We start from the raw sequence: 144,179 nt of genomic DNA, 5'->3' as shown, positions 1-144,179 counted from the left end.
AGGGGGAAAACCCAAAACTGTTGAGGTGGTCTATCTCCCTACAGGGAATGGACTTTCGGGTGGAACATCGGCCCGGAGCTGGCCACGCCAATGCAGACGGTCTCTCCAGGTATTTCCGCCTTAGTGTTGAGAACTCCCAAGGGGTTGGGTAGCTCTCCCCACTTTCAGCTGGGGGGGACGCGTGTTAGACCTGTCTGCTTCTGAGAGTCCCCTCACACTATGATTTATTTTGTTCCCCCGTGCCTCCTAAAATTTGTCGCTTTTTCTTTGTCTACCAGGACCTTTTTGTGTGTTGTCCCATGGGGATAGATGCTCTTTGATGCCCAGTTGCTCACCAAGTTCCTGGCACCTATGTACAAGGCGCCAGATGGAACCGGTGGCATAACCAACTGGGGTTGTCAACCCTAAAATGGTGGACACCATTGTCCCCTATGAGAGTGACTCCCATTGGAGCCCCTCTGACCTCTGACCCTTTGAAGGTTTTGGCGCACTTTGTGTAACCTGCAAACCTGACATGAATCCCCTCAGGAGTTACAAGTACACAAAATGGCTGCCTTAGGAAGCCCAGTACGGTGGCTCCTAATGACCAAAAAGATACCTTGAAAGGGCCATGTCATTGACATAGCCAGGGAAGGTTCTAGAACCTTCTGGCTCGTGCTGGCATCCTAGGGCACTGGCTATAAAAGGCCCAGTCCCTGGCGGCCATTAAAAATATAGAAGAATGATCAAAGAACACCAGAAGAAGAGGACTTGACCCCAGATTGACACCTGCCCTGTTAACCCCCTGAGGCAGCTGATAGCGCAGGCAGAAGAGCAGCAGAGGTTGCTGGCGTGGACCCTGACTGGCGTTCCAGTCAGAAGCGTGAGCAGTGACCTCTAGCCTTCAGCGCCTGGTCAGCGAGTGCCCAATTGCCCCTCAGAGACTTTGGCCATAGTTAGAGCCTCCCCGCCCCCCAGTGGTGAGATTGCAACTGCAACTCTTAAAAGTGCCACCTTCAACTTAAGTGCCTCCTGGCGGGCGTTCGGACGTCTCCGAACCCACCGCCGTCGACGCGCTGTTTGTGGATAGAAGGTGAGGTGCTGCGCTGGGGTGGGGAAAGGCTGGCCTTCATTTGGGCAAGGTTACTGTCTCTGCCCTGCCCGAGTGACTTGGGAGCTGGTGTGTGGGCGGGAACCCCCCCCGTGAGTGAGCTCGGAGGGAGGATCGCGGAGCCCCTGGAACCCCCCTTCGCCCTTGGGAGAAGTGCCATACTGACTGGAGCGCTTACCGGCGCCGCCGAAGTGACGTGGGCCGTCTCTACCCCTGAAGTTGCCGCGTTGTTGTGGAACTGTGATGCGGTCTCATTTTGAACTGTGCGCGCAGGTGTTTTGGCCCCTCCGGCAGCCCGTTCGACGGTCCCAAGACTCGTGAACTGGAGCCGCCTTCGGAAACCCCGCCTGCGCTGACAGAAGCGCACAGACTCCTCCGGCAGCAGTAGCATTGAACTGGCTGGCCGCGGAGTGTAATTGCCGTAGTCATTTTATGCCTTTATCTTCCAGATATACGCGCAATGAGTTGTGAGTGCAACTAAGGGATTATCACGCGTATCTTGTGCCCAGAGAGCCCGAACCCGTGAACACTTCAAAAACTGTAGGAGCACGCATTCCGCATTGAATGACAAACGTAATGTGTTTACCCTGAAAGTGATTAATTGGTGGCAGCGATACCAGAATGACCCTGTGATATTTATGTGAAACGATCAGTATCTAACCTGCTAGGAAACTGTCCAGTCATTGCTGATATTTATTCCAGTCATTGCTGATATTTATTCCAGTCATTGCTGATATTTATTCCAGTCATTGCTGATATTTATTCCAGTCATTGCTGATATTTATTCTAATGTATTGAATCCTGATATTTATCCAGTATATTTATTTATTAGAGTCCAACTATTTATTCCTGAGAAACCAGTACACAGCTAATCAAACCCATGTAAGAAATGTGAATGTGATTACCTAAGTGAACTTCCTTCAAACCCAGAGAACTTTTACATAAACGAAACGTATTTTTCCATAACAGTGGTGTGGTGTCCTTCTTTTTGTGTGGTGTGCAGGGAGATATTATTTGGTCATAGCCGGCTTAACACAACAGCCTTCTACCGCCTTGTCACTCAAGCCAAGCTACCCCCCTTTGTGCTGGGCTTGCCTATCGCAGGTCCAACAGGGACATTTAGAAAAATTAGTCAATAAGGCATTTGAGAAAGTACTCGATTCCATTGATGAGTATATTAATAAGAGATTTGAAGCCTTGACATCCCCACGCCCATCCACTAGTGGAAATCAATCAGGAGCAGTTAAGGCTCCCCAAAAGAGGGCAATTGGAGGAAAAGAACGTAAAGATTCAAAAGCCAAAACTACCTCCGCCCCTTCTCACCCTCGGGGCGGAGACAAGAATGGTGCCTTGGGCACCCCATTCGGGCAAGATAAAGGCCCAGACCCCCCTATCAACATTGATACTGAAGATAGTTCAGATCAAGAGATAGATCTATCTTATTTGTCCGAATTTAATACTGACGAGGATGAGGCGCAGGAAAGGGGAACAGGGATCTCAGATGGGACATCTAAGGTCCTAGAGAAAAATATGGGCCTATTAGACCCTTTTGAAGATCCTATGTTCGACCCACTCTTAATTAAACACCCTCTGTCCCCTGAGTGGGCTCCCTCCCAACATGTAGGAGATTACCTCTCATTCTGGCTACGAAGGGAGATCCCACAAGAGGTCAGGGCTAGGCTTCGATCAGAATGTCCCAGACCCTCCCTCCCTAATAAAATAACCACAACGCCCGAACTTGACCCTAAAGTGGTAGCATTTATTTCTAAGACCTCTCGAGACCCTAGAAAGGGATTAGATAAAGGCCTTAGGTCCTGCCAAGACCGCCTACTAGACACAATTGACCCAATAACAAACATTTTTGAGATGGCGGAAACAGCATATCTGAAGGACCGACAAGTCGACCCTAAAGAATTAAGAGAGTGGGTCCAAAGGGGTATATGTCTAATTGGTAACGCCAATACCGCCTTATCTATAGAAAGAAGAAAAGGGGTCTTATTTAAGATAGACCCTAAATTAATTGAGCTGGCAAAAAACGACGGGGGCCAAAATACTCAGGGTTTTCTTATTGGAGAAGAATTCATAAAAGATATGGCCAGATATGTCAGAGCATTTAGCGCTATACAAAAGTCACAGAAAGATATAAAGAGAGTTCCAAGATCGTGTTTTTTACATGGGCCGGGAGAATGCGGGGTAGTTTTTCCCAGGCGGGGAAACTCAAACTCAAGACCCTTCATGTCTCCTGGAGGTGGTAGATTCAACACCAACAACTCCGGCAACTTTGGACAATTTTATCCCCAGAGACAAAGGTCCCGTGGAAGAAACTTCAGAGGCGAGAGAAGACAACGCTCCTTCTCTGCAGGTAAGAACCTTGTCAGACCCTTCAGATACCCCTCCAAAGGTGGGAGGGAGACTACTCCAGTTTGCTGGGAACTGGAATTTGGTAACCAAAGACCCGTGGGTACTCAATACGGTAAAGGGTTACAAAATAGATTTTATAGACACTCCCTTTCAGAGGAAAACCCAAGAGAAATCACCTTCTCTGGCAAGGACAAGACGTTAGTTTCTCAAGAAGTTCAAGAACTCTTAAAAAAAGGCGCAATCGCCAAGAGCTCTTCTGTGGGTATCCTCAGCAATATATTCTTGGTGGAAAAGAAAAACAAAGAGCAAAGACCGGTGATAAATTTGAAAGACTAAACCAATGGGTGGTCTACCAGCATTTCAAAATGGAGGGAATTCACCTCCTAAGAGACGTACTAAGAAAAGGGGACTGGTTGACTGGTTTACAAGACTCGATCTAAAGGACGCATACCTGACGATGCCTATCTGGAAACCCCATCAAAAGGTTTCTTCAATTTACATGGGAAGGCCATTTATATCAATTTTGCAGCCTCCCTTTCGCCTTTCATCTGCCCCCTGGTGTTTCACCAAAGTACTTCGACCCGTCGCGACTTGGTTGAGACAAAGGGGAGTGAGGATGATTATTTACCTCGACGATATCCTTATAATGGGCCAGTCAAAAAAGACTGTCTTGTTTCATACGGATATCGCGATACGCCTTTTGCAACACCTGGGTTTTGTTATAAATCTAAAAAAGTCATGTATAATTCCTTCTCAACAGACCCAATTCCTAGGTTTCTTGGTAGACACTGTCAAGACAGAACTCCGTTTTCCGAACGACAAAGTGAGGAAAGTGAGAAAAGAACTGAGGAAAACACTCCTTATGAAAGTTTTTCCCCTGAGATATCTGGAGAAAATCCTGGGCCTTCTTTCCTCCAGGATTCAGGCGATATTTCCAGGACCCCTACATTATCGAGCACTACAGAGACTGAAAGCGAGACACTTGAGATCCAACGGATCGTACTCCCAACTAATCTCATTAGACCAAGAATCGAAAACCGAACTACTTTGGTGGCTCAAGAATTTAGAGGCATGGAATGGGAAAGCCATTTTCGGAGAACTACCGGATTTAATAATAGAATCAGATGCAAGTTTAGAAGGCTGGGGTGCAAGATGTGGGAACTTGTCAACAGGGGGTCGCTGGACCCAACAAGAAAAAGAATTGCATATCAACTGCTTAGAGTTACTAGCAGGTTCATTTGCGGTTCGTTGTTTCACTCAAGATTCAATTAAATGCTGCCTAACTTTACGAACGGACAATGTGTCCGCAGTTCGCTATGTCAGCAAACTGGGCGGCCCTCACTCCAAAGATTTGACAGACTTAGCGAAGGGCCTATGGAACTATTGTTTGAACAAAGGTATCTCAGTTGTAGCGGAACATATTCCCGGACTGAAAAACGAAGTTGTAGATTGGTACTCCAGAAATTTCAGGGACTCCAGCAACTGGAGACTGAGCAGAGATGTGTTTCTAACCATCCATTCGAGATGGGGCCCATTCAAAACAGACCTGTTTGCAGACCGTATAAAAACCCATCTGAAAGAGTTCTTCAGTTGGAGACCAGACCCTCAGGCCATGAAAGTAGATGCCTTTTTACAAGGCTGGACAAACCTAGCACCTTATGCCTTTTCCCCCCTTTTCAATGCTCCCTCGCCTTCTCCTTCATGCTCGACGTTACAAACAGAGCATGGTCGTGATAACTCCCCTTTGGAGATCCCCGGCGTGGTTTCCGATCATTCTGCAAATGAGCATAGATTTTCCAAGTTTAATTCCTTCCTTCAAGGAAATCCTCCTAGATCCAGAGGGTCATACACATCCCCTTGTAGAGCAGGGCCTTCTAACTCTGACGGCATGGAAGATTTCAGGAGACAATGGAGAGTCCCTGGACTTTCATCAAATGCTTTCAGACTCATTTCAGAATCATGGGCATCTGGCACAAGGAAAGCTTATAGATTGGCATGGAACAAATGGGTTCGCTGGTGCATTCAACGATGTTACGATCCCATTTCAACTGATCTAGTCAAAGTTATCAATTATCTTTCGGATCTTTTTACTTCAGGTCTGTCTTACAGAACTGTTAATGTTTATAGATCCGCGATCTCAGCCGGTCATTCCTTAATTAATGGAATATCAGTTGGAAAAAATCTTCTAACTAAAAAGATAATGAGAAGCATGAGGGTTATAAACCCCCCTGGCCCAAAATATATCACACTGTGGGACGTTACTCTTGTACTTAGGACTTTATCGTCATGGGGAAATAATTCTTCTCTCTCGCTTAAACGCATCTCTTTTAAAATTACTGTTTTATTATGTCTTGTATCTTTTCGAAGAACTTCAGACGTTAAGGCTTTAGACATTTCAAGTAGGGCTTTTCAACCCGAAGGAGTTTGCTTTTACCTAAAGAAAAGAACGAAGACCTTGTCCTCTTCTATTTTCTATCCCTTTTTCTCTGCAAATGATAGACTCTGTGTGGTCAAGTGTTTGAAAGAGTATGAGAAAAGGATGAAACATCTAAGGATGAATGAATCACAACTGTTAATTTCTTATAGATCTCCTCATAAAGGAGTCTCTTCCCCAACCCTAGCCAGGTGGGTTAAAAACGTTATGCATGAAAGTGGTGTTGATGTATCCATTTTTGGTGCTCATTCCATAAGAGGTGCTTCAGCCTCAAAAGCCTTTTGTTTAGGAGGAGGGTTACAAGACATCCTTAGGGCTGCAGATTGGTCTAATGATAGTATGTTTAGAGCGTGTTATTTCAGACCAATACCTAATGTGATTGATAATGTTCTTAGTGCACTTTAAACTTGCATAATATGGCCTCCCTGTCGTGCCATAAAATTTAGATTTTTCACAGCCTGCTGGGCAAAAAATCTGGATTTTATTAAGGACACGGAGGCTAATATTATCCCACCTCTTTTTTCTCAAACCCTCCCAATTGATTGATTTTACGATGTTTACTTTTTTCTTTCAGAATGATTTCGTTTGCTTACTTCTGGATTTTGGTTATGGAGTTTGGATCTTCAACTTTTGATCCTCAAGTTTATCTCACGTTGATCTTTCTTCGCAGTTGGACAAAGAAGGATGAGAGATGGTTTCTAAGGAACTTTATTCTTACTCAGAATGTTCATTGAAGTTCTGTATTCTTCAATTGTTGCTACTGAGCTGTGGTAATAAAGGAGATTTGCATAATATTAGCCTCCGTGTCCTTAATAAAATCCAGAATTTTTGCCCAGCAGGCTGTGAAAAATCTAAATTATTTCTTTCAAAATCTGTTTTTGTAACATTGTTAATTCATTGTGTTATTCCTGCTACTATCTCTGATGTCATGTGATAAGGTGGTGTTCATAGAAAAATTGCATTGGGTTTAACTATGATTCGGACTGGTTCTACACCTTTAATTAGTAAGATGCTTTTTCCTATAAGATCCCAAACTCCTGGATCTGCAGTCTTTTAAGTCTGGGTTAAACTTTCCAATGGTTCTCAGTGGGTAAAGCTCTACACCATTTTGCTGTGCCAATTTAAACTCTATGTCCTCATCTGATGTTAGAACTCAACTCCTTTAGGGTTACAGTGAATTGTGCAACTTAACTTGCACAATCAATCACATCCTAATAGGTTTACAGGACTCGAATCACACACAACAAACTGGTCATTTTCTTCAAACGAACCTATCTTTACAGGCAATTCACTCGAAATAAGATTTGTAACTTGCTTGTTTCTGACTCCTATAACTTGAATCTTCTTTTCCTGAGAGTGGAAGGTCTGGGAACTCTGCTGTTATAGCAGTGGAATGAGTAGCACGGGTGTCGAAGAGAAATTACACTTGGTTGCCTTTAACCTCACCTGCTACAAATGGTCCACCCTGGTCTACCTTCAAGACTGTGCGAAGTTTGCATTCTGCCTCCACCCTGAGGTACAGTCATTGTGCCAAATGTGCATCATAATCTTCATTCTCAATCATAGGAAATTGCTGACATGCATTCTGGTTCTGAGTCTGACATGCATTTCTCCTTACGCTGGGCATTTGATCAAAAGGCAATTTTGTGTTACCAATGTTCTGTGGACTATAGGGGCCTTGGAATGGCATCCTTGGAATCTGTGTTCGCATGGGAACTTTCATTTGCAGGACAGGAGAGTTTTGCATTTGAACCTGATTTCCTCCCTATTTTTGATTAACACCATTAATTCTACCTGGACTAAGCTTACACCCGCATTTCCAATGCCTGGTTTTGTTACAAAGTTCACATGGAATAATTTTCTTCAACGTTGCAATATCTACACCTGTACCTGGATCAATCGGAACTCCTCCACATCTTTCATGAACACCTACCATACCTCCTTGTACACCTTGGCGCCTAACACCCTGCATCTCATTCTGGAAAACAACATTCAGTATTGCACTAATGTTTCCTGCAAAAGACTGATTTTGGAAACCTTTCTGTGCAAAGTTCATTTGTGCCAACATTAATTTCTCTTTAATTTTTCTCTGCTTCATTTCTTGTTTATCACTACAGTACTTTGCATACTTTAGGGACTCATCTAACAACTTAGTCTGCCAACAAATTGCATTCTGCTGTATTTGTTGACTAATCTCTAGTCTCAGACCGAGCACAAACTGTGAAATAAAGAATACTATATCAGTAGATTCAAGATGCGTCTGACTTAAATGCTGCTGAAATGCCTTTAATAATCTTTAATTTTAAAAAAAAGTATTTTATTGGTTTATGACAGAGTGAACTAGCAGTACATAGCAAGGAATTACATCAGCATATCCATCTTCTCCAGTTCTTGGAATAGCTAGACATAGTGAAGAATAAACAACTACTATACATTCTGTGGAATCATCACTTCTTTCATGTACAATTCTAATGTCACTGAACGACCAAAACAAGAAAAAATCTAGAGTGTCGATCAGTCCGGAAATCTCTAAACAGTAAAGCAGCTTGATGTTCAGAAATATTAAAAACACTTACATTCTGGTGTTGTGCACTTGTTCTCATGGTGCCCCTACCTTTTAGTTTTCATGTATTATTAAGAGGGAGGCCGGTCGCACCTGGAGTGGAGCGGGCACTGTCTACAGGGCTCACATATTCATGTGTGTGAACACCTATCACTCAACCATCCCCTCCACATTCCTGTTAATCACTGTGAGCATGAGAGGAATCCCAACATAGGGTGACCCGGGGGTACTGACCATAGCACCCGTGGGCAGTCAATGAAGTGTACACTGGGTTTAGGGAGGGCGTTCATAATTCTTTGCTTCTATCTTCTGAATGTAGGCATCCCAACATCCCCTGTCCACTGTGATCATTCCCTCAGAGTAGTACCCCTGCTAGCACCTCTGACTCAAGCCCATGTAAGGAGTGTCCTTAACCACCCCTTAATGTCTGAAGCTGTGGGTGCCTTCCACATCATAGCAATTAATGAAAGCCTTTATACCATTTTCACATATGTCAATGCACAACAAGAATTACTTTGTGATTTTTTTTACACTGATATCAATAAAAAGATGTCTTAAAAAAAATACAATGAAACCTAAGTCTATAAGCGTATGCATATATTTGTCCCCTTTCGCTTTAGGGATACATCCCCAACACACAAGGTTCAGGGGTGGGTAAAAGAGTGTGAACCACAATCCAGGTTGTGATTTAAGTTACCTCCCCCCAAGTGCCTTGAAACACTGCACAATCCCAGATCATGTGGTAGAAGCCGGCGTCCTTTGGTCCTGCACCTGGGGAAGTCCGAGTAGGCCCTTGGATATATGTGCTGAATGCAGTGTGGGATGAGGTATGTTTGGTGTACAAAGTTAAACTCTGTAAACCGAAATCTCTGGTTGCAGGACACCTCCTTGATGTGCTGTAGTGTCAGACCCCATTGTTTGTCTGTCAGTGGCTGGGATGATACTGTGTTCCACCTGTCCCATGCTCCCCTGGACCTCCCCTGTGGTGTGCACTGTAGAGCATTATAAAGGGCTGTAATGTCATGCCGCGTGCCTCCATAGGATAACAGGGCATGTAGCCGCAGGGTTTGGGGTGGCCTTATTCACTCGGCTACCCAGATAATGTGTATTACATGCTGGATCGCATGGTGAGCCACACCTGCCCTGCTGCCATCCCATAGGTATCCATAACATCCTGAACATACTTGAGACTCTCTCCTAATAAAGGTCCCCAAGGGCTAGTATATCAGCAGCCTTCCATGGCAACAAGTCGAAGTGTGGTATTACCTCTTTCATGTAATCCAAATCAGGATGAGAGGGGAATACGGCGATGGTCTCACTGACCCTTTATATAGCGACCCCTTCATAATCAGGCAAGCCTCATCTAATGTGACTGCTCCTGTGGCAGGGCTCCTAGGGTCAATAGCCATGTTTATATTTAGAACTCTCCCAGGGTTCTTGTAACTGACACCCTCTCAAACAGGCCTCCGTGCCCAGCTACCACATCTGCCACTGTTATTGCACTGCAGCATAGTACCACTCATATTCAGGAGCACCTTCAATTTGCAGTCTATGCAGCACATTTCAATCAATCAATCAGAGCATTTGTAGAGCGCACTACTCACCCTTGAGGGTCTCAAGGTGCTAAGGGGAGGGGGGGTGCTACTACTGCTCGAACAGCCAGGTGTTGAGAAGGTCCTGGGTCTGTCGCAGGTGGATGGGGAGGGTTTTCCTTGTCTTGGAGGGGAGGTTGGAGAATGATCTGCAGCCGGTTTTAACACCACAATGTTTAACACCACTTGTCATATCCCTGCCCACCATGTGTGTCCCAACAATACCCCATGGAGTTCCCTAAAAAAGGTTCTGGGAAGGTACAGTGGGAAGGTGTCGAATAAATACCAGAGCAGCATCAACATTTTAGAAATTGTCACACGCCATACCAAGGACAGCAGTAAAGACGTTTGAAAAGGAAGGGACCTACATACCACAGAAAGAGCTTTATTAATATTCCCTCTGTGAGGTCATCGAGATCATGATACATTTGCACACCCATGTATTTAAATGAGGTCGAGCACCAATGCAGCAGGCATCCGATGAGGGCCTCTCAATTGAGTGCAGGGGCTGGAGCCAGCAGATACAAGCATGATTCGGCCCAATTTGCCTTGACGCCAAGCCTCACGAAAGTCTTCCAACAGTGACATCAGGGGGCAAGGAGGCTGTATCTTGCAAATATATTAGCGCATTGTCTGCATGAAGGGATGCAACGTGATGTTCTCCCTGAGCCGGTATCCTCCACTGTTGTGCTTGTAGCCACAAACTACAGGCCAAAGGTTCCATGGCCAGAGCGAATATCAGTGGTGATGGGGGCAGCCCTGCCTGCTGCCCCTTTGGGTATCAAAGCTATTAGAAACCATTAGGCGTGTGCAGTCAGGGTTGCCATACATGACACAGATCCATCCCATATAGTTCAGCCCCAATCCCATTCGCTCAGGAGAAGCCAATAAATAATCCCACACCAATGTGTCAAAGGCCTTTTCTATGTCCAATTACACCGTACCCTTCCCCCCAAGCCTCAGGTGGAGTAAGCTGCACCATGTGGAGCAACCTACGGAAGCAGCCTATAGACTAACACCTTCCCTTTCACCTTACAGTAAAGGTTTCTAAAGGAAAATGGAAGGTAGGACCGGACAGCTAAGAGATCACGTCTGGGCTTAAGGAAGACAACAATCAATGCTCCTGGAGGGATTGTGGTATCTGTCCCAGCTGTCTGACTTTGTTAAAGACCTCTTGAAGTTTTCAGGGCAAGGTGTGTGGTTTATGCAGTGTAGTACTCATTCGGCAGCCCATCTGTGCCTGGAATTTTGTACCTGGAAATCTGAGTAGTATCCAGTATGATCTTCTCCAATTGGAGGGAATCCTCCAGCTCAGCCTGGTGTACTGGCATCAGGTGGGGTAGCGGTAGAAACTAATGTATTCTCTTGGGAGAGGGAGCATTCACGGCCATTTATACAGTAAAGTGAAAATAATCCATTAAGGCAGTATTAATGGCAGCTTAAGTGTTGACATAGGGCAAGTGAATGGCTCCAATTAGTGGGCCTAATTGCACACGCCAGGCTAATAATCTGCCAGATCTATCCCCCTCCACATACAGGACGACAAGACGGTGTCTTTAGTCATGTTTCCACAACCGTGCCTCCAATTCCCTGTGCTTGTTACATAAGCAACTTAAGTGTTCTAACTCACCAGGTTGATGGACCAACTCGGCTTCGTGTCCACATCTTCTGCTCAAGTGTGAGCAATTGCCTAAGCCTATTGCGGATCCCCCATATTGCTCCCATGCAGTACCCTTGTACTACTACTTTGTGGGTGTCCCATTCCTTTGCCCTAGTTAGCGCAGTTTGTCTATTCAGCTCAAAATAAGAGGTTATCTGATTCAACAGTGCCTCTTTAAATGGAGGCTTCACTAGAGTCTCTGTTTGGAGCCTCCAAGTGGGGATCTGGGGTCTAGTGGTTCATAACCAGCAATGGACAATGAACCAAAAATGTGCATGCTAGATATTCTGCTCCTGCAATTCGCCCACTTAGTGAGTCACTGCAAAGGAAAAGGTAAATTTGAGTGTGAATATCATGGACCGGGAAATAAAAGGAGTACTCACCATCCGTGGGGTGGAGCAGATGCCACTCATCATGTAGACAGCTGCAGGCCACCCATTCCATAAAAAGCTGTGCTGTACGAACACAAGTGGCTAACTGAAGGGAAGGAATAAAACGGTCCCTGTCTACATCAGGCACACAATTATAATCACTGCCTTACATCCCAGGTGTCTGTGGATCTCATACCAGGGCTGGGGTAAGGACACGCAAGAAGGTCAACTGATTTCAGCTGGGGCATAGACACCCACCACTGTGAGCAGCAATCCATCTATGTGGCCTTCCAAGATCACAAATCGACCTCCTTCATCAACCATGTGGAAGTCCACCACATGGGGCTAGCCGTTTCAGCACCCCCTCACATAGGCTGATGATACAGTACAGCATACTTGTCCCCTCTACTCCTCCCTCACCTTGCCTTATTTCCTTTGCATGAGGTGTGTTTCTTGTAAGATAGCAATATGGGTGTGATGGTGCTTAATATATGCAGGTATTGTATAGAACTTAGAGGGGCTGGCCATGCCTTGCACGTTCTATTTTATCTGTTTATAGCGGGGGACAGCGTCAGGATTTGGAGTGCCCATGTGATATTATGAAGAGAACCGATAACACTCTGATCCTCACAACATCCCTGTGGGTATGCCACATGGAGAGCCTTCACCAGCTATCCAGTGAGCAGAAGCAGCCCACTGTAAACAGTTCCCGCCGTCATAAAGTCGCACAATCGATTTTACTAGTAATACAACAAGAGGAAAATATAGTAGATAGACAAAAAGGGACAAGAAATATCATAACAATCCCAACCCCTCCCTTGCCAGTATGACTACATGTCCCCGAGCTATGTCATCCAAACAATTATCAACAATAAAGACAAAAGAATAACCCATACATCAAACCCAGCCAGTATCTGAAGCCCTATGGGGCATGGCACACATATGGCTACAGGCCTCCAGCAATGGTGCCCACCGAGTTGCTCATGCTATCTGACCTGAATCCAACAGGACAGGAGCAGTTGGTCAGGCAACAGGTATGAGTCAAAGTATGAAAAGTCACCATGGCCATCAGATTAAGTCATCCGCCACTCTGGGCGTTACACCTGGACCTCTAGTTGTTGTTTCCAAAGAAGTCCCAAACCTTCTCGCTTCTGAACTTGTGTCTGAGGGCAGCACCTCAAAGGGGTGTGTCCCAAGGTGTAAGACCTCCATCACAGCTTGTGCTTGTTCCCAGGCCACCTGTTCCAGAGTGAGACGATGCTTCATCTTCTTCCACCTCCTGCAGCAAGGTTGGCTGGCACCCCTGTACTTCGTCAAACCTTTGGGTTGAAGCCAAGTCCACACATCCTCAGGTTAGCAGAAGAACTGAGTGAGTCATCATTGATGACTTTGAGCTTTGCCGGGTAGAGCACTGCATATTTCAGGGGCAGGTCATACAGCTTTTGCTTAACCACAGCATTAAAGTTGCATTTGTGCTGTACCTCCGCCATGAAATCCTGGTAGGTCGTTATGTTAGCACTCTCGTACCTCCAGGGGCCTTTGGATCAAAACAGGTGCAAGATCAGGTCTCTGTCCCTATAATACAGAAGACGAGGTACTACTGGTCACTGAAGGGGCTCTGGGAGGTGGCGATCTACCTGGTATGCAGTGTGCCTGTTCCACAGAATATGATTTTGGTGCACTGCCTTCCAGTACATTTTTCATCAGCCAGTTCTCCAAGAACAGTTCTACATTGGGCCCTTCGAAATATTTGGGGAAACAAAGGAAGCATACATTGTTCTGATGTGAGCAGCCTTCCACATCTTCCTCTTGTGATGAAGGGAAGTTACCTTTCCATCTACAGGTTCTGTATCTGGCACTGGAGGGTTTGCAGTGTGGGCTGCATGGAGGTCAGAGTTGATTCGGCGTCAGGTACCCACTCTACTGGCTTTTGATGATCCACCCAGAGCAGGTTGAATTCAAGCAAAAATGTCAATCTTGGCCTCTAAGGTGGATTCCGTTTTAAGGATGGCTTGTTGTACCTTTTTGAACTGGGCAAGATGACCGGGGAGGGTGGCATCGAGGTGTGCCAGCGTGCCCAGATTCTGATCGGAGGGTATCATTGAAGTTCAGCATCCATGGGGTCCATGTTCTGGCCCGTGGCAATCTTGAGTCTCACCATGATGTTGTCCGGGCTGGGCAATGGGTAAAAGGGGCTACTCCCGTCCAGCATATGGGCCTGGTAGGCCCCAGGAAGTCCCAGAGGTCACTGTGCGGCCACAGCCGGTCAGCTAAATGGGGAAGGTCCTCTGCCAGGCCACCAGCCTAGCCTAAAGTCAATCACACAATTTCCTGTGCTCACCTTGAGACCCAGGGTGAGTAGACCGCAGCCAGAGGTATTACCGGTCGTACAAGGCAGGGGGATAGGCCTACAAAATAAGATCATATCTATTATAAAACATCGTTTTACTGGACTAAATACTCCCAATAAAAAAGCATTGCAAACGTGCAAAAGTGTTGAGTGACCTTAAACATAAAGCCATAGATTCGAGTCATGAATGTATTCCTTTGTATGTGTGCTTTTCAAAGAGGTTCAGGATCTGAAAAACTGTTTGGAAAGTATTTGGAATACACCATTGAATACATAAATTGCTGAGTGCCTATTGTGAAGTTTTAAGGAAGATGAGTATTGTGTTTTCCTGTTTTCCTTCTGTCCATTGTTGTCCAATGAAACAAACAGTTGGATGGCTTTAATTGTCACCCACATACACACAATAGACATTGTGGGTGAATGGCAATGACTTCATACATTGGAGACAATTAAACCCACAAGAGTAAGATGGAAGGCATGTCACCCATATCCTACCAAAGGAGATGGTAACATCCTGTGCTGCCGATGGCACCTGATTTAATTCAAGTCTCTGTGCTCGACAATATTGATATGTCCTCAGTAGAGCAAGGTAAATTTATTGGCGGGGGCTCCGCATATATTTGTTTAATTCTTCTGAAGTATAAGTTTGTTATTTTTTTTTAAAGCAGACATTTCTAATAGAAAGGTGGCAATGAAGCACAAAGGCCAATATGTTGGTATTAAGAGGGGTATTGAGAATCTGCTTTAGAATAAATACTAAACCATCAGGGAAAATTTGTTGATTTTGGGAACACATGATTCGTAGGGAATTGTGAATCTAGGACCTAATTTACGGGGATTTAGCATAGGGCAGCGCAGCAAGTCACCTTGCTACGCTGAACCATGCCTAAGTAAATTAGCAGGAATGCACCACACTTAGAACGAGAAAAAAACAAGGAGAAATAAAGATATTTCACCTCATTATGCCTCACCTCAGGAGGTGTAAGGATTTGGCGCTTCCCCAAGTTTACATGATCTTTTAAATCTGGTTCAGCCTCAAAATCAGGGGTGGCTCCTCCACTAGTGCGGAGGAGCGTCGCCCCACTGCTTTCTCGCAGTGTGAGAAGCAGAAACATCTGCTTCTCGCACTTCGAGAAAGCAAAAGGGTTTGATGGCAGGTGTTGCTGTTCTGTTAGCAGGGGAGGAGCGGGGTGCCCACCCCTGAGGGCGCAATGACTGTTTGGTCGGCCTCCTTTGGCCTTCCAAACCAGTCATGCGCACTCTGCCATTTCTCCATACAGACAGAAATGCAGCCTACAAGGAGAAAATGGCCTCCCTGTAAGCACCTGGCTGGGTGGCGTCCCGACCAATCACAACGCTGCCATTGCAGTGTTGTGATTGGCTTAGGGGAGGGTATGGAGGCTGCCTATTTCCAGCCACGGCTCGTGCAGGGCGTTACACCGGGCGGTGACGTCAGGCAGAGGAGGGGCAGGGTGGGGGGTTGTAAAATGCGGGATATAGACGATGTCAGGTAAGTACCGAAAAATTAAATAAAACGAATTTCGTTGCGAGCGCTACATCACATTTGGCGATGCAGCGCGGGTAACGAAATTCGTTTTATGTATTTTTTTCGGTACTTACCTGACAATGTCCATATCCCGCATTTTACAACCCCCCACCCTGCCCCTCCTCTGCCTGACGTCACTGCCCGGTGTACCGACCTGCGCAAGCCGTGGCTGCTTATTTCCTGTTACTGAGCAGGAGCTGAGAAAGCGCAATTTCCGGCCTTCGTACATGTACGTTTCTTTTTTTATTAATAAATTAACCACCCCCCCTCCCCCAGCGTGACCCTCTCCTCACTACCCCCCCGCCCACCCACCCATAATTAATGCCGGCTGCGGCTGCTCAAAGTCCATGAGTTTTGCATGGGAAAACCCATTGCAATGCCCATGGAATGTCTGGCGAGAATAGAGTAAGGCAACACAGCGATTTGAACTGCCTTGCCTTACTCCATATCTAAGAGGCCATCCAAAGGCACGCATAGTGGCTTTGCATGGCCTCAAAGATAGGAATTTGTCATTTGCGCCGTCGAAGCATCTCAAAAAGTGATGAACTGAATAAGCCCCCCTAGAGACCCCAGGTACAGCCTCATGAAGAAACTTGACTCAGAATGGCACCGATTGATCCCAGAAATCTTTGCCTTTCTTGAAGGTTTCTTAAACTTACATTACAGACCCATATTTTACAAAAATCATCCTGTGTACTTAAGAAGCGAGGGGAGTCACTGACAAAAATACGATCTAATCTAATGGTATATCTCTCAACTTCTCTTACCTACAATTGCCTCTATGGTTATGACTGATCATAGGTCTGTTGTCACTCAGTCAGCTACAATAGATTCCCATTTGATAGATAAACAAATTAAGACTGTGTCATAAGGTTTGATAATAATAACGCTTTGATATGAATAAATGTGCCACAGCAGCTTCCTAAAAAGGTATCCAGACTAGCCCTTGGTCACAGGGAACTATTTAAGATGGAATCTGTCCTCCTTGAAAGTGACTCATTTTGAATATAAATGCTCTCATAATCTCCCCTCGTGATGAAAAGGCAAAATTTGTTGCAAGGTCTATATATGTTTATTATCGATTTGTTAGTTTTTGCACAATTGTGAACAGCATTAAATAAGTATAGTATTCACATACTGCAAGCAAGAATATTATGCGATTATATATGTGTATTTATAATCAAATGTAGCCCAAAATGTCCAGTCCACCCTTATAACCTTATATGTAGCCTTGAATGCTGGGGTACAGGAGCATGTGCCTTTAAGGCTGTTTACCTTAAGGTGTAACCTCAAACACATAATACTGCTTTCTCATGCACAAGCATAGCCTCTAGTGCCCGGAGTAATCGCTCCACGTGGAGGATTAGCATCACATGCCCAGTGCAGCCTCCCATCCATGGGCGTCCGCAGGGGGGGTAAGAGGGGGCGCTTGCCCCCCCCCCCCCGGATCTCCAGTGCAGGCCCAGTCAGGGGGCCCTCTCCTGGGCCGGGCTGCCATGAGCTGAAACGGCAACATGACACTGCATCCCTTTGAGGTGCTGCAGACTGGGCAGGGCAGGGTTTGTGGCCGTGATTAGCTTTGCCTGCATCTCTTTCTCTTAGCTTAATCGCTGCATCTGCATGATAACAGCGTTAGGCAGACACTAGTGGTGTGAGGTGTGAAGTAAGCCCTACCCCGGATGAATGAAACGCAGAGCATCCTGCAGGGCTCACAAAAAAAAAAAGAAAAAACAGAGTGACCTCACATGACAATGAGCTCTGCTCACTCCCAAAGAAGGGAAAGGGAGAAGAGCAGAAAACGGAGAGAGAGGTGGTTATTATTATTATTTTTTTTTACAATTCTGTTTTGTTTACTCCAGAATCTTTTGTTGTCTGGGGGTGGATTCTGGAACCCTGCCCGGGTTGGGCCCCTTTACCTAAAAGTGAAATATACAAATTCGTTTCTTAACCTCTCAAGGGCCTCATTATAGTAAGGAGGCATCCAATCAAACCAAAGGCAGGCAGGAGGAACTTCAAGCAGAGAGACAAGCTTGCATTTCCTCTTATGTTATTTTAACAGGGGAGAGGTTTTACTTTGGTTTCTTTGTTCAGTGCAGCAGGGCCTGTGTCTGATTTATCCTAGGAGCAGCACTACTATGGTGCATGAATGTGCCAGACAACGTTGGATGGATCTAGTCATTACCCGTCCTTACGCCACAGGTCATGGCAATTCTAAAGGCATCATTCACACACACCAAAGCCGGATGGCACGTCTCTGGCCACACAATGGACGATTACCGATTTAGTTTTTTGGTTGTGTTCGAAGCTCACAGACACAGTAGGTAACCATTTTTGCTGCGGTGGGGAGCAGGCAAAAAAGAAATAAATCTAGGTGTTCCCTTCCGACTCAGAAAACAGATTAACTCCTATGATTGACAACATTAAATATTTGAAGAGAGAAACAACACCATAATCGTCAGCCACAACCAATGTAGAGCTACAGTTAAAATATCTGAAGATGCTTATGAACAAACAGCCCACACAAGTGGTGGTAGTGGCAGACTGGACACTAACAAACGTTTGGGGACAGGGACTTTTTTTCTTTTTTACAAATTAATCTCTGAACTGGATATAATGTTCCCCTTTCATACGCCTCTACGCGGGGAGATTCGGTTCAAATTAGAATATTTCCTAACTTGGCAGTGGCAGAAAGGAAACTAAAAGAGAGGTCATCATGTTAAAATAATTACAGCAGTTTGCCAGAAAAGGGTGCCTGATATTTAACAGTCTGCGTCGGAAAACATACTAAATGATGACAAACGAAAAACATATGAAGGGGTTCTACTGTTAATTTTCCTACTAAAATCTTTCATGTTTTATGGGATTGGTTCATCAATTCCTGCATCCACATTTCCAGTACCACTGACTGTTCCCACGGTTGTTTCTCATTATGTAAGAACCTACACTCCTCTAGGACCGGTGCTTAATTTGTAAGTAGAAGCCCCGGGGCTCACAGTTTTCCTCAGAAGGAGCTGCTGTATTTCAGCAAACCATGGCTGCATAGTCTTGATTCCGCTGCCTGTTTCCTTGTTCCACAACCTCCTGTCCCGTTCTCTCACTCTTGCATGTTCTTGCTTTGAACCTTCGTCACTTTTTTCGGCCTTTTTCTTCCTCCTTTGCTCCTTGTGTGTTTTCCACTCTCTTGCTTTGGATAAAAATCTGACAAAGAAATATAAGTACTGATCCCCAAAAATGAGTGCCGGTGCGCACCCCCTCACCCACTGGCTCAAATGAAGCAATGTCTAGAACCTATCACTTGCACATGTATAAATTAATTCAATTCTTCGACCTTGGTTCTGAGGTTTCTACAAGGTCTCCCTCTTCATCTCACATCTATTCTTTCACACTTGCTCTTAAGACGCATTTTAACTCTCCTTTTCGGTCAAATCTTTGGATAATTTATCTGACAACTTCGTAAAACAAGGGTCCCTTTACTGCCAGCAGGCCTCCAGATAATAGTGCGATCTATAAAGGTTTTCATAACATAATGTAATATAACAAAACATTTTGGCAGGGGAAGCAGGCTCTAACAACTTCCCCACTGCAGAATGAAATGAGTTAAGGATGGAAGCCACCAATTAACCTCAACCTTGTCTACCAGGGGGAAGCAAGTAGGCCGGTGAAGACGGAGGCCACAAGGGCACGCAGTGACACAGCGATACATTGAAGAGTCCTTCAGACTAACAGGCCATGGTGACCCATGAAGACTCATGAAGAAAGAATGAAGCCTTCCAGACTATCTCAACTTATGGGTGGAAAGTTATTTTTAATTGCCCTCCATCGATTTCCCAGGTCCCCTCAGATACATTTCATGGCAGTGAACAGGTTCTTTTCAAAGGACATACAGGCCACTCAATTGATCTGGATATATAAAAATCTTGAACAGGAGAGCATATCCGTTCTGTGTCTAAATGCCTAGTGCAAGATGTTACAAACTGCTGTATGTTGTACAAAAGTGTCCCCTATGGAAACCCTGTAGACCCAGTTATAGTAATTCACTAGAATATCCATTGCATAAAGGTGCAGTAAAGGAAGAGCTATCAACCAATCTCAAGCCTGTATACCTCTCAGGAGGCACCCATAATAGGGAACTCTCATCCCGTGCACCAAAATCGCATTCCCGACCATACCCCTGACTGTGTGAACTGGTCAATCATGTGGGCATGACAAACTGTCTACTTCCAAGAACAATAAGCATTGGCATAGCCAATAGGTCTCGCCTTTGGGACCTTATAAGTGTTTATCCATGCAACAGTTGTTGTTGTTGCACCACGGATATTGTGCTGCATAACTAAATTCTAATAAGGTCCAAAAAGCGAGACCTATTGGCTATGCTAATGCTCGTTATTAAGTGACCTCAAAACACGGTTTCTTCCCTAGAATGGGCAAGGCCCCTGAATAACGTAAAATAGGGCTACGCTTGTCCTCCATTTTCTTGCCCCCCTACTCCTAGCTGAATGTAACTCTCAAGTCTCTCAGAACTCCATCTCACCAAACCCATGAACTCCATTCTGTCCATCCTTATTGTTTGCCTTTTGGTCTCTGCCTCTGTTCTAAAGAGATGTGCATTGGAGCACATGTAGCCCTGCCACTTCCATGTTTAATGACGTGCAGAGTAGACCTAAAACCTACCAATTTATCAGTCCCCTGTTTTCCTTGTTTCAGTTTTCCTGTACCTGACCTTTACTTCTGCACTGAGATTTCCCTCTCTTGCTTTTCCACTGACCATATATAGAATGTATGCATTCTTCTGTCCATGTTGAAACCTGGCTTTCTCAATGACTTGTGCTGTGTGAGAATAATACAAGGAATATCTACTGCCAGTGTTTAGGAAATTGCCAATATTATCAATGCATTATTCACAGCTGGACTTGTCCCCAAAGTTTGGAAATCCAGTGTTGTTAGCTCTCTGCCTTCAAGAGATGGTTTGGGTGTTCCAAATGTTTATAACTCTGATCTAATGGTGCTGTTACCCACTTTTGAAAAAAAGACAAAGCAAATAAGGTCTGAACGAATGTCTGACAAAATATCGACATTCACAATATCGACGTACCAAAATATCGGAGCAAAAATATCGAAATCAAATATATCGGCTTCCTATATTTAACTAGATATATACACAAATATTGATTTTTTAATATCGATATACAAAAACATCGTTTACTTTTATATCGACTACATTAACATCGGAAAACAAAAATATCGCTATCTACAAAAAATAATGACATTAACTATAATATCGACATCAAAAATATCGTGCACTTCAATATCGGATTATCAGCTATATCGACTTTTTATATGCATCTGTTTGCATAATTAATTAACGTTTTATATGTTTTCACATCTAAATAAACACACAATACTTAAATTAATACTATAGACACACTATTAATTTGTCAAAAATATCCTATTGGTATAATTATATCACCTACACATATAAAAATATTCTATACTACTATAATACCCCTTTACCCAAAAACTGAAAACTGACCCTGAACCCTAAAAATACCCCTTTACCCAAAAACCCAAAACTGACCCTGAACCCTAAAAATACCCCTTTACCCAAAAACTGAAAACTGACCCTGAACCCAAAAAATACCCCTTTACCCAAAAACTGAAAACTGACCCTGAACCCTAAAAATACCCCTTTACCCAAAAACCCAAAACTGACCCTGAACCCTAAAAATACCCCTTTACCCAAAAACTGAAAACTGACCCTGAACCCAAAAAATACCCCTTTACCCAAAAACCCAAAACTGACCCTGAACCCTAAAAATACCCCTTTACCCAAAAACGGAAAACTGACCCTGAACCCAAAAAATACCCCTTTACCCAAAAACTGAAAACTGACCCAAAACCCTAAAAATACCCCTTTACCCAAAAACCCAAAACTGACCCTGAACCCTAAAAATACCCCTTTACCCAAAAACTGAAAACTGACCCTGAACCCAAAAAATACCCCTTTACCCAAAAACTGAAAACTGACCCTGAACCCTAAAAATACCCCTTTACCCAAAAACCCAAAACTGACCCTGAACCCTAAAAATACCCCTTTACCCAAAAACTGAAAACTGACCCAGAACCCAAAAAATACCCCTTTACCCAAAAACTGACCCTGAACCCTAAAAATACCCCTTTACCCAAAAACCCAAAACTGACCCTGAACCCTAAAAATACCCCTTTACCCAAAAACTGAAAACTGACCCTGAACCCAAAAAATACCCCTTTACCCAAAAACCCAAAACTGACCCTGAACCCTAAAAATACCCCTTTACCCAAAAACTGAAAACTGACCCTGAACCCAAAAAATACCCCTTTACCCAAAAACTGAAAACTGACCCTGAACCCTAAAAATACCCCTTTACCCAAAAAACCAAAACTGACCCTGAACCCTAAAAATACCCCTTTACCCAAAAACTGAAAACTGACCCTGAACCCAAAAAATACCCCTTTACCCAAAAACTGAAAACTGACCCTGAACTCTAACAATACTCCTTTACCCAAAAATAATTATTATTATGTAATTACAAATTAATTATTAATTAACAATAACAATAAAGTAAATATATTAGCACATTAGCTGTAAATAAATAAATTTAATTATTAATATTATTTTTTCCAAATTAATTTACAATAAGTAAAAAATATATATTTAACTAAATGAAGCTAATTAATATAATTAACTAATTAATATTAATTAATTACCAATTAATTATTATTTAAAATTATGTAAAAATTTATATTAATTAATTAACTAATTATTAATAAATAATTACCAATTAATTATTATTTAAAATTATGTACAAATTTATATTAATTAATTAACTAATTCATATTAATTAATTACCAATTAATTATTATTATTTAATTACCAATTATTTATTATTTAAAATGATGTCCAAATTATAATTAGTAATTAAATAATTAATATTCATTAATTACAAATTAATTATTATATAAAATAATGTACAACATTATATTTATTAATTAATTAACTAATTAATATTAATTATTTACCAATTAATTATTAATAAAAAAAATTACAAACATATATTAATTTATTAATTATTTTTAAATTACTTCCCACCCTTATCCCCTATAAACCCAATAACCCGCTCCTAAAACTTGATATCTATTATTATTTATTAATATTATTAATTTAAATATTATTTTAAAATGTATCTTTTTTTTCATATTTTTTATTATTTTATGTATTTTTACATACATTTTAATACACTCCCCACCCTTATCCCCATAAACCCAATTACCCGCTCCTAAAACTAGATGTTTTTTTAAAATATTTTTTTATTAAATATATTTTAATTTTTTAATATAGACCTTTTTATCAATTTTTTATGTACAATTATTATATTTTTTCCTATACTATTTATTTTTTCCATTACTACACGATATTTTGTATTGTCGATATTTTGTCATACGATATTATTATTATCGATATTTATACTTACTTACCTATTACGATATTTTTGTATCCGATATTTTTGCTTCCCAATATTTTTTACCTTCGATATTTTAACTTCGATATTTTGTCTTTACGATATTTTATTTTCGATATTTTGTCTGAGTACCGGTCTGAACAACTTACCGGCCATCTTGAAGAATTCAATGCTCTGTACACTCCTCTGTGAGTTTCTGTCCAAGTAGATAGATGGAATCAGTCATGGCTTTGGTACTTAATGAGTTTTTCATTAATGTTGTTTGATACAATGTGGCTTAGTGAGGCTGATCCTACTAGCTCTTCAATTTGGCACAATCGTCCACTGTACCATCATTGAAAGGTTTGCTGATGTGGTTCTCTCTAGAACCACATCAACCTGATTTAGAATTCTTTTGTTTTTTTCCGGCCATTTTTAGCTTTTCCCTTTGTTTCATTGTAGTTGCCAGGTCATCTGCTGTGGCGCCTCACAAGATTTTTCTCTTCCCCAAATGGGTTTCTTTGTTTATTTAAGCTCTTTGTCTTATTAGATGTTTTAAAAATGTATTTAATACTTGTGCTCAATCATGTCGGAGGATGGTAATGAAGTTAAAAATGTGCCCCCCCCCTGGAAACATTTTTGCGGACGCCCATGCTCCCATGCATACTTTATGATTCCCAATTTTTCCTCTCTCATACATGCCCAATGCAGGCTTACCATAGACATGATTAACCAAAAATCCTCAATGCCTGCTTACCATGCACAGGATTAGCCTCTAATGCTCAATGACAATTTTTGCAGTTACATGACATTACAATGACAACCCCTTAACACCGGCAAAGTAATTACACCAAACTCCCATTACTTCACCCTGTCAGATTCTATTCTATTCTAACTTGTAACAGTCCTTACAGTAGAATGTTGTTTTCATGGTCATGTCAAAGTTACTTTTTATGTGACTGTCTATCACCATACCAGTTGTCTATATAATAAAGATGCCCCCTCCAATGTCCAGCTTAGCCCCCACGTGGAGCCTTAGCCTCAAGTAACAAATTGCACCTCTTCAGGCTCAAGTGTACCCTCAAATTCGGTGTGCATTTCATACAGGAATATCCTTCAGTCCTCAGTGTAGCCTTCTGATTCGTTGGTATGACTTTGAATGTGCAGGGAAGGCTCCCTGTAAACAGGTTTAGCTTCAGAAACCGAGAATAGCCTGTAACATGTTCTAGTACAGACTCTGATGCCAAATGCAGCCATTTCCTCCACAGGTTAAGTTCCAGATCAGCCTCCTTATTGTACAAGTATGGTCTAAAGTGCCAATTGCAGCCTCCTGGGCGCAGGTTCAGCCTAAATGTCCAGTTCCACATCCAAGTAGAAGAATATGACCTTAATGACCCTGTGCATATAACACATACAAATATTCGACATTGCATCCTCATTCTGAAGGATTGGCAGCTCATATTGAGTGTTGTCATCCCAAACTCTCATTTAGTCTATCACTCCTCAAACACAGACTGCTTCATGTCTATGGTGCTGCAACCTACATCCTAGCAGAACCATGAACAATGATTTAAAAACCTGTGGATGATGAAAAGTACATATCAGCACTACCTTTCCTGCATCCCAGACAGACCCTGCATTAGGACAGCCCCTGGCATTACATGTTTCCTCTAGTGAGGCCCTCCACGTGGGCATTTTATTTACTTCTTCCTGTTTTTGACATATCATTGAGAAAAAGCTCACATCCCATGCTTCCTCTCAGGCCCCTCCACCATATATGAAGCTTTTGATTAGCCTCTCTGCTGTCACCTGTTTACAGCTAAGAAGCCTATGCTGGGAGGAACTAGATGTGGGAAGTACCAAAGGACTTTGAGAACACTGTTTGCCTTCCGATCCTGGATATGCCTTTCAAACCTCTAAGTTCAGAGATCGTAGAGACAGTGCAAAGGGCACTAAAATAAAAACTAGTAGAAGCAGTACCCTCCCACACACCCCTCTACCACAACCTTTAAATAACATATATGGGCTCAGAGCATGGCATTCTGTTCCTTTTTTTAAACAATCCCTAGCCCAATCCAAGTCCCGTGTATTCATACATGGACATTCTTGGGCTTGAGTGGGCAGCAACCAATCACAAAACCGCGATTCCTAGCGTAGTTAACACTCCAGTCCAACTCCTTTTCCCCCTAGCAAAACAGGTACAAGAATAGGGGTGGGCGGAATATTTCACTCCACTGGCGGCATTGGCAGAATTTTGGTCACTCCTTGTTACTCTTTAATAAAGAGTTCTGGCCAAATGCCGTGGTGGTCGCGGTCGGAGGGCTTTGCTGCTGCTTGAGTAGATTTTCTTCTCGAGCGGAAGCAAAATCAACTTGAATGACCACACGCCCCTGTGCAATGCATGGTGGCGATCATACTGATTTGCAGCACTGCTCGCGCTGTCAGTGCTAAATTGCAGCACAAGCTGCATATTTTCCACCCGTTGGCGGAACTCAATGGAATCTCGCAGAGTTTCTATGTAACTCTGCGGAATTCCAGGGAGTGAAACTCTGTGAGTTCCACCCACTCGTAAAAAAGAGTCCTAGGACATTTAGGTGAAATAGAGATGTATCAAATAATGGAATGGAGCCTGCTTTATGCTTCTTGAAAGTACTATACTCGCAATTTTTAGTAAAGCTCTTCATATTAATGAGTATCCCGCTCCTAAGGAATCTTAGTGTGCTTAGCGAGGGACGCTGTACGTGCCCAGGCATTGGCCTCGATTCCAGTCCCTATTAGATAGCTTAAGATTGTTATGGAAGGCTTGCCACCTTAGATGATGGATTGGAAGCAGACCTGTGATTGGTGCAAAAATAATTGACGATGGTCTGAATTTACAGGTGACGCCTTTCTCTAGGCAGAATGGTGAAAAGAACTCTATACAAGGCTGATTGGCAATTTAACATTACTGAAGAAACTACTTCTGCAGAAAGATGAAGAAAACCTCATGGCCATATTTACCACCTTAAATAGGTTGCTTGTCACAGGACAATTAAAGGCACATATGACAGGAAATGTGGCACACAACTAAAGTAAACAACGTAACGTAATACTTTAATATGTACAAAGCTACAAAACAACACAAAATATAACAGAGCAAAACGCAATAAAACAGTCAAACACTCAAACTGAACTCTACACACAGCCACAGTATAAGACAACAGCATACTGAAATATTGTGACACAAAAAATCAGATCAACACAACTAACAACAGAACATATAACCACGGCAACAACATGCCACACAATAAATATGAAGGTATATTTTTGTCCCATATTCCCACTCCCAGAAATGTGTGTTTGCAGTAAGCACTGCCTCAACTTTATAGCGAGGACATGAAATAGCGCGCCAGTCAAATATGTTTCCTGATCTGGCCTAAGGTGCCCTTGCCTTAGAGAAAGACGTTTCCTGTGGGAGTTAAGTACGTCAAATCATTCAACCAAGACTTCACTTTCTGTCTGTGTTAGGGCTTTCAAAATTGCAGTATTGTTTTTTAGAAATAAACAAGGAAGAAAAGACACAATTCGGCTTTTCTGCAGAGAGGAAATACACACCCAAAGTAGCTGAGCTACAGAACAGAACCCTTAAGATCCAAATTAGGTTGAAGACTCAAATTGCCAACTACATCCCTCCAAAAAATCAGAAATACCACATCATATGACCGATTGAAACAGATTTGCACGGACCACTATTTCATAACAATTTAATTCCCAGTGTTGAACAAAAAAGACCAAATACAATATTAAATGTAGGATACATCACATCGTATGGCGTACCATCATTAACCCACAGTCCCACAGAACGCTGTTAAATTACCAACAATTCACAACTACTCGCTTTAATTGTGGTTATATCGTTCGAGAACCAGGATTTTCAACTGATTTAAGGTCATCTTCACGGAAGTCTGTGCAGAGGAGAGGCACAAAAAGCCGGTCTGGGTTCTTTCTAGACTTTTCCAAACATTATGATTTGAATGATTAAAGTCTGTTTATTTTTAGGTCTTGCAGGAATGATTCAAGTCAAATAAATGAAATCTTTAAAAGATAAAAGGTAGGAAAATACGCTTGGCATCAAAATATCTTTCATCCTGAAAACATAAATATTCATTTACTTTCTTCCTGTGTCTGCATTTGAGATAAAACTGAAGGCCTGCCAGGTAATTACAGAGCAGGCCAAAATAATGCAAGCAGCTTTATTGGGCAAGGGATGCTTCATAAGAGCACCAAAAGAGATAATGGGAACTCATTATAAACTCAGACGGTCAATGAGCAACAAGAAATGAAACACCGGTTCATGAAATTTATAGTCTTGGACTCCTTGCCTAAAATCGTTTTCAACCTTCAAAAACATAAATGAACCAGCCTCTGATATCTACACACTTTTTCCTCGCACTCACAATCTGGGGTTCGACAGCGGAAGGCTCTTTGAAGCCCCATATCATGAACAACAGCGCTGCACGGAGCACCACTGTGCGTCAGTTTTTTTTTGCCGTTAGAGTGACTGTCTAAAATTCATACCTATACATCAGAAATTCTTTTTCGACAGCCGGGAATAGAGAGAGGCAATCCCTTCTCACTGTTTCTGACTTCTGCTGTCTGTATTTCATGCATCAATTCAGAGAAATTATCAGCAATGTGTATTAGCATTGAAACTGCATAGCTCTCTGAAATACCACCTAGTGTCTTTGTCACAGCCCCCCTCCCCCCACGAAATGTTGGAGCATATTTACAACGAAGTGTTGGGGTGCTGCATTAAACTTCATGGCTTAACGCCGCACTCCGCCACTTCAGAAAACGCAGGCTGCACCATATTTTCAACAATATGGTCCAGCCCTGCGTTTCCACCTGCACTGGCGCCAAAGTGAGCAGCCTAGTGCCAACGAAGGCACCCTTGTACCATAGTGTAAGGATATCTGCATTGAGAGGAAGATTGCTTATGTGCAGGAAGGTCTCTCTTCCTGCACATAAACAATCAATGGCAATTTGCTGTTTCTGTGTGTGCTGCACAATGCAGCACACATGGAAACAGCAAAAACGAGGAGAATTAAAGGATTCCTTCTTGTTTCGCCTGTTTGAGACTAGGTTTTCCCTGGTCCTAATTTTGGTGCTGCCTCCTATTTATGCCACTCTTGTAAATGGGGGCAGCGTCAAAATCAATGGGTGTTGCGGTGGAACGCCCACCGCAACACCTGTTGTCCTCCCCTTTCACGCTAAGTACAGCGTGAAAGGGTGCCTTTATTTACAAGGCAGCTATAATCCACGTTAAGTGGCTTAAGGCTGCCTTGTAAATAACAATTAACAAATCGAGACGCCAGTACTGCACCTTTCTTTGACCATTTCATAGATGGGAAAAAGAATCAAACAAGTACAATCTTAACCACTTTTTCAGTTTGATTTAATCTACTTTATTTATGCCAATTTCAAGCTATTTATTCAAACGGAACAGTTTATAAAAACTTGATTATCATAGCAAAAAACACAAAAACACTTTTACCCCCCCCCCCCCCCAGATTTCCCTTTGGAAACCCATTTGGCATTTCACTTTGCACACACTCTCATCTACAGTCTCCCTACAAATCATGCACTCTGTGACTGACTCATACTCATATTCAGCTGATTACCACATTCATACTGCCATACTTTCTTTATTCAAACGGAACCTACCCTGGGTGCCTTAACAAAATCTTTTCTTGGAAAGACACAACATTTCTACAATTCAATGAAAAGCAAAGCAATAAATTTGATAGTTTGCGTTTCAACCTACTGCTCAGCGTTCAATTGGCTTAAAAACCAAATTAATCAAAACTGGCATCTGGTAAAAAAACTTAGACCATAAATTGAAGGATTTTATATGCAAACAATGGTTCTGTTGGAATTCAAAGCAATGTCTTAGTTCAGTTAAATTATACTTAGTACTCTTTGTATATTTCACATTGTTAATCATGGAAACATTTTCATATGAAGAACACACACCACAAATTATATTTTTAACAAGGTTGCTATTATTTTGTCACCTTGCAAGTCTTACTTCAAGTATAAAAAATCTGTTGTCCACAAACAACTGAAAATGTAATAGCAGTGAAAAGTGCTGAGGTGAGTGAAGGTGATCAGTGATTAAAGTGACTGTATAGTGACACGGTTTCATGTAAATACAAACGGAAACATGGGACCAAAGTTTTACATCAATACTCTACAACAGTATAATTATTCCTAGTTTTCTGTTGAGACACGGTATGGACCAATTGGTGGAGTAACGTCAACGTTTCGACCCTGTAGTAAGGTGCAGATTTATTAGCAACCGTTTCGGATCTTCATCAGGACATAAGGAAGGGACAACCTTATATTTAGATGGATTTGAGGCGTCTTCTCGTAGCCATTTTCAGTTGTTTGTGGACAACAGATCTTTTATACTTGAAGTAAGACTTGCAAGGTCACAAAATAATAGCAACCTTGTTAAAACTATAATTTGTGGTGTGTGTTCTTCATATGAAAATGTTTCCATGATTAACAGTGTGAAATGTACAAAGAGTACTAAGTATATTTTAACTGAACTAAGAAATTGCTTTGAATTCCGACAGAACCATTGTTTGCATATAAAATCCTTCAATTTATGGTCTAAGTTTTTTTTACCAGATGCCAGTTTTGATTAATTTGGTTTGTAAGCCAATTGAACGCTAAGCAGTAGGTTGAAACGCAAACTATCAAATGTATTGCTTTGCTTTCATTGAATTGTAGAAATTTTGTGTCTTTCCAAGATAAGATTTTGTTAAGGCAACCCAGGGTAAGTTCTGTGTGAATAAAGAAAGTATGGCGGTATGAATGTGGTAATCAGCTGAATATGAGTATGAGTTAGTCACAGAGTGCGTGATTTGTAGGGAGACTGTAGATGAGAGTGTGTGCAAAGTGGAACGCCAAATGGGTTTCTAATACCTCTTGCATACCTCTTGCATTGAGTCCGCTGCAGGATTCTGTGTCCTGAAAGCACAGCCGAGAGCAACGCCTTGCTTCGCAACGAAATCCTGGTCTCACGGACTCCGTCAACAACCGCTGCTTGCACCGTGTCCTGAGAGCACCGCACTCCGCAACACTTTGCTACACGCTGCAAGGATGTCACCGACTCCGTCGCTGCCTGCCTCAAACATCAACTGGCTCCGTCGCCGCACCATGACCCGCTAGCACCGCAGCGAGCACTGTCTCACCCTTCAACGCAAGCCCTGACCTCACCGACTCCAACAAGCCGTTGCCTGCACTGCATCGTGAGGACATCGCCTGCCGCAATGCTCCGCTTCATAATGTGACTACGACATTTGCCCCGACTCTCACCGACGTGTTTGTCGCAGCAAGAAAGGTACTGTGTCCGAGTCTGTTGAGTCTTTAGCTGTCCCGTATCGACAGGGCCGGCTGGAATTGGTAGACTCTGTCGTATTCAGTATCGCGGTAGCCCCAGGAGGAGCTACCGAGTCGGAAGAGCTGTGTTTTATTGATTTGCCTACAATTTAAAGTACTAGTATTGTATGTTGGATTTTTATCGTATTTGGTCTTGTTGGTTTAGATAAAGATTTTCTATTGTTCTAAACTGATGTGGTGTTCTTTTCTAGTGTTTTCACTGTATTACTGTATGTGGTCGCAAATGCATTACACACTGCCTCTGAGATAAGCATGTCTGCTCGTGCCAAGCTACCAAGGAGTGAGCAGGGGTTATTTTAGGATTGTATCTCCTTTACCCTGACTAGAAGCAAGGGTCCCTATTTGGAAAAAGGTGCCTACCTCTGGCAACTAGAGACCCCCATTTCTAACAACATTGTTGTATGAATCTTTGTGCTGTGCGACCAGGCATCATGTGTAAGTTTACACTTGCTAATGTTTACATGTTGCAAGAGGTAGGCAGCCTTTTTCCAGACCTGCACACGAAATAGTTGACATTTTTGGCAATCAGCATGTAATTGATGTTTAGAGATAGTATAACTAGTTTAAAAATAGAGTATGCGCAACATATTCCAATTTTTAAACAAAAGCCATACCCCACGAGTAATAAAGCCCATACAACTTGGCCTTTGTGGCTGGTAGTTTTTTTAATTATCTTCTTAATCTCTTGACTTTGGATTTATAAAAAAAGGTATATATAGGTTTACATATAGTAATGTGTAGTCCAGTTTCAAAACAACAGTCTACTACAATAGTATTTGTTGCTGATGTGGAAAGAGGAAGAGAAGTAGGGTTCATAGTAGGTACAGTATATAGCAGCTATCAACAAGTAGTTGTTTAGGGAAAGAAAAAATATCCTCTTAGATTGGAAGACCAAAGGAAAAAGTTCTACAATAACTTTTACAAGTTGTAATAACAAAATTAATTTAAAAAAATCAGTTTCAGTATTGTTCATACACATTGTCACTCTTTCAGTATGGATCATTGTGGTCCAGATGCATGTCATGATACATAAGTACATTTACCAGGTTGCACAGGAGGTTGATTTAGAGTTGGGTGGTAATGGTAAATCCTCTGATTTCTGGAGTAAAGGCTCAGTCCAGAAGAGGATTCCACGATAGGCATATTAGGATGGAAGAAATGCTGCAGGTAATTTCTCCTTTTTCTTCTGCTAGGTTTAGCTCTTCTTCCAGAAACTGGAGGACTTACTCTTACCACCCAAATTTAAATCCAACCTGAAAAATATTTGGTTTCTCAAATCTAATATATTTTGTTTCTTATGTGCTTGAGTCCATTGCATGTAGGTGGATGGAGAACTCAAATGCAAGCACCCTTTGCACGTTAACACCAAGGAACCGTAGAACAATCAAAAGTCTATTAGGAGCAGCTAATACTCTTGTGTAACATAATTTTGGGATGGATGTTGATGAGAAAGGAATAACAAGCATTTGCAAAGCCAATCGTTCGGGCTTTGGAAGCTAGCCTTTTGACAATTCTTATTTTGCTTTGTCATGGTTTTTTCAGAGCTTTATTGTTTGGGAAGCTGCTGAGCCCTCATCAATCTAATGAAACATTGGCTAGAGTCAGAAATGTGGTTTTGATCTTAAAAAGGCTGACTTTGCTATAGTGAAGGGAGCAAGGGAACTACTGTGAAAGGTCAGCAAGCTGTTAAATCGCAGTGAAATCAGTCAATGGCTGAAGAGGGCTGCGTTGTTACCTCTTGATTCATTCAGGCATGGGTGGAAGAAATGCGCCAATGACATAACCATAGACTAATAAATGAAGTGTGGTGAAAATACCTGTTAGACCTGGCATATTTAGCATGATTTTCCCCAGTCTTTTTTGCTTCTGACTTCCTGTTTTTTGGACTGTATGCTGGACTTCCCTTTTGCTGGTTTGTGTACTCTGGGCATATTGCCACTGCTGATCAGTGCTAATGTCCAAGTGCCCCCTGTTCAAAATGTGATTATGATTGGTTATCCATGATTGGCACATTTGATTAACTGGTAAGTCCCAAGTAAAGTGCCCTATGTGTGACCAGGGCCTGTAAACCAAACTCTACTAGTGGGCCTGCAGCACTTATTGCGTCCCGAAAGCATGTCTCAGGCCTGCCACTGCTGTGTCTGCAGATGCAGTTTTAAACTGCCATGTCGACCTGGCAAGTGCGCCCACGTGCCAGGCTCTAACCTTCCATTTTACTACATGTAAGGAACTCCTGTTGTAGGCCCTAGTCAGCCCAATGGGCAGAGTGCAGTTTATGTGAAAGGTAGGACATGTACTGGTGTGTTTTTCATGTCCGGATAGTGAAATACTGCCAATTTCATTTTTCACTACTGCAAGAACATTCTCTCCCATAGGTTATCATTAGAGCTGCTTTGTAATGTCTAACACATGTAACTTTAAATTGGGAAGGGATAGAGATTTGGAGTTTGGGTTCCTAGAACTCAGAATTTAAAAATATATCTTTTAGTGAAGTTGGTTTTTCAATTGGGTGTTTGAAAATACCACTTTTGTGAAGTGGGCGTTTTCTTGCTTTGCCATCCTGTGCCTCTGCCTGCCTGTGGAATCAACATCTGGTTTAGATTGACACCCTGGTTGTTTGTGCTTTCACTCTTGACAGTCAGACAAAGGAAGCTGAGGTGTACCCTGTATATCCTGATTGCCCATCACCAGGCTGATGGGCCTTCCTGAGCTGAAGTGGTGGGAGGAGTTGTCACTGACACCTGAATTCAATCACCTTCCCTGATGACTGAAAACACATCGAGATCAACCCCTTGCTGAAGAAACCGTCATCTGACCCGACAGATCTCAAGAACTTCAGAGTTCTCTGAGTTCATCGAAGCCAACTGCATCCTGTACTCCTCTCAATCTGGCTTCCATAGCAACCACAGCAGTGAGACCATCCTACTCTATGCCACCGACAACATCTGCTCCCTCCTTGACTGGGAAGAAACATCAGCCCTCATGCTCCTCGACCTCTAGGCCACCTTCAACACTGTCTCTCACCGCACCCTAATCATGAGACTTCACGAAACCGGCATCCACAACCAAGCCCTGGAATGGATCTGTTCCTTCCTCACCGGTAGAGCACATCGAGTCAGACTTCCCTCATTCCTCTCGGAACCCACAGAGATCAGCTGGGGAGTGCCTCAGGGCTCCTCCTTCAGCCCCGTGCTTTTCAACATCTACATGGCCCCACTCACAGCCATCGTCAGGAGCCATGGACTCCACATCATTTCCTACGTCCATAACACCCAGTTGATTGTCTCCCTCACCAACGAACCCACATCACAAGAATCAACTTTCACAATGGGATGAATGCCGTTGCCACCTGGATGAGAGACAGCTGCCTCAAGCTCAACTCGGACAAGATCGAAGTCCTCATCCTTGGATGAACACTTCCGCTTGAGAAGTCTCCTGGTGGCCAGCTGAGCTAGGATCACCCACTGACCACACACAAAACCTCCGAATCATACCGAACTCTTTGCTTACCATGAACCACCAGGTCAACGTCGTCACCTCATCATGCTTCCACACTCTTTGCCTGCTTTAGAAGGCCTTCAGATGGATCCCCGCTTAGGCCAGGAAGACGGTCACCCATGCACTCATCAGAAGCAGACTCAACTTCGACGATGCTCTCTACGCAGGTGCCACCCAGAAACTCCTCAGGAACCTTCAGAATGTGTAGAATGCCACAGCCAGACTGGTCCTCAACATCCCCCACCACAGCCACATCTCAAAACACCTAAAAGAACTCCACTTTCTCCCAGTCAACAAAAGAGTTTCATTCAGGCTCCTCACACACGCCTACAAAGCCCTCCATGATGCCGGACCAGCATACTCGAACCACTGCCTCTCATTCAATGTATCCACCAGAAACCTCCGCTCTGCCCAACTGGCCCTCACCACCCTCCCTCTGATCTAAAACACCAGGGTCTGAGGAAGATCCTTCTCCCTCCTTTCTCCCAAATCCTTTAATGCCATGCCTTTCCACCTCAAGCTCTCCCAGTCACTGATACAATTCTGGAAGGCTCTCTAAACCTGGCTCTTCGAATTAACCACAGCGCTCAGTCGGACCTGCATTACCCCCTCTTCTCCCCTCCCCCAGCACCTTGAGACCCTCACGGCTGAGTATCTGCACTCAACAAGTACTGATTGATTGATTAAATAGGGCTGTGCCTGGCTTCTTGCAATTCTTTCTCCACCCCCTCTAGTGTGTCTGCACCTAAGACAGGGCAAGGCAGAATCTGTGCACTACAAAGATTATCCAAATTGTTTGAATGATGATGGAGTCAAGCTGACTCCATCATCGCTCCCCAACTCCGCGATGTCATCAACTGCTCCTTCAACTCCGCCACCTTTCCAGAAATATGGAAACACGCCGAACTCAGCGCCCTTCTGAAAAAACCAACAGCAGACCCCTCAGAACTGAAAAACTACCGACCCATTTCCCTCCTCCCTTTCCCAGCCAAAGTCATCGAGAAAGCCGTCAATAGCCAACTTGCAGCCTTCCTTGAATCCAACAACTCCCTGGATCCCTCACAGAACGGCTTTCGAGCCAAACACAGCACCGAAACCGCCCTCATTGCGGCGACCGACGACATCCGAGCACTCCTGGACAATGGTGAAACAGTGGCCCTCATTCTACTCGACCTCTCCGCCGCCTTCGACACTGTCTGTCATAACACCCTAATACAACGCCTCTACAACATCGACATTCAAGGAAAAGCCTTGGACTGGATCATCTCGTTCCTAACTGGGAGAACCCAGAGAGTCCGACTCCCCCCATTCTACTCAGAGCCCACCGAAGTCATCTGCGGCGTTCCTCAAGGTTCCTCTCTCAGTCCCACCCTCTTCAACGTCTACATGAGTCCCCTCGCCTCCATCGCACGTCAACACAACCTCAACATCATCTCCTACGCCGACGACACCCAGCTGATCCTTTCCCTCACCAAAGACCCCAACACCGCCAAAAACAACCTTCACGAAGGTATGAAAGAAGTAGCCGAATGGATGAAACAGAGCCGCTTAAAACTCAACTCAGACAAAACGGAAGTGCTCATCCTAGGATCCTCCCCCTCAGCTTGGGACGACTCCTGGTGGCCTTCCGCTTTGGGATCAGCGCCCACACCCACAGACCATGCACGCAACCTTGGCTTCATTCTAGACTCCTCTCTTTCAATGTCCAGACAAGTCAACGCCGTATCGTCCTCCTGCTTCGACGTCCTTCGCATTATCAAAAAGATCTTCCGCTGGATCCCCCTCGAAACAAGAAAAACTGTCACCCATGCACTGGTCACGAGTCGACTGGATTATGGCAACACACTCTACGCCGGAATTACAACAAAATTGCAGAAAAAGCTCCAGCGCATCCAAAACGCATCAGCGAGACTCATATTAGACATCCCGCGCCAAGAGCACATCACCGGTCACTTAAAAAACCTCCACTGGCTTCCCGTCAACAAAAGAATTACTTTCCGCCTTCTTACCCACGCACACAAGGCCCTTTATAATCTAGGACCCGAATGCCTCAACACCCGATTGTCCTTCTACTATCCCACCCGCCAACTAAGATCTTCCAATCAAGCCCTCGCCGCAGTCCCGCGCATCCGAAAAACCACCATGGGTGGCAGATCCTTCTCCTTCCTGGCTGCCAAGACCTGGAACTCACTCCCCACCCACCTCCGCCTTACTCAGAATCACATCTCCTTCAGAAAAGAACTGAAAACATGGCTATTCGACAAACAGTGAACCCCTCCCTCTAGCGCCTTGAGACCCTCTGGGTGAGTAGTGCGCTTTATAAATGCCTGAACTTGAACTTGAACTTTGAACACTTCTAGTTCAAGAGGAAACTTTGCCAAGAGAAGGAGCTGAAAAGCTGTCAGGAGGGGTACTGCCCCATTGCTGTGTTTGGTTTGCTGGGTTGTCCTACAGTTGCTGCTTCTGTCTTGGAGAGACTAAAGACTGGACGTTTGCTTTGCTAACCTGCTTGAGAAGATTCTTCAAGGGCTTCTGTATGCTTGCCCCTGTTAAGAAGTCTCAGGGATATGAAATACTTCATTTGTAGCCCCTGAACTCCTCTGATGGGAGTTCTGACCTGCAAAGTGATGCCAACTCCAGTCCTGAGCCCTTGGAAGCGGCTTCTGCTGCAATAAGGGCTAAAAATTCACGCATCGCCCTTCAGCACCGTTTTTCCAGTCGCAAGCTTGCCATGCGGTTAAAAAACCAACATGTCACCACGGTGTGGCAGAAAGGATTGAAGCAGCGGCTGGTCATGGCCAGAAGAACCATTGCAGCCCGAGTCCTGAGCACAATGTCTCTAACGTCCAAGACCCCCGCTCTGACTCTGGCCTTGCTGTGTGGCAGAAGGAATCAATGCATCACCTGCTTGCGGCTTGAAGAATCGACGCAGCACCTGTTTTGCCGCTGCCGTATTGACTCCAGCGTGTTTCAATTTTCCATGCATTCCACCTGTGCACCAAGTCTACATCAATGCTGGGCTTTAGTAAGGAACAGAGGCAGAGTGTCTAGAGAATCGACCCATCACCTCCAAGGCCGGACCGGCCAGCCGGGCAAGCGGGCAATTCCCCGGGAGGCTGAAGCCCCAGGAGGCCGGTATTGACACTTGGAGGCGGGTTTCAGCCTCCTGGAATGCACGTGCTTATTTCCGATCGCGGCCGCAACTTGAAAGAGTTGCTCTTGTTCTAGTGCGCATTAGTTACAGTTCAGTAAATTCGGTATAATCTGCAGCGCATTGTACGACTTCCCTGTTCAAAATCCAGTGGTTCTGCCCGATTATCTCAGTCTTGGGCGCGCCTCCCGTGTCAGTTATAGTACCCTTTACATACAAAGCTGCTTGACACATTTGCTCCACTTGTGTATACTGGGTACACCTATTTCACTGTTTGCCTTTTTCTGACCCTGAAAAGGAGTAAAAAAAAGAAAGTAAAAGATTTAAAAAAAGCTTTAATATTGTTGAATGCAAAATAGAAAAATAATTTACATAGCACACAGCTATCCGAAGGCTACTTGGTACTAGCCACCACTAATCCCAAAAGGACAAAGAGGGATTTTAGCCACACAAATCTGAATTTTGCTGCTGAAGGATACCTTTGGAAGAAATTTAATTCTAATTTTAATTCTCAGAAAATGTCATGAGTAGTTCTAGAAAATTACAGCAGCTGCGGATTGCCCAGAATAGTTCTGGAATTCTCGCTGAATTCCAAGTTACTCAGCTGCCTGTGTAAATTTGCACATGTGTAAATGTGCCTTGCAAATGCGGCAGTGCTGACAATGGTTTCTATTTGTTTTCTCTGAGATTAATAGTATCCCTCTCTCTCTCGCTCTCTCTCTTTCACACACTCATACACAAACTCTCTCTCTCTCTGATTTCAAGGCATAAACAAATAGGCCTTTGGCCCAGAGCTCCACCCTTCAGAGGGGTCCGTTGCCTTTGCTGCAGAAAGTGCACCTCTGCTGATGCCTGGACCCTGGCTGTCCAGAGTGTAATGATATAAATGATGCTATAAAAGAAGGGTTGTCTTTCATCATTGTTGACCAGATGAACAAAAGCATTTTGCACACCAAAAATAAAGGTATAATGCCTGAGTAGCTAGACAACCACAAACGTACCTGCATTCACAGTGTTTGCTCAGCCCATTACAATCCTGGATAAAGCCATAGGCCTTTTACTCCACTGGGCATTTCTTCAGTGGGCTGGAGCCATTGGAAGCCGGCCTTGAAAGCCAATGGCTAATGTGGGTGCCTCTGTCCCCGAAATAAAAAGCAGCAAACACAGGGCTGCTTCAAGAGGGCGAGAGGGATGGAGAGAGAGCGAGAACTGAGAGAGGAGAGAGTGGGTGAATAGAAAGCGGGAAAAGTGAGGACAGGAATGGAGAACGGATGGTGTGACCAGTTTTGCCAGAAGTGCTCTTGGTTTCCCAGTCTGGCCCTGACAACCTGTGTAACCTGAGAACTAGCCTTCTCTGAAGCTTGTCTCAGAGTGTTTTTCATCCTCTGCAACTTGAGGAATGGGTTTGATTTACAAAGCCTATGGGATGTGTGTAACATTGGGGATAACCCTGCTGGATGAAATCTCAGCCTGTACAACCTCTGTAACCAGACTGACCGCTCCAAACCTACCAGATCTCTGTAACCTGAGTCTAACTACCAGAGGTTATAACATATGGATAATTTAAGGGATAGCTTTGCTACTCAATTCCTTAGCCTCCGGTTTCAGCGGTACACAAACTATACTTCTTCATAAGACCAAATTTAGTATAATTTGATTCACCTGTGGAATAGGTGAGTTGTAGAACCTGAGAAACATGTGTAGTATGTGGAAAGCTCTCCTGTAAGAAATATAAGCCTGTGCAGTCAGGGATAGCTGCCTGAGGTTGTGATCTTGTGTAGACTAAGAAGCAGTGCTTCTGTACTGAATTTGAACACGCGAGGTCAGTGCAGCCTCATGAATAGCTCTTCTGTTCGAGAGCTTCTTATGTAAAACCTCTAACCTGCAAAAAAAGCTCAAAGATCTGTGCAACATTGGAAAGTACAAAAATCTGAGAATATATAATCTCTATACCACGAATAGGAGCTCTCAGGCCTGAATTTACAAGATTTCTATACCCTGACAGATCACTGCCTGAGCTTTTAAGAAAAGTGTACAGGGCCGGACTGGTCGTGGCAGGCATCCGACGTTTCACCGGGAGGCAGGAAGGGTGGGGGCAGTTTTGCAACGGTGGGGGCTAATTTTGTTACAGAGGGCTGGTTATGCAGCAGCGCTGCAATATCAGCTCCCAGTAGCAAAAGCAGCAATGCTTCACACTTCAACACTACCGCCCCCCCCCCCCCCCCGGGGGCTGGTCCGACAAAATTGCCAAGGCTGCTTTGGGTTCCCAGTCAGGCCCTGATCACCTCCCCTCACAGCAAGAAACCAACCCATCACCTCCTCTCTCAGTAAGGAACCAATGCGTCACCTCCCCTGCGTAGCAGAAGAAACCGACACATCACCTCCCCTTGAGCAAGGAAAAGATGCATCACCTTCCCTGAGGTAAGGAACAGATGCATCACTTTACTTTTCAAAAAACACAAAGGGCCTTGACTCAAAACTCAGCAAGGCTGAGCCAACTTTGAATAAACTAAACAACAACAACTGCCAGTGCTGAGAGCCTACCTAAACTGATTTTAATCTGAAACAAAAATGGTTATTATGAATATAACAAACAACCTGCTTTATAAATTGCAACTGAGTATTTTATTTCCTTTTCAATGTTTGAACCATATACTTTTTTTATGCATGGAAATACAAAAATGTTTATATACACAATATACAACACAGTGAATAAACGCCACACTTAGACAAAACAATTTAACCGTTTATGCAAAATTACACACTCTTGGCCAATCAATCATACTCCATTCAACAAAACACACATACTATGATCTCGATGTCAATGTCTCTTTAAACTTAACAAACAACTAAATGTTTCTTGTGGTAATGAATTCTATGTACAATTCTTTCGTGGTTCATCAAGTTAACAGTGAGACTTTTCACTCTATCTTTAACACAAACTTTTTTTATAAGAAGAGAAAAAAATATTTGAAAGACCCGAGATCAGGTTGGTCTACGCGTTTCAAACCCCGTTAGTTCCCGGGGTTCTCCTCAGGACCAAAATTGTCACTTGTGAGCCAGTGCTCCCCTTGCAACTTAGTTTGAAGATCCAACGTTAAAAAGCACTACGGGGCCGCTGTTGGCTGGCGGTGTCTCCGTCTGATAAAGTCTGTATAAACAATCCTCTAGACCGGTGCTAATTTAGGGCCATTTGGTGTGGCGGGACCGCGGTAAAATCCGCTAGTTGGACCTTACTGAAGGGGACTGGATGCTTCTCCTTCGCGCATTCAATGCCAAGCATTGCCAAGCATTGCCAAGCATTGAATGCGCGAAGGAGAAGCATCCAGTCCCCTTCAGTAAGGTCCAACTAGCGGATTTTACCGCGGTCCCGCCACACCAAATGACCCTAAATTAGCACCGGTCTAGAGGATTGTTTATACAGACTTTATCAGACGGAGACACCGCCAGCCAACAGCGGCCCCGTAGTGCTTTTTAACGTTGGATCTTCAAACTAAGTTGCAAGGGGAGCACTGGCTCACAAGTGACAATTTTGGTCCTGAGGAGAACCCCGGGAACTAACGGGGTTTGAAACGCGTAGACCAACCTGATCTCGGGTCTTTCAAATATTTTTTTCTCTTCTTATAAAAAAAGTTTGTGTTAAAGATAGAGTGAAAAGTCTCACTGTTAACTTGATGAACCACGAAAGAATTGTACATAGAATTCATTACCACAAGAAACATTTAGTTGTTTGTTAAGTTTAAAGAGACATTGACATCGAGATCATAGTATGTGTGTTTTGTTGAATGGAGTATGATTGATTGGCCAAGAGTGTGTGATTTTGCATAAACGGTTAAATTGTTTTGTCTAAGTGTGGCGTTTATTCACTGTGTTGTATATTGTGTATATAAACATTTTTGTATTTCCATGCATAAAAAAAGTATATGGTTCAAACATTGAAAAGGAAATAAAATACTCAGTTGCAATTTATAAAGCAGGTTGTTTGTTATATTCATAATAACCATTTTTGTTTCAGATTAAAATCAGTTTAGGTAGGCTCTCAGCACTGGCAGTTGTTGTTGTTTAGTTTATTCACTTTACTTTTCAGCACCTCACCTCCCCAGCACCTGTTTTCGTCTTGTGATTTTGACATCTCCCAGGTACTTTGCACAAAAAGTGACGCATGCATCGTTTTAGGTGGACTGGACTGATTTAAACCATTTCAAAGTGCCGGGTCTGGTGGCTCAGTGGCAGGGCCGGTCTGGCTACCGGGCAGTTAGGAATGCTGCTGAGCTGGGGGCTGATTTCGTTAATGGGGACCTGTGTGAGCTAAGCAAAATTCGTGTTGCTTTCAGTATTTCGAAGCACACGCAGGTTTCCATGGACGAAATCAGCCCCCACTGCAGTAAAATCAGGCAGCAGCTCGGCAGCATTCCAAACTGCCCGGTAGCCAGTCCGGCCCTGCTCAGTGGACTAATGCGTCCACTTCAGAGGCCTGTGTTCAACCTCATGATCACAGGTTCAAATCCCGGGGGGTCCACTCAGCATTTCATCCATCTGAAGTCGATAAAATTAGTACCATTAAGTTGGGTAAAAATAAACATCTGTTATTCCGTGCCAAGATACCTCTGGGTGAACGTGTGCTTTACAAATACACATTATGTTATATCTTGATCTATGTATGTTGGATTTTTGGTGTTTTCGTCATGTTTGGTTTAGATAAAGACAGTTTATTTTTCTAAACTGGTGTGGTGTCCATTTGTACTATTTTCACTGTTACTGGGCATTTATGTACAAAGGTTTTACACATTGCCCCTGAGATAAGCCTAACTGTTTGTGCCAAGCTACTTAGGGGGGAGAGCAGGGGTTGTCTTGGGTGTGTAATTCCCTTATCCTGACAAGAATGAAGGGTCCCTATTTGGACAGGGTGAAAGGTAGGCCAACTATATACCCCCCTTTTCTAACAATACCTTTATTTAACTATGTTATAAACATAATTTTTGTAAAATCAAAAGGTCTTGGCTAAAACAGGCTTAAAAACGCCAAAACGTATGGCATTGTCTGTCAGCCAAGAAAGAAAAAAAGGAAGGAAGGAAGAGGAAGGCAAGAAAGAAAGTAGAAACAAGAATGAATACAAATAGATGAAGGCAAGAAAGAATAAAAAAAATAGATGAAAGCAAGAACGAGAGAGAAAGGCAAGAAAGAAAGATAGAAAGAAAGAGAGAAAGAGGGAGGAAAGGACCAAAGAAAGAAGAATGAATTAAAGGAAGAAAGAAAGACAAACAAACCGAGAAAGAAAGAAACAAAAAAACAAAGAGAAAAGAAAGGAAAACAAATAAAGAAGAGGAATGCAATAAAGAAAGAAGAAAGAAACAAAGAAGCAAAGAAAGAAAGGGAAAGAAATAAAGAAGGAGAAAAGAAATAAGAAGGAAATATGGGAGGAATGAAGGAAAGAAAGAGGGAATGACAGTCCGACATGACTGCAATGATAAAGCACCTTTGTGAGGTTATATTTGGAGTTCAAGTGAGCCACTGGAATGGTGTGAAAAAGACACAGTCAGATAGACAAAGCCCACTGCCAAAGAAATTTACATCAGAGAAAGCTCAAATGTGCTATGTAATTTCATTTGGTAGAAATTGTCCTGCTATAAAATCAGGCACTGCAAACAAAGGCAACAGTAAGTATTAATACTGGAGGTAACTACCTTGAATGCAGATGTGCTCTTGAGGAAGGGCTAAATGCAGTCACTCAAAATTAAGTTAACCAGTAGTGGCTGAAGTAAGCTGACCTATTACTACCATTTTGTATGCTGTGGTGGGTGAAAGCAACATATGCTACAGTCTAATGGATAAAGAGAGGTGGCTGAAAGACCATTTAAGTACATGTATTATACATGTAATTTCAGTAAATTTGAAAGTTCTTGGCTAACACCAGATTTAAAAAAGGCTGGACGATGTGGTCCTAAACAACTGCAGCTGAATAACAGAATAAATCTTGAAGTCTCCGGCCCCTTCTGACTTCAAAAAACATCCTCCCTTTCTTGTATCCCCGTATATGGTCAGCAGATGTGATGGCATCAGGCAGTGATCATATCCATTAAAGATCCAGGTTGAGATAGCATTTCTCAATCTTAGAAAGAAGAGAATATATCAGTCTCTCAGTCTGATTAGTTTCTGTGATGACACCTGGATATCACAGAAAGGGCATGCTCCCCTCGTCTTCTGGAGTTAAGCAATAAGCTTGTTAGCGGCCAACCCCTCAGGCACCTCAACTCACCTCTTCCATTTCCATTATTAACTATCAGCCACATGCATCAAGCTAAAAACTGGTCGCAAACGGGCTGCGACCAGTATTTTTGCATTTGGGATGCATCATCCCAAATGCAAAATCGCAATTTAAGGAATCTCTAAATTGAGATTCTTTAAATTACGATTGCATTTAAGGAATCCCAGATTCCTTAAATGCAATGCATCAAAGTAAAAAAAATGTGCGATTTCGCTAATAGGGGTAGCAGATTACCATGAAGTTGGACTTTATGATAATTTGCAAAAACTTTGAAAAATGCACTTTTGTGCATTTTTCAGAGTTTCATGTTGCCCACACACATACCCTTAGGGCATGTGTGTGGGTAACATATGTGCATGGATCAATTTCAGGGGTGCAACAGGGTGTCCTTTTGACACCCTAGCACCCTTGAAATTGCATTCTCAATTTGCGATTCTCTAATTGAGATTCGCAAATTGAGAATGTCTTCCCATTCATTCCTATGGGCCTCTAGGCCCATATGATTGATTGGGAAGGTATTCCTTAATTGCGACTCGCAAATTGCGAGTCGCAATTAAGGAATGTTTAGAAATCGCAACTTTTTTAGCAATTTCTACATGCATAGGGTTTTCAGATTCTTTAATTGCGATTCCTTAAAAATCGCAATTAAGGAATTGTAAATGTAAATGTACTATACTTGCATAGCGCACAAATCGACCCCAGCTGGGGTATCTCGGCGCTGGTACGAATACCACTGTGGAACCCTTCCTCGCTTTTCCCTGTGAAGTTGCCACTCCTGGGCACCCCAAGGTGAAGCCAGGCATCCTAGCGTTGTGGGGGCCGTTGTAGAGATTAAGCAAACTATTGCCCAGGGTTGCAGAGTGGGACCCATGATTAGAATGGGCACCGAGGCAAAAATGATCAGGTCCAAGGAAATTGAGCCCAAGACCCGCCGAGGCGGGAATTGAACCCTGGTCCCAGGCTAGACCTCTGCATCAGGGTCTGCCGCTCTAACCATTGAGCCACACTTCTCCACTTGGCAAAAGCCAACAATGATGCATGTGCCTGTAAGTCCTTAACCACATCCCTACATAGGCCTGAGAGCAGTGTGTTGACCTGCTTGGAATAGCCTAGGTAGATATAGAGATAGTTTTAGTGAAATTGGATGACCCCATAGATCAGTTCAAAGGTAGACATTTGGCAATTATAGGGAAGATTTTGGATTGCTTTACTAATGCAGTTTGGATCTTTTTTTTGGATGTGTTTTTTTCCTCATCATATTTTTCCACTTTCCTATATGTTTAGTTCTAGAATATCTTTTGTTATTTATAATAACTGAAAATATTTATGGGCTTCATAAATTTTCCCATTTTTCAATGACCAACCTCTACGACGCATATGAGGCATTTAGTTTTCATTACCCTCTATCTTAACTCTCCTTCATCCTGTGTAGTATTTCTATATAGTGCGTTTCCCCAACCTATCCTTCTCTGTGCTTCCCAATGAACCTTCCTTTTGTTTCTTACACATATACAGATGTCCATTTGTTCATGCCATGTTTTTTTTTTATCATGGTACTAATGTTGAATGACCCTGCATGACACTGATGGACAGGATTTCCCACTCTACAGCATATTACAAGTATTTGTCGACCACGCTCTCTGTCATTTAATGGTGGCAGAACCTTCTTTTGCATACTTCTCTAGTATATGAAGGGTAACATTTTGGTTTGTCAGGAATGCAGATGGATTTCTTGCTTTGATATGCAGTGTTTCAGTGAAGGCCTTTTGGGGTTTATGTTTGGCCTGACAATGTACCTATAAATGTCATTTTATGTTCTGTATCCAGATGTCAGCTGACTCACACGTTACTGTCTCTACTGTTGACTTTCCAGCATGTTCGCTCCATAATTCTCTTTAAGTGAATGTTGTCCAGTGTTGGTTCCTTGGTGCATGCTCTTTATCACACATGCCTTTAGAACAAAATTTGTTGTAAAGGCATGCGTGGTAAAGGCATGCATGGGAAAGATGCCGTCATGGTTCAGAGCATGTGTTTAGGCATGCGTGGTTGTATCATACAGCCATATACAAGTAGTGTAACACAAATTACATTGAAATAGTACATAATAAAAATGTCATCAAAATTAGAAAACAAATAAACCAGAATTTCTACAATAATGAAAAGATACTACTTAAGAGTGTGTTTAAAATCATGAAAACCTATTTTTTAATACTTTTTCAGATTTGAAAAGAAGGGGAGGAAACAGGAAAAAGGAGAAGGGGAAGAAACCCCAAGTATTTGGTACTAAAGAAATATGTAAGCCACTGCCTTAAATGTATCCCATAATAGCAGTGGGGAAACTTCAGGAGTCCATTGGACTAAAAACATTCAGAAGTGAAGGAATTAAAGGAAAAAGAATAATGTGACTCTTGAAGCAAAGAGTTATTAAATCCCTACCTGTCTAGTAGTAGATGGAATCAGATCTAAATCAGTTATCAATGGAGCGTGACCTGAAAGCACAATGGGGTCAACACTTGCAGTGGTCAGGTATTGGGATCATTCTCTGCTCAAGAAAATATGATTCAGCCTGGAGAGTGATCCATGAACAAGAGAATAAAATGTGTAATCCCTGGTGGTAGGGTGACATAATCTGCAAGAATCAAGTAGAGCTCCATTTGGTATAGAAGAACAGAATTGTCTATGCATTTTGTTAGGTACAAATCTAACTGAGGACTGTCGATCAAGGAATGGGTCCATTATCTGACTGCAATCACCCCCCAAAATAAAATAGGAATCATCGCTTTGAAGACAAATATTTTTTGCATGGCAAGCCAAAATTTATAATCATCTTGAGTAGGACCTTAAACTTTAAATACATTTTTGGGGAATTTATTGATAAGTAAGCAAACAACAAGGGGACTTGGCTTGGACGCATGGCGAGCTGGACACGGAGTAGAGCAGCTCCTGCCCACACACGTTGAAATCCTTCCAAATCCTGGCAGACTGGTGATTATTCCCCCAGAAGAGGGGGTCAGAACCCCCGCTGGTCCCGTGAGTTAGGACTGTAGGCGGAGCGGCCTGCTCAGCGGACCTGAAAACCGGTCTTTCTCCCTGAAGGTGCTGGCGGCCGCCCCGTGGACAACATGGTGGCGCTGCCGAGATCGGCCTGAATCCCTGCTGCTGGCCGCCTGTGCTGGTCCGGCCCCCTGCTGTGTAATCTGGTGCGGCGGGGCTACCGGCGGCTCGACGATCATGACTTGCTGTAAAAAAAGCCCTTTGGGACCGCATAGGTGGAGGTCGGACCCTGCTTAGGCCTGGAAATAGCGGCCTGGAGAGGTCCCCGGGGCCGGATCCTATGCGACCCTGGGGCTTCAGTGGGCCATGGTAGGCCCAGGTAGTAGATTTCCTTCTGGTGCCATCAGGACCCGCGGCTAGAGAGGCTCCCCAGACCTGACTGCACTCTTGGCAGCCCCCTTGTTGGAGACCTCTGTGAGGAGAAGTGACGACCTTGTGCCTGGAGGCCCTCCGGATCAGGTTCAGACGGAGGTACCGGCGCTGGGGGAGTGTGTGGCAGTCGGTGCCCGGGGATGTGCTAATTGGGGTCAAGGTCGATTATACTCCCGATATGACTGATATGGTGGGCTATATAAGTTGCATCAAGTGGCACTATGAACAATGATTTATGGTCTAGTTTGCCACACGGGCCAATTTGTCATCATGGGGGGCTAATATAGGGCGTATATTTAATGTGCCCTAGCCGCCAGGTGGGGCAACTTATTATATAGGGGATTGACATAGAGCGATTTACGCATGTTTCGTTTTCCTGCTGATGCCTACTGCATGCATTTTTACCGAGGGTACCTCACCTCATCACCACCCATGTCTTCTCGCTTTCTCCTTGGGGAGGACGAATGTAGACGGGTGGGCAATTCAGTTACGGTGTCTTCGGGGGTTATATATGCCCCGTTGTGTATTAAGGTAAGCATATGAATACGATGCCTGTCAGTGATGAGTTTTTGCCTTTTTGAATTCCCAGGCGCTTTTCTTATGCTAGCTCTATGCTTTTGTCTACATCTCAGTAGGACGTACGACCGTTATTCCGGTTGTCATCCTTTCTAGTTGTGGCAGTGGGTTATATATGCCTATTTTGATTAATAAGGGGAGTGTTTTTGTTGCTGGGCAGACAGTGTTGGATACGTTTGCATATTGGGTTTTTAACCTTACGACTGCTGAAAGGTCTTGCCTCGGTCTGTCTCTTCCCCATTTTTGTATTAGAATTATGGGCCCACTACGTTCCTAATATTGGAATTGACTGAGTTCTAATGTGAAACATACGACATTTCCAAATGTTTTAAAGAATATAGAGGTATGATTTTGATGCCAGTATTCCACATAGGCTATTTTTTTACCAATAATCATACTGCCGGGCAAACCTGCTCTCTTTGTTGATTTATTCCCCTTTCATTCCTAGTACCCTTACCTAGGTCAAGTCTACGTGTCACTGTAACCACCTCTGATCTTGGAAGAATAAGGTTGCTAGATTTTGTCCTTACGAAGACTGTACATAAGGTGAGACTGTCCTCTAAGAAAGGCGGCGGGTGTTAAAGGGAAATTTAGTCCTTGATTCTCCTGGTATTAGGGTTATATGGATGATATTGACAACCAATTCTGTTAATTGTCTTTTTGACTATTGAGTCCTGTGATTTGGTTAAGGGAACTTGCCAGATATTGGGCTTACTGGTGCTTACATTGATTTGTTTAATTTTATACTTCCCCAACATAGATATCTTGCTTTAGGTACGCAAGCAAAGACGTTGGACCATAAGATTTTGATCTGATCTTTGAGACATTTTCATGTTGTCGTAAATGTAAAAGGACCTTCCCATGAGGTGAGATTTATCCATAAGACAATATGTCTTGTGGACTAGGGGGCCATTTCCTTGTTTCCCCTGGGCCCGGGCGCAATAAAAACGTATTCAATTACGTCAAGCTAGCCTTCATTCTTGTGGGCAATACCTGATACTGGCATCACTCTGTAGACATATCCTGTGACTACATAAACTTAATATTTAGATAAGTCTGTTTGTATTGGAAGTTTGATATCTCTGTACTTATGGGATATAGGATCTTGTTGCTTTATTTAGAACGGAACTTAAAACACTTGGATTACTTTTTTCCTGACCTTTGTGCTGGAACCACAAGAGATTACCGAGGTGAGATTATTTGTAGTTCTTGGTACTTTGTGTTGGTTTCCAGGCGTAGGGTCTCATGTTTTGTTTGGATTATTGACACAGAGACATTCCATTTTAGCTATTACCCGTGAGTTTTTATAAAACGTAATATTTGCTACACAATGAACATGCAAAAATCTATCTGTAGACGCTTTGTAGCTTTGTCTGCACAATCAGTCTATAGATAACTTAGTCTCTCTTCTTTTTTCATTTCACCTTTTTCAGCCCCCTTTTTTCATCGCGTTCATTGAATGAAAAAGACTGTTTATACTTTTCTCCCCATAAATACGTGTAAATAATTGATAGGGTGTGTAATTGTGATTATGAATATATCTTTTTGACCTCATATTTAGTAAATGGGCATAATGTTGCTCATTAGATTTTTGGGTGTTCTTGTGTATATGTATATATATGTTACCCCCTTCCTGCTATGTGTCATTTCATTAGGTATGTACTATATCCAAGCAATGCGTCCATTATGGCTACTCTGTCCTAATAGACCTGTTAGACCTAACGGGATTATACATATTTACACATGTATAGTCAATGTAAAATCTGTCTAGTGGGATAGGGCTGGGTTTATTCTTTTTGTTTATATATATATATATATTGAAAACAAGTTGCCACAGCATTGAAAAGGTCACACGACAGCGCCCCGACCTTCTGGTCTGTTAAGCCTCGCTGCAACCTGCATTTCACCCACCACAGATTCTTTTCATGTAGCTGACGCGTTTCGAGGCCAAGTCGCCTCTTCTTCATGAGCTTGAAAAGAGCCAGGCATCGAGTGTTCACTTCAACAAGTATGTTTTTATTCAATGACATCCTTAGTAGGTTGGGCTTACAGCCCCTTTGCATTGTAGGATTCGTAGTCCCATGAAGTGAATAATTAATAACTTTTAGTAAGTTCGTGTCCTGGTTTTAAAATAATAAGCATTGTTTCACCTTCGTAGGTAGGCAGGTTCCCAGCAGGTTCTGTGTGCAGAAGGACGCTGTGCCGGATAGAAAGAACACGTTCTTTCTCACAGCCTTTCACCACGGAAATGGTGCTCCTTTTCCACGGCGGGCGGCCGTGTTGATTAGGTTGAAAACAAGTTGCCACAGCATTGAAAAGGTCACACGACAGCGCCCCGACCTTCTGGTCTGTTAAGCCTCGCTGCAACCTGCATTTCACCCACCACAGATTCTTTTCATGTAGCTGACGCGTTTCGAGGCCAAGTCGCCTCTTCTTCATGAGCTTGAAAAGAGCCAGGCATCGAGTGTTCACTTCAACAAGTATGTTTTTATTCAATGACATCCTTAGTAGGTTGGGCTTACAGCCCCTTTGCATTGTAGGATTCGTAGTCCCATGAAGTGAATAATTAATAACTTTTAGTAAGTTCGTGTCCTGGTTTTAAAATAATAAGCATTGTTTCACCTTCGTAGGTAGGCAGGTTCCCAGCAGGTTCTGTGTGCAGAAGGACGCTGTGCCGGATAGAAAGAACACGTTCTTTCTCACAGCCTTTCACCACGGAAATGGTGCTCCTTTTCCACGGCGGGCGGCCGTGTTGATTAGGTTGAAAACAAGTTGCCACAGCATTGAAAAGGTCACACGACAGCGCCCCGACCTTCTGGTCTGTTAAGCCTCGCTGCAACCTGCATTTCACCCACCACAGATTCTTTTCATGTAGCTGACGCGTTTCGAGGCCAAGTCGCCTCTTCTTCATGAGCTTGAAAAGAGCCAGGCATCGAGTGTTCACTTCAACAAGTATGTTTTTATTCAATGACATCCTTAGTAGGTTGGGCTTACAGCCCCTTTGCATTGTAGGATTCGTAGTCCCATGAAGTGAATAATTAATAACTTTTAGTAAGTTCGTGTCCTGGTTTTAAAATAATAAGCATTGTTTCACCTTCGTAGGTAGGCAGGTTCCCAGCAGGTTCTGTGTGCAGAAGGACGCTGTGCCGGATAGAAAGAACACGTTCTTTCTCACAGCCTTTCACCACGGAAATGGTGCTCCTTTTCCACGGCGGGCGGCCGTGTTGATTAGGTTGAAAACAAGTTGCCACAGCATTGAAAAGGTCACACGACAGCGCCCCGACCTTCTGGTCTGTTAAGCCTCGCTGCAACCTGCATTTCACCCACCACAGATTCTTTTCATGTAGCTGACGCGTTTCGAGGCCAAGTCGCCTCTTCTTCATGAGCTTGAAAAGAGCCAGGCATCGAGTGTTCACTTCAACAAGTATGTTTTTATTCAATGACATCCTTAGTAGGTTGGGCTTACAGCCCCTTTGCATTGTAGGATTCGTAGTCCCATGAAGTGAATAATTAATAACTTTTAGTAAGTTCGTGTCCTGGTTTTAAAATAATAAGCATTGATTCACCTTCGTAGGTAGGCAGGTTCCCAGCAGGTTCTGTGTGCAGAAGGACGCTGTGCCGGATAGAAAGAACACGTTCTTTCTCACAGCCTTTCACCACGGAAATGGTGCTCCTTTTCCACGGCGGGCGGCCGTGTTGATTAGGTTGAAAACAAGTTGCCACAGCATTGAAAAGGCCACACGACAGCGCCCCGACCTTCTGGTCTGTTAAGCCTCGCTGCAACCTGCATTTCACCCACCACAGATTCTTTTCATGTAGCTGACGCGTTTCGAGGCCAAGTCGCCTCTTCTTCATGAGCTTGAAAAGAGCCAGGCATCGAGTGTTCACTTCAACAAGTATGTTTTTATTCAATGACATCCTTAGTAGGTTGGGCTTACAGCCCCTTTGCATTGTAGGATTCGTAGTCCCATGAAGTGAATAATTAATAACTTTTAGTAAGTTCGTGTCCTGGTTTTAAAATAATAAGCATTGTTTCACCTTCGTAGGTAGGCAGGTTCCCAGCAGGTTCTGTGTGCAGAAGGACGCTGTGCCGGATAGAAAGAACACGTTCTTTCTCACAGCCTTTCACCACGGAAATGGTGCTCCTTTTCCACGGCGGGCGGCCGTGTTGATTAGGTTGAAAACAAGTTGCCACAGCATTGAAAAGGTCACACGACAGCGCCCCGACCTTCTGGTCTGTTAAGCCTCGCTGCAACCTGCATTTCACCCACCACAGATTCTTTTCATGTAGCTGACGCGTTTCGAGGCCAAGTCGCCTCTTCTTCATGAGCTTGCGAATCCTACAATGGGACTACGAATCCTACAATGCAAAGGGGCTGTAAGCCCAACCTACTAAGGATGTCATTGAATAAAAACATACTTGTTGAAGTGAACACTCGATGCCTGGCTCTTTTCAAGCTCATGAAGAAGAGGCGACTTGGCCTCGAAACGCGTCAGCTACATGAAAAGAATCTGTGGTGGGTGAAATGCAGGTTGCAGCGAGGCTTAACAGACCAGAAGGTCGGGGCGCTGTCGTGTGACCTTTTCAATGCTGTGGCAACTTGTTTTCAACCTAATCAACACGGCCGCCCGCCGTGGAAAAGGAGCACCATTTCCGTGGTGAAAGGCTGTGAGAAAGAACGTGTTCTTTCTATCCGGCACAGCGTCCTTCTGCACACAGAACCTGCTGGGAACCTGCCTACCTACGAAGGTGAAACAATGCTTATTATTTTAAAACCAGGACACGAACTTACTAAAAGTTATTAATTATTCACTTCATGGGACTACGAATCCTACAATGCAAAGGGGCTGTAAGCCCAACCTACTAAGGATGTCATTGAATAAAAACATACTTGTTGAAGTGAACACTCGATGCCTGGCTCTTTTCAAGCTCATGAAGAAGAGGCGACTTGGCCTCGAAACGCGTCAGCTACATGAAAAGAATCTGTGGTGGGTGAAATGCAGGTTGCAGCGAGGCTTAACAGACCAGAAGGTCGGGGCGCTGTCGTGTGACCTTTTCAATGCTGTGGCAACTTGTTTTCAACCTAATCAACACGGCCGCCCGCCGTGGAAAAGGAGCACCATTTCCGTGGTGAAAGGCTGTGAGAAAGAACGTGTTCTTTCTATCCGGCACAGCGTCCTTCTGCACACAGAACCTGCTGGGAACCTGCCTACCTACGAAGGTGAAACAATGCTTATTATTTTAAAACCAGGACACGAACTTACTAAAAGTTATTAATTATTCACTTCATGGGACTACGAATCCTACAATGCAAAGGGGCTGTAAGCCCAACCTACTAAGGATGTCATTGAATAAAAACATACTTGTTGAAGTGAACACTCGATGCCTGGCTCTTTTCAAGCTCATGAAGAAGAGGCGACTTGGCCTCGAAACGCGTCAGCTACATGAAAAGAATCTGTGGTGGGTGAAATGCAGGTTGCAGCGAGGCTTAACAGACCAGAAGGTCGGGGCGCTGTCGTGTGACCTTTTCAATGCTGTGGCAACTTGTTTTCAACCTAATCAACACGGCCGCCCGCCGTGGAAAAGGAGCACCATTTCCGTGGTGAAAGGCTGTGAGAAAGAACGTGTTCTTTCTATCCGGCACAGCGTCCTTCTGCACACAGAACCTGCTGGGAACCTGCCTACCTACGAAGGTGAAACAATGCTTATTATTTTAAAACCAGGACACGAACTTACTAAAAGTTATTAATTATTCACTTCATGGGACTACGAATCCTACAATGCAAAGGGGCTGTAAGCCCAACCTACTAAGGATGTCATTGAATAAAAACATACTTGTTGAAGTGAACACTCGATGCCTGGCTCTTTTCAAGCTCATGAAGAAGAGGCGACTTGGCCTCGAAACGCGTCAGCTACATGAAAAGAATCTGTGGTGGGTGAAATGCAGGTTGCAGCGAGGCTTAACAGACCAGAAGGTCGGGGCGCTGTCGTGTGACCTTTTCAATGCTGTGGCAACTTGTTTTCAATATATATATATATATATATATATAATTACCTACTGGCGGTCGCCAGTAGGTAGTTATAGTTAGGATCGTTTTCCATAGGAAATCCGCAACATTCTATTGGGAATAACTTTGGCGCCAAATGAGGGATCTGCCTGTAATTTTCCTTAACTTTGCCTCGCTGCGCTCCGCTCCTTCCCTGAAAGTTTCGGGGGGATCCGTCAAGCGGGGGCCGAGATAAAAGGGGGGCCCCAAAACGTGTTTTCCCCATGTTAATTTCCATAGGGCGGTTGGACTCACTTTTAGCCCGAACGGCTGAATGGATTTCCACCAAACTTGGCAAAATTGTAGGGACTGGTACCCCGATGTGCCTTTGCTATGTCTCAAGATATATGCTCCAGTGGTTTTTACGAAAATTAACTTTGAAAAAAAATATATTGGGCTACATTGGGCTATATATATGTTAGAGCCCAAATGTAGCCAAATGTAGCCCCATGTAGCCCAAAGATGGCCACCAGAGACAAAAAAACAAATGTAGCCCAAATATCAGCCAGATGTAGCCCAACTATAGCCCAATGACAGAATGTCCCAGAGTGTTCTAAAGAACAACTAGAGCGCTAACAGTCTTACTTATGACAAAGGTATGGCACACCTGAAGTCATCTTGATTGGAATAAAGTGTTAACACTTAAAACATTTAATTTGCAAAGGAACAAAATGAGGGGGTTCATTTTGCCATAGAAATTATGATTAGTGCTGAAGAAAGAAAAATTAGGGCACATTTTGAGTGACTTCTCAAATCCTCTTATATTTCATGAAAAAAATTCTGATATGCAGTCTCCCAAGATGGCCACCAGAGACAAAAGAGCCCAAATAAAGCCCAAATATCAGCCAGATGTAGCCCAACTATAGCCCAATGACAGAATGTCCCAGAGTGTTCTAAAGAACAACTAGAACGCTAACAGTCTTACTTATGACAAAAGTATGGCACACCTGCACACCTGAAGTCATCTTGATTGGAATAAAGTGTTAACACTTAATACATTTAATTTGAAAACGAACAAAATGAGGGGTTTCATTTTGCCATAGAAATTTTATATATATACATATACATATATATATATATATATATATATATATATATATTCACTGAAAAAACCATAGGTTTCACACCAGTTATAGTTAGGTGGAAATTTTACTCGCATAAAACCATTGAAATTCCCACGTTATAGTTAGTTGGACTCACTATAACTTGCGCATGCAATGCACTGCTGATGACGTCACATATTACATCACTCATGACATGGTCAGTGACATCACTCATGACATCACTGATGACATCTCAAATGACATCACTGATGACATCATCCAGTGAATGTGTATCTTTCTGAAAAATAAATATTTTTTATATATGTATATCTAAAGGTTGATGGAAGAATAAATGGGTAAATAAATGTCTAAATGGATGTTTTTTTGTGTAAAATTGATTGGTTAACTGACTTATTAAATGTATCTTAGTGAATACATAGATTAGCGCGTAATATTTAAATATTTAAATATCTGTATCTACATGAGTGTGTATATGGGTTATTAGTTGTTTTTTTGAGTATCAGTATCAGTGTCTGTATGGTTCGGTGGGGGATATTACTTAGAGCACAGATGCATGAATGAGTGACTCACTATTTGTATGTATTTTGAAGACCGCATGTGTGCAAGACTTTATGGGTGGATGATTGTGTGTATGGGTGGGTTAGTGAGTATGTGATTTATAATTGATTGTTTAAGAGAGTAAATATGTTTCCGTTTCTGTAGAAGTATGTGTAGTGGTGTGTATATAGCAGTATAATCAAGTAAATGTTTTTTTGATAATTTATTTGCATGTGTGAATTTGTGTGTGAGTAACTATATGGATGAGTATTAGTGTGTAACAGGATGTATAGGTGTATGAGTACATATGATGAGTAAGTACATGCATGAGTGACTATATAGAACTGTTGGTGAATGAGTGGATGTGTATGTAGATGTTGGAATTACCTAATACGTTGTTGTAATTGGTATTGGTTTCTCCTTTTGTAAGAAAATGTTAATTTCTGTTTTTGAATGTGTGTGTCAAAGGTTATTTTATGCTGATAGGAGGTCTGCCACTTTGTCACAAGGATGTTGTCATCAGTGATGTCATTTAAGATGCCAATAGTGATGTCATGAGTGATGTCACTGACCATGTCATGAGTGATGTAATATGTGACGTCATCAGCAGTGCATTGCACGCGCAAGTTATAGTGAGTCCAACTAACTATAACGTGGGAATTTCAATGGTTTTATGCAAGTAAAATTTCCACCTAACTATAACTGGTGTGAAACCTATGGTTTTTTCAGTGAATATATATATATATATATAATTTTTTTGTGTGCTCCATCTTCTTTGATTGTGCTTTTTAAACAGCCTGTTGATTCGTTTTATTTTGTTATATTTTAAATGTTGTCTAATAATGTTTTTTGTATATATATGTGTAGTATGTATTATATATTTGTGTTGTATGTCTGCATATTTAGGGCTAGATGTGGGTGGGCAAATACCGGTCGGTAACGCCGAAATTCGGTAAATTTCAGTGTTACTGACCGGTATTTAGCCATGTGCGATGTAGGTATTAACGATCTGCATCGGTAATAAAGATTCGGTAAAAATAAGGAAAACCAGTTACCGATTCCTTATTTACCGATTGGCAGATAAAAATACTGAATCGGTAAATAAGGAATCAGTAAAAATTCGGTAATGCGATGTACCAAAAATCGGTAATACCGAATTTGCTTAAAATCGGTATTTAAGAATCTGTAATTAGCACTGACTCAAAGCAGGTGGTAATCAGGTGCACTGCATAAAAACAGCCCCAAAATGCAACTGTGTGAACACAATGGCGGCCCTCTACGTGATAGCAAGGCGTCTACGTTTGCGAGCAGCAGGACTGAGGATCTGGAGACGGGAGGAGTGTGTGTACAGAGTGCGTATCACACACTTTCAACTGACTGAGGCTGAAATCCATGAGAGGTAGAGGCTACACCCAAACACCATCCTGGACCTGATACGGGACCTGGACCCACTCCTGGAGCACCAGACACCAAGGGCTCACGCAATACCCACTCGTGTACAGGTACTCTGTTGCCTGCACCTCCTGGCATCTGGCAGTTATCAAGGGGTAATAACTGTGGCAGGTGGAGTCTCACAGAGTTGCCTGTCGTGTTTCTTCAGGAAATTGGTGGAAGCCATGTTGCAAAGGATGGCACACTTCATCAAATTCCCCAGCACACAGGCAGAACTGCTGGAGACCAAGTTGGACTTTTATCAGAAGGCCCTGTTTCCCCACGTCATTGGTTGCATTGAAGGGACACATATACCAATCTGCCCACCCACATGACTGAGTACATCTACCGCAATCGCAAGTCCACACATTCCATAAATGTACAGGTCGTATGTGATGCGTCTAACATTATCACGGACATAGTCGCAAAATTTCCAGGGAGCACCCATGATTCATACATATTCAGGAACAGTGGGATCTATACCCATCTCGTTGCTGGTGAATTTGGAGAAGGCTACCTGCTAGGTAAAAACATGTGACACCCCCTGAAGTATACACCTGTTGCTGCGATTGTAGACTGTTAATTACTTACTTCTCACACATAGGTGACAGTGCCTATGCGGTTCGCTCTTTCATCCTGACTCCGTACCTGCACCCATCCACCCCAAGTGAAAGGAGGTACAATGTTGCACATAGAACGACACGCAGTGTGGTTGAGCGAACATTTGGACTCCTCAAAATCCGGTTCCACTGCCTGCACAAAAGTGGAGGTGCACAGCAGTACAAGCCCCTGGTGTGTTGCAAAATAATAGCTGGATGTGTCATGCTGCATAACCTTGCCACTAAGAAGGGTACACCTGTGGAAATGTGTGATTCTGAAGAAGAGGATGAGGATGAGGATGGTACACAGCCACAGCACAGCTCAGCAGGCGGTGCTGCAGCAGCAGATGGGAGACAGAGACGATCAGAGATCACACTAAATTATTTCTGAGTAAGTAATGAGACAAAGCCAGGTGATGCATTTGTGTCAGGGGGTTTAATATACCTTACACCAGGCAATTGTTCAGCACACCGTAACACCAGCTATGAGTCCAAAAGGGTTACTTCACCCACAACAGTGCTGCATCCTACATGCAAACTCTCCTCAGCAGCACTGTGTCCTGCAGCAGACCCATGCCTCACACTGCGTCTCCTGCTCTCTGGCAAGAGGGGTGTTCAGGGCTATGACTGATTGCCTCCTCACTCTCCTAAACATCCCCTGAACCAGTGGCAGCAATTTGGTTAGTCTGCATCACCTCTACGGCACTGGTGACTGTAACCAGACCCTGGGTTACCTCACGGCTGCACTTTGCCATCTCAAGTTGCATGGCCACAGATTTCCTACTCCGCACATGGGTCGCATTGCAGAGCCTGTTCACGGACTTGGTGAAGCCTGCAGTCACCTACCTGTCTCTCCGCTTGCAGCGCGCTCCCCATCCATCCTGCCACTTAGCTCTCTCACTGCCTCCGATACCGACTTAAGTCCCTCATCAACAGTTTTGTTGAGGCAATAGATGGACTCCTTTATGTTGTCCACCTTCCTGTTGTTTGCCACTATCTGTCTCTGAATGGCCCTCATTGCCTTCCCCTGCAGGTGCTGGACTTTCAGCATTTGGCCCTCCAGTCCTGAGAAGACACTTCCTTCTGCATCAGGAGTCTGTGACTGCCGACGCCGTCTACTGGCACCTGTGATGCTTTCCACCACGGGGGACTGTGCCCCAGATGGCTGTGTGTCTTTGCCCGGTGTTGCCTGTTGGGCTTCCTGCCTGTCCTCCTCTGTGGCATCAATCTCCTTGAGTGGAGCCACTGTGTATCTCTTTGACCGTGGTGGTGGTGGTGGTGGTGATGGGGTTGTTGGTGCAATGTCTGGAGGTGGCATGACTTCCTCCTCACTTCTGTGTTCCTCCCTGGGGGCATCTGCAGTCTCCCCCTCTGCAGCCTGTGGCGCTGTTCCGCCTGTGGATACAGAATGTAGTATTACTCACTTTTCTTGCAGCAACTGTGTGCTAATAAATTTCACAACACACATTTTCGATGTCTGTCCTCTGCTATCTCATCTATTGATGTGTGCGACTTGCCTATGCTTATTAGGCAGTGGATGATTTGCTACTCCTTCATGGGAACTACATTTCCCATGATGCATTGCTGGTGTTACATAATACATGGATGGAGTGGGATTGTTGCAGGGGGATTAGGGTTAGGGAGGGGAGACAGCATGCTGTGCATATGACTTACCTTTTCTCTTGGATGGTGTGGCAGAGCTGTCCACATCCCCAATGCCACTGACGCTCTCTGGCTGGAGGGTGGATTCTACAAGTTGGTCCAGGGCAGTAGGAGCAGGCGCTGTCGCAGGGATTCTGCTCCTACACAGAACTGTGCAAAGTGACTTAGAACCTTAGTGAATTAGGGTGTACCAAAACTCACCTCAGTATCCAAAATCCCCTACCAGACTAGCAATCAGTGTCTCATTGGTTCTTCCATACCCCCAATGATTAGACAACCCAGAACATGGACTTAGAACACCTCAGGTAACGTGGAATACATGGACACTCTTTCGTTATACTAACATACCAATCTAAAACGAGGAGTAAATGAAGACACGTGCAAGTTTGAAATGTTTATTTCTAATGCTGTGTTCTCAGGCGCAGTATCTTAGTTAATACAAGCAAAAATATTATAAGCAACAAGGTTATCAGCATAGTTACATGGTTACTAGTCCATAAAATACAAAGGGAGAAAGCATGTTAAAATGCTAAAGGGAAGAATGCTAAATGGCACCTCAGTCTTACCCTCCCTTCCTAGTATATTATATTATATCTAAAGAAGGTCTCTTTGGGTTTTAGAAGGTCGGCCCCATACCTCTGGTCTCAGTAGAAAGGGATCACATCATCTTCTACCCCAGCTCTCTGAATGCGAATATTCATCAAGTGTGTGTGCATGCTCTGCGCAGTGCATTATTAAACGCGCAAAAACCAGAGTTGGCCACAGCTGCATATTTGTTATGTCTAGGACGTGCGCTGATCAGACCGAACAACCACTGTGTTGAAATAACCTTGAAGGCCTCTGCACTCACTGTTCAGACATAGTTTACCAAGCAAAGCTGATACAATAGTAAAACATATTATTCTCGTGTAAAGCAAAATATTCTACTAGGCTCAAAGCATTAATAACAATATGTGCCGTGTGCAGAAGCAGCAGAAAGGAAAAATGGCGTTTAAACTTCTAATAAGCTGATGCTAACTTAACACAGTGTGAAGGCAAAGCCCATGACACCCTCCCTTGATCCAAGCACGGATAAGATAAGATAAGGGGCAAATTTTAGGAATGCAGAGTTCAAGACCGACAGTCAGCTCAAATTTGCACAAGGTAAAAAAGAAAAAGAAAAAATGTCGTCTTTAAAAATCCTCATAGTCAAAGAAGAATGTGAATCCAATAAATTTAGTCATTGGCCTTAGCAAAGTCAATAGGCCTGGGGCAGAGAAAAAAAACTTTGTAGAGGCTTGAAAAAATAAAAAATGTTCGATGTCCAATAACTGACCTCAGTTATGGGAGAGAGAAGCGATGACATATCTCATCCTAACAATGAATTTGCAAAATATGCAGCAACAGCCTCCAACAGGAAGTCACTGTTCTCATCCGAAAATAGTTCAGCCATCCAATTTAGCAATGGGAAAGAACATACATGTTCTTCAATTACCGGAACCTCTAGCACCATCAGAGGACAACTCGGTGGGTTTTCAATGAAGCTGTGTGCCAAGAAATCCTGCGCCGCTGCGAACACATTCCAACGACCCAGAACTCCATGCATCGCTGCAAAGGCCATAATCCCTCCGTCAGAAGAAAGCAATTCATGAGCAACTAAGGGGCTCATAAGCTGATTATAATCCACATCGGGAGACACTGTATTGCAGAGACACAAATCCAGGGCCCCGTCGAAATCGCAACTCAGGCAATGAAAGACAGGCTGGATGCATGTAAAATAGGAAAATCGAAACGATAATCCATAAGCCGCACTCAAAGTAGCAAGAGGCAGCGCTCCATAGTCCTCAAGCATTCGGTTGTGAAACAGCGCCAGTCGTGACAGCTCATCTCGAAACACAGGACGTGCATCCACTTTGAATTAAACAAAACAGTAAAAGAACGCCTGCAGCTAGAGCCAGCAGTAAAGGAAATCCACCAAATAGGCTGGAAAAAAATGAATGAAAGAAAGTAGGGAAGACACCGAATATAGTTTGAAAAGAAGTTACAAGGCCACTGCTTATTACTTTAAGAAAGTGGGCCAGCCCCGTTGTGGAGGATGCATTAAAGATAGTGTGAATTAATTCACCGAAATGCAAAGGCAAGTCAGTATTTAATCAAGCATGCACCTCTGTGCGGGTGTTAGCCACATGAAGGACAAATGTCTCACGAGCAGATGTGAGGGCAATTTCTTTCTGGGACAATAGAGCTCTTATGCGACTCATCTTATTGAACTCTGCTTTCAAGGTCGGAATCGTGGGCCAGATGGAAACATCAAGCTTCCCATGCGGGGTGGATACATTACATTCCTACAGCAAACCACACGTTCACTGACGGTAACTACATAAGCAATTCCTTTTATTAGCCCACAGCAATCTTCATTGTTTAAAAGTAAATAACTCCCGTTTGCCAGTAATGTGAATGTGGGCACAATAGCAGGAACAGATGTACCTTTCAAAATACAGGCTAAATTTGGTTAATTCTGGAGAGCCATGTAATTGGATATGTCTACACATCAATGAGTGATCTGGTGTTTCAGTGCAATCTTCACCATTCAAATAAACTTCCTTACCCTCCCTAAGGCATCTATAGGTAAATGGAAGCGACCAAGCTTCATGGACATAAGCACTTCCAAGAGGTTCATATCTACCAATTGCAAAGTACTTCATACACCCCTCGAACTTGAATAGAGGGAACGGGAGAGTTATTAACCCGTGGATAAGCCACGTTGCTGAATTGGTCTCCGCCACAGAAAACGGTAATGGTTCTAACCTTTCAATGTGTAACATAGAAAAGGATGCATCTTTCATTGACAGTAAACGCTGATTATCAGTCAAATTAAACGGGGCAAACAATGATGACGTGTTCATGCACTGCCACTGCACTTTGCCAGCTTTCAAGGTTTGTAAAGTCCATGCAAACTGCATAATGGAACGCAATTGATTTTGACCATGGTACAAAACAGACACTTCATCCTGCACAATAGCAACAACAGACGATACAATATTGTCCAACGTGTAAATGCGAGAAGAAAGCGTATTAATGCTGGTATCTACAACTGCTAGCACTTTCTCTAAATTAGCCTGATCTATAGCTTTAATGCGGGTAGCCGCCTCAATCTGGGACGTTTTCCAGACTTTGTTGTAAATAGCATATATCCATCTTTTAGATCTACTGTTAGCCGGGCCCTTTATAAAATCATTCAGATCAACATCGTCAGTCAGTTTAGATAAATATAGTTTAACCGACGTCAAAATGGAATGTTTGAGCCAATTCTGACATAATTTGCCTACAGAATAGGTAGTAACAGAATGGCCACTTTCAAAACGTGGATCCACCTTGACCTGTGTAAAGCCTTGAGCCAAACCCAGAAAATGATGCCGGCAAGAATCAGTACTTCTGTGCCAGAGCAACCAACCCTTAGGATCCAAACTGGATATGTTAAAGGAAGAATTTAGCAACAGAGTTTGTAACTCTCTGATCGAAAATTTAGTGGCATTATTCCAACCAGAATATTCTTCTAATTCAGGAAAAGAAGGAGCATTTAATTTTTTAGTAGTAGCAAATCTAAAGCACGTTGTCTGTGAAATTGTAGAATTCAAGAACAACATATGGTTCGGGATGAGGCATGCACGGTGCAAAGCCTCAGTGCCTTGCACTTGCCAGCTTTTAGAACCCCAAACTGATTTAAGGTCAATTGTAGCATTCCACAACTCGTAGCCACCTACAGCTAACTGGTCTAGAAAGGACTTTGAATACAATAATTTAGTGTCGGTAAGTCTAACTTTGGATGTGGACTTTTCCGTCATCTTAAAATAAAATGCATTGGGATTTGACTGATTACAATTGGTAAAATAAGTGAACCTTTTCAAAAAGGAAGCAGAAATGCCTTGTTTAGGAGCTGGACAATGCTCCCATTGTGTATAATGTACAGTGTTCCTCCTGGGTTTAGTTTTATGCAGGTAGTGATTGCCAAAATGTTGGTAACAATATAAATCACCGTAATTAGCAGATTCTAAATACAAATCTTCAGCTTCAAAGGCAGCATAATATTTCAAATCAGAAAACAAAGCTTCTACGGCCTGAACATCCCAATCATCAGAACATATATTTTGTATAATTACATCCCCCATAGAAACTCTAAGCACATTAGGGACATTTATAACTTCAGTGGGCCCATGAATTTGAAAACGAACAGCATCCCATACAATCCCATCTAAAACAGGCCAAGCAGTGATGTTAACAAAAGCCAAGTCTCTCTTCAATCTGTGTGATGAGGAATGGGGAGCCAATGTTCCATTGATATGTAAAATGCATGTTCTCTCTTCGACATAGTGTCCATTGACAAGTCGAAAAAAATACACCACTAAGCCAATTGTCATGAAAAGGTAATTTGAAAAAAGCACCAACCAAATGTAGGTCCAAGGGGGAATCAAAAATGTTTTTTAAACAATTTAGCTAAAACAGAGATTTTCGAAGGTTTCCTCGATGTATGTGAATCAGTGTCAAATGAAAATCTGGATTCTGTAGGCAAGCGAGTTTGCAAATCAGGCATCGATAAGTCAGTTGGGTAAGTGTAGTCAGTTTCATCAAGTTGAGTACCAGGCAGTGTACTCAATAAAGGACTAGAAATTACAGGCATCTCGAGGGCAATATCAGGCACTGGATCAGAAGTCGGGGCCAAAACAGAATTTCTCAAAATCGAAGGAAATGAGACTGCCGGTGTCATACTAAGAAGAATCGGCCACTCTGTGTATCTTGACATTGTCAATGGAGATATACCGGTTTTCCTTACGACATGGAAGTGGTGGTAAAATGACTGTTCTTGTGCCCTTCACACCAAGCACCAGAACTGGAACTCGATAAGAGGGACCAAATTCTTTCTTGTTTTCGATCTTCTCCCGAACCAGTTCTCCAACTTGGGGTAGCCAGACAACTACCGGGATCTGCAACGCATCATCCGAGGTGGAGGGCAAGTGTTCCTTTGCAAGACTGTCTCTCGTCTCTTGTAGATTCTGCAAAACATGGCAATGTTCATCTACGTCAAAGGAGGCAGTAACAGCCGCCTGGTCTAGACCGTCAAGGTCTGGCACAAACATCTTGATACCAAATAGCATTTCGTATGGGGTCCACCTACCCAGAGACCTTCTAGGGAGATTATTTAGAGCACGCTGCACGCTATTGAGGTGGGCCAGCCAGTTCCTGCCAGTGCCTATAACTCTAGCTGTCAAAGACTGCTTTAAATCTCGGTTCATTCATTCCACAACACTATTACCCTCAGGTCTGTTTGGAGACGAAAACTTGACTTGGACCCCCAACGAAGTCATGGCATCCTTATACGCCTTAGAGGTAAAAGCCGGATCCTGATCCGAATGGAAGGTACCACAGTCAAAAATCCCTACAAAGACACGCAAGTCTCTTATGACAGTTCGTGAATCAGCGCTGCGGTGTGGCCACACCCACACAAAGTGTGTGCATTAATCAACTTCTACTAAGATATACTTATACGCAGTATAAGAAAAAGGACCGCAGTGATCTAAATAAACACAACCAAGTGGTTTATTAGAAATGTACAACTGTGTCTGGGGCAGACGCGCAGCAGTTGAAGGCTTAATCTGCTGGCAAATGTCACATTGAAGGACATAATCACACGTCTGTTTGTACAGTCCCAGCCACCAGAAACGTTGCGGTAACTGAGCTACATTAGCCGAAACGCCCGCATGCGCAGACGCAACACCTTCATGGGCTGCAGTAATCAGCGCTGGCCTGCGGTCCACGTTGGGAATCAATCTTTCACCAACGTCTGGTATTTTCACATAAGGAACGTTATCAGGACTTAAGTGGTATGAATACCTCAAAGGGAACCCCTTAGGATATTTACTTCCCTTCTCAGTCGCAGCAACAGCTGCCAAGATATCATCATCAATCTTACTTTTGGAACGTGTAACTGCTGCAACCAAATATGTCAATACTGCTGATTTTGCGGCCTCATCGGCCAATGAATTGCCAACAGCGTGAACTCCTACGCGCTGATGACCGAGAGTATGAATTACAAACACGAGTGGCAACTGCTCTTTAAGCTCAGCCACTCGGACCCAGATCATTTTATGTTTTATTGTGCTTCCCTTGGAATCACGAAAATCATTCTGAATCCAAAAGAACAGGTTCTCGTTGTAAGACTGGACACAGTAGTAAGAATCACTCACAATAAGAGTCGTCACGCTAGGATCAGCATACTCCAATGCAAGCATTAGAGCACGAAGCTCTGCCAATTGTGCGGTGCAGTCCCCTAAGGTCTGCGTGTGCACGACCCTGGACTTGAACTCAGCATTCATCATGGCACCTACCACAATGGCGCAAGCTGAAACGTATGCGTGCTTAGACCCATACGCAACTTGCGCTGAACCATCAGTGTATATGATGCAATGAAAATCCTCCAAAGGCCCCATAATCAAAGGCGCAGGATGAACAAATTCAAAAACTCCTGTGACTGTAGGGAGGCATCAAAAATAAATGTGACATCCGGAGACGTCAATGATGCTGCCCATTGTATCCACCGAGGGTGCAAAGCTTTAGAATTCGGTACACTGGCTCTTGTCACTGCCTCTAGTGCAGGATACGGGGTAACAACCAACATGCGTTTTCCCTGCGACAGTGCATGTTCCTTTAGAATCGCCATCTGCACTGCTGTCAAAACTTTTTACACAGTGGAAAACCGCATTTCAGCCGAAGTGTACAAGTGTGTCTTGTAAGCAATAGGTACTGTGTCTCCTTCGTTAAAAGTAAGGTACGTGAAACCCACCGCCCCAGGGATGATTCTTATCACCAGGTTGGTGTGGTTATCACGAGTCAGTAAGAATTTAGATTCTAGAAGATCAGCCTGCAAAGATTGCAAAATAGCTGAATGTTCCGGCAGCCAGCAAGATTTGGTAAAAGTAGGTTGTATCAAAGCATACAAAGGCTTGATACGCTGGGCATATTCCGGAATATAGGTACGCCCGAAATTTTAAAATCCCAGTAAGGACTGTAATTTTTGTAGTTGTAGGAGCGCGCAGTTGTCCGCATTTCTCCAAGAAGTGAGGAGCCAATCCTCAACCTTCATTGTTGAGCTCATAGCCCAGGAACAACACTGTGTACTCTACAATGTGAGACTTTGCAAAGTTGAATTTGTAACCAAAGTCCGCAAAGTTACAAATTATGCGGTCAACGCGACACAGATGCGCCCAAAGCTCGTCGTCTGTGAGATGGATGTCATCCACATACGAACACGCATCCGTGTCCACTCTCTCTAAGAGAGAGAGACAATGCGGGCAGCAAACACGCCTGGACTATTCTTATAGCCCATTGGTAAACGTTTGTATTGGCGCTGTTTGACACCACTTGTAAAACTGGTCCATTGGGAACTAAGACTATCTAAATTGTGGGCAAAAAAACGTTGGAAATGTCAAGTGTGGTTTTAAACCGTTTTCGCACAAGACCATCCACTAAAGCAGAGCCGTGTGTATTCTGTACTGCACAGGTACGACAATGCGAGGTCAAATGCCGGTAATCCAATACCAAACTGAAGGAGCCGTCTGGCTTGGTCACAGTAAAAAGAGGGTTATTCATCGGTGACACACAAGTTTCAATTACACCTTGATATTCCAATTGTTCAAGGATTTCAGCAATGGAAGCCTTAGCTTCGCGTCGGATGAGATATTGAGTTTGAGGCTGTGGCATAGACCGTAAGGGAATCTCGTGGTGTGGGGAAAATGTATCCCAACCACAGTGTGTACGGTAGAGAGCCGGCCCAAGGGCTTTAGCCCACTCTTCTGCAAAATTAAGCGCGTGCTCCTTTGAGACAGTGTGCGCGAAACTAGGGAGGATCACCTCCTCCCCTCTCGGAGCTGCGTGGACAAAAGGTGGGGCCAGTCAGCCTCCGCTAACAAAATGTCATAGGTAGTTGTAAGATTTTCCCAAAATACCCCTTTTATGGTACGTTGTATGTCACCTTCAATTAAAAGGACAATGTTATAAAGTCTATCAGGGGGAGCTACTCTGGTATCAGCTGTCTCCACAACAACATACTGGTCAGTCGCTGTCACCTTCAGTAGTGGACGTAGGGCCTCTCGCACTACGGTAATCTCCGCCGCGCTGTCCAGCAAGGTCAGAGCCCATGTCAGATTCCGAAGCTGCGTTCTCACTATCTGTGGCATATCTCGCTGTTAAAGCGGCAACTTTCTTTTTCTGAAACTGGGGTCTTTTCGGTGTTGAATCGTCCTGCTTGCCTTTACTGTCTTTCGGGCGGGGCTGGTCGCAACCCTGCAAGCCACCCCGACCTCTGCCGCCTCCTCCAACACCGGTCGATGAGTCCTGAAAAAAACGAGGAGAACGTTGTTCAGAAACCTGAAAACGATCAGGAGATTTTATCTTTGCACGATCGCGCAAGTCAGAAACACGGTCTGTAGGTGCAGGCACCGGTGATGCAGGACGTGACCCCTGTTTCTGTTGCTGTTGTTTACCCTGTTTTTGTTTTTTTGGCCAATTTTGCTTCTTAGCCTTGGGCTGGGCATCTGTTTCCGACTTCTGCCCTTGGGTTGCTTTTTCTCTTTAGGAGAGAAACGCTTAACACCCAAACTATTACAGCCCATGGTCTTATAAGCCGCCGTAATATTTCTCGGTAACTGGTGGGGTTTATCAGCATCGGGCACCGCTTGCAAAGCATTAGACATCTGAAAGCTTACCGCTTCACCCTTGATATTCGCAAGTACGAGATCGGAAACTATGTCAAAACTGCCGCAGAGCCGAATACCCAATTCAACCGCTGCCTCAGGTTCGTGCTCATCTTGAACACATTTAATGACCGAGGGAAGGACGGTCATTGACGGAGTGCCGAAGCACCTCGTGTACATGGCCGCAAAAATCTTACCCCAAGACTCACAGTCACCTGCCTCTGGTATCAAATCTTTAGGCAAACTAATTGTCAGAATCCTGTGTTTCTCAACAGGAGTCGTGTTAGGAAATACTGCTTCCAGCTGGTCAAACTTCTCGGCAAGCCATATCATCCTTATCCTGGGGGCGCTTGCCCATCACTGCATTAACCATCACAGGTCTGAGCTTCATACCGCTCGGTCGGGCTGGAAGCGCCGCAGCACCTGGGGCCCCGCCCGGGAGGTTGCGGGTAATGTATTACACTAATGACCGAATTACACTAATTGCGACTGTACGTAGCAGCCGTAAATCTGCAATGGGAACCCCTCCATGTCTAGGATGCGGTGTAAATCCAGCCAAAACAGGCCAGGTAGCGCCTGGAATGGACAAAGGACCTAACCCTGAGCCTAACAAAGTGTGGGGTAGGGCGCCACTAAATCAAACTCGATGCTGCCAAGCATTAATCTGAACTTCCTGTGTCCTATATGGAACATATTCCTAAGGCACAACAGTAGCAGTATAAGTGCCGAACACATTAGTATTTGCGTTCACAGCCGGGAAGGTCACCCACGAATAGAAAATTTCATACGGGTAAGCTACTTCCGCACTCACTACCATTATAACTGCCATGCCCTCTAATCCGGCGTTATAAGCCTGCAAATGATTGTGAACCGCAATTCGACTATGTTGCGGTATGTCAACGTCAGCCATAGTGACACAGTAAGAAAGAGGTACAACAAAAAACTACGTAGCACAACTGGGTAGTAATTCAAAAGGAAACCATTTGAAGATTCAAGCTTGAAAAGACCTATGTAACTATAGGTAGGTTTGTCCGACACCACTGTCTTCCGGAACAATAGTGAAGGAGGTTAAGGACTGATATAAGCACTACTCAAGTGTCACGTAATAAGACCACCAGCGGTTGGGCGCCATGTCGCAGGGATTCTGCTCCTACACAGAACTGTGCATAGAGACTTAGAACCTCAGTGAATTAGGGTGTACCAAAACTCACCTCAGTATCCAAAATCCCCTACCAGTCTAGCATTCCGTGTCTCATTGGTTCTTCCATACCCCCAATGATTAAACAACCCCGAACATGGACTTAGAACACCTCAGGTAACGTGGAACACATGAACACTCTTTCGTTATACTAACATACCAATCCAAAACGAGGAGTAAATGAAGACACGTGCTAATTTGAAATGTTTATTTCTAATGCCGCGTTCTCAGGCGCAGTATCTTAGCTAATACAAGCAAACATATTATAAGCAACAAGGTTATCAGCATAGTTACTAGTCCATAAAATTCAAAGGGAGAAAGCATGTTAAAATGCTAAAGTGAAGAAGGCTAAATGGCACCTCTGTCTCACCCTCCCTTGCTAGTATATTATATTATATCTAAAGAAGGTCTCTTTGGGTTTTAGAAGGGCGGCCCCAAACCTCTGGTCTCAGTAGAAAGGGATCACATCATCTTCTACCCCAGCTCTCTGCATGCGAATATTCATCAAGTGTGTGTGCATGCTCTGCGCAGTGCATTATCAAACGTGTCAAAACCAGAGTTGGCCACAGCTGCATATATGTTATGTCTAGGACGTGGGCTGATGAGATCGAACAACAACCACTGTGTTGAAATAACCTTGAAGGCCTCCGCACTCACTGTTCAGACATAGTTTACCAAGCAAAGCTGATACAATAGTAAAACATATTATTCTCGTGTGAAGCAAAATATTCTACTAGGCTCAAAGCATTAATAACAATAAGTGCCGTGTGCAGAAGCAGCAGAAAGGAAAAATGGCGTTTAAACTTCTAATAAGCTCATGCTAACTTAACACAGTGTAAAGGCAAAGCCCATCTCCATGAGAGCGCTGTGGATCTTCCCCCACCTGTCTTCTCCGCTTGTATTTTTTGCTCAGCCATCCTCTCCTTGGCACGTCCCCTCAGGTCATACCATCGCTTTTTTAAATCTTCCGTTGAGCGTTGTGTGACCCCAATTGCATTTATTTTCTCCTGGATTGCCATCCAAATGCTCCTTTTCTGGGACTCTGGGACGTTTAGTGATCTCTTCCCAAAGAGCTCGTCATGGTCTTTAACTACTTCCTCAATGAGGATGTCCAACTCCTTTTCACTAAACTTGTGCTTCCTTTTTCTCCCAGCAGCATCCTTCCCTTTCTCAGGTGTGGCCATGGTGCAATTACTCTGTGTGAGCTGGGTGTTGGCTGTGCAGCTCCTCTGCTGTTGTTCCTACTCCTTGTCTCTCCAACAGCTACAGATTCAGTGCACCTGCATGGGTGTGGCCACTTCCTGGTTGGGAGGCCATGTGCTTGCTCAGGATTGGCTGATTCGACAAAATCAGGATTTTTGAATTACCGAGTCGGTTTTTACCGATTCGTTATTGGATTTTCTGTAATGTTTTACCGATTTCAATGGAATCGCTATTTTTTATCGATTGTTACTGAATTGGTAATTTTTACCGAATTTTTACCTACATAGCAAATACCGATTCCTTAATACTGAATCGGTAAAATTCAGTATTAAGGAATCGGTATTTGGAAATTACTTACATCTAGCCCTTAGTGTGTTTTTTTAATTTGTACTTTTTCAGCCCTGACAAAGTTCCAATGGAACGAAACGCGTTGGCTGAGGCTTTTTAAAGACTGAAAAAAATAAAGGACTTAATTTTGGCAAAACTGGAAACTCTTTGAACATTGTTCCTTGGTGCACAATCCTTGTTTTCAAAAGTTTGTATCTGTTTCTACAGTGGAGCATATGTGTGGCGAGCTCCGGATGTGTCGTGCACAAACCAAGTACTGATTAGTTTACTTTGAAACTGAGGTGCCTAACCATGGTCAGCCACACTGTTTGTTTTTAAGAAAAGAGCCTTGAGCAGGCTGTCTCTGACCGAAGGTGATAGAAGGCTCGCTGAGGGAGGACGGCAGGCAGCCCGGCTATTGATTGAAAGTCATTGGCCTCGGAGGGTGGAGGAGCTGCTGGAAAGGGCTGATCCTGTGCTCCTGAGATAGGCAAGGCGATCAGATGCTGCCTTTGAGGCAGCTGTGAGGACCGCTATAGGGGCACGCGGAGGAGTCGCGGGGGACATAGCTAGACCTCCTGCGGGATGATAACTCTTGCGGCGGCCCTGGGTGGCCTAGAGGCCTGAGAGGACGGGCCCCGTGGATCTTCCTATTCTTGACACCGGCAGATTGCCTGGGGGCTGAAAGTGGTGAGCGGCCCACATAAAGACTTCCCGGCTCTGTCCTGGCGCACGGTAGAGCTCACTGCCTGGGACAGCGGTGTGGAATAACTCTGATGACGGCTTCTGTCAGGCCTGCGCTGACGATGGGGAGGGACAGACCCCTTCGTGGAGTGCAAACAAATAAAATTATGCAATACACAATACCAGGACCACCATCTATGGAGCGCAGCAGGCCACACCCTGAGCAGGGACCGTCGCAGGGAGCCGCGGCCCAAGATAAGGCTGACATCCTGGAGGCCATCAGGGACTCACGAGTGGCACTACAATCGAAAATGGACGGCATGGCGATGGACATAAACCACCTAGGCCAGGATCTACGTAAGGTGGCAGACCAGGTCACTACCACAGAGGGAGATCTGGCCTCCCTGCGGACGGAGGTACAACACCTGCAAGCGACGGTGTCCGCACTACAAGAGCATACCTCTCGTCTTGAGGATAGGGCAGAAGATGCGGAGGGGCGCTCACGGAGGAACAACCTCCGCTTCTTGGGTTTTCCAGAGAAGACGGAGGGACCGGCGGAAGACTTATTTCTGGAGGAGTGGATCCGCACCGCTCTCCCGGGCCTTCGACTCTCTAAGATGTTTACGATAGAACGGGCCCACCGATCCCTGGGTCCCCCCCCCCCCGACACCTGGGGCGCCGCCTAGGACCCTAATCGCAGGCTTGTTCAGTTTCAGGGATCGAGATGTGATCCTGCAGTTCATCCGCAAGAATGGCCGCCCCGAGGTTCGAAAACCAAGAGATTCACATCTACCCGGATTACACCAAAAAAGTCCAAGACTTACGAAACGACTTTCTGAGCATTAAGCGGAGGCTACGAGAGCTCAATATCAAATATAGCCTAATTTTCCCGGCTCGGCTCCGAGTACAATACACTGACAAGGTCCACTTTTTCAATACCCCGCAGGAGGCCGTGGAATGGATGGACTTGTTAGGTCTGGGGGGGCAGGATATACAACACGGATGGCAGGAGCAGAGGAGACGGAGTGGCAGACAGTGTAATCGGACTCGTCGCACTGGAGAACACCGTCTTGAGTCACGGGGAGTCGGACCAAGGTCGCATCCTGGTAGGGCCGGATGACACCCTGAGGGAGGAGTTGGGGAGCATCCCAACTCAAAATCAGTTCTCCTCACTGTGCCTCGTCCAGGAAACTCAATCGGAACCGGAAGGCACTGCTGACTCTACTTCTGTTGGTGCGGTCGGCCAACTGTGGGATGATGGGTCGACAAGACTATATAAGCCACTGTGAGTATGGACCCCATCGGGGATTGGCCCGAACTTGTTGTGTGATGGCAGGAGGAGATCCTCATCTGTCGGGACCGTAAGAGGGGGTTGGGACCATTGGGGGGTGAGATGCTAATCCGCCATTATGCAGTCTAGACACTTCGACTGCAGTGTGCTGTGGCTAGGCCGCTGGTCGGGCGGGGCTACACGGTACCAGGCAGTTTGGCTGTACGACGTAGACTGGGTAGTACATTCGACTGACTGTTAGTGTTGACTACATGGTTGTGTGGGGGTTCAGGAGAGGGTGGCGGCTATAGGGTGGAGTCCTGCGTCTACAGGCCATGGTTGGACTGTGAGAATGAGGTTCTACTGCCTAGGGGTGGGAGGGAATTGTTTCCACTGTTTTGTATTATTGTTATTATTGGGGATGTTTTTATGCCGGGTCACCAGAGGTCATGAGAGCTTTCGGGGGGATGCGAGGGACCCCCGACTATAGGCCTCCCAGTACATTCCCTGTCTACCCCGGGGGCCACGGGTGCCTAGTAATCACTACTTATGGCAGGCGAACATCAGGCATACAAGCTTATAACATGGAATGTTAGGGGGCTTAACAATAGAATTAAGAGGATTTTGATTGCGACCTATCTCCGGCGATGCAAGATAAGTGTGGCCTTTTTACAGGAGACACATCCCTGGAGGGATTGCCTGAAGTATGTTCAAAGGAGATGGAGAGGCCAGTTTTTTGCATCCTCCTATTCAGGGTTCGTCAGGGGGGCACTTGTTTGGGAGGCACCGGCGGTCCCCTTCAAAATGTTGAAATGCTATCCGGATTCAGAAGGTCAATACGTGGTGGTGGAGGGGACATTGGATGGGAGACACTTGTGCCTAGTAAATGTTTATGCTCCAAACGCCGATGATGGGGAATTTTTGGGAAAGGTCCGGGGCAAACTGGATTTGGCGCCTGATGTAGCACTAATTGTGGCCGGGGACTTTAACTGTGCCATTGATGGGGATTGTGACAGACACCCTCCAAGACCAGACGCTAAACCCAAGACTTGCGCGGCCATGCAGCAAATGCTTAATAATTATCACTTGCTGGACATATGGCGAGACCGCCACCCGGATAGCTGGGTGTGTTCTTGTTATACCCCGGCGGCTAATATGTACAACAGATTAGATTATTGTTTCATACCAGAAGCGGCAGCCGGTCGGATTTTAGAAACGCAGTACCTGGCCAGCTATCTGTCTGATCACTCTCCCCTGCTGGTGGCCTATACTTTGGGCCACCCACGCTCAAAAATACAGTTTTGGAGACTTAATACAGAAGTGTTGACAGACCCGGTATTTAAGGAAACACTCACGACAGGGCTGGACGGCTACTTTGAGGAAAACTGTAACACGGCTAGTTTGAGGGCGTTTGAATGGGACGCAATGAAAGTGGTGTTACAGGGAATATGTGTGGCCACGGAAGTGGGAGTGAGGAGAGTGTTGGAGCGAGACCTAGCACATCAGGAGGACCGCTTAAAGGTTCTGGAGGCGGCCCTCCCCACAGACCCAGAGGGACCGACTAAGTGGACGGAACAACGACAGAAGATAGGCGAACTCTGGGAAGCACTTGGCAAATATAACAGGTCCACTAGCAGACGTCGATGGTATACTGAGAGGGAGAAAGCAGGGCACCTACTGGCATGCCTGATTAGGGAGGAGGCTCAGCCCACCCCAATACTAGCCCTTAGGTCCGCTCAGGGTCGGGTGGTCTACACCCAACAGGAGATAAACACGGTCTTTGCCACACACCTCAAGAAAATATATTCTGAGCCCGCTACCGCCCTGCTATCTACAGAGGCCCATCTTGCCAAAGTAGACTTGCCCTGCCTGGACCCGGAAAGCCAGGAGTCCCTAGAGGTGCCTTTCTGGGGAGAAGAGGTGAAGGCGGCGATCGCACACTTGAAAATGGCTAAGTCCCCTGGTGCGGATGGCCTAGCGGTGGAACTTTATAAGGAGTTTGGGGAGACCCTGGTTCCTCAGCTCCTGAAAGTAGTCCTGGAGGCTGAGGAGACAGGTGTGCTGCCCACCTCCATGTGTGAGGCACTGATTGTGATGATCTCCAAGCCGGGGAAGGATCCCTTGCTCCCGGCCTCTTATAGGCCGATATCTATGCTTAATGTCGACCTGAAGATTATTAGCCAGGTTTTGGCGAACAGACTGCTTCTGTATCTTCGACAACTGGTGCATGACGACCAGTCTGGTTTTATCCCAGGCAGGAACACGCATCGGAATATCCGTCGCCTGGCCCACGTCATGCAGTCTCTGGGAGTGGGGGGGGGGATCGGGGGGGGGCTGGGCAGGGCACCCTGGTATTCCTCAACATCGAACAGGCGTTCGATTAGCTCCGGTGGGAATATCTATGGCAGGTGCTGTTAAAAATGGGGCTGGGTGAGGGGTTTGTGAACTGGGTGAAACGCCTTTTTTCTAGGCCGAAGGCTAGGGTCCTTACAGGGCGTTATGTCTCAGATGCCATTTCTATAGCTCGGGAGACTCAGCAGGGGTGTCCACTTTCCCCCTTGCTGTTCGCCCTCGCGATGGAGCCATTGGCAAGCCATCTTTGTGGGGTTTTACAGGGAGTGGTGTCCCGGTGGGAACTGTGGAACATGTAATATCACTGTACACGGACGACGCGCTGGTATACCTGCAGGAGCCAACGCATTCACTTCCTCTATTGATGACGGCGTTGGGCCACTTCGCCGAGGTCTCTGGACTGTATGTCAACAAAACCAAATCCCAAATATGCCTGGTGGGGTCTGAGACTGAGCAGGGCAAAGTATGGCTCCCCGAGATGGGGATCCCCTGGGTGCCCGATGTGTTGCGCTATCTTGGGATTTGGATAAGCAGGCACAGAGGTATTTTTTATCAACATAATATGGGGAGGATCCTCAGGGGTCTCAGGGGCAGTATTGAGTTCTGGAACACGCTTCCACTCTCGCTGATGGGGACGATTGCCTTATTAAAATGGTGGTATTGCCACGATGTCTTTACACAATGCAAGGCTCCTTCTTCGAAATCCCGCACCAGGTTTTCAAAGATCTTGATTTGCTGCTCCTAGGCCTACTTTGGAATGGCAAACGCTGTCGGGTAAGCCTGGAGGTCATGAAATGCACCTGGGGTAAAGGTGGCCTAGAAATCCCTGATCTGGAACTTTATTATTTTGCGTCCCTTTACAGCATGCAGTGGCTTGGCTTGACACAGACCCCTCGTGGGAACGTTTCCTCCTAGCCGACACTTACGGGGACCGACAGCTGGGCGCACTTTTGTGGTTCTCGGATGGTCACCAGAAGTAGGGCCTCCCATTAGGTGGATTATTGGCGGCCGTCTGGGCCAGGGTGATTAAACGAATTATCAAAGTGAAACCGTTCGCCCCGGAGGCGGATTTTTGGTTGATGCCACCTTTCACAAGTATTGAACGCGTAATGTCCGTAGACAACTGGAAGGCAGGAGGCTGTCTTATGCTGATGGATCTCTACCCAGTACAGCGGTTCATTATGTACCAGGAAGCAGTGGAATCCTTTGAGTTGGGCCCATGGCAATTCCTACAGTACGCCAAGATAGCAGCAACGGCACGGCAGCTATGGCCTACGTTCCCAGACGCCCCAGAGCGCACACACATATCCTGGTCACGTTGACTACCATGGTGGGCGGGTGGAAGCTTGTCACGCACCTGTATAGATCTCTTAGGGAGGACAGGAAAGGTGCACCTCTTAGGGTGGAAGGTAGATGGCAGGAAGTGAGCCACCAGGAGATAACGCCACGGGACTGGGAGAAAGTTCATGAGGGAGTCCGAAAGGTGGCGGTGTCCGATAGATTTAAACAGATTGAATACAATATGATCCACATGACGTATCTATCACCTAAACGCCTACACACCATTGACAGTTCAAGGACCTTGTGTTGCCCCAGATGCCACTATGGCCTGGCAGATTTCGCACATATGGTATGGTCATGTCTGACGATCCAGGGATTTTGGTAACAATCCTAGAGGACCTGCACAGGATCATGGGTTGGAGGGTGGCTCTGGAGGTATGCACCTGTATCCTGGGACTAATCCCCCGAGACCCTAAACGCAAAACCAGTAGAAAGTTCCTAGTATTAGGACTGGTGACGGCCGACGGCGAAGAGCAATACACTGGTTGACACAGCAGGGGCCACTACCAGCACGCTGGAAAGCGAATCTGAAGGAATGGGCACTGGCGGAGGAGGGGCACATGCGTAGTACTAGGAGGGATGCTAAACTCCCGGAGGTGTTACAGGCATGGGGGTTAATGGTCCAGGAGATAGAGGGCGGTGCCCCCAACTCTACACAGGTGATGACCACAGGAGATAGTCTGGATGGAGCAGAGTCCCCCAGACACTGGGAAAGACGGGAGGATACCCCGACCTGAATGTTTGTTCACTGGACCTTGGGATGGGTGAACCCAGTGGGGGGAGGAGGAGGGAAGTTTTAGGTGTGGGGGGGAGTTTGCTTACAAGTTATCAAATTACCAACGTGACTCATGTTGATGATGCTTTCGCTGATTGACGGTTTGATGGACGCTTCAGTGGACACCCGAATTGATTCATTAACCCCGGACCGGGGACTGTCTTGCTCACTGTATGAGGTGGTACATGTGATGAAATTATTTCCATTTGTCAAGTATGCCAAGACAATTGCAATAAAGAAATAAAAAATAACAAAAAAGTAAGCAAACAACAATAATCCTGCCCTCAGTGTCCACCTCCTGAGACAATACAGTCAAATTGAAAAATTTATGACATAAGATAACCACTCCATTTTTCTTATTCACTGAAGGGGAAGCCAAAACAGTACCTGCCTAACATCGTTGAAGCTGTAAGGCCTCACTTTCAATAAATGGAGAAACAATCCATTGAAATTGTTGAACATACAGATGTGGAAGTTGCAGGCTTCATACATAATATCAGTTTTTTCGAGCTCCTCATATAGAGTTACCACCAATAGGAAGAATTATCCAAATAAAATCGGGAAAAAAGCTCATGCAGAGAAGGGAGTGCACTTAAAAAACTGCTTGTTAAAGAAAGAATGGCTTGACTATACCTCTGAAAAATGATTTTGGTAGTGTATCTGCTACCTATTGTGTAGTCTTTAAGAGAGGCACAAACATTCGTATTTGACTAGGATTCACCACCTAGGTTCCTGAGCACACCACAGAAACATAGAGAAAACTGCCGAAAATGGCTACTGCTCCACTCACATAACTTAGGAACAGGCAGCAGCACAGGAAAAACACAGTGGCAGCCAAAGACATTGGAGAAAGTATCCCTCTCACCTCTGATATTGGCCCTAAGTAAGTCTTCCAATATTTATTGAAGAGAAGCCTCGACTGCTATGGGCAAGGAAATGGCCATACGACGTGGCACAGAGCTCCACGTTTAGACGGCCATCCTCTCCGGCACGAAAGTTATGCCCCACGTAGCTAATGATATGAAGGTGCATGCTACTGAGGGGACTATTGTATCTTTATGTGACAAACCTACATAATCGGTCCGCTTAATGCCGACACCATCAGCCTGCCCTACATGTAATGTCCCAAACGACAATAGCATTCTGGAGTTATAGATTTCATATGGCAGTTGTCATATATGAGTACTGCAGCCTGTCATCAAATTATGACTAACATTCCTAAGCATACTGCGAATCACGATATATGGCTTAAAATACCATGCTGCCGTACATTACAGTGCTATTTCAAGTTACAGAAGAGTTCCATGTCCATATAGAGGAATGAGGCCTATGGCAGAGTTTCATTTTATAAGGGAAAGGAACTCCAAGGCGACTTGAAATATCCTTATCAAGTACAGCAGGGGGTTATTTTTCCTTATAATTCAAAGTCACACCCTCACCTTTCCCACAAACCACTTACATGCTTGGTGAATAACTTTTTCATATGAAAGAGAGGGCATGTTTGCAAACATGAAGTATAAAAATAGAATCTCTAGTGCAAAATTAAACACATCAAAAAGCTGTAAGATATTTGTGGCAAAAAGATATAGAGCCGAGGAGGAGCTGACGCCGTCCGTTGCTGGATCCGAGACTTGACTGTGCCGCGGGAGCGGCCCCTGTGCAAGAAAACGGGGTGAGTTCCGGGGACCAGGCCTAGAAACTATCTGAGTTGACCGGTAGGCCCCATTCCCTAATTCCGTGTGCTGGGTGGCAGGAGCCCTGCCTCCTGAAGCGGTTACCGGCGAGGGACCGCGGTGGGACACAGGCTACACGCATACTTGGGGCCAGGTATGTAAAGTGTGGGCCCGGTTGGGCAGCACTGGGGGGCTTGGTGCGGGTGCACTGGAGGTGCCAGTTTGGGGCAGGGTATAACACCCTTGGTGAGGCCTTGCTCACGTCACCTCTGTGGTTGTTGCGCTATGTTCTTCCCCTTGGGGGCATTACTCTGGCAACCCCGCTCTGTTCCCTTGAGTGCTGTCTGTCTAAATATTGTGGCCACGTGGATGCCTATTCCTGCGGACATTTACTCCTGCGTCAGGGATCCAGTGGGGCCCCAGAGTGTTCCACGGCGAAAGGCTGGCAGGCCGCTTACACATCTCGTCATGGGGAAAAAGACCCCAAACAATCTAAACTGCCTTTTGAAAACAAGCGTACAACCCACGCTGGAGACGCAGGCCCTGAGTCTGAAGGATAACCCTCTTAGGCTGGCGACAAACAGGAAGACAATTTACGCACCATCATGTTGGAGGTGCCCTCCAATCTCAGATCTATGGACTCCAAACTTGACACTATAACGGCAGGTCTCAATACAGTAAGGCGCCAAGTTAATGCTCATGAATCTCGGTTAGACGCCTTGGAGAATCGCGTGGAAGAAGCCCATGAATATCAAGTGGAATCAAAGAAGCACCTCCTAAACATGGAACGGGTCCTAACACTAATAAAGGCAAAAAACGAGGACTTGGAAGTGTGTTCCCGGCGGAAAAATCTGTACATCTCCGGAATTCCAGAGACTACAGCAATTCCCAAAATGGAGCCCTATGTCGCAACCTTACTCCGTAAGCTCTTTCCAATGGCTCCCTCTGCAGTCCTTGTAATTGAACGTGCGCACCGCTCGTTAGGCCCTAAACCGCCTGTCGGTGGTACACCCAGACCCATCATCGCGAGAGTACTAAACTACCACAACAGAGGCTCAATTTTGAAAGTGGACAGAGAACACAGCCCCATAATGCACCAGGGAAACCATATACCTGTCTCACCGGACTTTACTCCCACGGTCCAGGCCACACGTAAGGAGTTCTTACCTGCAAAACACCTTCTTCAATGCGCAGAAATACCTTATGCAATGCTCTATCCAGTGAAGCTAAAAATATCCCATGACGGCCAAGCACACTTTTTCGCTGATGCTAATTCAGCGCTTAAATTCGCGAAAGATATTTGCCCGGGTCTGAGCTCCCCCCGGACGCCCCTGGCCGCGGAGGTGAGAGATAGACTAAGTGACAACAATTGAGCTTGGGACCACAGTCTCTGGACACATTGCACTTTTGTACTCTATCCAATTGCACAGCTGTCGCTATTATCTGCGTTTCCGTAGCCTATTCCCCGTCATCAATATAATGATTATTCCTGTTTTGCACTCTTCAACCGTCCTCCTGTACTGATAAGTATGCCCGGCCACCCTGCCTTTAATGCAGGGCAGTTTGCCGGCAACTCATGCCCCGGCAGGGAGATCTCCCGGGGCTTATTTGGTCCTTTCTTGATTTGGGTTTGTGTGGGAGGGGGAGGTAGTGGGTACTCAACCAAGTTGGGGGGGTTGGAGTGGGAGGGGGGAGGTGCTTGAGTTTAAGCATTTTAAGTTGGCAAGTTACAGGCACTATTAGGCCATTCACTTTTTACGCTTCCACGTGTACTATGAGACACAGCTTTTACTACCATCTGCGACGCACAGATTTAAAAGCTGTGCTACATTCACTTTACTTCGCAGACCATGTACCATATAATAGTGGTTACCTCGGAACACTTTACGTCACATTACATGGCTGAAGTATCATTCCTAACCTGGAACATATGAGGTCTAAATAACCACAACAAGGCAAGACTCACTCACGCTTGTTTGATTAGGCACAAAATAGATATCTGACACACATCTCAGGCAGACCGCAGACCCCAAGCTGCGAGACAGGTACTGGGGGGGAGATACATTCCGCCACATATTCCAACTACGCCAGAGGCACTACAATATTGATTTGTCGATAACTTTACTTGGTGATTACACAATTATCTGGGGGTGAGAATTTAATGCAGTCATGACTCAATAGACCGCGTAGGCACATCTAGGCAGCTGCACCCGCAAACCACCGAAGTACTCAACACCATAGCAGTGGAACATAGCCTCATAGATATCTGGCATCATGACACCCAGATACCCACAAGGGTACGTGTATCTCTTCCTGTCACAATTCCTGGTCTCTGCTGGATTTCTGGCTTGTCAACCAGGACGTAGCCTCCTGGACCATTAACATCAAACACACACCATGTACCCTATCTGACCACTCCCCTGTTCAGCTAACCTGTACCATACCGCTATCTAGGCCGCGTGCCTTTAGCTGGAGCCTACCACCACACGCATTACGCCACACAGTATTCCGTGAGGAGGTCCGTGAGGAACTTCAGCAATATTTCACTACCAAAGTCAAATCCGTTGATTCCCCTTCCACACTCTGGGTAGCCTTTAAAGCTGTTATACGGGGGTCTGCATTTCCAAACAATCAGGGGTGTTGAAGTCCATTCGATCCACTCTGGAACGGATGGAGAGGGAAATACAACAGGCGGAAATGTTTTACTTCCAAACAGGCCGAAAGTCACAACTCGCCACTATTCATAGTACAATCTCGAAGTACAATGACGAAGTGGTCCGTGAAACAAATTTCCTTGGTAGAAATGCCAAAGCCTGCGCATACGGGGAGGAGGACCGCCCGGGCAAAGCCATGGCCTGCACACTCAAACAATACCGTGCCTCTGCTTATATTACTGAGCTCTTGGAGGATGACTCCCGCTCTGCACATGGACAGTCGACCACCCAAGACAGAATGAAAAGACTCTACGAATCCATATACACTGCGACGCAAACCGGCCTGCATGCGGAATTGCAGTTCTACCTGGATTCCATCGAGTTGATCTGGCTGAGCAACACCCATCGTGAGTACCTAGACGTGCCATTTACCATAGAGGACATCATTCAGGTCATTAACAGCCTTCCTAGGGACAAATCTCCCGGCCTAGATGGCCTTTCAGACCCTTTTTTATAAATCCTAAGCTACAGAGCTAGCCCCTCATTTATTAGAAGTAGATCAAGAGTCCCTCGAAATTGGCCACCTCCCTCCGATGATGCGTGAGGCTGTGATCGTGATAATCCTAAAGCCAGATAAACCAGCTAACAGGTGCGATTCCTATCGCCCACTTTCCCTTATTAACATTGACGCGAAAATTCTGGCCGAATTGATTGCAAACAGAGTACAGCCACTATTGCCCATCATCGCTAGACAGGATCAATCCGGCTTTATTCTTGGTAGATCCACCTCCCACAACCTGTGTACTTTTTTCTCTATAGTTTATCAGTTAGACCCTAATCTGCCAGTGATCTCTGTGTTTTTAGATGCTACGAAAGCATTTGATTCCCTTGAGTTCCCTTGAGTATTTTAACTATACTCCCCAGGATTGGCATTAGCCCTATTTTTTTTAAACTCATCCACCTATTATATACTAACCTGACTGCAAGACTTAAGGTGCACGATTTGCTGTCGGAGCCCTTTCCCGAGGCACTAGGCAGGGATGCCCTTTGTCCCCCTTATTATTCACAATTGCTATGCAGCCAGGATGCGCCAACACCACACTGCCAGGGGACTTCACCTCACAGATAGGGGCTTGCTCATATCAACATATGCTAATGACATCACATAATACATCAGGGAGCCTGCCACCAATCTTAACCCTGCGCTCCGGGAAATCCTTCTATTCGGTGGCATTTCAGGTGTACAGGTCAACTGGTCCAAATTGACCCTCCTCGCCTTAACACTGGCTCCAATTGAATTAGATCTTGACTTCCCGCTCACTTGGGCGGACCGGGCAGTCAAATACCTTGGGGTATGGCTGTCTAGAGAGATTCAGGATATTTGGCGCCTAAACTACGGCCTCCTTATCACCTGGCTGGAGGGTAGGATTTCCTTTTGGACCAAACTACTGCTGTCGCTTGCTGGCAGAATAGCAATTACTAAAATGATCATATTGCTCAAGTTCCTAAATCTCTTTGCCACCATTCTCATCCTCTTCAAACAGGCCTTTTTCAAACAATTACACTCTCTCTTAATCTCTCTGGTCTGGGCGGGTAAACACCCCCGCATCTCCTGGGAGGTACTGACACTACCATTAAAACAATGAGGTCTGGGGCGCCGGACTTCGAACTCTACTCTATGAGCGCCCAGTCCCAATACCTCCACTACTGGGTCCATCCTGTCCCGTTTCAACCCCATGTGACGGTGGAGATGGATGTTGCTTTCCCAGCTTCTCTACCACCTGCTATCTATTACACCTACAAAAGGCCCAATGCTGAAATCAATACAGTTGAAAATGTACGCTGGGCTTGGGATGGACTTCGACGTCGGGCGAAATTACCACAGCTTTGCGCCTCATCCATGCCCCTAGCCAACCATCCAAGCTTTTCCCCAATGCAGGACACTGGCTCTATACAAAGAGCCCGACATATGGGGTTATCCACTTTTGCGGACTGTACCCGGCAGAGTTTTTGCCTCGGCCACAAAACCTGGAAGGCGTGCGTGCCCCCCGCTTGGAACTCCTACTCTACCTCCAACTCAGGGCTAACTGCCGACAAATACACAGTTTCTTTCCCACTGCACCTACACCCCTATTCCATTGGAAAACATATTAGCAAACCCCTCGCCCAAGAAGCTTGTAACCCGCATTTATAACATTACACAGCAGACCAGCCTGATCCCGATGCCCAACGCGCTGGCACAGTGGTCCTCGGACCTGGACCCACCACCCACAGACAAACAATGGCCTATTGCTGCGCTCAACTCAAACCACCCCAAAAAATCTGCATATGTATCTGTCAACATTGGAGTCATATCTGCTGCAAACTCCCTAATGTCCCCCTGGTAGAACACTTTATTGCTGAAAACTGTACAGGCAAAGACATAATATGAAATGTGATCAGTGCTATAAAATTACCTGAAAGAGGTGGCAATTTGCAGCAGAAACTCAATAAGGAGGACCGTGAGGACCAGTCTGAACTAGCAGGAAAAATGGACTAATTTGATTTGAACAATACTCAATGTGTGACGATCAGCACCTTCACTGTGGACCCTTTAATTATATTAATATCAGTTCTGGATGTTCAACTTGACTGCTTCAGAATCCGTAATTTTTTCGCCCTTGATTTTGCCTTGTATTTGATGACTGGCACCACTTTAATATACTTCTGTACTGATTAAGCAACTTAACCTGGCTTTTCCCTGCATTCTTCATGTATACTATATTGTTATGTTACACATAAACTCAATTGATTTCTTTTGCATGACAATACATGTGTTTCTAATCTGTTGTTCTAGCTATTTTTCCTATTCTTGTTTCCTGTGACCATTCCATAGGACAGTTTGTGTTCTCCCAACATGGCGGCCACTTATTCCTTTTTTCCTCTGATTCCATCTTTGCCATCCACTACTCTCCCATGGTATTGTTACTTTTCCTACTGAGCATGTGCAGTGAGAGACGCTTCTCTAGACATGCAAGCACAACTCTCCGTTAGTTGGAATTTGCCGGACAGGCGTGCAGACCTGCTGTTCACAGAAGATTGTCTGGGAATCCCCTTATATTTTCTGAGCTTGGTGAAGCTCTCTATTCTCTTATGCACTGTGATACAGTGCAATACTACTGTGCCTGTGTATGCTCGGCTTCTTTCTCCCTTCCCGCAGAACGAAATAAGGACTTTGGAACCCCATATTACCTCTGATATCAAGGAATCTGTAGTATTTCCTGCCCGTTATAATTTTCCTTCTGGAAAACCTGAAAGGTATGGTCTTTTTCACTGTATACGTTTTTTTATGCACATTTCTTCCCTCAGGGCACTTGAAGATCTTTTCCTTCCTTTTAATAAGTGTCTTTTCGGCCATACTCCAGTGGGACAGACATCACATTTGCACTATTGTTACCTGTTAATTTGATCTGCTGCTGCACCATCATCCACCTCCGTACCCCAGCAGTATCCCCCAGCCATCAGGACTTCACCGCTCACAAACCACTCAACTGCTCCTTTGACACCGCCACCTTCCCCGACGACTGGAAACATGCTGAAGTCAACCCCCTCTTGAAGAGACCCTCCACAGACCTGACGGACCTCAAAAACTTCAGGCCCTTCTCCCTGCTTTCATTTGCAGCCAAGGTCATCGAAAAGGCCCTCAACACCCAGCTAGCAAACTTCATTGAAGCTACCAATGTCCTGGACATCTCCCAATCTGAATTCTGCAGCAACGAAAGCACCGAGACCGCCCTACTCACCACCACCAACAACATCTGCTCCCTCCTCGATGACGAAGCATCAGCCCTCATCCTCCTGGACCTCTCTGCTGCCTTCAGCACCATCTCCCACCGCACCCTAGCCAACAGACTCCACGACGCCAGCATCCGTGGCAAGGCCCTAGACTGGCCCACGACTGGATAAGCTCATTGCTCACCAGTTGGACTCAACGGGTCAGACTCCCTCCCCACCTCTCGGAGCCAACAGAGGCGAACTGTGGAGTGCCCCAGTGCTCTTTCCTCAGCCCCACCCTCTTCAACATCTACATGGCCCCATCACAACTATCATCAGGAACTACGGGCTCAACATCATCTCCTATGCCGATGACACCCAGCTTATCCTCACCCTCACCAACAAACCCAACATCAGCAAACACAACTTCCAAGAAGGGATGAAAGCCGTTGCCACCTGGATGAAGAACAGCTGCCTAAAACTTAACTCCGAGAAAACAGAAGTCCTCATCCTTGGCTCCACCCCCTCTGTTTGGGATGATTACTGGTGGACCCCACCCTTGCAAAACCCTCCACCCCGACTGACAACGCAGGAAGCCTACGCATCATACTAGACTCATCACTCTCAATGAACCGCCAGATCAACACAATAGCCTTGACCTGCTTCAACACCCTCCTCATGGTTCGAAAGATGTGCAGATGGATCCCACCCGGATCCAGAAAAACTGACACGCACACCATCATCAGCAGCAGACTGGACTACGGCAACGCTGTCAATGCCAGAATCAACAAAAAACTCCTTTGCAAACTCCAGACTGTCCAGAACACCGCAGCCAGACTAATCCTCGACATCCCCCAACGCAGTCGCATCATACAACACCTCTGTGATCTCCACTGGCTCCCAGTTGAAAGAAGAATAACCTTCAAACTCCTCATCCATGCATACAAGGTGCTTCACAACACCGGATCAATGTACCTGAACAGATGCCTCTGCTTCCGTGCACCCAAAAGACAACTCTGATCAGCTGACCTCTCGTTCGCCACCATCCCATGCATCTACAAGACCAGAACAGGAGGAAATTCCTACCTCGCAGCCAAAGCCTGGAATGACTTCCCCCTCCACCTCTGGCAAGCTCCCACACTGCCACATTTCAGGGAGAACCTCGACCTAGCTTTGTGGGGGACCCCAGCACTCAACAGAGCCGCCCCTCCCTCCCCAGCACCTTTAGACCTTCACAAGTGAGTAGTTGTGCTTTACCAACCCTGGTAGATTTATTGATTGATTTGATCAACCAGGATTCAGGTAGAGTTTGTTCTCCTCACTTCTGCAACTTTTGTTTTTATTGGACAGCCTACTGGCTATATATTGAACTCTGACCTCTTATTTTAGAGGCAAACGTCTTTCTTCCCCATAGCAGCTGTCAGTCCACACTCTGTGAATATACACTCTCTAATAAAGGCTTACACCTCGCACTGTAACATTGCCCTTTCTAAGCTAAGTACATAATTCTTTCTTTCAACCCTCATTCTCCTTGTTTCAGGCTCCTCTCTATCTTATGTGTCCTGATGATGGTCCTCTCATCTCCTGAAGGATCAAAATGTCATTGACTACCACTATGGACCTTAGAAAGATTATATTATATACAAATAGGTTGTGTTGTTCTTGATTTTAATATACACAATTTTGATCACTGAGTTTGTTCATGCATGTATCAATTTAATGAGAGCACAAAGCACATTTCTCACTACTCACCCACTGCACTGACACAAAGTCACTACTTACCCAATGCACTGACACAAAGTAAAAGTTTTTTTCATAAAAGCTCTTTATATATGATTTTTTATAACTATTGATTAAAATAACTGTTTTGCTCATTTGTATTGATTGTATTGTTTTCAACTATGAGACCAGTTTTTCTTGTACATGTACTTACCCAATGTCCACAGTGTTCCTCGGGTTCCCTTGTTAATTGCAACTCTAATTTCAAAGGACAGCACAGGCACTTTACCACTTGTTAGCAGGAGTAAAGTGTATAGAGCCCTAAAAGCCAAGAATACGGAGTTCAGAAAAAGGAGACAAGAATCTCGGGTGACTCTGCAGAGAGGGCCCAGTCCAACACCCATGCATATGAGCACCTACCAGCTTGTCGCAGTATGGCTGGAGCACATCTGATCCTCAACCAGCAGACCCAACCTCCCATGCAGGCCAAAGTGCACTGCTTGCATAGCACTGGCATTTGTCATTAGGGCTTCTCCTGCTAACCCACTCTTCCAGTATCTTGCTTTTTGAATGTACCTTTCTTCCTGGAAACCGTCTACTCATCTTCTTCCCCTTTCTGCTTCAGAAAGGAGCTGCATGTTGTTTGGCATGCATCACCATTGAAAGCTATGTTTTTCTTTAATTTTGACGGGTTCCCAGTCATCTGCTTCCTTTTGTAATTTTATGGGGGGGGGTGCTTTTTAATTGTATTCTTTGCCTTTGCTGCAGTTTCTAATCCCATGGTGCGGTGCAGGTGGGAAATATTTGGAGAGAAGAGCACGGCAAACAGACCCTATATATCCAACTAACACCATCCACATCAACCATTCACTTCGACGGCCCCCAGGAAACTGATACGAGTTGGAGCTTATCGCAGCCTTATCAGTGGCCTGAAGGGCTATATAAATTTTACAATACAATACCTCTCAGTTTATCTTCCACAGCATAATTTTCTGGGCGTGCAGAAAATAAACATGTTGCCATAAATATCTCCTTTTTCTTATCATTGTTCATCTAGAAAAACAGACCAGAAGGAGGAAAAATTATGTTTTGTTTTTTTCTTTTAAACTACAGTCTTGATTTTGCTTCGTATTAAAACCTACTGATAGGTATTTTGTTATAGGAATCTCACAGATTACCATAGAAAGCAATGTTTTGGTGCTGGATAGCCTCTCTGACAAACCGTGGCTATAGAAGATTTGCAGTCAGAATATTTGATCGTAAGTCAGACCTATTGGTATGGCCAATGCTTGTTTTTCCTGTCTCATAAAGTTATGCAAGTGGAAGGTTTTTATTGCTCTCCAAATGTCAAACTGGTTGTTGATTACTTTTATTCTGGACACAGTTTAGTCCCAAAGCTTGGTCATTCAGGGTAAAGACAAAGGAAAGATTTATGAAGCCCTTATGTTGCTCCCGCTTCACGCAAGGCAGCACAGGGCAATGCAAGTCTTAAGTGAGATATACTAAGCCTCATAAAGCCACCTTGCTCAGTCAGTCCAGAGTAACGATTGGAAGCGCAAATTGCTGCCTTGCATTACTTTGCGCCGGGAAATCGTTCTATAGGCAGAGCATGGGTTTTGACACAATCCCAGATTTAATAAGTGTAGTAAACCTGGAGTTTCCTCAAAATGGTATGGCTTCCCAACAGAGGCGTTACGAGGAGAAATATCTTCATTTCTCCTCGTAATTCTTTTTTAATGCTGCACACATTAAAAGAGGAAATTGCCTCTAAGAATTGCTTTTGTGCAGGAAGGCTCCCCTTGGTGCCAGGGTGCCTCATTGGCACTAGGCAGTACTCAGTGCGCCAGTGCAGGGAGAGAGAAGGGATGTGTCAAACCTTAGTAGATATTGGGGCATTGCTGCTTTCTCCTGGTCACGCAGTGCAACAAGTTGTCTTGTTGTGTTACTATGCGGTACATTTTGTTAAATCTGGCCCTGAGTTTCTACAAGTATGAGACTTTTGAAGGAAGGGATAATCTAGAGTGGGGTCAACCTAAGCATAAAAGATTGTATTTGTTATGGGCTAAATCATTTCTCTTCCATTGCACTTCATAAAAAACTGCACATGCAGTACAGGTGCGGATTCGTTGAGTTATATGGAGAGAGAACAGTGTGCCCCTGAGGCACCGAGAGTAGGCTAACAAGGCTGAAGTCCTGCAGAGATCAAGCAAGGGCTGAGAAAATCAATACCAGCAGCAGGGAGTCAGGAGACCTTTCACCTGCTTTACAAGGGGAGACGATCATTTCCCTTGACGTGTTTCTGGAAGTATTCCTCCTCTAGTAATGCCAGCATTAAAATATAGAGCGATTTCAGCCTCCCAAGAGGCCTCCACATTCATTACTTGTCCAGACATTAAATTAATAACCTCGGCATTTGCCACATGTACGTTCATAAGCCTGTGATCGAAGTTCACTGCCTTTATAAAAAGTTAATGCATGTATAACCTGACTTCGTCTTCAAGATCATTTACAGTATTCAAACTAGTATAACAATAGCAAAGAGAGATATGTTTATTTGCAATAAAGCAAAATCAGCCTGCGCCTTCCAAGGTACACATTAGGGGGCTTTTACTCCCAGATTCATCAAAGTCATGTTTTGCGAGTCCTTAAAAGCGAATTTTAAGGATTCGCTATTAAAGACTCGCAAAACGGGATGCATGTAGGAATCGCAATATTTTTTGCAATTTCTACTGATTCCTTATTTGCGATTCGCTAATTTCTAATCGCAAATAAGGAATGGCTTTCCCATTCATTCCTATGGGCCGAATGAATGGGGAGTCATTCCTTATTTGCGATTAGCAATTAGCGAATCGCAAATAAGGAAGCAATTTCAAGGGTGCCATGGTGTCCAAAGGACACCCTGTTGCACCCCTGAAATTGTAATGTTCACTGGTGTTGCACACACACATGTCCCAAGGACATGTGTGTGTGTAACATACAACTTAGAAAAATGCACTAAAGTGCATATTTCTAAGTTCTTGCTATTTACCAACGTAGTTAGACTTCGCGGTAAATAGCGGCTCCAGATTGCGAATTCGCAATCTTGGAATGGTTCATGCATTGCATTTAAGGAATCGCAAATTGCGATTCCTTAAATGCAATCGCAATTTGAGAACTCGCAATTATTTGCGAATTCTTAAATTGCGAGTGCATGAACCCTTGATGCATCTCAAATGCCATTTTTGTGGGCGCAAACGGCCGAATTTTGCGATTCGCACCGTTTGCGCTCGCAAAAATGCTTGATGCATCTACCTGTAATTTACACGCCCTTTGCGCGGCCAGTACGTCACTTTTTCCCATATTAAAAGTGACGACCGGCGGCGCAAGGGGCTTGTAAATAAGCCCCTAGGAATCCATCGTGGCTCTCGTGCTTGAGAATGTTATACAAAATGTCGCTCTTCATTTGCAATTCAAGTCCTTTTACTGCAGATGCGTGAAACAGTTCTCTTCTAATAATACAGACCCAGCCTGGCTGCAATTTTCACTTCTCAATCTGATTAAAAAGACATATGATTAATTTGCACGTGCCTGCTGTTTGCATATGACTGCAACATGTAAACGGAACGTTGATGCCTGTATCAGTGATGAGACAGCAGTGAGACAAGAAAAGGGGGCAGGATTTAAATGCTGGCAAAGCATGATGGGTTACATTGTAGAATAAGGATTAATTCACGTTCTGAACGTGGATGTTCCACTTGCGTTTACTTTTTAGTGTCTGTACAGTTCAATAACCGTTTTAATCACTGTGTCCTAGAACGCTTTTGATGTGTTGGCAGTCGTTATAGTCTTATACTAGATACTGACTGCTTTACTAGGTGAAAAAAAATCTTTCCTCAAAATGGATCTCCATCGCAAGATACTGAGAGCACCATCTGAGGGCACCACTAACAAATGCACTCCCTTTGCTTGCCTCAAACCTTATCGGCTTGATTGACCCTCGCAACTGAGATCCTAATTTTAAATGATTTTTCAACCCCTTAAGTACCACAGTGCCTGCGCGGTCCAGGGTCAAACCATTTTTCCTCCTTTTAACATTTATTTACTTCAAGAATGTGCACCTCCTTACTTTGACGTGAACCTAGCCAACATCTATGATGCCTTCCTTTTGGGTGCAAACAACCAGGCATTTCCATTGGTGAATTATATTCATCTAGTGGCAAATGACTGCCCATAAAATTAGATGCACCCCATTTGACATATAACCGAAATAGTGTAGAGCAGAGGCAACTAATGCACCGGGGTAGGTCGACCCCCTTGTTGATATTTCGAGGGAGTCATTCCTTTGCCAGTCCAACAATTAGACTTCTAATGGGCACTGTTGCCAACGAGAGCTATCACAATGACAATTATATACCAGACAGGCTCAACCTATTCAAATTCCACCCGGAATGCCTCGAATACTCTCTTAAGTAGTTACAGCTGTCACTATCTCCTCAATCTTTGAGTTTCTTTCTCATTTTCACTTCTTTTCCTACATAACCTCCTTTTCTAAATATGGCACACCTCAGTTTTTCCAGTATCTCCTGCCCTGAATCACAACTAGTTTTAAAACGTGTCTCTCTGTTACCCTCTATTGTCTCTAATTACTATTTTTGCCACACGTTTTAGTCTCCCTCTTTGCAAGTTACTCACTGCTCGTCTAACATGTTCTCCCTTACCCTCATTCCGTTCATTCGCTGATATTGTTATGTCTCAGTTCAACCTTTACACCCCCTTATCTGCCTTGGTGTCTCCTTTGAATGCTTTTTTTTTATTTTCACCCTTCTTTGTTTTAATCTCTTTCTCTTTCTTTCTTTCTTTCTTTCTTTCTTTCTTTCTTTCTTTCTTTCTTTCTTTCTTTCATTCTTTGTTTGTTTGTTTGTTTGTTTCTTTCTTTCTTTCTTTCTTTCTTTCTTTCTTTCTTTCACATAGTCTGTCATGTGCGGATAATGGATGTTTATGTGCTGTGCCACCTCCCCCTCATGTTGACAGGAGGTGGCTGGCTTTTCAGGGAGGGAGACACTGGTCGATGTTACACCATGCAAGGTATTTTAACCGGGCAGCAGAGGGCGCACTCGGGCAGCAGAGGGCGCACTTAGGGTGGTGAATGACAGCTTGGACAATAAAATATGATAAGGCTTATAAGGCTAGGATGATGGGCAGGATGTGAGTGGAATAGAGGGAAGAAAACTAGGACAGTGGGCATATTGATCCCCAATGACATCCCTGCAGGATGCTCCTTCTTGGTGAGGTGCAGGTTTTGTGACTTTGTGTATACCTTTCAAGTGATGATAGTGAATGTATGAGGGAAGGGAAAATGAATATCATTTGGGGATTTTTTTAGGACAAGGAACTCATGGTGAGTTTAAAGTACTAGAGGGACACGTCTGTTTCTAAAGCAGATGTGTTTCACTATTAATTTGTACATGTTCACACTGTGGTTGATACTGCTACTCAGTGTATTCTTTTTCTTTACACCTCCAAGGCCAATCATTGAAGATCAGGTCCTTGGCACAGGCCAGTGCACCACACTACCGCCTCAAGTGCTTCTGCAGATGGTACCTCATATTTATTTAGTCTTCCTTGATTTTACAGTTATTCATTTTCCTGTTTCTTATAAAAAAAACATAGGTTTCAGGGACATTATAGTTAGTTGGACATTTCCCTCATACAAAACCATAGAAATTCCCCTGTTATAGTTAGTTCAGTAACTATAACTCGCGTGCCCGCAATGCACTGCTGATGATGTCACATATTACATCATTCATGACATGGTCAGTGACATCACTGATGACATCTCAAATGACATTACTGATGACATCACTGATGACATCATCCAGTGACTGTCTTTTTCTTTAAAGTTTAAATGTGTATATTATATATGCCAAGGCGTATTGAAGAATGAGTGGGTGTATCAGTGTCTGGATGGAGGATTTGGTAGGTGCGTGACTGAGAGCATGTGTTAGTGACTAAACCGTATGAATGTCTGTATCAGTCTGTCTGTTGTTCTATAAGCTGCTGCATGGGTTGGACAGTAGCTACATGAGTGTCTATATGGGATATCAATTGGTTGCCTGAGTATTTGTATGGGTGCCTGAGTGTGTGGGTGGGTGGGACGTGTGTGACTCTGTGCATAGATGTTTAAGTGGTTGATCCAATGTGTGTATGGGTTCAAGAGTGCATGTGGAAGCAGCTGCATGGGTGGGTGAGTGTGTGTATGGGTGTGTTGGTGAGTAAATGGATGTCTCCATGGTACATGTCCAAGTAACTACTATGTAAAAGGCAGTGTATGTGAGAGTTTGAAGTATATAAATGACTATACGTGAGAGTCAGTAATTGTGAGAGTGGCTGGATGGATGAGTGTGTACTTGTATCTATGATTGTATAAGAGAGTAAGTATACATTTGTTTGTGTTTGAATAAGTGATGTGGTGTGTGTATAACTGTATAGGTCAGTAAATGGAAGTGTGATAGATTCTTTGCATGACTGACTAGGTGTGTGAGTAACTCTGGATGAGTGGTGGTGTGCGAGTGTCTGTATAGGTGTATGAGTGCTTATGATAGTGTTGTATTGATGAGTGACTGCATGTATGAGTGATTGTATGGGTGAATTAGTGGATGTGTGGAGCCCTAGGAATCAGTGAGTGCGTATGTAGTAAGTGGTATTGGTGTGTCGATGGTTTCGAAAATGGTATTTTACAGTGGGCGTGTCAAATATTATATTAGAGTGTGAGGATGTGCATCAGATTTTCACGTGGATGATGTCTTCAGTGATGTCATTTGAGATGTCATCAGTGATGTCATCAGCGATGTCACTAACCATGTCATGAATGATGTAATATGTTATGTCATCAGCAGTGCACTGCAGGTGCGCGAGTTATAGCTAGCTGAAATGACTATAACAGGGGAATTTCTATGCTTGAATACAAAAGAAATGTCAAACTAACTATAACGTCCCTGAAACCTATGGTTTTTTAAATGCTAATTTCTAACTATAACGTGCCTAAAACCTATGTTTTTTCAAGTGAATTTCAATGCTTTTTTAAATGCTAATTTCTAACTATAACATAGCAGTCACGTTTGCAGAGTGGTGGAGAAAGGTGAGCATGGCCTTCAAACACCTCTTAGCAATCCCACTGTGTGGGATTAATTGGAGGTAACAGGAGGAATAGTTCGCCCCCAACGTCAACCTTGGGGCCAACTACCCCTTTTATTACCACGAGTAAGTACCACACAGCAGATTGCTAATTTCTTATATCAGCCGCCGCCCCCACCCTGCACCACTGTGCAAACAGGTCCCCTAGCACGTTGTAAGTTGGGGGATTAAGTCCCCTTGAATCCTGAGGGTCCCTGTGGTCCAATTAGCCCACCAGTTACCTCCAGTAAGCCCCACAGAGCTGCTTTGCAGAGAGGTGGTCCAAGGCCACACCCCTCTCTGCAACACAGATCTGTAGCACTTTCTGGAGATACCTGGTATGCTATTTGGAACTCAGGGACCCTCAGTAATCAAGGGGAGTTAATCCCCCAACTTACAACACGCCAGAGGGCCCGTTTGCACAGTGGTGAAGGGAGGGGGTGGTACCTGATTTGACAAGTGTGCAAACGCACCTGTGGTGAGTTTTAAGTTTGGGGATTACGTTCCCTTGAATCCAGAGGTCCCTGGGGGCCAACTAGCCCACCAGGTACCTCCAGTAAGTGCCACAGAGCTGCATTGTAGAGAGGTGGTCCAAGGCCATGCCCATTTTGACATCTCTCTGCAGCGCAGCTCTGTGACACTTACTGGATATACCTGGTGGGCTAGTTGGCCCCCAGGGACCCTTAGGATTCATGGGGACTTAATCCCCCAACTTAAAATGCGCAACGGAGCGTGTTTGCACACTTGTCACATCAGGCCCCGCCCCCTGCCTTCACCACTGTGGAAACACGCCCTGTGGCACATTTTAATTTGGGGTCGGCATGTCCATTTTTATTTTTTACTTTTTTTTTTAAGGGGAGGGGGCATGCGTGGCCCCCCTCCCAGGCCATTTCTGGCCCCGGGGGCCCCATCCCTGGGGCCTGGCATCTCATTTGGGGACCATGGGGGGAGCCCCAATGCCCCCACGATCCCGCCGACTCCCGGCCTCCTGCGGGAGCCGGCATTGCTTTTCCACAAGGGGAGCTGCTGACATGCAGCTCCCATTGTGGAAAATCAATCCTGCTTTGCTTCATTGAAGCGAGAGTAGGTTTCCCTGCTCTCGCCTCAATGAAGCAAAGCAGAGTTTGCTATGGCAGGGTGGAGCCGCACAGCAGTGTCCCGGGGGTGGGCACTGCAGGAGCCAGGGGGTGGCTGTCCCCAGGGCCATCTAGGGCTCCAGGAGGGGGGCCGTGCGGCCCGCCTCCCTACCAGTGCAAAGCCCCAGGGAGGTGGTGGTCCCCGGGGCTCGGGGGTCTGTAACGGACCCCCGCATTTTCATATTTAGTGCCCCTGGAAGGTGGTGGTCCCCGGGGTGTATGGGGGGCTCAAGCCCTCCCACACAGGTTTAAAAAAAAAAATAGAGCCCGGGGGAGGTGGTCGTCCCTGGGGCTGCCGGGGGAGATGCATGCACCCGCGGTTGTTTATGAAAGCCCTGTGGAGGTAACAGTCCCCTGGGCAGCATGGGGACACCCCACGCATTTTTTTCACAGCCCCGGGAGGTGGTGGTCCCCGGGGCAGTGGTGGCCCCCAGAGGCCCCTGCTAATTAATTGGCAGTGCCCCTGGGACCTGGCCCACCGGGGGCTTTTTGAAGACAAAGCATGGGGGCCCGCACTTCATTTTTTAAAATCATTTCGGCGGAATTCGCGACCCCAACGCAAATTCTGCGTTTTTTTAATGCTTTTTTTGGCACTTGGGGTCCTTGTGCGACCACCTAAACAGGCCTAGGGGATCAGGGTGTTTCTACCCTGCCCCCTTTTCTTCAGTTTACACTTTGTTTCACTGTTTTCTTGTGACTCGGTTCTATTGAGTCGCAAAAGGGCTGCCAACAGTTCCTGGTTTGGAATGTTGGCAGCTAATCACAGTGAAGCTCATGCTCAGGACGGTTTGTGAACCCACCGATGCCCAGATATCGAAACTTTTTCCTTTTCTAATTTCTGAGGAACTACTGAACTGATTTACACCATTTAACAAAAAGGTCTCATTCGGAAACAAGGGCTCTCTTTTTGCCAAATTTGGTGTAATTCCGTTCAGCAGTTCGGGCTGTAGCTTTGTCTAAAGTTTCCTATGGAAATTAGCATGGGGAAAATGCGTTTGGGACCCCCTTATTTTCTTGGCCCCCGCTTGATGAATCACCCCGAAGCTTTCAAGACAGGAGCTGACCGGAGCGGGCCACTAGATTTGAAAATTTCGTGAAGATTCGTCAATCAGCGCCAAAGTTATTGGGAAAAGAAAACACTCTTTTTGAATAGAAATGACGTCACCAGTAGGTAGTTATATTTAGAACCTAGGGGCATGTTAGCAAGAACCCTATTAAAATTATGTCCGCTATAGCGTCAGGAAACTGCCGCTAAAATGACGATAATGGGCTTGCTAATATGCGTTATTCTAAAATTTTAACGAGGTTCTTGCTAATATGCCCCCTAATTTCCATAGGAAAAGCATTTTTTGATTTGCTAATAACTTTGGCGTCATTTGACGAATCTTCCTGAAATTCTCCCAAAAAAGTCTATCCAGGTCAGCTCCTATCCTGAAAGTTTGGAGGTGATTCGTCAAGCGAGGGCTGAGATAAAAGGGGGGTCCCAAAACTTGTTTTTTTCCATGATAATTTCCATAGGAAATTTTGTGACGAGCTACAGCTCGAACTGCTGAACGGAATTACCCCAAATTTGGTTCAAAGGTAGAGCTTGGTTCGGAAAGCGACCTTTTTTTAAATGGTGTAAATCCGTTCAGCAGTTTTTGAGAAATTCAAAAAATAAGAGTGAAGAAATCAATTTCCCATAGGAAACTTTGTGCAAGGCTATAGCCAAAAGTACTGAACGGAATTACTCCAAATTTGACAGAAAGGTAGTGCTTGGGTCGGAAGCAACCTTTTTAAAAATGGTGTAAATCTGTTCAGTAGTTGCTGAGAAATTAGAAAAATAAAAGTTTCAATATCTGGACGGAACCTAAGTCACGTGCGCGAGCTTCACTGTGATTGGCTGCTAGCACTCCAAACCAGGAGGTGTTGGCAACCATCTCGTGGTTCGGTAGAAGCGAGTCACCCGAAAACGGAGAAACAAAGGTAGAAAACAAGAGAAGGGGGCAGGATAGAAACACCCTGACCCCCTAGGCCTGCTCAGAATTTGCGCTGGGATCCCGCGTTTTAATTTAATGAGGCGCTTGGGTTGGCTACGTTCCGGGGGCATTTCATGAAAAATAATAGCAGGGCCTCGCAGGGGTTGCGGTGGCCCGCTGGAGTTCGCACAGCTCCGGGGCTTCAGTCATGTTGGGAGGTGGGTTGCGCGGCGCCCCTCCTGGAGGCCTGTATGTGCCTATAACTTTGGTATTGTTTAACGAATCTTTATGAAATTATCCAAAAAGTTTCTCTTCTTTTGATTAGATCCTATATTGAAAGTTTGGGGGTAAATGGTGTAGAAGGGGCTGAGAAAAAAGGGGGTCCCAAATCATTTTTTCTCCATGCAGTTTCAATATGAAACTTTACAGAAGACTACAGGTGAAAGTGCTGAATGGAATTACGGCATATTTCGGAGGGAGAAAGGTGATGGTCTAGAAAGCATGCTTTTGTTTAAAAGATGTAAATCTGTTCAGTAGTTTTATAAGAAATATAAAATTTTAAAGATATTGATATTTGAGAATTCTGATGTGATTGGCTGAGGGGCTACAAGCACGAGTGTGCGGATCATTGGCTGGGAACTGTTGAAACCAGGAAGTGTTGGCAACCGTTTTGTGATTTACCCCGTTAGCTCGCATGCCTCCATGAAGAAGCCATCGGGTTCACAGTTTTACCTCTGCGAGGCAACACTGGCATCTATGTGAGATATGGCTTTCATGCTGCCTCTCCTCAGATCATTAGGTCGCGGCTATGGCTTTAGAACCCGTTCGTTGGCTCCCACCTCTTTATGTTTGCAAGCTAGTATGTTGCTGTGGGGCGCAGGTGTCCCTTTGCTAGACTGGGTGTGAACTGTTGATACGTCACACTATATGAGCATTGAAAAGCCATTTTGTGATTGAGTCCGTCAGCTCGCATCTGTCCGAGGCAACTCTGAAAACATACCGGAGTTCTGTCTGTGAGAGATACCCCTTTCACGCTGCTTCTCCCCACATCAGTAGGTAACACACCCTGTTCCCATATCTCCAGCACACCCCCAACAACCTTATTGGGCCCGCAAGTCTGCCTCTGCGAAATAGCGGTGGGCTCGCAGCTGTCCCGGTGGGACTTCTTGGGGCTGCAGTTGTATCTATGAAGTCAAGACTGGAAATATACGTCAGGTCTCTCTTTGAAAGATACCCTCTTCAAGCTACCTCATCCCAACATCACCACTTTGCAGCTATGCCTTTAGAAGCCAGTTCGTTTGCTTGCAGCTCTGTAACTTTGCGAGCTACTACGCTGCTATGCCTCTAACTCTGCGAGCTACCATGCTGCTGTTCCTTTGGGAGTGGACGGCCCGTAGTTCTCCCTCTGCGAGTTGAGTCCACAGGCTGCAGCTGTCCCTCTGCGATCCTGGGTACGAACTTTCCATAAGTCATACTACATGAGTATTGAAAAACCTTTTTGTGATTCAGTCCGTCAGCTGGCATCTGTCCGAGGCATTTCTGAACACATGCCGGAGTTCTTTCTCCGAGAGATACCCCTTTCCCATGGCATCTCCCCACATTAGCAGGTAACACACCCTCTTCCCACATCACCAGCATAGCCCCAACAAACTTCTTGGACCCGGAAGTGTCCCTGTGCGGTTATACAAATAAGAATCTTAGTCATGTATAGATCTACATATAAAACATTTTATTTAAACAAAACAACAACAAATAAAACTATGTACAGCCGTGGCGTGTTATCACTGGTCCATTTGTGAATCACAGCTTCCAAGAGAAAAAGAAAGATAAGATGGTGCGTCATGCGTCCAGGAAAGGAGATAGAGAGAGAGAAAGAGTGAGAGAGAGCAAGATAGAGAAAGAGTGAGGGAGAGAAAGAGTAGATACAAGGAAGAAAGGAAGAGAAATAGTGTGAGAGAGAGGAAGACAGAGAGAGAAATAGTGTGAGAGAGGAAGAGAGAGGGAAAGAGTGAGAGAGAGAGAGAGGAAGAGAGTAGTGAGGTACAAGGAAGAGAGAAATAGTGTGAGAGAGAGGAGGACAGGGAAAGAGAGAAAAAGAGTGAGATACGACGACGAGAGAAAGAGAGACTCAGTGTGAGAGGAAGAGAGAGAAAGAGTGAGAAAGTAGAGAGAAGGAAAGAGTGAGAGAGGAAGAGAGAGAAAGAGAGAGAGGAAGAGAGAGAGAAAGAGTGAGAGAGAATGAGTGAAAGAGAGAAAGAGGAAGAGAGAGGAAGAGAGAGAGAAAGAGTGAGAGGAAGAGCGAAAGAGAGAGAGAGGAAGACAGAGAATGAGTGAGAGAGAGAAAGAAAGAAATAGTAAGATACAAGAAAGAGAGCGTGAAAGAGAGAGAGGAAGACAGGCAAAGAAACAGTAAGAGAGAGTAAGAGAGAAAGAGTGAGCTACAAGGAAGAGAGAGACAGTGTGAGAGAGAGAAAGAAAGAGAAAGAGAGAACAAGTGAGATACAAGGAAGAGAGAAAGAGGGAATCAGTGTGAGAGAGAGGAAGACGGGAGAGAAAGAGTGAGATAGAGGAAGAGAGAGAGAGAAAGAGTGTGAGAGGAAGAGAGAAAGAGTGAGAGAGAGGAAGCTAGCTAAAGAGGGAAAGAGTGCGACAGAGAGGAAGACAACAAGAGAAACAGTGTGAGAGATAGGAAGAGAGAGATAAAGAGAGAAACAGTGTGAGAGAGAGGAAGAGAGAGGGATAAAGAGTGAGATAGAGGAAGAGAGAGAAATAATGAGACAGAGAAAAAGAGAAAGTGTGAGAGACAGAAAGAAAGAGATGGAGAGGTAGTGCTGACACTGGAGAAAATCTTCGCAGCTCTTCTTTGTGCCACCGGTGTGTCTCCAACCACGTGCCGGGAGATAGTGCAACCCTCAAGTTTAGTGATCTGAAAGATAGTATAGAATTAGTAATTGCAGAGTACATACAACTGTATACACTTAATTCTTTGTTTCGCTAATGCTCAAAGAGGCTGGTGCATCCCAGGCATTCCCACTGGTCGGAGGTTTCTGTGCGCTCTTGTGTGCCCAGACTGCTGTACACTATCCACTGCCACTGCCCAGAGGTGACTGCCTGCTGCTGCAGAAAGAAGTCTCTCTGCCCACCTTGTGCCATCGGCGTATGTGTAAGAGCATCCACGACGTGCTGAAGCAACTTTGTTGTGCGTTCAGGATGGCCACGCATCATCGCAGATCTTACGTGCGTTCAGCTTTGGTGTTGTTTAGTGAACGTCAATTCATGATTCACAGCCTGTTAGATAAAAAGCAAGATAAGATTGTGCATCATGCGTCCATCAAAGGAGAGAGGTAGAGAGAGAACGAAAGAAAGGGTGAGCAGAAGACAGAGAGAAACAGTGAGAGTGAGAGAAAGCGAAAGAGTGAAAAAGAAAGAAAGTGAGAAGAAGACAGAGAGAAAGAGTGAGAAAGACGAAGAGAGAGAGAGAAAGAATGAGAGAGAAAGAGAGAGAGAGTGAAAAAGAAAGAAAGTGAGAAGAAGACAGAGAGAAAGAGTGAGAAAGACGTAGAGGAAGAGAGAGAAAGAGGAACAGAAAAAAGAGGAAGAGTGAGAGAGAGAGACACAGAGAGATAGAGGCAAGAGAGACAGAGAACAAGAAAAACCGTGTAAGAGGAAGAGGGAGATAGAAAGAGTGTGAGGGAGAGAAAGGAAGAGATGAGGGGGGACACTGAGTGCCCACACTGTGTACAAAACTGTCACAGCTTACCTTTACGCCACCGCGCTGTCTCCGAACCACTAGCCACGACCTAGTGTAAATCTCAAGCTTCCACATCTGAAAGATAGTACAGAGTTAGTAATGGAAGAGCAGGTTGGATTAGGATTCAAAATCGGGCCGGGCACGCTAAAAAAAAAGTCGACCACATTTGGATATTGCCTTTCCTCAAAACACTGCTTCGGCAAAATTTTATTTAAAAAAGGGGAGGTGGGGAGATACAAAAAAATGCACGGATTTGTGTACACTGGTGTCTTAAAAACAAGTGAGGCCACTTCTGCTTAGGCCCCCTGTCCTGCTAGGTATGCATACATTAATGGACGGCCCTGCGAGAGAAAGAAAGTTATACTTCTGCCTGTTGTTAAAAGTGAGGTTATGAAGCCCATCTGCCTCCAGAAAGGCCATTCAGACACCCACTGGGCTGCTGGCTGTATCCAAACAACAGCGACATCGCTCAAATCTGCACCTCAGACTGTTCCAAAAAGCAGCCGACAGTTAGAACTCAGCACCGGCCCCTCGGGCATTGCACCAGTGCTCGCGTTACCAATCCGAAACTGTGGCAGAGTATATATGAGTGCATACGCCTTAATCGCTCTGCCATCTTTCTGCATTCAGGCTGCTGTACCCCATCCATTCCCGCCACCCAGAGGTATCTGCCCAACGCTGCGCACCAAGGCCTCACTGCTCACCTTTTCGCGATCACGGCACACTCTACATCATGCAGCTCCGTTCTGCAAGCTAACAGGTTTCACATTTGAAAATGAGTCTTGATATCGCCATGGCAGAGGACATACTAGTGCACTTATCATAGCAGGTTCTACACCCGCTCAGTGCTCGTGGTGCTACTAACTCAGTGAGAAGTGAGGCCACGCACTCTAAACTTTAAAATGGCGTAGAGCACGTGCGCCTGTTTTTTATATTAGTAGGGTCACATGTCCTGTGACGCCTTTGCTGGATGGGTGTGGTGTGGGTGTATACCAGCTGTTGGAACTGGCCTTTCTTGCAGGGTCATCCTCAAACTTTTTGTTTCTTCCTCCCTTATTTTTCCTGACCCGTGGCTGTTGGCAATAGGACTCTACGCACTTTACCACTGCTGATCAGTGCTAAAGTGCATATGCTCCCTATGTAAAGTATTATTCTGATTGGATATACATGTTTGGCGTATTTGTATCACCATGAAGTCCCTAGTAAAGTGCACTGGGTGTGCCAGGGCTGGTGATGACAAATGCTACTAGTGGGCCTGCAGCACTGATTGTGCCACGCACAGGAGTAGCTCTAAAATTGTGTCTCAGGCCTGCCACTGCAGTGCCTATGGGCAGTTTAGAACTGCCATGTCCTCCTGGTCAGTGTACCCACTGACCAGGCCTAACCCTTCCCTTTTTGTGCACATCAGTCACCCCTATGGAAGGCCTAAGGTACCCCCCTGGGCAGAGTGCAGTGTATATGAAAGGTAGAGCATGTACTGGTGCAGGTAACATGTTCTGGTAGTGAATTACAGCCATTTTCGTTTTTCACTATTGTAAGGCTATCTTGCTCCATAGATTAACATGGGGGATGCTGGCTACAGTGGTTAACAGCATTTCTTCCCATAGGAACAAGATAGGACATAAGTATCTAGTATCCCTGAACTCAGAATTTAATAACACATCTTTTAGGAAAGGTTGTTTTTAAATCCTGGGTTTGAGAACAGCACTTATAGAAAGTTGCTGTTCTCTTGTCTAACCCTTCTGTGTGCCTGGGCCTGTTTGTGTATTGACTGTCTGGTTTGTGAGTGACAGGGGCTGGGGAATTCCCCAGCAGGATGGATGAGTCAGCACTAGGCTGAATGACTGCAGTTGCAACTGGAGTGGTGGGAGGAGTTAGCACCTGGGCTGAATAGGGCTGTGCCTGCCTTCCACAATGCTGGCTCCACCCCCCTGCTGGGCGGCTGAGGACCCTGCCCCTCACTCTGAAAGGAAAGATGCAGCCAGCAAAACAAAGTGCTCAGGATCCACCCAGAACTGGTTCAGACCGGGCTCAGGGCCCACATGCACAGAGATAACAAAGACTTTAGGGGTATAAGTACAGGACCCCTGACAACAGAAAATTAGATGATCCTGGAAATCAAGAAGGAACCTCTGCCAAGGAGAAAGCTGAAACTGAAGAAGGAAGATTGTCCTGCTGTTGCTCTGCTGGACTGACCTGTTGCTTTGCTGCCAAGGAGAGGGGAAGGACTTTGCTGTGTGCTGTGTCCCCTGTCTTGAAGGAATCTCCAAGGGCCTGAGAAGAGCTGGCTCCCTGTTTTGAAGTCCCAGGAACAAAAGGACTTCACCCCCAGCTTCCCTGAACTCTGCTGAGAGAGTTCTGTCCCTCCTAGAGTGCTTGATCCAGTTGTGGGGCCTCTGGAGGTTGGACCTGTGCTGGGAAGCTTGAGACTAAGCTTGAGTGACTTTTGAATCTGAAAAGTGTCGCATCGCTCGCTTGCGGAGCGCATCCCCGACAGTGCGAGAAGTTTCCCGCCGCTACGGAGGTCGAGATCGTCGCAGCGCCTGACGCCGCTGCCAGAGACGTCGCATCCTTCGTTTGCGGGACGCACCAGACCGGTGCGGGAAATCGAACATCGCTGCGAGTATCGTCGCAGAGCCTGTCGTCGCTGGGTGAGAACGCCGCACCGCTTGCTTGCGGACCGCATCACGTCGCTGCGAGTGTCATCGCAGAATCATCGCATCGAGGAGCTACGAGAGAAAGGATCGCCGCTGGACCGCGCATCGTCGCCCCGGAGATCGTCGCAGCACCTACGAGATCATCGCATCGTGCCTTTGCGAGAACAGACTTCCTACGGAACCTACGCACCGGAATCCATACAAGTGGCCTTCCTCCCCATACAGACCGGATTCGTCGCAACACGCCCGCTGCTGCAGCGGGGCTGTCGCATCGCCTCCCCAGGGTCTCAGGAGCAACGCTTTGCTTGTTTTCCACCGCACCAGCTTCTGCTTTTGGAACTTTGTTGCAACTAAAGGTACTGTGAGTAAACGTGACGCAACTGTGAACTTTTCACGCATCTGTGGTTTATTTTACCGCAACTTGAAGAATTTTTAACGCAACCTTAAGAACTCTTTTTGAAACCATATTCTTGAACTATGTATGTTGGATTTTTGTCATTTTGGTCTTGTGTAGTTTAGATTAAAAATACCTTTATTTTTCTAAACTGTTGTGGAGTCAGTTTGTGGTGTTTTCACTGTGTTACTGTGAGTGTTGGTACAAATACTTTACGCATTGCCTCTGGTTAGCCTAGACTGCTCGTGCCAAGCTACCTAGAGGGTGAGCAGGGGTTATCTCAGAGGGTTATCTCCTTGCCCTGACTAGAAGCAAGGGTCCCTATTTGGACAGTGGTACCTACCTCTGCCAACTAGAGACCCCCAGATCTAACATTGGTGGTCAGGCGGTGGGATTTGAACTTGTATTTGTACTTGACCCACAGTAATTGGTGTACATCACTAGTGAGTGCAGACCACTACGCAACCACATACTGTTTGTTTTTCCGGTGTCCTCCTGGAAGTATTTTTGGATATTGAGACTCTGGCTAGTGTTGCACCTGTGAAGTCCTGCCAAAATGGAAGTCAACTTTTTCCACCTGTATATCTACACAGTGGAGGAGATAAAAGCCTTTTGCAAAGAGAGGGGGCTGCCCGTGGAGAGAGGTTCCACAAGGGGGGATCTTGAGGCATGCCTGTATTCCCATGAGGTCAGAATTTGGGAAGCAACACTAACAGATGATTCTGAGGAGGAGGACTTCTCTGACAGTGAGGAGGAGAAAGATGAGTGGCTCCTTGCTGCTGAGCAAAGGTGCAGAGAATTAGACCGGCTAAGCAAGGAAGGCATGATCCGTTGGGCCTTAGCCCAGAAAGAAAAATGGGATGCTCAAGGAAAGAGCTTTGCTGAGTTGGAGGTTGAGTCCAGCTCAGATGGTGGCAGCAAGATTATAGTTTCCAGTGCTGAGAGAAAGGTACAAACACTCAGAGATGTGGCGCCTGACTTGAGGCAGGGGGTCGGCATACACCAGGTGGTTCAGGTTTATGATGTAGTTCCAGTCGAGTGCAGTGTCCCTGAAGTAGATTGGGGGACTGGCACAGGGGACCATATTCCTAGTGGTGGGAGGGACACTCTACTGACTCTAGATGAGAGGTACAGGGAGAGGGGTTCCCCCATGGTAGAAACCTTGGTGTGTGTGTGTGAGGACCAGCCAGAAGAGTGTGGGTTGTGTGACAGAGACAGTCAGATACTGTCTTGCCAGTCTCAGGAGAGTGGTGTGGGGTACTTGTGTGAGGCACTGGAGGGTGAGGCAAAGGGTAGCTTGGTTAACAACTGTGGGGGGCTGTGTGATTCATTTGTTGGAGAGCATATTTTAAGTCCCTGTTTTCCAGAGCTATGCCAACACCCGGTGGAGTGTGAGTTCTCTGACCCCAGAGAGCTTGCATTGGAGGCAGACCCCTTGGTGGATTCCAAAGGGTCTGAAGAGGCATTGGGGAGTGATCCCAAAAGGAGTGGCTTAGATATCTTCCAGACCTGTGAGGTGGAAGAGGTTCAGTGTAGCCCAGTTAGGTCCCAGTGTAGTGGGAGGGGTGTAGGGGCTCATGTCCGGTCTCAGTGGAGAAGGAGTGAGTGTGGGACGGTGTGTCTCACGGTGCCCGAAACCCAGTCTCAGGGCCTGGAGGGTTCCTTAAGGGAACACCAGGTTGGGGACCTAGACTGTACTTGTAGGCCATTTGAGGAGGATCTCCTAGTGTCTGGGGAACGGGGAGTGCCTGTAACCAGGCCTCCATCAGTTCTGGTGTCTGGCAGTGCCGCTCCATTTGGGAGGGTACCGAAGTCCAGACTGAGGGGTGAGAGGGGGAAGGAGTCCCCAGTGGGAGAACCAGTGGGTCAGGGACCAGTCGGAAGGGCTGAGTCCCCAGTGAGTGACCATGGTGACCTCACTTCTGTCCTGAGGGATCTTCCCGCGCTGTCAGGTGAACAGGGGTCGGAAGATCTGCGCAAGGCAGACTGTCACAGGACACATGAGTTGTGTGTCACCCTCAAGGGGGTACTATGTGAGTCCCCAGAAGTCCTGGCGTGCCAGGCAAATGCACAACCGCAGGTTTTGGTCCCTGGGTTGGGAGACCAGGTTCAGGATTTGCCTGACCTGGAAGGAAGGACATCTGTAAACAGTGTCCTGACCAATATGGTTCCCAGGGGTACCCCTCCAGTAGGGAGGGTGCAGCGCTCTGGAAGGGGGTGCAGGGGGAGAGAGTCCTCGCCCTGACCCCGGTACAACCTGAGGGGTTAAACCCTAGGTTGGGAGACCAGTTGCTAGAAGGAGGTCCTAAACTGGTAGGAAAGTTGTGTTCTTGGTTGTCTTGGTGGACAGGGTTGCCCCTGGAACGAGGGCAGGAGTCTCACCCTGGGGGTGGACTGGGCCACACCGTTGTGTTGGCCAGGTGGGTACTGTCTACCAGTATAGGCACCGCAGTGAGTGAAGTCCTGGTGCACCGGGCAAGTGTTCCACTGCAGGGGTTAGTCCCTGGGTGGGGAAGCCAGGTTTAGGTGCTGTCTGACCTAGAGGCTTTGGAGCCTAGGTTTGAGGGCCAGGCCCGGGGTATCCCCCCTGACCTGGAAAACCAGTTGCAGGATAGCACCCCTGAACTGGTGGATGAATGGTGTGGGACACCTGCCACAGGTGCCCTGGCTATTCTAGAAGGGGGTACCGCTCCAGGTGGGAGTGTACAGAGCCCCAAGGAAGAGGAGGACCGGGTGTGGAGAAGCCCACCTCAGCCTCCTGTCCAGCCGCCGGATACAGGTCCGGGACTGGTGGGTCAGTGCCAGGATGTTAGACCTGACATGACAAGAGAGGGAGTGGACAAAGGGTGCCAAGCACCTGGGGCTACTGCCCCCCACCCTCTGACGCCACAGGGGTTTGAGAGCCATGAGAGGCATGAGGCCTGGGTCTCATCCCTGATCACTGTTGGTGGTCACTGTGGCTTGCTGTCGGTCTGTTGGGACACACCTGTGAGGAGATTAAGGTTAGGTGCTGCACAGGTGGTGTCCACAGGTGAGGAGAAGGGTTCCACATGGATTGGCATGGTGGACCCTGAGAGTATGGATAGAGTGATCCAACTGGGTTTAGGACGGCGTAGAACAGGACTGCCCTGCTGTGTGGGCCAGTTTCCGTGTTCTATCGCCTTAAGCAGGGAATACCATCGAGGTATCGTTTGGTCTACCCTGGCTTTAGGCTGGAAGGGGGTTGTGTTGGAACTGGCCTTTCTTGCAGGGTCATCCTCAAACTTTTTGTTTCTTCCGCCCTTATTTTTCCTGACCCGTGGCTGTTGGCAATAGGACTCTGCGCACTTTACCACTGCTGATCAGTGCTAAAGTGCATATGCTCCCTATGTAAAGTATTATTCTGATTGGATATACATGTTTGGCGTATTTGTATCACCATGAAGTCCCTAGTAAAGTGCACTGGGTGTGCCAGGGCTGGTGATGACAAATGCTACTAGTGGGCCTGCAGCACTGATTGTGCCACGCACAGGAGTAGCTCTAAAATTGTGTCTCAGGCCTGCCACTGCAGTGCCTATGGGCAGTTTAGAACTGCCATGTCCTCCTGGTCAGTGTCCCCACTGACCAGGCCTAACCCTTCCCTTTTTGTGCACATCAGTCACCCCTATGGAAGGCCTAAGGTACCCCCCTGGGCAGAGTGCAGTGTATATGAAAGGTAGAGCATGTACTGGTGCAGGTAACATGTTCTGGTAGTGAAATACAGCCATTTTCGTTTTTCACTATTGTAAGGCTATCTTGCTCCATAGATTAACATGGGGGATGCTGGCTACAGTGGTTAACAGCATTTCTTCCCATAGGAACAAGATAGGACATAAGTATCTAGTATCCCTGAACTCAGAATTTAATAACACATCTTTTAGGAAAGGTTGTTTTTAAATCCTGGGTTTGAGAACAGCACTTTTAGAAAGTTGCTGTTCTCTTGTCTAACCCTTCTGTGTGCCTGGGCCTGTTTGTGTATTGACTGTCTGGTTTGTGAGTGACAGGGGCTGGGGAATTCCCCAGCAGGATGGATGAGTCAGCACTAGGCTGAATGACTGCAGTTGCAACTGGAGTGGTGGGAGGAGTTAGCATCTGGGCTGAATAGGGCTGTGCCTGCCTTCCACAATGCTGGCTCCACCCCCCTGCTGGGCGGCTGAGGACCCTGCCCCTCACTCTGAAAGGAAAGATGCAGCCAGCAAAACAAAGTGCTCAGGATCCACCCAGAACTGGTTCAGACCGGGCTCAGGGCCCACATGCACAGAGAGAACAAAGACTTTAGGGGTATAAGTACAGGACCCCTGACAACAGAAAATTAGATGATCCTGGAAATCAAGAAGGAACCTCTGCCAAGGAGAAAGCTGAAACTGAAGAAGGAAGATTGTCCTGCTGTTGCTCTGCTGGACTGACCTGTTGCTTTGCTGCCAAGGAGAGGGGAAGGACTTTGCTGTGTGCTGTGTCCCCTGTCTTGAAGGAATCTCCAAGGGCCTGAGAAGAGCTGGCTCCCTGTTTTGAAGTCCCAGGAACAAAAGGACTTCACCCCCAGCTTCCCTGAACTCTGCTGAGAGAGTTCTGTCCCTCCTAGAGTGCTTGATCCAGTTGTGGGGCCTCTGGAGGTTGGACCTGTGCTGGGAAGCTTGAGACTAAGCTTGAGTGACTTTTGAATCTGAAAAGTGTCGCATCGCTCGCTTGCGGAGCGCATCCCCGACAGTGCGAGAAGTTTCCCGCCGCTACGGAGGTCGAGATCGTCGCAGCGCCTGACGCCGCTGCCAGAGACGTCGCATCCTTCGTTTGCGGGACGCACCAGACCGGTGCGGGAAATCGAACATCGCTGCGAGTATCGTCGCAGAGCCTGTCGTCGCTGGGTGAGAACGCCGCACCGCTTGCTTGCGGACCGCATCACGTCGCTGCGAGTGTCGTCGCAGAATCATCGCATCGAGGAGCTGCGAGAGAAAGGATCGCCGCTGGACCGCGCATCGTCGCCCCGGAGATCGTCGCAGCACCTACGAGATCATCGCATCGTGCCTTTGCGAGAACAGACTTCCTACGGAACCTACGCACCGGAATCCATACAAGTGGCCTTCCTCCCCATACAGACCGGATTCGTCGCAACACGCCCGCTGCTGCAGCGGGGCTGTCGCATCGCCTCCCCAGGGTCTCAGGAGCAACGCTTCGCTTGTTTTCCACCGCACCAGCTTCTGCTTTTGGAACTTTGTTGCAACTAAAGGTACTGTGAGTAAACGTGACGCAACTGTGAACTTTTCACGCATCTGTGGTTTATTTTACCGCAACTTGAAGAATTTTTAACGCAACCTTAAGAACTCTTTTTGAAACCATATTCTTGAACTATGTATGTTGGATTTTTGTCATTTTGGTCTTGTGTAGTTTAGATTAAAAATACCTTTATTTTTCTAAACTGTTGTGGAGTCAGTTTGTGGTGTTTTCACTGTGTTACTGTGAGTGTTGGTACAAATACTTTACGCATTGCCTCTGGTTAGCCTAGACTGCTCGTGCCAAGCTACCTAGAGGGTGAGCAGGGGTTATCTCAGAGGGTTATCTCCTTGCCCTGACTAGAAGCAAGGGTCCCTATTTGGACAGTGGTACCTACCTCTGCCAACTAGAGACCCCCAGATCTAACACCAGCCATGAGGGAGTGGCTGTGGCATCAGTGTTTCAAAACTTGGGCTAGATCACACACAATTGGGCTATATTTTCAGGTTGTGTGGTAAAATTTGGGTTTGTGTTAGTTGCCAGATTATTTATTTTGATTTATTTATTTTGAAGGTTTTATATAGTGCGAACAAGACTCTAGCGAGTATCAGAGCGCTTTACAAGTCATAGGTAGAAGGCAAGATATAGTATACAGAGATCTATGTGAGGATGTTATATAAAGCTCGCAATCAAAAGAAAAAATACTAAGCTAGCAAAAAAAAACAGAAGGATGAATATGGAGCGCAAAAACACAATAATAAAAATACAGTAAATAGTCATAGAGTTCACATGAATTTAGCCATGAGGATCGCTTTCACTTCTTTTTTGAAGGAGGCAGTGGAAGGGTTCATTCTTGTTTCAATGGGCAAAGCGTTCCAGTTCCTCTGAGCCATACCAGAGAAGGACCGGTTATACGTTTTTTTCTTGGCAAAACGTTGAGGTTGTAGAAGAAGAGTCTTGGCACTCCTGGAGGCTCGGCTGCCCTCAGAGAGCACCTGTTTCTGAGCTAGGTAGTGTGGGGCGTTGTGGTTGAGGGCCTTGTACATCTTACAAGTGATTTTTAGATGAATTCTGCCTTCAAACGGTAGCCAGTTGAGGGCTCTCAGGTCTGGGGATATGTGAGAGTTTCTCTTTGAACCTGTGATGAGTCTCGCAGCTGAGTTGATCATGGCTCTTAGTGGGGCTGTTGATGACCTTGGTAGGCCGCATAAGGTTACTGCCCCATATTCCACATGGGGGATTACTAGGGCTTGAACTGCTTGTTTGAAATCGTAGGCAGACAGAAAGGATTTCAGTTTTTGTAGGGTCTTTAGGTGGAAGTTGGCTCCTTTTGTTGAGGTGCTGATGTGTTTCTGCATCTTTAGGTTACTGTCAAGAATTACCCCTAGCGATTTCGCTGAATCGACAATGAGAGGGTGTCCATTGGGAGCTGTGCTTCATCCAGTCCAGGATAGTGGGAGTTTTGTTAGGGGGGCGATTAAGAGGAATTCCATTTTGAGGGAGTTAAGTTTCAAATCGTTTTTCAGCCAGCCATGTTTGGGTTTTTTGTAGTGTGGTGCTGAGCGATTTGATGTCATCAAGTGAGTGGCTCTTGATGTATGTATATTTGGTTGTATCTTGGCGAGGCTGAGAAGATCAGTAAGGGGTTCCATAAAAAGGTTAAAAAGGGTGGGTGAGAGGGAGGAGCCTTGTGGAACTCCTAATGTGACTGGCATGGGGTTGGACAGGGATTGGTTGACCTTGAATCTTTGGGATCTATTTCGGAGGAAAGAGGCGAACCAGCTAAATATATTTCCAGATATTCCCATTCTGTGTTTCAGGAGATCAAGCAGGTTGTCATGTTTGACGGTGTCAAAAGCTGATGACAGGTCGAGTAGGATTAGTAGACAGGCTTCATTTTGGTCTAGGATTTTTAGAGCGTCGTCTAATACATGTGTCATGGCTGATTCGGTGCTGTGACCTGCTCTGAAGCCTGATTGAAATTGGTGAAGCAGGTTAAATTGATCAATGTGACTGTTCAACTGTATGTTATTGTATTTTTCCAGGAGTTTGGCTAACATAGGAATATTAGAAATCGGACTAAAGTTATTATTATATCCGAGGGGTCGGCTGTTGGTTTCTTTAGGATAGGCGAAACCTGACCTGTTTTCAGGAGGTTTGGAATGGATCCTTGAAGGAGGAATGTGTTAATGATCTTGGTCCAGAGGGGTAGTAAGAGAGGAATGAAGTCTTTTAAGTTATTTGCCGGGAGCGGGTCTGTGAAATGATTGGAGGTTTTCAGCACAGTTAGCGTCTTTAATATGATGTCTTCACTGTAGGTGTCGAAGTGGGACCAAGTTGCATTGTTTTTTAGTTTAAATAATGGGAGGTTATTAGCTTGGGCACCAGCCAGGGGCAGTGATGAGTTCTTTTCCAAGTCTGAAATGGATAGTAGTGTATAGTAGTTCCTATATTCCCAATAGGCTCTGCGCATTGGAATAATATATCCTATAGATTAGGCGTAGGACTGAGGTCGACTAGGTCTCAATCGAATATACTAGACTTAATTGTGTGTGCCAGCTAACTCAGAGGTCACTAGAAACTTTCTCGAATTCACGATAAAACATATCTTCAGCATCATGGAAACAATAGATAGATATTTCACTCAGTCAATCGTGCATGCTTTGTTTCACTAGAGGTTTAAGAGAAAGTAGAAAGACAAGCGTTTTCATTAAAAGGTTTTATTGAACAGTCTTCTTTCTCAAGCATAAGAAATGAACTGCTAAAATTGTTACACTGTTTGTAAAATATAATGCGTACAGTATAAACAGTAGAATAAAATAATACTGTAAGAGCATTGTATGGTTCCTTAACCATATATAAATACATACATAAATAACAGAGGATAAAAGTACACAGCTGGTGCTTCTAAAATACGCCTTAACCGGTTTACCTAACCTAAGCTTAGTACGAGGGAAGAAGTAAGTGAGGTGTAACATAAATGTAGTATTCTTTTGCCAAAAATCTGTTCAAGATTTCTCTAAAGGTCTAATCAGTTCCGTACCTTAGTTTAGAATGGGAGAAGGTCAGTCTTGGGACTCGATTTCCCAACAACCCGCCAGGGTAGCTTGGAAACACTGGAGCTGGATTTCTCGGCAGGAGAAAAGACAGGGTCTCTCTCAGTGCGTCTGCTGGAGGGTCGGCTTCCTTCGGCACTTGCTGTAGCAGGGCGCGTCGGGCAAGTAGATAGTCGAACTGCTCCAAACCCCCGTGTCTTTGCTTGGGCAAATGTGGGCATATTTATACCTTGAAGGTGCCGACTTTGACGTACAGTTGGACATAAGAACATCATCAAAGAGTCTCAGTTCTTTGAAAACTCCATGAGTTCTTGGACAAATCAATATCCAAGCAAGGGGAAGTCCCCGGCTGCTGAAGCTGAGTTTTCCAAGAAATCGTTGTGGATTTTCGGAACTAGTGGAAGTAGCCCTGCCGTATTTGGACTGCACGAGCTATGTCTAAATATGGTTATGATTTCTATGCCTATATAAGGATATGGTGATTTATACCTACATAAGGGCATGAATCGGTAAACTTACAATAGGGTCCTAAAATAATACATAACAGTAGGTCTTTGAGTAGATCTGATTAATTATAAATGTATATACAACACTCCAGCACAGTAGTATTTTAAAGAGCTTCATTAGACAAATATCTATTTGGCATTATGCTGCAACATCAATTCTAATGCATTCACCACCTGCTTGACACTGTCCCTGCCCCATCTTTCCTAAAGTAGCAATATTGAGCTAGTTTGGCAACACTTTTTAGCTGGCTGTGGGCTATTGAAGCTGAAAAAATGTGACAACACTGGATGCGGGTGTCCGTGTTGAAGTGCTACCGTCACCCGTGTTGCAAAAGTCAAAGTGTAACTCTGTGAGCCAAGTCCCACAATATGGCCAACATGGAAGGTACGGGGAATTACTGACCCTATATTCATCCATAGTTCCACACAAGAAAGATGGTGAACATGAGGCATTTGTGTAGATATGAATGTTTATTACACATTCAGTGGATTGTTGCAGCTGTAGCAATACAGTGCAATGGAATGTTAAAGTTTCCGTTTTTGGCACATGGAGGGTTGCCAATTAGAGACAAGGTCGTTGTTGGAGTTAGGCTGCGTCAACTTATGTACTTATATATTCATTCCGACGATCTTCACACACTTATAATTTCAGTATACACTCTTCTTGCAGTGCTGTAATTATGCAGTCTCTACAGCCGTACTTGTACAATGACAGAGACAAAGTTACATAACTCAAGTTTTCAACCACTGTCAAAGGTAAGATGGTTGCATACGCTGTCCAGAGCAGTATGTAATGTGCTAGGGCCTAGATGCAGCATGTTGCATACATAATGAACACACGGCCACAGATAGATAGTAGAACTGGGTACGGGCACGCGTGCTCAACTCCTTTTTATTAACAGGGTCACATCTCCAGTGACGTCTGTGGTAGATGCGTGTGGGGTGATTGTAAGCCAACCCTCCATGAATGGTTGGTGGGGGCAACAAGTACAACAGTAATCATTGGATCAGACACAGAGATTCAATCATTAAGGGTCAATTATTTGTGTTGCACTAAGGTACGGGTCCCAGATATGAAATCATACAGAAAAGAGTATATCGTAAAGGGTTCATGCCTTGTGATACACTAAGGTAGGACAGCAGATGTGAAATTATACACAAAATATTGAATCAGAAAGGGTGCATGAGTTTTGTTGCAGTGAGGTAGGGGCATCAGAAGCATTGAGCATGTGCGTAGTCAGCGATGATGCGTGGTCCAGCTGGGACGCACTGGGAGCAATGGCTCTTGCCTATTGCACTGTGTCATCTGCTATTGTGACTCAATGTGAATTGTGAGCCCTGCTGTCTGCAGTGTAGGTGGATGGAACAAAAGATGAAACATTTATGAAATACACTGTCGAAATATGTATGTTTCAGGGACGTTATAGTTAGAAATTAGCATTTAAAAAACCTTTCAAATTCACTGAAAAAAACATAGGTTTCAGGCACATTATACTTATAAATTAGCATTTAAAAAACCATTGAAATTCACTGAAAAAAACATAGGTTTCAGGCATATTATAGTTAGAAATTAGCATTTAAAATACCTTAGAAATTCACTGAAAAAACCATAGGTTTCAGGGACGTTATAGTTAGTTGGACATTTCACTCGTACAAAACCATAGAAATTCCCCCAATATAGAAAGTTCAGCTAACTATAACTTGCGCCCCTTCAATGCACTGCTGATGACATCACATATTACATCACTCATGACATGGTCAGTGACATCACGGATGACATCACTGGGCAACTTTTTTAATGGATGTAATGGCGGCCGGCCAGGTCGCGAAGATGCCCCTCTGCTGCGGCGGATCCTGGCTGTGGCCCACTTAGGTCGCGCTGTAGGAATGGGAGGGACCGCACTTAAGGACTTGTAAAAGCAGGACGTTTTCTTCTGCACCCCTTCCCTAACCCACTGGGGAAATACTGTTTTATTTGCCAACTCCGACAGCGCTCACTGGAGAAGATCGTTGTTTTATAAACTGCAAGAACCAGAAGCACTTGGTTGCTGACGCCCACTGGGGCGGGACTTATACATCAAAGCGGACACTTAAACAACGCAGCTGCTGGTTGCAGTTACATGATGCCTGTGAACAAGAACGACCTACGTTCGAAACGCGTCAGGCTTTTTACTTTTGAGGGCGAGGTGCATTGTAATCTTACCTGTAATCCTTAATAAAGAAGGAGGAAGCTCTCCCCTGTGTGGCGTCTTCAAATGGGCAACCTTTGTTGATTGATGTAATGGCGGCCGGCCCGGTCGCGAAGATGCCCCTCTGCTGCGGCGGATCCTGGCTGTGGCCCACTGAGGTTGCACTGTAGGAATGGGAGGGACCGCACTTAAGGACTTGTAAAAGCAGGAAGTTTTCTTCTGCACCCCTTCCCTAACCCACTGGGGAAATACAGTTTTATTTACCAACACAGACAGCGCTCACTGGAGAAGATCGTTGTTTTATAAACTGCAAGTACCAGAAGCACTTGGTTGCTGACACCCTCTGGGGCGGGACTTATACATCAAAGCAGACGCTTAAAACAACGCAGCTGCTGGTTGCGGTTACATGATGCTTGTGAACAAGAACGACCTACGTTCGAAACACGTCAGGCTTTTTACTTTTGAGGGCGAGGTGCATTGTAAACTTACCTGCAGTCCTTAATAAAGAAGGAGAAAGCTCTCCCCTGTGTGGCGTCTTCAAATGGGCAACCTTTGTTGATGGATATATATATATATATATATATATATATATATATATATATATATATATTCCAAAACTCCGCCACTCGTCCTTTTGGAAAGCAAAAACGGAACGGACCACGGTAATGTGCCTCGTGTTTCTTTATTTCATCAGGGTGCAGAATCTCACCATTACACTTTCAGCCCACTACAGCCTTAATCACATGACATAAGACACGCGTAGTTGCCGTTATTTAAAGTGAAATGTGCTCATAAATTATTATCACATGTGCAAACAATACCATAGACATAGAAAACATTGTATCTGCCACATATATATATGAATAAAACCTCATTGCATATAAAAAACACAATTATATCTGTATAAATACAGTACATCATGAATTATAAATTGAATTAAAAGTTTTTAAAGTCAAAGTTAAAGTTCAAATTTTAAAACTTTAAAACAGTGGATTTTGAAGCAAAAGATTAAAACAGACGAAAGCAAATCTCCTCATCCATCCGAAAAATATACCAAGTGGTTTAGAATATTTCTGATCCTTTATCTATGACATATTATTGCATTGAATCTCGTAAAGTACTTTTGCATACTCAGCCATCTACAATTCCATAGACAACCAAGCCAATCATGTATCCATTGTTTATATATTAATTAATGACATATTTCAAATTAAATAAACACTGAGGTGTATTCAGCTAAAATACTTTTGGTGGCAGTCCTAAACTCTATGGGCCAGATGTAGGTGAAATAGATTTACCGATTTTAAATTACCGAATTTTACCGATTCGATAATTAAAAATCGGTAAATCTATGGGGTCGACATGTAGGTATTCCAGATGTGCTGGAATACCGAATCGGATGATTTCGGTATTTACCGATTCGGTAAATACCGAATCGGTAATGCCCATTCATTCCTATGGGCTATGAAGCCCATAGGAATGAATGGGCATTACCGATTCGGTATTTACCGAATCGGTAAATACCGATTTCCACAAGGGTGCAGGGGGTGTCACTTTGACACCCTCTGGCACCCCCAAAACAGGCTCGGGTGCCATGTGGCAGGCATACATGCCCTAAGGGCAGGTCTGCCTGTCACATGGCATAGGTGTGCATGCACACATGTGCATGCACACCGGAATCGGTATTTTACCATAAAATTTATTTGATGGTAAAATACCGATTTGGTAAGGCTCCTGGGACTCTGAAGAGTCCCACCTACATATGGGTGGCTCAGATTCGGTAAATTTACCGATTTTTTATTTTACCGAATCGGTAAAATTACCGAATCGGTAATTTTACCGATTCGGTAAAATAAAGCCCCCTACATGCCAATCACCTATTTACCGATCGGTAACGGCCGAAAATACCGATTTTCGGCCGTTACCGACCGACCTACATCGGGCCCTATGTCTATGAAAAAAGTGCTAGTGCAAACCCAGTGTACTATGTGCATGTGCAAAGTATTTATTTGTGCAAAGTTCGCAATCCTTTGTTCTATCTTTGAATCAAGTTTAAGATAAATGAATTGAAGTTTAGGTTTAAATACCCATAAGACCTTAAAAACTTGATATTTGATCAAATGCGCTTATTGTAAAACATATAATATGTAATATGTAAATGGTTGGATCTAGAGCCCTAGATCCGATACTTTATTGACTTGTTAATTTAGATTTAATTCACAATTGCGGTCTAAATACCCCTTTTGATGATTTTTGTTCATATTTCATTGTGCAATTCATTATTTTTTGTGTAACTTTGATGTCCAAAATTGTTCAAATGTTTGTCCTACCGAAGACCAAGTATATGATATCACGGGATACATCAAGTTAGTTGAATGGATACCAGAAAAATCCATATATATGTATATATATATACACCACATGTATATTGCATGTTGTAAACATGACTCAATAAATAAATAAATAAATATAAATAGATGAATAAATAGATCAATAAATATGTAATTATTAAGATCACGCATTAAATCATGTTTTAGTTAAACCAGGTATAAAATGTATACTATAATGGAAGTTAGAACATTTGATATTATGTATTTTATACTATAAAGTTTTAGAAAGAAAATAATCCGATATTTTATATGTATTACACAGTTTCTTAAAGCTATTTTTTTATAGTATCTCTGGTACTATATGTGGTGTATTCTCGATTTGCACCTCCTTAGTTTAAGCAAGTATGCAAATCCTCCGTTATATTAGGCCTTTGGGGTGCTTTGAATCTAGCTCCAATATAAATTCAGTCTCTAGTTTTCTTAATTTTGATTCACGATCACCTCCTCTCCTGAGATGTGTCTTGTCGGCATTATGTTTCTCACGAAAGTGACGGGCCACAGGATAAGTTTTATCTTGGTTTGTTACTGCCCGTATATGTTGTAAAATTCTTTTGTGGACAGGTAGTTTTGTGCTACCTACATAACGAAGATTGCATGGACAATATAAAATGTAGATTGCATATTCCGTTTTGCAGGTAAGAAGTTTGGAGATCACGTGTTTGGAGCTAAAAGGTATCGTATAGGTCAAGGTATTAACTCCAAGTTGGCAGGCTTTACAACTTTTACATTTATAGAATCCTCTGTGTGTTTGTTGCCATGATGGGCCTTCTATTACTTCTGGGCTTGTTTTTACGAGCTCATCACTCATCGAGGATCCCCTACTATACGTGATGGAAGGTTTAGAAGGAAGAGATGGTCCTATTACACTATCACTAGTCACAAGGGGTAAGTTTTTCTCAATGATGGTTTTGATCTGTCTGTATTGTTTATTGTATTCAGTAATAATCCTAAATTCATAAGTTGGTGTTATGTCCTTGTTAGTGCTCGTATTTAATGTTTTATTTAGCAATCGGCAGCGGGAGCATTTCATGAACTTATTACAATTTTTTCAGAGTAGCCCCTATCCAGGAACTTCTCTTTGCAAGCCTTCTGTGCCACAATTAAATCACTATCCTCACTGTGTATGCGTCGTAGACGCAGCATTTCCCCATAGGGGATGTTGTTTATAAGATGGTGAGGAATGGAGCTTTTAGTGTGCAGTGTTGAATTGCCAGCCGTGGCCTTCCTAAAGAGTTTGGTTTTGATCTTGTCATGCCTTATATAGACCAATGTATCTAAAACGCTTACATCTGTTGGACGGATTATTGCTGTGAACTGCAAATTCAGGTTATTTTAATTGATATCATTGATGAAATTGGTTGCCTCCTCCTGACTCCCATTCCATACCACCATCAAATCATCAATGTACCTCAACCACAATCGAACATTGCTGGTAATGCTTGATCTGTGTTGCTCCTTGAGGACCAGTTCCTATATATAGACACGCATATACACATATCTAAGTCAGTTTATATTTTTATACCATATAAATCTTTAAAGGAACATAAGAACATAGTATAATTTATAACAATATGCTGCAGCAACCCATTTTGGTACTCAAATAACTTTCTAATTACACTCAAGCACTACTGAAAAAGGCTAGACCTTCTTTAGATGAGAGGCTTAGAAAGCATTCTTCACACATTTTTAGCTGTGGCAGCAACTTTTAGCATTATCAATGAGTTCCTCATTCCACCTAGCTGTTAAGAAGTCCCAGCCTGGGGCCGAATGTTTCTTTATTGGGTCAATTTCCAAAATCTTTGAGTCAGTTTTTCATAGATTGGCCTGAGACTACATTGCGGCTTGTTATTAGTGATGTTTCAGATTCTGAGAAGATGGAAGAAGGTGGTGGTGAAACAGGAGCAGGCAGAATAGAGGTGTGTTTGTGCTGATATCTCTAACTAATTTCCCCATTTAATCCAAAAGAGGAACACCTAGGGCCAAGATAGTGTTTTAGAGCAGCAATTGATCAAATAATTAATAGAAAGAACAATACCAATCAATGATCTAATATTGAGCTAATAATATGTATATTCACACTGTCTTTCTTCACTCAGACCTAGAAGGAGCACTTTGTAAATAGTGGAATGCTTTAAAAGTAATTCAAATTTCAAATCATTTTAGACTCAGTAAAGGTTTTGCAAGCTATTCTGCTTAAGCTTTCTCAAATTCCATCAGTTTATTTACATGGTCAACTATTCGGTCAAATACTCTATGCTCTGTTTCTTAATACATTTAAATGTACACTTCACTTTCATAATCATTCTATCTGTTTCACCTTTGAACATGAAAGTTAAATCAATCACAAACTATGCCCAAGTGCTTCAACATAGGATCTAATACCTTAATTTGCTAATAAATCGTATCCTATAACAATAATTGTCCTATCTCAAATACCAATATTTTGAGCTTTTTCTGTATGGAGGTGACTCCCCTCTTCATGAGGAGGTCTCCGCCCCAGATGCAGGGAGAGACCATTCAATCTTGGGGCATACATCTTCGGCTACAGTTAAAAACAGAAATACAGTTCAGAAAAGAAGATCTAAAAGTCCAAATAAAGTTTAATCAAAAATATAAGTTGTTTCTAAAGAAAATACTTTACATTTTGTAACAAGAGGCTAAAACAATCTAACAACATATAAAAACAAATTTGAAATCTTGAGAGGCAATCTGAAAGGGATCAACTTAAAGCACAATAAAATAGTTATTTTCTCAAAAATGTCCATCAAAGGTAGATGTCCATTAACATTTTTCATTGAAGGTGAAGCAACTAACACTTTTTTTTTTTTTTTAGATTTGTTTATTGGTTTTTCAACACAGTTAACAGAAAAAAAAAGAAAAACAAGCATACATGGGATTGGATCATTGAGGCATTGAAGTCACATAGGCAAATAATAACAATGACAGTATACTGCAGTTCGTTATCATAAATAACAAGAATAGTCCGTGTTTAGGGTGAGTATAGTGTATGGTGATATGGAACATTTCTGGATCGTTTTTTTTGTTGGTTTTTTTTTTCCTTTGGTTATGAAACCTGTATTTAGCAAGCAGTAGTGATACATCTCATACCTATGAAATTCAAACATACATGGTACAGAGTTGCAAAGGCCTGCAAAGGCTAGTGGCCCCTTCCAGCGGTCTAGTCATCTACGTCACATCACATTAGGTCATCATTATTCACAGTGCGTAATGCGTATCAAAATGCTCAATGTACAATGCAAAGGAGTCATCGGATCCACAAAGGGGCCTCATGCTTGGTGTAGCATATATCACATCAGATCACTTAGGCCTTGAGATAACCTCTGGCAGTCAGGTAGGTATAGCACATTTCGCTGCAAATAACCATGGATATACAAATCAGAAGCCCCCCAAGTCCCACTAGTTCCAGCAGGATCCCCAGCTACCACAACATGGATGGCCCAGGCGTATATCCCAGTAGCATGCATAGTTCACAGTGCAACACGAGCAGCCATGTTATGATGTGGACCAATCAATGAGTTAGACAAGGATAACATTTCCCCATCTTGAATCTCCAGCAGGGGACAATACGCATGTGCAATGATTATCAAGGCCCCTAGGAATCGACAGTTCATGTAAGCGCAACATAATGTGTCTCCAGTGTGGCCCCCAAAGATCTTGCAGCAACCATATATCAGTATCAGGAATGCTCCCAAGTTCCGCCAGCAGTTTTAGGATAATCCCGCCCGTCCTCTCGGTGGACTCACACATATTCGCTAGACAGATCTCTGATCAGGGCCCTCCTTCCTGACTGTCACCGACGGGACCACCACCCTGGGTCTCCTGAGACATCCAGTAGAGCTGCAGCGGGCCCCAGATATCCTTAGGCCTACAACGCACAGGCATCTGATCAGCATAGATATTATGTTGTTCCTGACAGTATCTTATATCATCAATCCACTCCTTGAACTTCGGAGTTCTGCCCCTTCCCCATCTGCAAGCCAATAATAAAAGCACAACGTCCACGAATCTACGGGTCACTTTAGGAATATCTTTAGTATAGCCCAGTAGCATCGTCACAGGGTCTAGTGGGACCGCACCCTCAGTCATGATCTGAAGCGCCGCATGCACCTGAGTCCAGTACTCCTGAATCACGCTACACTCCCAAGCAAGGTGGAGGAACCCCGCACCCTCCGCACGACAACGAGCACATCTGTCATTGTCCGCCAATTGTAGCCTCAATTTCCTAACCGGTGTAAAATAAAATCTCTGCACAAATTTGTAGTGTATGATTTTGAGCCTGCAGCTGGAGGATATGTTTGCCGTGATAGAGCAACAGTAGCGCCATTGTTCCTCAGTTATGTCAGTGCCCAATTCCAAACTCCAACTGTCCCGCGCTCGAGGAGCAGCGGTCGGTCCTTGCAATCTAATGTTGTTGTACAGTTTCGACACTAAATGTCGGCCATCTGAAATCAGCATCACGTGTAAGGGCAAGACAACACCTGGCTCATCCGGAAAATGAGGGATTATCTCCCGCATCCCCTGTCAAAGTCTAATGTAATAAAAAATCTCCAGCGGTGTCGGGGGTCCACTCAGAAACATCTGTTCTTTGGTGCGAAACATCCCATTGGTGAACATATCACCCCACGTGTTCAACTTGATGCGTTTGCACATTGAGCGGAAGCCAGGCTCCTGTAAAAGGGACAATCGTGGGTGGTACGTGAGCGGCAAAGCCGGGGAGTACAGCAGGGGGACGTCAAGTGCTTTGGCCACTCTCTGCCACGCATCTATAGTACACGTAACCGTGGTAGCTGGCGTCTCAATGTCTCCTGCTTTTCCCTGTAGCATGCCATTGAGCGGGAGCGGATGCACGATCCATTCCTCAGCTGCAACCTGTGGCATAAAAGGCGCGGGATGAACCCAGTGGTAGGCATGTTGCGCCTGTGCGCTCAGATAATAGGTTTAAAAATCCGGTATGTCAAACCCGCCTTTGTCGTACGGCTGTGTTAGAGTGGACCATTTTAGCCGTGGCTGTTTACCCCCCCAGAATAACCGCAGGAGCTCGGAGCGTAATCTTTTAAAGAAATATGAACCCGGGTAGTAGGGGACATTTTGAAAGATATATAAGAAGCGCGGGAGCACCACCATCTTTATCAACGAGGCCCTGCCTGCCATTGAAAGTGGCAAGGACATCCACCGAGTTACATTGTCGGCCAGTTGAGAGATAGCCACTCCATGGTTGAGTCTAATCGTGTCCTCCCTATTGAGCGAGATCACGATGCCCAAGTAGCGAAGATCCGTGCTGCACCACTCTAAGGGGTAGTCCAATTGGAATTGCTGCACCGCCGCCGTGAGAGGAAAAAATTGTGACTTTTTCCAATTAATGTGTACTCCGGAAATCCGTCCGAAGACAAGGAATTCCCTCAGTAGTGGGTTAAGATTCTGCTGTGGGTCTTTCACATAAAGCGGTACGTCATCCGCGTAAAGCGATACCCCTATCTGCCGTTGAAAGCAGTTGACCGCACCAATTTTATGCAGCTGCCGAATCCGACACGCCAGTGGCTCAACTGCTATGGCGAACAGCAGGGGTGACAGGGGGCAGCCCTACCTGGTCCCTCTCGTGATCGGCATTTGGGAGGATAGCACTCCATTAATAACGACTCTAGCTACCGGTGCGGTGTACAGCAGCTCCACCCATGCAATGAATTTTTTGGGAAACCCCATCCTGCAGAGTATGGTCATGAGGTATCTCCATTCCACCGAATCAAACGCCTTAGTCGCGTCAAGAAATATTGCAGCGACCGGTATCTCGGGGGCTATGGTGGGAATGAGTGAAAACAATGTGCGAAGATTGTGCGACGTGGCTCGCCCTGGCACAAACCCAGACTGGTCCGGGAGCACCAATGTGGTCATGAGTAAAGACAGCCTTGTCGCCAGCACTTTTGCCAGTATCTTCGCATCACAATTAAGGAGAGACAGGGGCCTATAGGAATCAGTATCTAGAGGGTCTTTGCCTGGCTTTAAAAGAGAAGTAATAGCCACCTCCCTCATCGACCCCGGCAATTTCCCCACCTCCAATGACTCCTCAAAAACTTCCTTCAGTACTGGCGCCATCGTGTCAATATAACATTTATAAAACTCAGCCGGAAGGCCATCCAACCCCGCCGCCTTGCCATTGCTCAGGGACATGATGGCATCCCGTATTTCCTCCACCTCTAGAGGTGCCCCAAGAAAGGCTCGATGGCCATCAGTGAGCCAGCATAGTGCTATGTCATTCAGGAAATCCCCAAACTCCACTTCGCCCTCTTGTTGTGTGAAGTACAGTTGCCTATAGTGGTGTAGGAAAGCCTCCTGTATCTCCCCAGTGGCCTGACATCTCTTACCCTCCTTAGTGTTGATTTCCAGGATATGAGTGCTAAATCGCTGGTGTCTCGTAATGGCAGCTAATACTTTACCCGGTCGTTCACCTTCGCAGTACCTCCTAGCTGTCCAGTATTTACCCCTAAATTTCACTTCCCTAGCTGCCTCCTCCTCGAATTCCGACAGTTTATCCCTGAATCTCTGACTCAATACAGGGTCGTCGCTTCCAACCATCTCATCCTCCAGTGCCTTAAGTTCCGATTCCAGCCTGGTCAGTGTGCGCACTATGTCCCTCAGCACCCCGCAGCTTTTAGCGATGGTAACCCCTCTTATGGTGACCTTAAATGCTTCCCAAATCATTTCCACACTATCCACTGATCCCCTATTCCTGGGAAAAAAGGCCTCTATTTCTTCCCCGAGTTCCAGTTTAAAGACAGGGTCTAGCAGAGCCGATGGGAACAGATGCCAGGGCGGCCTAACCCTATTCAACCCTGGCATTTCAAGTGAAGTCAGGACCGGGCAGTGGTCCGAGTAGGTCCTGGGCAAATGCTCTACCTTGTGAAGGCCATTCCCAAGACCTCGAGACAGGAAGCAGTAATCAAGACGTGCCCAAGTGTGCGCATGGGTTGTGAAATGCGTGCCTTCTCTACTCCCAGGATGTGTAAACCTCCAGCTGTCTATTAAGCCCGCTTCCACCAGTATACCTTGTAGTGTATCTCGCGCTTGCACATTATACTGACTGCTCCCGTCTGATCTATCTGCACCAGGCCTAAGTGCAAGGTTAAAATTCCCACCCCAAATAATATGTGTGGCATCAATCTCGAGTATGTGTCCCCAAAGCGTCATGAAAAACCCCGGTGTGTCAACATTGGGTGCATAACAATTCACAATTATTACAACCTCCGTGCCCAGCCTGCCCCACAAAATCACATATCTCCCTTCAATGTCCAGTTTCACCCCCAGTTCCTGAAATATAAGCGACCTCCTAATCAACACTGCAGTCCCTCTAGCGTATGTAGAATATGATGAAAATTTCCTGATGAGGGCCCATTTACTGGCAAATTTGGGTTCACTCCGCGGACTAAGATGAGTTTCTTGCAATAAAGCTATTTGCACATGATGTCGATCCAGATATGCAAGTACATTTCCACACTTCCTAGCATCATTGAGGCCCCGTACATTCCAAGATATCACCGATATTCTATGCAATGCATTGTCACCCATTACAATCGATGGGAATCAAAATAGCCAGCCCTTTCAGGTGCCCAGCCCGCCAGCCAACCACAGCGTATCCAACCCCCCATGTAGCATGTAACACTCGCAGCCTCCAATCCGTATCCCAGTCAGGTTCCTGAACCCCACCCCCTCCTGTCTCCCCTTGCGCAACCCCCGCAGTCACACAGAACCGATATCAGGTATCTCATTAGGAGACAACTCCCTCTCCTCCCCCCATCCACGACAACCCAACTCCCACTTTCCCAGACCTCCCACCTCCCACTGAAGCAACCCCAACTTGCCAGCAATCCATCCCCACCCCCCGCCCGTGCATCCCATAGTAGGAAAGAACAACAAACAGTGAGGGGAATTCCCTTCAGGGGACATCTGAGGTGCACTCTTACTCACCCCCGCAGCTCCATCCTGCCCCACATAACCCATATGGGAACAGTTAGAGAGGGGGGTGATGCCTGGCATACATTACCACCTACAGTCCAATACCCGTCCTTGGTATTCTCGATCTCCTGTGGCCCTCCTTACGAAGAATAGCCTCAGCATTGCCAAAGTGAGTGCGCTAGAGTATCACCTCCCAAGTACATTGTGTAACGAGAAATCAGTTATCTTCATGTTCCGCCAGGTGCCTCTCGGCTTCATCCTCCTCAGCATTGCGTTGCCCCCCTCTAGCTTGTCTCTGTTTCTTCACGTAGTCCTCCACCTGTTGTGGATTCGTGAAAAAATGTTGCTTGCCTTGATGAGTTATCCTGAGTTTTGCTGGGTAGAGGAGGGCGTAATCGATCTGCAAATCTCTAAGTTTTTTCTTGACGTCGAGGAATTTCCTACGCTGCTCCTGCACAACAGGGGTGAAATCCGGGTATAAGGAAAAATTAACTCCATCGCATGATAAGTCCCGATTCACCCGTGCCGCTCGAAGTGCAGTGTCGCGATCCCGGTAGTTAAGAAGGTGGGCGATGATAGGCCGCGGTGGAGCTCCCGGCTGGGGACGCGGACCAAGGGATCGATGTGCTCTCTCGACAATGAACTGGCTGGAGAAGGCTTTCTCTCCCACCGCTGCCAAAAGGATTTTTTCAACGTAGTCCTCCATGCGACCGGTGTTGGTCGATTCTGGCACACCAAGGACTCGTATGTTATTGCGCCGACTGCGCGCCTCCAACTCCTCATTTTTTGCAGCAATTACCCGTAGGACGTTGTCCATCCGCGAAAGGCGCGTTTCATGGGACGCCGTTGTGTCTTCATTCCCCGATATGCGCCTCTCCGCCTCCGCCAAGCGCCCCTCATGCACTTCCAACTTCTGAGCGACCGCATCCATCCTAGAAGACAGACGGTCCACTTTGTCGACTATGGTGGCGAAGCCTTGTCTCATCTCTTCCATCAGTAATTGCATCTCCGGGGTAGTCGGCGTGGTAGAGCTAGTTGGATTCGCATGGCCATGCGTGCCCCCGTTCTCAGCTGTGCTGCGTGTGCCTTTCTTTGCAGCGGCAGGTTCGAAGAACAATTTCGGCTGCTTATTATCCTGCTTCCCCATGGTGCCCCTTTTATAGGGACTGGAGGCCACTGGTGAGATTCGACTGGAGCGATCTTCCCCACCCGGCGAAGGTCCTTTGTGCATTGACACACTGCGCTTAGTAGGCTCCACGTGCAGCCCCGAGGTAGACAGCTGGTGGATAGTTACAGTGCACAGGTTCGATATGTATGAGGACTTCTCACTTCGTACCAGCAATGGTCAGCTCCGTGGCGCCCCGCGCGACCTCCTCAGTGGCCCCAACACTTGTCGCAGAGTACCCGTGGAATCTCAGCGTGTATAGCGTCTCCGAGGTCAGGAAGTAATCATAGGCAGGCCTCCGGTGCAGCCCCACTCTCTTGTCCGACTCTGTAGCGGGAGACCACTTTGCGCGGTCAGGAGGGATGTCGAGGAGCGGCAGCACCCTCCACCAGGGCCCCCCGGTCACCAATGTTAATCCAGCGTGTGTAGGTCACTCACAATGCAAGATGAAGGTCACCTGCAGTGTTCCCTAGGTCACCCTTACCAGCAGCTCAATCTTATCACACTGCAGCAGTCACATTCGCCCCGTTGTACATTCCACTCCGATGAAGCACATCCGTAGAGGCATCGCTCTGGGCCGCGACGTGGCTGTCTTCCCTACCCTGCGCACACGCGTGGTCACTCTGCGTGCACGTACTGGTACCGGCAGGGTCCAGCAGTCGGCGCCCCCCACTATGGCAGATCCTCAGGTGTCAATGGCCCCATTACCAGATGATTCATTAAGGGCCAGCTCTCCCAACGCTGCAATGAGTGTCCTCTCCCTGGCCGCGTCGCAATCTGGAGAAGACAGCGTAGCGCCGGCTACGGGGCCCCCGCAGCACGAGGCCCAGCCAGGGCCACGTCCACTCACTAGGTTCCCGCAGCCGTGGTCCTCTCCCCACGTTGCTAATGCGTGGAAGTGCGGGCTGCACTCCCCGGGGCAGTTTCCGGCTGCAGTCTCCGGTAGGGTGAAATTCGGAAGGCCCCGGTGTTTGGCGCCACTCCACTAGGCCCACAACGCGAGTCTGCAGTCCTCTCTCACTCCGGATGGCTCAGGCTAAATATGCTCCCTCGCATGGCAAGTGGGCGACGGGCGTGTGGACAATGGGGGGGTGCGTCGTACCTTTCGCCAATCTGCAATCCCACATGGGCTCGCTGTCCGATGAATGTTCAGCGCACGTCACCCCGGCCTCTCCCCTCGTGGCACGCCCCGGGCTCGCGTGGTTTTCCGCCCGGCCAGGCGCGCTGACGGCTTCCAGAGGCAAGATGCGGTCAAACTTCACGCTGCACGAAGTCCGCCATACAGCGACGCAGAAGCTCAGAATTCACACCGAGGCAGCGGTATATCTCATTGCACACTCGTGCCGAGTTTCAGACGAGTAGCTGTAAGTTAAAAGGATAATTTTAGGATTTTAGCGACCAGGCAGCTGGAGCCTCACAGGAGTGCGGCCATACAGCTTGTGCGCCCTCTAGCGCCCCCGAAGCAAGTAACACTTTTACAGAAAATACTGGGAACAAAAATAATGTGATGCAGAAATACTGCAATAAAAATGTCAGGTGTTAACATATTAAGTTCACATACTATGCATGTAAACCACAACAATGTAATTATATATAAAGTAGACCAGAGTATTACAGTTAAAAATTATAATATGATTTAACATAAATATAAAAAGATCAAAATAATTATTGTAAAAAAAAACAATAGATGCATACATAATTTCAAAAAAGAAAAACTATGTAAGAAGTTAAAGCAACAATTTACATTAAATTATTATTAATAATAGACAATGACAAATATATATCAACAAAACATATATCAAATTATATAAAACAATACAATTATTGTAAAAAACGCATTTAATATATAAATTTATGCAAAGTATTTCATTTTATAAATCATTTAACAATTATAAAAAAAGTAAAACTGTATATGAAATAAATATTAAATCCTACTTAACCAACAGTAGGGAAAGTGTTAGATTTTGAAGATTTAGGGGCCCATTATGATGGCGGGCGGGCACCCTTGCGGTAAACGGGACCGCCCGCCTAATGGGTGGGGGTCCCGATGTGGGCATTAGGATGCGCCAGCCACAGTGGCGGGCGCATCATGCATTAATAACATTGCGGCGGGCGATATTCACACCAGCACCCGCCGCAATGCTATTAATGCTTGTGAGGCATTTGCATAATCAAAGCGGCAGGCACCGCATGGTGAAAGGCGTGGAAAGGCATTGTAATTTGGGCATCATAATATGGCTGGCGGTGTCTAATAGACACCGCCACCATATTATTCCTTTTCCGTCCCGGCCGCAAGGCGACCGGGGCGGAAAAGCGGCGGACGGCAATCCGCCCGCCATCATAATGGGCCCATTAGTGTTCCTACTCCAACTAAGCAACATTAAGGAAAGTCTTAGACTCTAGAGGTGTCAGATTTACTATTACCACTTCTATGTACACAAAAGCATGGAAAATGGTGGACTTTGGGAATAGATTTGCTACTCCTATTCCAATCTGAGCAACATTAGGGAAAGTGTTGGACGTTGTTGGTGTCAAATTTACTTTTTCCACTTGGAAGTAGGCCCAAAACAGGCAGAGTGTTGGATTATGGAGAGCTTAGATTTACTATTCACACTGCAACATAAACAACTGTAGGTAAAGTTTTGAACTTTGAAGGGATCAAATTTACTATTCCCAGTGGAACGAAAGCAAGGAAAATGTAGCACTTTGGAGAGGTTGGATTCACTATTGCAACTCCAGTCTTAGGGGCCCATTAGGATGATGGGTGGATCGCCCCCGCAGGGCCGGCAGTAGCCACCGCTGAGCCAGCGGGGGCGATCGCCCGCCATCCATGCCTGATTGACCCCCTGCCATATTGTTATGGCTGGGGGGTCTGAGGCGGATGGAAAGACCGTCCGCCGCTTTTCCGCCAGTCGACGCATCGACCCGGCAGAAAAAGGGCATATTATTTTGGGGGTGTCTGCAAGACGCCGCCATCCATATTATGATGCAGACGGAGATCAAACTTTCCATGGCGGTGTTGCCGCCATGGAAAGGCAGGTGGTTCTTGCCTTTGGGGGCCCGTTGCTGGCCCTCAGGGTGTTGGGGGTGCAAATGGGGGGTACCTATGGTATCCCCTGCATTTGCATGCACAAGGTGGCAGGCACCGCGCAGTGCCTGTCACGTTGTGCATGCAAATGCACAACGTGCATTTTTTACATTGCGGCGGGTGCTGCTTACAGCACCGACCGCCGCAATGCAAGAAATGTAGGATGCCCCCACCAGTGTGACGGGCACATCCTAATTTGAATAGTGGGACCACCGCAACATTGGCGGTCGGTCCCGTGCTCCGAAGCGGTGGCGGGAAGACATAGTCCGCCGACCATCGTAATAGGCCCCTTAGTAGCAGTGGAGAAAGTGTTGGACTTTGGAGAGGGCAAGTTTACCATTCCCACTCCAACGTAAGCAACAGTAGGGAAAGTATTAGACTTTGAATGGTTCAGATTTACTATTCTCACTTCAACGTAAGCAAAAGCATGGAAAAGGTTGTACTTTGGAGGGAAAATATTTGATATTCCCATTCCAATCTGAGCAAAATTAGGGAAGGCTTTGGATTTTGAGGGGTCAAATTCACAATTCCCACTCCAAAGTAGGAAAAAGCAGGGAGAGTTCTGGACTTTAGTGTGGTTAGATTTACTATTCCCACGCAAACAAACAATACTAGGAAATGTGTTGGACTTTGGAGGAGTTACATTTACTATTCTGACTCCAGTCTTAGTAACAGTAGGGAAAATATGGGACATTCGTTCAGCAAAATCCGAGAACATGTTGGACTTGAGAAGAGCTAGATTTACTATTCTGACTCCAGCCTTTGTAACAGTAGCGAAAGTGTTAGAATTTCGTGGGTGGGCCATTGGAGTGGCAATTCACTACTCCCACTCTAACATAAGCAAAAGCAGGGAACATTTTGAACTTTGGAGAGATCAGAATTACTATTCCACTCCAATCTAAGCAACAGTGTGGAAAGTGTTGAACTTTGAAGGTATTAGATTTACTCTTCCTACTCCACTATGACCAACCATAGGAAACGTGTTAGACATTGGAGATGTTAGATTTACTGATGACACTCCCACATAAGCAAAAGTAAGGAAAATGTTAGACTTTGCGGGAGTTACTATTTCAAATCTTATTTTTCTAAAGAAACATTCAAATATAGACCAAAATAACAAACTGTAAACATATTTGAAATACAAAATGTCCAATAAATATAAATCTAAATAAATTACATTCTAAAAATAAAGATTTTATATCACAAATAAAATAAATAAATAGAGGAAAACTATATATATTGCAAACAAATACACTTCCTCCCTACTGGAGAAGTGTGGCTCACTGGTTAGAGGAGGCAGACCTGGAAGCAGAGGTCAGCCCGGGACCAGGGTTCAATTCCTGGCTCGGCGGGGTCTTGAGTCCTAAAATGTCCATGGACTCGACAATTCTCGCTCCGGTGCCCACTCAATTCATGGGTTCACACTCTGCGACTCTGGGCAATAGCTTGCTTAATCTCCACAACGGCCCCTCGCGGCGGGATGCCTGGCTTTCACCTTGCGGATACCCTGCCGGGGTTATCTCACAGGGGAATACCAGGACGGGTTCCCTAAGCAAGCGCTTAGAAACCGCTTGGTGATTTGCGCTATATAAATTCCTGTACGTTTACTATCCAAATACCAGACACCAACAAACAATTCAAATGTATTAAAACAACTGCAAAAATGGAACATTATTTATATTAAATTAATTATTCATTAGAAACAAATAAAATTTAAACCATATATATTAAATTACACAATTTGAAAATGAAATAAAGTGATCCACCAATAAACAATACATTAAAAGAAAGTTAAATAACAACTAACACATTTATTAATTTACATAATTATCAATTAATGTATTAAATTACATAAAAAGGAATTCTACATCATTAACAAACCTACCACCCCATTACTAAAACAACGTTCTAATTACATTTTTATAAATCACATTAAAAATTACAAAAAACTTACATGCAAAGTTTATAATACTAATGATACAATAACTAAAACATTTCAAATTAATAAAAACAAGTTTTTTATAAAACGAATTACACAAAAAGTTAATAGATACAACAGTATTTTAAAAAATAGTATTTTATACCTAGACAAAAAAATATGTTTTTGCGTACCATGACATTTTTGAGGTCAGGATATTTTGGACACAATATTTGTGTATTGCAATATTTTAAATATATATTTTGGCAACTCACCTTTGTGACAGGAGGATGCTACTTAACTTTATGGGACCCTTCACAGGGATACATTGACAACTAACCCTTCAGACCACTTCATGAAACCGGTTTCTCTCATTCTGGAAACACTTCCTGGACATAAAGATTCAAGCCAAAGTGCAGAACGATCATGGGGATCAATTGGTGGTCTCCAGACATCGCAGCTGTTAATCCTCCTTGTCCCTCTATTGCTGCCCTTGCTACTCTGTTCCCAGAAAGGCAAAGGCAGGAGCAAAAAGGACCAGAAAGTAAACAGGGTTCTTAAAATGTGTTTTCTGTTGTTTCTGCTTTAATAGGGTGTAATATTGCATGGGAAAGCAGTGTCATTCTAATATGTATATAGGGTATTTCAAAATCGCAAAACTAGCTAAAAGGCACTTGGTGAACCGAAGTCTATGAAAACACTATTTCCATGTTCCCCAGGCAAGGTGTAAAGGTTCTTCATCCAACAGGCTGGTAGGGTTATTTTCAATTATCCAAAAAAAGGTCTGATGTGTCAACCAAATTCTGCCATGGGTGACCCCCAACCAAAACATAGAAAATTCCTTGACACCCAATTTCACTTTTTCTCTATCATGCAGTTACGGGCAATGTAAAACCTCAATTTTCTCATAGTACTTTGTCCTATGAAGTCCAAGATGGGAGAATAAGCTCTATAACAAATAATCTCCCCCGTACCCTCAAAACCCATCCATAGCCAACCAGTTATTCCCATCTTATGTTAATATGACTGCAGGCCATCTATTAGGACACATCCTACATGCTCTTAGGGACAAAGGGTGTACACTAGACTGATTTTTTAAAAGAAGTATTAGCAATTGTTTTTTCATGACAAAAATGTTCATGCTGCACTTTTAACCTGGAGGGCTCAAGGGGGCACAAATCAGCAGGCAGGTAGCAGGACTTCACATACCCTAATTACTTTTTTGCCTCTGCTTCCAGCAATTTTTCTCCTCTTTGATTTTCCCCAGCAGTGGTAATCCAGTCCTGTATAGATGAAGATGGGCTCCCACAGTACTTACTCAGAGAAGAATAGGCCGTTTGGAGTCAGGCTTTAACCATGCTTTACCTGGAGCTGCACTGGCAAAGACAGTGCAGCAGGGGCTCTGATTTTCAATTATCCAGCTCTCTCAGTGGTTGGGGGGAAACTAATGCTGCCAGATTAATTCCTCTGGCTGCAGTTGTAGATAGGTTGAATGTAATGGGTCTTGAGAATACAAGCCTGGGGATTGTTGTAGGTATTCTGGAAAGGATGGACATTGGGGACTTACGGCACAGATCCCAGCAGTAGAATAGCGGTGAAGGAAGTATTCTGCCACTGAAGGAGCTACATAAGCCCCCGCAGGTTGATAAACACATGGGATCTTGTAGACGGTGCAGGCATTTGGGAGAGCAAGCATCAAGGTAGGCAGGTATGGGTCTAAGTGAATGCAGGTTCCTTGCCCTGATAAAAGCAAAAATGGAAGGCAATTTGAAATAGTTTTAGGTTTTCCTCAGTCAGATGAAAGGTCTTCTGGAGAGAGGTAGAAAGGTAAAAACAGTAAAAAAAGCTTTGAACTCTAGGAAAGGTCTCTCAAACATCAATAAGAAAAAAGAAAGGCGTTTTCCAAAATAATTTTGGCGTAGGTTAGGTGGAACAACCATCCAATGAAAAACTCACACAACATAATTCCTTCATTAATATTATACTTTAATATAATTAACAGGGTAATAAAGCAGTAGGAGCAGATAAGCCCCTAGTCTGTACCTGCTCTGGCCCAATTAGCACCACTTACAGTTTTAGACAAAGCTGTATGCTTACCTCCAAGAAGGTCTGAAGGATGACCCAACCTCAAGAAAACCTATAGTGAGGGTCAAATACATAGGTTGGATTGGTCCCAGTCGGAAAGTTGCCTTCACAATTAGAATGTTTCAGTGAAGGGAGATTCTTCATCAGGCAAGGCTCCAGAATCTGGAGATGGGCTTGTCTACGATGGGTTGACAAAGGACAAAGTCGTGGTGAAGCCGCCAATGCAGGCTGGTAAAGCTCTCAGTTGGAAAGTCCAGAATTTGCGCCCAGGAAGTTGTTAATGTGGATCAGATGCTGCTCAGCATTGGGCCAAGTGAAGCTTTCTACTTTCAGATTTAGGCTGTTTTCTGGAATTTGGATTGCCTCAGTAGCTCAAGTCTGCAGGTTCTAGCCGAGAAGGATTGAACACTGGTAGATGCCGGTCGACATCAGGCCAGCTGAAATGGATTTGCTGCTACAGAGAAGAATGTAGTGGAAGCTGCAGCGGAGTCAGGCTCATCAGCGATGAACCCTTGGCAGATTGGCTGAGAGATTGGTCCCAGTCCCTAGAAGGTTCTCCTGGCAAAAATTAGCAAGAAGTTTCTAAACCCCAGGTTTCTAAGTTTAGACAGGAGAATACACTCTTACACCAGCCAAGGGTTCTAGGGCCTTAGGAAAACCACTTAGGGGTCATGATTCATTCCAACAGATCCAGTTGAAATCTATTAGCTGGGCTTTTTCAGGAAATTAGGCATCTTGCAGCATCCCTTTTGTGTCCTTATAACTTAACAGGAGGTCACCTAACTGACCCTTGGAGTTCACTTCTTTGCACTGGTTACAAGTAAGAAGGTCCAGCCTTTCAGGTCTCCACACAGTTCTCAAAGCGCAGCTGCACTCATTCTTCTGTCTTTCTTCTGTCTTCCACAGGTTCAGGTGTGCTCTGAAGGGGGTGTTATATGTATGTCTGGAACTAGCCAGGAGAATACACTCTTACACCTGCCAAGGGTTCTAGGGCCTTATGAAATGCACTTAGGGGTCATGATTCACTCCAACAGACCCAGTTGAAATCTATTAGCTGGGCTTTTTCAGAAAATTGGGCATCTTGCAGCATCCCTTTTGTCTCCTTATAACTTAACAGGAGGTCACCTAACTGACCCTTGGAGTTCACTTCTTTGCACTGGTTACAAGTGGGAAGGTCCAGCCTTTCAGGTCTCCACACAGTTCTCAAAAGCAGCTGCACTCATTCTTCTGTCTTTCTTCTGTCTTGCACAGGTTCAGTTGTGCTCTGAAGAGGGTGCCTAGGGGGTGTTATGTGTATGTCTGGAACTATCCAGTGGGTGGTGGTGGCTTCTGACCCCTCCATAACCAATAATTAAAAAGTTCCTAGGATAACCCTACCCACTTTTTTGCAGTTTCTGGGTACCTTACTGCAAATAATCCCAGAGTTCCCCAATCTACCGAAATCCAAAATGTCAGAACCTTTCCTCCCTATTGTAGAGCTCCTGTGCCCACCCTAGAGATGTGGCCAGGGAAATGAGCACCCCCTCCTCTGTGGTCACTCAAAACCAGTTCTGGGGTAAGCTCAGGCACAGGTGTTAGCGGCGTGTGACAAAATTGACCTAGTTGAAGTTAATTACATTCCTGGGCACTGTCCAGATGGTTATCCTGTAAGAGGTACAGAACACCTCCCCACACCCAAGGCCCTTGTCTCAGCTCTGGAAGCAAGTTCGTACCTCATCAAGGGCAATTCAGCTCATAGATGACATTTGGAAACCCACGCAAATGGGCTTATAGAGGTTTTAGGTAGGTAAAGAGTGGGTTTTTATAAGTACCTTTAGTAAAATAGAACAAATTTGAATTTACCAATGAATTGGGTTTGTAAAGAATATTTTGAAAATTCTAAGAATGTATTGTTTAGCTGGTTCCTTGGCAGATATAACTTTATTAACGTATGTATCCCAATGCTTTCCTATGGAGCAGCTAACTCTCCTACAGTGAAAATAGCTTTTAGGGTATTATCACTTTAGGGCATGTTTCACGCTAAACATTACAATGTCCTACTTTCAAATAACATGCACCCTGTCTTATGTGTGTTTAAGACCTACTTAAAGGTGAATTATTGTTATTTAAATGAAGGGTTTAAGTCGAATTTACATTAGAACTGCACTGACAGGCCACAGTGGTAGTCCTGCGGTCATGCTTTGCACTGTCACTCTAGTGGTGGCAAAACATGTGCTGCAACCAGAATCTAGTGACATTTAAACTTACAGGTCCCGGGTACACCTCGCACCATATACTAGTGACTAATAGGTAAGCTAAATATACAATTAGGAGTATAACTAGTTTCAGGTTACAAACAAAATTGGATGAAATTATTTTGATAATGTGTGAATTGAGAAAAAGTAAAAATAATTCCTACAGGTTAACAGCAAGGGCTATACTCGCAAGGAAGGCTAGACCAGCAAAGGTAAAAGTGGTGATGTACAACTTAAGAAGATGGATGGGGACATAAATTAAAGAGGATTGCAAGATTGCTAAAACATTTGAGTATAATACCATATCACAATAAACGGGAGGAGATCATAGATTTTCAAACTACTATAGCCTGGTTTGAAGGGATCAACCATTGGCCAAATCAAAGGGGAAAATTAGGAAAAGAAATTGAAGAGCAGGAGGTGAGAGAGAGGCTAATGTGTTTAGTTCGGATGTACTACAAATAGAATTATACCTAGTAGTACTGGACCACGTTGTCACTATTTTAGTAGAATTATTTAATAGCATTTGAGGTTTGCAAAAAAGAACAAACTCCAGCGGTGAGGCTATAATCTCTTTAATTCAGAAACCTGTCAAAAATGCAACATTTTGAGAGTTACAGACACATATCATTGTTGAATGTCGATCATGAGGCACTTTTTCACAAATATATTACCTAGTAGATTAAGCTCTGCAATTTACAACATAATTCATGAAGATCTGTGGGGTTGATCCCAGCAAGGCAATTAGGAAATTTACCAGAACGCATGATAGCCATGGTAGATTTTGCATTTTTAAAGAAAAATATGACTGACAAAACATTTAGTTGATGGAGCCACAGCTTTTGAGAAACTCAACTAGGCATTTTTGTGGAAAATCCTTTCCAAAGCAAGGTTGGGGCAGAGATTTTGGGGGGCTCTGTGGGCAGGTTATAGAAATGCCTCATCAAATCTGCTGATGGATCGAAACTATCTCCCTCTTTTAGGATTGAAAGAGACACCAGGCAAGGGTGCTGGCACCATGCTATGCTTTTCAACACATATATAGATTCAGTGGCCACCATAATTAGAAATATGGAAAAGTGTCCTATTGTCCTATTTTAATATAAAGAGCACACTGTTCAAGCACTTTTATATACAAACAATTATACTCCCACTAAATGCACAAGCCTTAAGCTCTTGCTCAAAAAATTAGTCATTTCTCTTCTGTTACAGGTTAGAAGGTTAATAAGCTTTAGTCAAGGTGTAACAAATTGGAATGAACAATATGCCAACAATAAGGTATTATGGAATTACATTTATATTTAAAATGGAGGAAATGATTCCAACTTGGATACCTTGAATAAAGAAGTCATATTACGACTGATGAGACAGGCAAGGATAGAGCTAACTTTTAAAGGGATATTAAAAACCATTAAGATGCCTATAATGCCTGAATATACATTTTTGTTCCATTACATACCTTTATATTTGAGTAAAAAACACAGTTCTTTAGATGCAGTCAGTATTGATCAACTTCATTTAGGGTAGTAGAGGCCATAGACTATCCTGTAAAAACTCAGTTAAAGTAGGAAAAAAGGTTGAGTGGGCACTTCCCAATGTTAAGCAATACAACTGAGCTTTGCGGATGAAATATGTTAGATCCCTGATGGCAGTCATCAGAGGTAACAAGATACTTAAAGGGAGGCTGAAGGCAGAGGTGGGTAAAGACCCACGGAGAAGAATACTATAAAAGATTTGCTTCAGTTAAGTTTAAAAAAGAATTCATAGAAGAATATGTATGTGGTGCTTAAGAGCGTTTCAGGACTTTAGCTATTACCAAACCCTCGGGCCCTTCCATCCATAATCAGCATCCCCAAATTCTCCATTGAAAGATGGACTGAATTTCCCACTGAAAGAGGCTGTCTTTGAAATGGTGTGGGGCTTATAGAGAATGGTGAATTTCTAACATGGGACGAAAGGGGCTACAAGAACAAGATGTCACTTAGCAAAACTTAAATACTATCAGAGAGCCACATGGGTAACAACTTGGATTTGGAAGAAATTCTAACTCGTTTTAATGTAAAAAAAGAATTAGATAAGATGGGAAATACAAACAAAGAAATGTCAAAGGGGTATGATCTTGATCTACTTCCATATCATGAGGAAGCCACAAAGACAGCACTGGATTATGTTGTAAAGACGACTTGCCAATGCTGGAGACGGGCTACCAATGGCAAGTATCTATTGATTATATACCTAGAGTGTTGCAATTTGCACCTCATAAAAGAAAACACTTGTTCACCACATTTAGGAGCTACTGGTATTCAGAGAAGATCAAGGAATGTAACCCCTCAGCAACTGTCCAATGTGTGAAATGTGGGGTTATGGATGCCAACAATGTTTACATGTTCAGTAGGTGCCCAGAGCTGAATGTCTTTTGGAAGAAGATCTTCCAGGTACATAAATGGTTACTGTGTGGAGAGCCACAGGTAAAGGTGATTATTTTGCACAATATTTTTGGAGTATAAGACCAAGAGGTGAAACCAACAAGTAACTGGAATCATTGATCTTTTTTTAAACTTATCAATAACCAGGATGTGCAAACATTGGAAAGAGATTAGCCCTCCCTCTCATTTAGATTGGGTACACTTGGCTTTGAGGTTAGATAAAGTTGATGTCCATGGACATGGAAGTTGTAATTTTAATGGTAGGGCTTAAGTTCTGGTCTTCAGTCCGATGGTTAGAAGCTTAAAGCAGAGATTGATAGGCTATTTTCTCGGTTCTTTTTAGCATATGACTAAGCCAATAAGGATTGTTTTTCTGCTTGCAGATTTTGGCTAATACGAAGATAAAAAATGTCCAGGCCAACATCCCAGGCAAGGTCCTGTGGAATAAGTCACAGCTGGAGGGTTGGATAAAATATAAGAAGTCAAGTTTATTTCCAATAAGCAACACATCCACCAGCAGGGCCAGTCGGAGCATCCGCATTACTCTGCCTACTTAGTGTTCTGCCTCAAACATACTGATGGTCTCTATTCCATTTAGGAATGCCATGGTATCATGACCAGTGACACACTACTGGATACCATGCATCTCCTCTATTTCATTATGACAACACATAGCATATGTTGACAACACATAACACATGTTTACAAACCCTTGGGACTCAGTTACCTACACATTCACAAATTAATGTAAAATGTAACATAGCTATATACGCTAGGTTCCCTAGGCAGCGATAGCTAATATAAAATGTGTCATACACATATAAATTCTGAAGAAAAAACTAAGAAGTGAATATGCATACTTGAAGAGATCAAACGTAACTAGCTGAATGTAGACTTAGCAGCAGCTGACTTTAAGACCAAATGTCGTCTTTTAGGATATTTGACTCACAAACACATCTGTGACATCTCCTCACCACACCACTTACAACCTTCCTCTCCTTCTTGCCCGCATACTTCTGACATCTCATATCACCGCTGGACACAACACCATCATCTCCCATAGCCTCAACACCACTATGCATCACAATCCCATCGCACCCTGACAGTCTGTTCAGATTCCAGATCCTTGAATCTTTTGTTTTCACAGCATTCATGAACATATTGATTACTTTCAAGGGTTTAGAATATCTTGAGTCCCTACTTCTACCTTATGGCAACTGTACCCTGACTAGATCACCCAGGATTCATTCAGGTCTAATTTGTAACCCTCGTTTTGTCAAATTACACCTTCCTAGAATCAAGTTTTTTTCTGTTCCTTACCTCTCCAAGCATCCTGTGTGGTGTACTCTTCTTCTTCCTTATTTGTTAAGTTTACCACCGATCCTTTGCTTACCAAAGTGTTCAGTTTTCTATTCTTAAACACCTAAAACAAAATTTTAACCATAACCAAAAGAGGGATCAATCTGCTCATCTCAATTTTCTTCAAACTTCTTCCAGCATTTCCTTCTGATTTATGCATCTTTTAGGACCCTATACATATGCTCAACCTCATTCAGGTGGTACAAAACACATTTTGTACGTCCGATTTTAGGGTGATCTTTAACAGCAAGCGATCTTCCTGTTTCCCAATCAATAAAATTAGTTTGACCTGTTTCTACTATTTACGTCTCTTCCTTGTGTGCCTTTAGATCAACTAGGGCCATTCACCAGGGAGTCTAGATTGGACTATTTTTACTACCTGGATGTAGGCTTCCTTGAGACTTCTATAAATACAATGCAATGGATTAAAAAAACGCCATCAGACTTTTTCTATGTTTTTCACTGAAACATTATATCTCAGCTCATCTTTGCAATTTACATTGCTTCCATGCTGACAGAAGATTCAATACTCTACCCTATTGTTCATCACAGACTCTTTGTTTAACTTTAGGTCACTACTATATGTTCCTAAAATTAGGGAAGCTCAAAATGGAAGGAGATCCATTTCATATTCTATTCCCCAAAAATCAAAACATAGAAAATGAACTACATTTTTTATTCAGTTTTGCCTTCAAGTTAGTGCCAAGATCTCTATAGGGTAATTACTGCACTCTATCAATTCTAATCAAAATCAAATTCTGCTTTCTTGCAAAAACGTATTCATGAGTCCTTTAACATCCCTCATGGCTGAACAATTTGTCCAAAAATCTAAATACATAACCAGTGTCATGTGGTTTGTAAATTCTAGGTTACGAGTTTTTCACTCTGGATAGGACTTGAAATATCTAACACTATATGTTCCCCATGCCCACCAGCTTGAGTGTTCACTACAAAAGGCTGCACCCTAATTTTACATTCCTTGGGGGTTAACTATAGGGTAATCTCTGCACTCTGTAAATTGCATTTAAATTCAAAGTCTACTTTCTTCCAAACATCTACCCATTAGCCCCCGGTAAACCCCTCATTTCTGGTCAATGTGTCCAAAAAGCTAATTATATTACCAATATCAATGTGGTTTGTAATTTCTAACTCTTTCAACCTTTAGAACATATCTATCAAGCCTGTCACAAACCATACAGCATTTTGACTTTGGATAGTGCCCAAAATATCTAACACCGTAGTTTTGCATCCTTTGTGACTTCAGAGTAGTCCCACGCAATTCCTTAGTTCTCTCTCTACCTAAAAATGCAGGCCTGGCCACCAATAATGGAGTCTCAATCTTTCCTTTGTCTTTTAAATACTCGTATGCCCTTCGTGCTCTCTCCTTATCAAAACACCATTGACCCACGTTGGAGGTACCTGCCTGCATCCAACACATTCTGACTGCTCATCTCTCATTTCCCAATAACTTAAACAGTCAATACTACTCCCTCTCACTTGTCCCTTCTTTCCCCTACAACCTCTTAAAGCACCACATCTTTGATGGTTATAGTTCTCAATTCCTCTTCACTCACAAGTCCTTCAACACCTCACAAACAATCTAATCAACATCCTTTTCCTCAAAAAGTATAGTCTCTTCACCACCATCATCCTCCTTGCTGCTTTTCAGCAAACCTCAATAAACAGTCAGTGTGAGAAATTGAGTTGTTGGTTGCCTGGGATGTGAGCCCTGGTCAAGCAACAGCCACAATCTCCTGAAGGGTGAACCACAAAAACTCACTAAATTAACCTGTACTTAAACCTGGGTAGCTTGGCACAAAAAGAACTGTCAGGTTTAACACAGAGGCAATGTGTAAAGTATTTGTGCAGCACACAAACAATAATGAAGTGAAAATATAACACAAGAAAAATCGCCAACAATAATGGATAAACAGATTATATTTTGATACATTATTTGACACCAAAACAACATAAATCCAATAAGTAGAAATGGAGACATTGATTTTAGAAGAACTAAGTGAAAATAGTGCCAAAAAAGCACAAAGTGCTAACAAGAGCTATGTGGTTGCGCTGGACCAGAACAAAGTCAAAGGTTCAGGCCGACTGGGATTGAGCAGGAGCCAGCTAAAGTGACCAGGTTGGACCCGCTGAATAAAAGAACCTCAGTCCAGGCTGCGTTGATGTCGAAGATCCTGTTGATGGAGTGGCAGTGGAGTGCAGAGGAGGCGATGCGCCGATGTCAATCCACACATTCAGGGGCAATGCACTGGTCCTGGTGGGACAACAACAAAAAATGCGTCGGCTCCGATGCGATGCAGAGTTTCAGCTTCGATGTTGATGCTGTCATCGAGAGAGATGTGGGGAACTTCCTTGAAGAGCGTTGTGCAGTGGTGGTTCCAAAGACAGAGCAGCTGTTCCAGGCCATGCAGATGCAGCGATGTGTTGGTTCTGGTCCACACAAACAGGGTCTATGCGCTGGTTTCAATCCGCACAGTGTCAAAGATGAGTTGGTGCTGACCATGCAGTTGCGACAAGGTACTGGGTCCGTCTCCGCAGCAGCAATCAATTGTACAGCAAGCACCGTAGGAACACTTCCATGGGTTCAGAACTGGGGTGGCACCACTTTGCAGGGTAGACTCACCGAGGGGAGAGTACAGGTGCAGATAAGGATAGTTGGAAGTCTGTTATGGCCCTGAGACCTTAGATCAGGAGGCAACCCAACTAGCCACTGGAGTCACTCTGGGCTCTGGGAGTCAAGAGATGCAGGTCCAGTCCTTCTCACCCAGACCAGAAGAGCAGCAGGAAGCAGGTCAGTACAGCAAGAAGGCAGTTATTTCAAAGCAGCAGTCCAGCTGAGTGCCAGTCCTTCAGCTGCACATTAGTCCTTCTTCCTGACATCCTGACAGAGTATCCATAGGTCCAGTACTTTCTTGAAGTGAAAGGTCTGAGGTCCAGTTCTTATACTCAGTGGTACCCTTGAAGTGAAGAAGACTTGAAAGAATGGTTTATGAAGAGCATAGAGGTCCTCTCTTCCTGCCCTGGTCCAGGCTCACTACAGAGTGGTATGCAGCCCTTTGTGTAGGGACAGGGCATAGCCTATTCAGGTGTAAGCGTGAGACTGTGCAAGGCTCCTCCCTGCTATCCTCCCAAGATGTCCCATCAAGTCACACCTAAGCTCCCAGTGTGTGTGCCTGTCCAGAGGGAATACACCACGTCCAGCTGTCACCCTCCCCAGACATGTATCAGAGACAGACTACAGGCACTCAGGGCTAAGAGCAGAAAAATGCAATCTTTCTAAAAGTACTAAATAATCTAGCTGACTATTTATTAGGCTGCCAACTATTTAAGCAGACTAAGACCAAACGCACAAATAAGATAGTCTACAACCCACAACAACAATTTCAGAAAAACAAACAAGGGTTACCAACCACCGGGGGTAAAGACATTTCTAGCAACAGAGGATATTCACTTTAAGTACATTTTTTTCTCAGTTGCTATACATATTTCTATTGAAACTCTTCCCCTGATTGGAAATTATGCCATCATTTACCATCAGGGAAAGACTTTCAATAGAAATATGTATAGCAACTGAGAGGAAAAAAAATGCACTTAAAGTTTATATACTCTGTTTCTAGAAATGTCTTTACCCCGGTGGTTGGTAACTCTTGTTTGTTCTTCTGAAATTGTTGTGGGTTACTTATTGTTGTTTGACTGGAAACATTTTTCAAATAATTGTTATTCGTTATTTGTTGTTCCAACTTTGTCTAGATGTTATGTAATTGTGAAGTGTATTGATATCTGTCTTGTGAATTTATAAAATGAAGATTAATGAGCTGAATGAAAAATTAAATGATGTAGACCATCTTCTTTGTGAGTTTGATCTTAGTCTGCTGAAATAGCTGGCAGCTTAATAAATAGTCAGCTAGATGTTTTTGATTATTTAGTATTTACCGGTCCATTCTAGCTGTGTGATTAAGGGCCCACCCCTTGTATAACTAATCTTTCTAAAAGTGGCATTTTTAAAATTGTAACGATAAATTCGACTTTGCTATTAAAGAGGATTTATCATTACAATTCCATAGGTAATAAACATGACCGATCTACTTCCTTTCAATTGGGAATTACAGCTTAATAGATGGAGTAAGCGATCCCCAATGATAACCTATTGAAGGGTAGGCCTCACAGTAGTGAAAAACGAATTTGGGAGCTTTCATTACTAGGACATGTAAAACTTAAAAGTACAGATCCTACCTTTTATTTACACAGCATCTGGACCTATGGGCTAGCTAGCACCTACCTTTGTGGTGACTTATATGTAATGAAAGGGGAGTTTAACGCTTGTCAAGGGGTTTAAAATGCCAGGCCATAGGCTCTGCATTGGAAGCCCTGAGACATATTGAAGGGGCTACTGAAGTGGGTGGCACAATCAGTGCGGCAGGCCCAGTAGTAGCATTTAATTTAAGTGTTTTTTTTATTCCTAGGTACATGTAGTGCACTCTAATAGGGACTTTTTTGGTAAATTAAATTTGCCAATTGTGGATAAGTCAATTAAACCATGTTTAGGGGAGATCACACAAGCACTTTAGCACTGATTAGCATGGTAAAGTGCACAGTCCTAAGGCCAACAAAAACGATGCAAGCAAGCAAAAGGTTTGAGGGAAGACCACCGTAAGGCTGACCAGTCTAACAGGAAACTACTTT

The sequence above is a fragment of the Lissotriton helveticus genome, chromosome 6 (genome assembly GCF_964261635.1).
Source record: "Lissotriton helveticus chromosome 6, aLisHel1.1, whole genome shotgun sequence".
NCBI lineage: Eukaryota > Metazoa > Chordata > Amphibia > Caudata > Salamandridae > Lissotriton > Lissotriton helveticus.
The sequence above is the reverse complement of the archived record's forward strand: the minus strand, read 5'-3'. Positions refer to the sequence as shown.